This window comes from Equus caballus, chromosome 28, assembly GCF_041296265.1.
Source record: "Equus caballus isolate H_3958 breed thoroughbred chromosome 28, TB-T2T, whole genome shotgun sequence".
NCBI lineage: Eukaryota > Metazoa > Chordata > Mammalia > Perissodactyla > Equidae > Equus > Equus caballus.
Window position 1 is genome coordinate 35,221,018 of NC_091711.1, and position 144,179 is coordinate 35,365,196.

The 144,179-nt window shown below is 39.9% G+C and overlaps 1 protein-coding gene across 12 annotated transcripts; it reads left to right on the top strand.

The window, feature by feature from the left end:
- Window positions 1-266: 266 nt before the first annotated feature.
- On the top strand, window positions 267-106,206 carry RIC8B (RIC8 guanine nucleotide exchange factor B). Of its 12 annotated transcripts, XR_289674.3 has the most exons (13): window positions 267-843; window positions 8,780-8,827; window positions 36,279-36,887; window positions 50,119-50,213; window positions 60,896-61,124; window positions 61,872-61,967; window positions 67,438-67,582; window positions 79,020-79,164; window positions 90,193-90,312; window positions 93,514-93,597; window positions 97,845-97,982; window positions 98,634-98,810; window positions 104,811-106,206. XR_289674.3 is itself a non-coding variant. In XM_023631041.2 (11 exons), the coding sequence occupies exons 1-10, from the start codon at window positions 760-762 to the stop codon at window positions 93,551-93,553; spliced, it is 1,611 nt and encodes a 536-aa protein (XP_023486809.1). In that variant the 5' UTR covers window positions 267-759; the 3' UTR covers window positions 93,554-93,597; window positions 104,811-106,206. The 12 variants fall into 12 exon arrangements, 5 of the variants coding, with proteins under 5 accessions (XP_023486809.1, XP_005606621.2, XP_070110218.1 ...); XR_002804492.2 differs by lacking the exon at window positions 98,634-98,810; XR_289676.3 differs by lacking the exon at window positions 93,514-93,597.
- Window positions 106,207-144,179: the final 37,973 nt, after the last annotated feature.

Sequence of the window (144,179 nt, forward strand, 5' to 3'; positions counted from 1 at the left end):
TGTCAACCAGTCCAACCAGCCAAGGCTCCAGCAGGACCGTCAGCTCCGTAAGGAACAAAAAAAGAGGCAGAGCCCATGCTTGGACCCTCCCCTTAACGGTCTCTTGGCCGCTGTCCTCCGGCAGCCGCCGGACTCCGGTTTCCGGCCTTCGGAGGACCACAGTTCCCAGCATGCCTTTGGCGGGAAGTCTTTCCCGCGGGATGACTACTAATCCCGGCATGCCACACGGCACTCCAATAAATTAGATGGAAGCGTGGAATGACCCCATTGCACGCAGGGAATTGTAGTCCACATAGCTGCTGGCTCTTAGAGGGGCGGGGAAGAGTCGGGTCGCTCTCGTCAGCTGAGGAGAATGATTCATAGAGGAGGGTCAGGAGAGAAGAACAATTCTGTCTGTGAAAGCCCACTTAATAGGCTGGACTCTTCGCGGAGGGAGGGAGAGGCAGGAGAGCAAGCAGGACTTCTGGCCTGACTCCGCCTCAGGTCGCTCGCCAGGCCTCTCTCGAGTCCTGGGCCTTGTCGGGGGCGGCCGCGAGGCGCCGGTTGCTGGGGGACCGGTGACGTAGCGGGGTGAAAGTTGAGGGGCGGTGACGTCGGGCCTGCCCGGGCGGAGGCTGGCGGGTTGGAGGCAGGAGGGAGGGAGGGAAGGAGGGAAGGAAGGAAGCTGGGAAGGAGCGAGCGAGCGGGGGCGCGAGGCGTTTACCTGGAGGCAGCGGCTTGGGCGCGCAGAGCGGCCGCGGCTCCCCCGCACCTGCGGCCATGGATGAGGAGCGCGCCCTCTACATCGTCCGGGCCGGCGAGGCAGGGGCTATCGAGCGGGTCCTGAGGGATTACAGCGATAAGGTAAAGAGCCCTGGCCCCCGGCGTGCGGTAGAGCACCCCCCGGGCCGCCCTCCGGGCTTGCACATCGCATCCCTCCCAACCCCCTTCATTCCGGGGATGCGCACTGCTCTCCCCCGAAAACGTTTCCGGCTCGGGCATGCGTGTTTGTGCCCCCAGCCTTTCCCATCCCTGCATCCTGCATCCCCCCGCCCCCACTCTGGCGCCCACTCCTCCGATTCCGGCCCAGCAGCCTGTCCTACGGTCCTCCTCCCAAGCGTGCAAGTCACACCCCCGGAATCCCTAGATGTGCCCCTGCGTCGTGTGCCCCGCTCTTGGATGCATAAATGCACGCGAAGCTTCCTCACCTGTGTAGCATAAAAATCTGTGTTTCTGTGCGTAAACACGGCCCTTGACATGCATAAAACGTATCAGCCACGATGGCAGTTCTTTATATACCTACAGCACTGTACCGTTTTCAAGGCGTGATGTCTCATATATGCTCTAACTTGATTCTCAGAGTGTTTATAGGGTAGATGGTATCATTCTCCCCATTTAATAGATGAGAAAACCGAGGCGCTAAGAACTGAAATCATGCCAAGGTCATGGACATGCTATGTTGTAAGTGGTGGGGGGGGGGGAGACTAATTCCTAGTAATGCCTGTTATTTATATCTCATTAACAGCTTTCCCGTCTCGTTTAATCTTGACAGCGATCCTGGGAGGTTTTATCTGCGTTTTGCGATTGAGATTCTAGATCGGTTAAGTAACTTGCCCAAGGTCATACTTCTGAGCTGGAGTTCCATCCTAGGTCTTAAAACCATTCATTGCTCTTTCCGCTTTATAACTGCAGTAAAAAGGTATCTTGTTGTAAATCCTGGTTACTTCTCTGAGTGTCTCTTTAAGAACCGTTAGCTCTCCATTACTTTTCCTTCCAGGAATTTTACATGCTCACTTCAAAAGGTAGCATACCACACCTTTATTCTTCCATTTGGAAGACTACTTTATGGGAATGACCGACTACTCTCTCCTGTGAAAACACACCCAACTCCCAAGTCACACCCTAGATACAACATCTGTCTTCCTTTCACTTGCCTCCATTCATAATTTCCCCTTCTGTGTTTGCTACAAGCCCACCACTGTACTTTCATACACTTTGCATTATTGAGCTTCCAGGATGCCATTTCTGCCCTGGGTGGAGAAGTTTCCAAAATAAGACGCTTTCATTCCCCTTTAATCTTCCCAAAAACCCTGTGAGGAAAATGGTGCTATGCCCCACTTCACAAATCATAAAACTTAGGATAATGTTGCCCCAAGTTCACAAAGCCATTGAGAGATGGGGCTGAGATCTGAATCTAGGTTGTCTGACTGTTCTTTCTACAGCACTGTGCTGCTTTCTTTGGGAGGATGCATGGATTCAATTCTACTATTGTCTCAGCTCCTTCTCTTTCTGATATGCTTTACTGTTGTGTATTTGCCTAATTTAGGAGAAGTTTAATGCATAGGTATACATATTGTGGAGATTATATTCATTTAACTTAATTTATAACTACTTTCCAAAAAGATTTGAGAAAGCCAGAAACTGATTTTCAAAAGAAACACAACAGAAAACTTACCCATTGTGCTGAATCAACTAGTATGTATTTAGCACTTTATCTGGATATGCCAGATATCCAGCAATAAATAGGAACTTTCTTCTCTAGGGAGGGAAAACCTCTAACTGGATCTTGTCACCTTCTTCAGTATTTCTCCTTCCCTTCATAGCTAAACTAATTAGAACTCCAGATTTGCTTCCTCCAATTTATCTCTTCCTCTCCTTGATCTCCCTCCAGGTTGGTTTCCACTTACCACTCCTGGCCAAGTGCTGTCAAAGCTTCAGTTCTGGACATCTCCAGCTCCCCTTCACATTGGGAATGTTTTTAAAGTTATAATGCCCGAAGTATGTTGTTTAAGGTGGTTCCTGAAGTGTTTGGGAATCCTCCCAAACTCTTGCACTTTTTTGGCCAAGTGTGAGAATGCTGTGACTTAATGCGAACTTGGTCAGTCAGCTCCTTCCGAGAAGAGCTCTCGTATTTAATGCTGGTTATAGCAGGGCCAGAGTACAAAGAAAATAGCTGAATTTCCTGTTGGCAGTGGGGCTTTGCCCCTCAAGGCGAGAGATCTTGGAGGTAGATTAATAGGAAGAAGAAGTATGATGGCAGTGGTCTGGCAATAAGAATGGGGAGGTGAAATTAAATTGCCCAGCTCTATGGGATGTGGAGTCTGAAACCTTGAAAAAGTAGCTAGATACCCTGGCTTCATTTTCCTTATTTGGAAAAATGGATTTGAGACATGTTTAGAATAAGAGGTGATTATGGGGCATTGAGGAGTCTAACCAAGAAGGGAAATGAATGATGTAGAGAGAGAATGATCGGTTCATTGTTTGGGGAAGGACGTTCTTTATGCTCCCTTTATTTCTCTAATAAAGCCATTCCTCAAAAGGAGGCAGTCAAGTACAGTGGAAAGAAGGTGGAATTCGGAGTCAGATAAACCTTGGTTAAAATCTGCTATTTATTAACTTCATGACTATGGATAAATTATTTTAAGCCTGAGTCTCAGTTTCCTTGTCTGTAAAATAGGGATAATATCACCTAAGTTTTTGTTAGGCTTAAATTAACTGAAATATAATGCCACACACTGAGCACAATGCACCTAAGAGGCATTTACTCAGTTGAGTTCTGGTTCGAACGATGAAGGTACTCAAAAGGTCCTGTGGCCAGAGCAAGGCTCTGGAGCCAGACTGCCCAGCCTTTGATCCTTAACTTACCATCCGTGTGGCCTAGGGCAAGTTACTTAAATTCACTGTGCCTCAGTTTCCTCATCTGCCAAACAAGGATAATAATAGTACCCACATCCTAGATTTGTTGTCAGGATTAAATAAGTTATATGTGTAAAGCATTTAGAACAGTTCCTGGCACTGAGGAAGAACCCATAACTGTTAGTTTTGAACAAAAAAGGCAGTTACTAAACATGACACTGAGTTGACATAGCCTGATAAAAAAATTGGAGAATACGCACCATTCTTTCTCTTTTTTCTTGACCCTTGCACTTTCTAATCAGTAGCCAAATACCTTGTACCAAGTTTGGAGCAACTGTTACCTGTCTAGCTCCAGGTAACATTTAATTTCTACTTTGTTACAGAGACTCTCATTTCCAAGCCTTCTTGCTTCATTCACTGACCCTTGTTATCTTGAGGAGAAGGAAGACCTATTTATCCCAGAAAAAACAAAACTTGTCTGTTTCTCAAGGGCATAATGCAAGTTGACTCAGCATAGGAAAGTATTAAAAAAAAAAAAATAGGAAGAGTGTAATTCTTTTTCACTCCTCTCAATTTACCTAACGTTTATTGAGTGCCTGCTATGTACTATCTGTTGTCCTGAATGGTTTCACGTCATCATATATGATCTTCTTATGTTAAAAGTTATGATGAAGATGGAAGTATTCTTTTTTTTGAGGGAATAGGAAATTGGGGTTCAGAAAGATAAAGTGACTATCTATGGGCTCAAGGGCACATAGCTAGAAATGGCAAGCCTCATCTTCAGATTCCATATCCAGGGCTCTTTTTGCAAGGCCATGTTGCCTTTTCTTTGTCTATTCTGTGTTTTTGAGCACGGAAGAGAAAGGCTTTTCAGGACCGGTTCTTTTGGCTGGTCTACTGGGGCCCTAATCACCCTCACTCCAGTAATAGAATGAGCTATTAATTATGGAAAATATGTATTGTTCTAGTCTAGGCTGTACAATCTCCTTCTCTTCCTTCAGGGCCTGTTCTGATAACAGATTTAGTAGAGAGATTGGTTGCCTTCATCATGATCATCAACAATAAACAGTGATCAAGGGCTCCGAGGTGCACAGGTAGTATCTTAGTTCCTTGAATCACAGGATATTTAGACTAGAAGGAACCTCAAAGATAATTGGGTCCAATCCTCTCAGTTAATAGGTGCAGAAACTGAGGCCTAGTGTCGTCAGCTATGATAACCAGAGAGGTGGCTTGGTGGTCATAGAGGCCACCTGGGCATATGATTACCCCATAGCAAGCTCCAACAGTATTCCCTTTTGGAAGTGTGTCGTGTTTATGGCCATATGAAAGGTAAAAGTTAGTTAAGATACAGGCAGGTAGGTAGGTCTCCAAGGGTAGTCATCATAAGAGAGAAAAACCACACTGTTAGCAGTGAGGTCTTCATTTATGTGCTGCTAGAAGGACCTGATTGATAGGGACCTGATACTGGGACAGTTCTGGAAATACAGCCTCCGTATTTGAATAGGGTATGTAAATATCCCGGACCATGTAAGAGGACTTTTTCCTTTCCACTTTGAGGTTGAGTTCTGACTCTGAGTTCATTCCACAGATTTTTCAGAGGAGCATGTTTAGTGAACTGTTCCTTTGTTATACCTTTTACTAATTTCCAGATTGGGTTATATAATCTCAGATACTGGCTTTTAGTTCTAGAAGTGATCTCTATTTATGAGACATAGCCCAACACACAGACACAGATCACTGTAGTTAGGTTAATTCCTTTGTATTGGTACTGTTTGAGTATATCTTTAGAAATTGATGAAATAACTCCTAGTTCTCTAGTAGGTCAGTATTTGGCCAGATGCTACATCATAGGCCATGCAGTAATAACAACAGTGGCCACTTCTTGAACACCTGCAATGTGCAGGGTGCTAAACATAAAGATAAGGAAACTCTGACAGGTAGGTCAGTTGAGTAACTTAACCAAGGTCACATTTTTAGTAAGCAGCGGGACTGGACTCAAACCTTATGTTGTCTGACTCCTGAGCCTGAGCTTTTTAGAGTCTATTCATAAGATACAGAAACATAGGATACAGGAGGGAATCTTCATAATGAGTCTGGTGTGTCACTGAGCTGTGGTCTCTAAATTGAACAGTGGTTTTACTCTTTATTTTATATTTGATTTGTTGCTCCTGTTCATCTGGAAATAAGCAATTAAAAAAAGTGAGATGGTTGACTGTTGGTTAGCAGTTCTAGAAAGATATTTATAGCCAGAAATGCTAGTTCCCCTTCCCCTCCCTATCAGCCTTAGAAAGGGGAGAGAATTAAGGGTTAAAGTAACTGAATAGGTTAGGTATGATCTAAGTTGGATACAAGAAGCCAGCCTTAGAGAAGCCAGCATCTTTGGATGCAAACAGTCTTAGAGGGCTGAGCTTCTGAATAGATTGGCACATTCAAAATTCAGTTTGTATTCCCTCACATACCAGTATATGTCCTAATTAAATTAGGCCCTCATGCTAGTTAGATGGAGCTTTTGACAGCTTTTCTTGCTTGCTTGCTTGTTTTTTTTTATGTTGTGGTTTTCTGACAGCATCAGCCTTGCATTTAAAAAGCAGAAAAATTATTCCTTGGTACTATTCTAAATTAGCACTTTAAAAGGTTAATTCTCCATAGAAACAGTTTAAAAGGTATTTTTATAACTTAATGAGGGTCTCTTCAAAAGATGATTTCTTTTTCTGCTCCCTTACCATAAATGCCAAAAAAAGTTTAGGAGAACTGTTATATCGGCAACTAGGTACATTTATTCCAGATAATTTATGGAATTAATATTTCACATATAATGGCAAAAAATAAGCTTTCTTGGTTTCTAAGTGCAGTTATTCATTTTCATTCGTATGGGGCCTTTACTAAGCCTCAGTTTACAACCTTAGCCTGGTGTCTGGTTCTTCTTTATCTTTTATCTAGGGTTTTTACTAAACCTCAGGTCTATAAATTCCTAAGTTATAACCTTCAGATTTACAACTTTTTTCTTCCTTCCTTTTCTTCTTTCTTTCTTTCCTTGTTCATTCATTTATATTTTATTTTTAAACTTTCCCTATTAATTATAAAAATAATATACTAACAATGAATTTTATCAAAGATCACCAGAAATTCCACCACTCTGTGCAATTGCTTTTATTTTTGCGTTGTAACACTCGAGCCTTTGTTCGAATGCATCCCTACATTTATATAGGTATTGTCATCAAAGACGTATAATTTGAAGTTTTACTATTTTTCCACTTGATGCCATCATAAGTAATTTTCCATGTAGTTACAGAGCTATTTAGTCATCTTTTTTAAAAATTGCAATATAAATAGTCTATCAGGTGGATATACAGCAATTTATTTCATCAGTCTCCTGTTGTTGGATATTCAGGTTGTCTCTGTTTTTCTCCCATAATGTTAGATAACACTGCAGTGAATATGCTTACATGTACAATTTTTCTCTCCTTCTGGATGATTTCATTAGGATAAATTCCTGGGAGTAGAAATTCTGGGTCAAAGCGGATGTATATTTTCATGGTTTTTAATATGTAATGCCAAATCACTTTCCCTTTTAAAAGTTTGTGTCAATTTATACTGCTGCCAGCAATATCATGCCTGGATTATTGATGCCTGTTTCTCAGAGGGCTTAAGGTCCTCAGTCTTGCTCTCCTTGGATCTGGCCTGTAAACTACTGCTCAAAATATTCTTCCAGAATGCTCTCCTCTTCACACCTCCCTGAGAGTCTTCCCCTGGTTCTTGTCACCTATCTGCCGGTTCAGGTATAAATTTTTAAATCCAGGCCCTTACCACCTGACATCATCCATTTTAATTTTTTTTACAAGCCATATGTGAGGCAGCCTCTCCTAGGTTTCCTCAAATGACCCTTCTGTCTGACCTCTAAGTCTTCCCTCTGACCATCTCTTACATTCAGAACTACTTCTCGGTCAACATTTCTCCATCTCATTTTATTTCAAAAATTGCTTCTTCTACCAAGCTGTCAATGCAGAACCACCTGTAATGATGATAGCTTTAGAACTTAGTGTACTTAACTTGCCAATAAATGTTTGTCAGTGTAGCCATGAGAGAAATACAAAGGAAAGGCAGAGACATGTTCAGTGGAGACTTTTTTAAAGGAAAGCTTAGGATTCATAAGAGAACTTGGTTCTCCTGAATAAAACTTGAGAAGAGAGTGAGGAATTGTGTGCTCTATTTTGGGGGTACCTTTGCTCTCTCTATGACAGTGGGTAAGTCAACTTACTGCATCCTCTATTTCAGCTACAGAGTGGAAAACATAGGGTTGCTAATCATTTCAGGAGAGTCATGACACTGTCTTCTCTTCCAGTTATTTTTTCCTTAATATCATTGGTATCATCATCATTATAACCCTATTAGTTACTGAGTGTTTACTATTTGCCAGGCACTGAGATGGTGCGTTATATGCCTTAGCTGTTTTAACCCTCACAGCAGCTCTAAGTAGGTGCCTTCTCTTTTCCCATGAGAAATCCAGTTATAAAGAGTTTGTTACTTGCTCAACTAGTAAGTGGAGAAGCCATGATTTAAACCCTCTTTCTTACAGAATTACTTTTCTGAAATACCAATCTATCACCTCTCTTCCCTATCTACAATTCTCTGATGATTTCTTTATTGCATATGAAAAAGAAAATACAAACTCCTCAGCAACATTGGAAGACCCTTCCGAATCTCTCTCCAGTCTCATCTTTCTCCACTCCCCTTATCCCCTAACATGTGTCCTATGTTTTACTCTGACAGAGCTCCTTATTTCACAAATGTCTCATACCGTTTCACACATACGAGCCTTTGATTCTGTCCCTAGAATGCTTTCCATTTTGCCTCCTGGCAAACTCCTATTCATCCCTCAAGGTCCAGCTCAGATGCTCTATATTCTATGCACAGTGTTCTAGATTTCCCTGGGCAGAGTTAGTGGCTTGGTACTCTGCTCCTTTGTGTATATTTCTGCTGTAGTCTTTTCACAGTGCTTTATAATTATTTGCTTATATGCCTCTCTCTCTTACTTTAATAAGAATACTGAGATGTGATCTGGGAAAGCAGCGTTTTTACTGAGACATTTTGTGTATTTAAACATAGTCAAAATTAAAAATCTATGTGTTTAAAATGACATTATTTCCCTTTTTTTCCCCTTCAGCATAGGGCTACTTTCAAATTTGAATCAACAGATGAAGATAAAAGAAAGGTAAGCCTTGGTATGTGTATGTGTGAGCATCTGTGTGTGTGTATTTCTTTGATGGACTTTCTAAACAGTGGGCTTGTTTTCATCTGAAGATTGTTAAGTTTTCAGTTTCCCTTTAGTTTGTTTTTTAAGAATTCTGAGGAGAGAGACAAGTGCCAGGTTTAGTATGGATTACACACACCTCCCTCCTGTTCTGTCTTCACAGGACCATTACACTTGTATAAATCAAGGGAATGGGAAGGGTTCAGAGAGGACTGTCTCTCCATATCTTCTCACTTCCAGAGGTTGACTTTGTTTGGTGGCAGGACTGCAGGCTGCCCAAAATGTATTGCTAATATTGTAAAGCTTGGCTTTAAAATAACGCTTGGCTTTGGGTTAAGTTTTAGGAAAGTAGCTGTTTATGTTGCTGCCTCTCAACCACATATCATTCCCTATACTGGCAGTTAGTTATCTTGTCAGCAGTTGTGACTGGCTTCACAGGCATAGAGGAAATGGAGTCAAGAGACTCACCAAGAGAGGAGTTACTGTAAGAGAGGGTGCATCAGAGACACGACCATGATGTTATGTTTGCCTGTTGGGGTTGCCTGTGGTTGCTTTACTTAGTTGAGTAGAGCATGATGCTAAAGGAGAAGCTCACCAGCTCTGCCTGAGTATTTTGCTGGGCCCTGTACATCTATCCCTGGCCTCACTAATGCCAAGACCAGGTAAGAGAGCATGACTGAATCAGTGTAAACTATCACTGCTGCTGGAAAAATAGCTTAAATCTAGTGCTTTGCTGGTAGTGGCTTGAGAATAGCTTCAAATCATCCCTCTATTCACCTCCACCTCCCCCCACCATCTCATGTCTATGTCCTGCTTATTTTACCTCTTAAGATTTCTTCAGTCCATTCTCTCCTTAACCCTTGCTCCAATTCAAGCCTTCTAATTCAAGCCTTCATCTGGATTACTGTACCAGTTCCCTAACTGTTCTTTCTTTTTCTGCTTATGTGCCCTTCCAATCCATTGTCCATAAATCTAAAACTACAATCTGATCATGTGCCCTTCGCCTCCATTGTCCATAAATCTGAAACAACAATCTGATTGTGTCACTCCCAGCCTTAAAACCCTTGAGTGACTTTCTTTGCCTATAGAATAAAGTTCAGGCTTCTTAACATGACATCCTAGATGCTCAGTGATCTGATCTCTGCCTGCATTTGCAGTCTATCACTTATTTCTCTCCTTTGTATTTTATGCTCTAGCAATGTGAAATGTTTCCAGTTACATACATATATACATCCCTTCTTTTTCTTACGTCCTACCCTTGCATATATTGTTTTCTACCTAGAGTGCCCTCTCCCTCTTATATACCTCTTCTCCTTTTCACCTGGTTAATTCCTACTCAGCTCCAGGAGCACTTCCTTCAGGAAGCTTCCTCTGGCATTCCTGTTAGGGTGAAGTACCCCTCTTCAATATTCCCTAAATTCTATGTAAATGTCTAACACCATGCTTATACGTTGTCTCTTAATTATAAATCTATGTCTCATTGTTAGACCCTGGGAACTCCCTGATGACAGATACTGTTATGTATCTTTATATCCTTGACATCTAGAGTACCTAGCACATAATAGGCAGTCAAAAATTATTTACTGAATGAGTGACATGGAGTATAAACTTTGGAGGTTGAAGATTTAACTCTGCTTTTATTTTGGATTTGAACAATGTAAACAAGACTAGAATACTTTTAAGACAGGGATTCTCAACCAGGAATGTGCTGTTTGGGGAGCTTTTTCAAGATAGGCCTGCTCAGGCCCAACTTCTTATCTACTGAGTCAGAATTTGGGGCGTGGAATCCAGACATGTGTATTTTTATAAATGGTCTTCAGGAAATAAGTACTCACACAATTGGTGGGAGTGCAAAATGACACAATCCCTATGGAACAGAAACTGGCAGTATCTACCAAAATTACAGATGCATTTTGCCCTTTGACCAAGCAGTGTCACTTTTAGAAACCTATCTTGTAGATAGATTGAACCCAAGTAAACAGTTATTCACTGAAGCACTGTACATAATAGCAAGAGATTGGAAACAAACATGTGTCCAGCAATTAAGGCGTTTTTGAAGAAACTATGGTACATCTACCTAATGGAATACTATGGTAAAGAGAGAGGGAGAGGGAGAAGGAGAGAGACTGTTATTTGCAAATGGGAGACAGTTAAATGGAAAAAAAGATGTGAAAAAGAAGATTATTTTTTACATACTCGTGATAAGTATTCAGACTAGCAGGGCAGCTGCTGTTTGTTTAGTTTAGTTGGGAGAATCCCTACCACGTCTGTAGATTCATGGTGCCTTGGGAATCTGACACTAGAAATTTTGCTAGTGCTTTTACTGGTCAAAATAAGTACATTCAGACAGAGATTCCCCCACTCCTTTTAAGTTTCAGCTGAGAGAGAAAAATTTCCCATACAGTTATTAATAAAGCATGTTTATTTCCTGTAGGATAGTAACAAAACCTAATATTTTTAAAGTAATCTTTTACTGCCTTTTAGATCTTTGGAGATAGTAACTTCAGCACTGGTGTTATTTTCAGTATAGTGTATAGATTTCTGCTCCCTGGGAGGTCTGATAGAAACAAATGTCATTAGGGACCTAGCTAGGTAATCTTCGTTAATGGGAAAACATTGGCAAACAAAAACATATCAGTCTCCAAGGCTTAACCATTAGTGACTTTTTTATGCCCAAGGCCCTAAAACTACTGAAATCAAAGCTATTGGACTGCTCTGAAGTATCTACATCCTAACAGCTTTTTAACTTCTCAATGTAGAGAGACATAGAATGTAGGCATGTCTCCACATTAAACCCAATCGGAAAATAAGAGGAACTCAGATTACTGTCCAATTTGTTTTGCTGCTCTAATTCTCTTTTTCCCTTTCCTAAACATGTCTCTGGAGCCTTCTCCCAGCAGCTTCTTGGTGACTGCAGTGCCCCTTTCAATAAACCACAGATGCTGTCTCTGAAAAAAACACCTTTCTTATCTAAAACTTTTGTGACAACTTAAAAAAAATAAAACTTGATGATAGTGAGCTTTTTAGGAAATGGTTATAAATTAATGATCCTTAGACCTAATTCCTAACAATTACGCAGTGTTTTGCATTTTTACAAAGATTTGCTTTGCAACAGTAATGCAGTAATGTTGCGAATATGGTGAGAATATCACCATCCCTATTTTATGGATAAGAAACCTGAGGCTCACAGTAATGACAGCTTGCTGACCACTAGTAAGTGGTGGAGCCTCAGATAGAGAAGAGATTTTCTATTATGTGTGGCTCCTTCACTGCTCAGTGCTCCATAGCCCCTACTCATTACCACTTGAGGTATATTTCAGAAGATTTGCTATTATGACGCAGTATCATGTTTTACCTCTTATTTCATACCTTGAAAGACCATTTAGTCAACTAGACTTAAATCAGAAGATAGTGAAAGAAATTACCAACTAGGAGTGCTTAAATTTTTCCAGAGAAGTTTGAAGTCAGATACAACTGCTGTTTGTGCATATAATGCAAATACTTCCAAGTACATGTGGGTCATTGATATTTGGATATGAGCACCTGTGCTTTTTGAAACATTTGCTTTACATCCTCTACCTAAATTGGAGGACTGCGATTATCTACCACCACATAAACAAATATATCATGCAAATATGTAGGATGAGGGGAGATAGGATGACTAATCTGAAAATTTACATCTTGAGGAAATAAAAGCTCTTATATTGGCTTCTAAAACACATCTGATCTCAAGACCAATAAAGAGTACTAATTGCAATAAATGTTGAAAAGTACATATCATAAAATGAGTAAAAGAATTGGAGCTCTTTTGCCTGGAAGATAAGAATACAACCATATCAAATGTGGAAAACTTCAGTTGTTGTCTGAGATAAATCTTTGTGTATATAGTAATTTTCCTCAAAAGAGTGAAGTTAAAAATAGCCAAATTTCACGCATTTATTTCATTACCTTCAAACTCACATAGGTAAGCCCATATTTCTGTGAAGGCAGAAGGTAATTGCTGAGTCGAGAAGTTTTTGAGGACAAGAATTCTGGCTTACTTTTCTTTGTATTTTCAGCCCCCAGCACTGCATGTGGCACAAAATAGGCACCTACAATAAACATCTGTTAAATGAATGAAGGAAACTTGGAGATTGAGTAGAAGCCAGAATTTCTATGACTTGTACATGTTATTTAGTTTTGAGTTTGATATTCTCTTAACTATTCAGCAGAATCTCAACACATCATATATGTCGTTTACTGAAAAAACAGGATACAAAAGTATTTATACCATGTGATCACAACAATGTACAACTAATAAAAATTATAGAAATAAAAGTGACTACAAGGAAATTCACTAAATGATGGCTGTCTGAATATTATTACTGTGGATGATATTTTTCTTCCCCTTTTTGGTATTTTAAACTTTTATATTATAGTAGATTATGATGATATAAGAATATATATATGTTATAAATATATATGTTATAATGCATATTTATATATTTTATAAATATATATTTTTATAATATAAGTATAAAATATTTTTATAATATAAAAATATATTTTTATACACTTTTATAACAGTGTGATTGGAGGCATAAGAAAAACCAATACTTTTTTTTTTTTTTAAAGATTTTTTTATTTTTTCCTTTTTCTCCCCAAAGCCCCCCCGGTACATAGTTGTATATTCTTCGTTGTGGGTCCTTCTAGTTGTGGTATGTGGGACGCTGCCTCAGCGTGGTTTGATGAGCAGTGTCATGTCCGCGCCCAGGATTTGAACCAACGAAACACTGGGCCGCCTGCAGCGGAGCGCGCGAACTTAACCACTCGGCCACGGGGCCAGCCCCGAAAAACCAGTGCTTTTTAAAAAAATCATTAATTTTCTCTAAAATTGAGCATTCTTGATTATCCTACATATTCCTTTTAGGGAAGCATAAAAAAATATTATTAGGTTTGGAGGTAGTATTACTTGTGGAGCCAGTTTATGGAGTGAAATAAATTTATATGAACACAAAAGGCCATTCTACCACGTGAAATATTTCTTCTTTTTACTTTTTACCCCCAGACTTGGATGTACTTGGCATACTTGTAGATATCTCTATAGTCCACAGATATTTTTTCAGTAATTCTGTGTGCCAGATCTTGTGTTAGGCTTTGGTTCCTAAGTTGGCTATTTGCCTATGGTGTTGGGGTTGGCGCTTTCTCAGCTACAGATGCATACTGAGGATTGCCATTGTGAACTGTAGAAAATGAATGGGTAAATTTCCTTATTAGATTCCCCCAAGGAAAATGTGCCAAGATAGAACCACCAGTCCTACACTATGAATCCATGCTTAGGAATAGCTTGAGGCATGGATGCTTGTTCTGAAAGCCCTTTACATTTATTTTAGTCATTTGAAATTGTTAAACTCCAATTTTCACTAAAGCAAGGTGATTTTTTTGTGCCTTGCAAATTTGACTCAAATTTTATTTGATGTCTTTACCTTAGTGAATACTTTGATACGTGATACAAGTACAGTTCTCATTTAGAAACCAATAACTTTTAAAGATAATCATTTTCAATATGTCAGTTTCTTTAAAACACATACACATACATACATACATACATATACACACACATACTACCAAAAGCAACCTAAAACCTCTTCCTTTTTAAAGTTCCTGTCCAGCAGGGATCTGGCATAAAACATGACTAGAAGGGTTCAGGTATATTGTAGGCCAGGATGAATGCCTCATAGTAGTTCAAAATAAAACAATTTAAACTTTATGTCAGACCCCATTTTTTATTTTAGCTGCTTTGCCAAGGCATTGAAGGATGAAATGAGGGAGAAAGAACAGAACGGCTCTCCTGACTTAGAAAGCCACAGATGTGGCAGCCCATAGATGCCCTTTGCATCACTTTTTAGGATTTCTGCCTTGGAATGATGAGAATAGTATCTGTTTTGTACTTTTGGAATTTCAGATCCATTTTCTCACACAAAAAACTCATCAAGAAGTTCCACTTCCAGCTATGACAGTGTGAGGAGCTCTATGGACCTGCTCCCTAATGAAACTCATGAAAATTATTTTTTAAAAAACAACTATTTAAAGTCTCTGTAGATAATCCTAAGAGCATATAATCAATGGAGAAACACTTGTTCAAAAAAATCTATTAAAACTCAATAAAAAAAGTGAAAGTGTATAGTATTTGAACTGAGACCTGCTCCCTACCTCCCCCCTCAGCTGAGTGAGATGGAAACTCTCCTCCAAACTGATGGAGCCAAGAACACAGAACTCCCTCTTCCCTCAGCTCTCAGCTGGAAGGCTGTCTTCCCAGTAGGTGCAGGGGGAGGTCAGCATTTCTCATCCTGCCCCGCTACCTATTGCTTTGACTAAATTCTGGGTGAGTGCAGCTGAGAGGTGAGGTCTCCCTCCTTTCACCTACCCCCGGCTCATGGGACAGAGAGGCTCTCCCTTGGGTATGGCACCATTGAGAATAGGGGGTCCCCAGCTGGTGGGACACAGGTTCCACCTGGAGAGGCAAGCTGAAGAGATCAGCTCGAGCTCCAAGGAGCTCTCCAATTGAGCTCTCAATTGGAGGTGTCACCAGAGAGAAGCCTGCTATTGTCTCTGACCCCAGCATCATAACCAGGGCTCAGAAATTTTGCCCAGAGGGACAAGCAGACTTTGTAACAGAGAGCTCTGAATCTCTCCCCAAAGGAACTGACTACATTTGCCACAGAGTGTAAAGTTCATGCCTGAGGATGCAGGTTGTGGTGAAAGGCAGTTGGGAGGAGATTGGAAATAAAGAGTTGGAGTTGGAAATAAAGGCTAACCAGAAAGTTGGTGAGCTTGTTAGAGAGAAAGGGGGAAAAAGACAGCTGGGAGGAACCCTCCTGTGATTAGAACAAATGTTAAATACTGACCTCAGGAACTATCTCTTCCAAGAAGCTCTAATAGATTGGTTTAGTTTGTGGAGGAATTTATACCCCAGGACATTGTTAAAGACAATAGAGGAATCAGCTAGCAGTTAGTGGAGCTTAACAGCTGGGTGTGTTCAGGGAAAGAGAAAGTGAAAGAGAGGCCTGCCAAAACGACTGTCACTTCTGGATGATTGTGGCATACCCATGGGTGAGCCACCTGAAGAGCAACATCTGCAGGGAGGGAGGGAGAGAATATACTTCACTAAAAATAATTCAGCCAGTCATTGAGCAAATAAACAAGTAAATAGCAATAGCAAGTCTTAGAGGGTAGGGGCAGTATCCAGTGTTGCTACAATATATTCTCTAGAATGTCCAATTTCCAAAGAAAATTATGAGACATGCAAAGCAACATGAGAGAATGACCTATACACTGGGGAAAAATCAGGCAACAGGAACTGCCTGTGAGAATGACCAGATGTTGGTTTTAACAGATAAAGACCTCAAAGTAGCCATTATAAATATAATCAGAGAACTAAAAGAAACCATGATTAAAGAAGTAATTCAAGGTTTGATGACAATGTCACACCAAATGAAGAATATCAATACAAAGATAGAGATTATTAAAAAGAAAAAGAAGAGGAACCAGAAGAAATTTTGGAGTTGAAAACTACAGTAACTGAAATAAAAATTTACTAATAAGGTTTAACATTAGGTTTGAACTGGCAAAAGAAAGAATAAGTAAACTTGAAGATAAATCAGTAGAGAGTATACAAGGTGAAGAACAGACAGAAAAAGGAACAAAAATGAAAGCATCAGAGAAATGTGGGACAAAATTAATGTACCAACATATACATAATGGGAATATCAAAAGGAGAGGAGTGAGAGAAAGAAGAAAAAATATTTGAAAAATTGAATACTAAAAACTTCCCATATTTTTTGGAAAACAGCCTACACGTTCAGGAAGCCCGATAGTATCCAAGTAGGATACACTCAAAGAGATTCATAAATAGATACATCATAGTAAAAATGCAGAGATGAGGAGAAAATTTTGAAAGCAGCTAGAGAAAAATGACTTCTCACTTACAAGGCAACCTCAATAAAATACGCAGCTGACTTCTCATCAGAATTGTAAGTCAGAGACAGTGGGACAACATATTCAAAGAGTTCAAGAAAAAACCTCAACCAAGAATCCTGTATCCAGCAGAGCTATCTTTTAACAAAGACAGTTCCAGATAAATGAAAAACTGAAAGAATTTGTTCCAGAACCACCTTACAAGAAATAGTAAATGTTCTTCAGACTGAAAGCAAATGACAAAACAGCAGTTTGAATCCACACAAAGAAATAAAGAGCACTGGTAAAGGTAATTATGTAAGTGCAAAAGACAGTATAAATACATATTTCTTCTCTTAACTGATCTTAAAAGCATTTGTATAAAACAATATATATAATGTGTTGTTGAGCCAATAACGTATAGAAATGTAATATATGCCAAAAACAGCGCAAAGGTGGATGAGAAGAAAGCTGTATTGGACTAAAGAAGTGACTCCAGATAGTAACTGGAATCCTCAAGAACAAATCAAGAGAACCAGAAATGATAAATAAGAACGCTAATATAACAAAAGCTGTAAGTCTATACTTGCCCTCCTTTCTCTTTCAGCATTTTAAAAGACAAAATTATATAAAGTAATAATAATGTATTGTTGGATTTAACATTTATAGATAGAATGTATATAACAATCATGCCACAGAGGGGAAAGGAATAGTATCATAAAAGTAATGTTTTTTATATTTCACTGAAGTTAATATAAATTTAGAGCTGATTCTGATAAGTTAAGATGTATATGCTAAGTAAGCCCTAGAGCAACAACTAAGGAAATAACTCAGACTCAGGAAATAACTCAGTTTTATAGAAAACTACAAGACGTTGAAAGAAGTTAAAGAAAATTTAAATGAATGGGCAAATATCTCACATTCATGGATTGGAAGATGTAACTATTGCTAAGATGGCAGTAATTCCCACAATGATCTACATATTTAATGCAATACCTTTTAGAATCCCAGGTAGCTTCTTTGTAGAAATTGACAAGGCAGTTCTAAGATTCATATGGAATCTTATGAATGAATCTGAGATACAGAATAGCCAAACAATCTTGGAAAGAACAAACTTGGAGGACTCACAATTCCTGATTTCAAAACTTACTTCCAAGCAACAATAATCAAAACAGTGTAGTACAAGCATGAGGATAGGTAAATATAAATATATATACAGTCATCGCTTAACAATGGGGATACATTCTGAGAAATGCATCCTTAGGTGATTTCATTGTTGTGCAAACATCATAGGGTGTACTTACACAAACCTAGACAGTTAAGCCTACTATATACCTAGGCTAAATGGTGCTAATCTTATGGAATCACCATTGTATATGTGGTCTGTTGTTTACCAAGACATCATTACGTGGCACATGACTGTATATAGATGTAGATCAGTGGAATAGTCCAGAAATAAACCCGTGTGTCCATGGTCAACAAAGTTTTGACAAGGGTGCCAAGACCATTCAATGGGGAAAGAATAGTCTTTTAAGAAATCGTGCCGCAACAACTGGATAACCGCATATGAAAGAATGCGGTTAAACCTTTACCTCACACCATATACAAAAATTAACTCAAAATGGATCAGACCCAAATGTAAGAGCTAAGACCATAAAACTCAGAGAAGAAAACATAAGAATGAATTTTCATGACCTAGGATTTAGCAGTGGATTCTTAGATATGAAACCAAAGCACAAGCAACAACAACAAAAATATATAAATTGGATTCCATCAAAGTTAACATTTGTGCTTCAAAGCACACTATCAAGAAAGTGAAAAAAACAACTGACAGAATGGGAGACATATTTGCAAATCATATATCTTATAAGAGACTTGTATCTAGAACATATAAAGAGGTCAGTAATAAAAAGCAACCCAGTTTTAAAATGGATAAAAGATCTGAATAGACATTTTTCCAAAGAAGATATACAAATGGCCAATAAACACATGAAGAGGTATTCAATATCATTAATCATCAGGGAAATACAAATCAAAATCACAATGAGACATCAGTTCACACTCACTGGTATGGCTAGAATAAAAAAGTCAGATAATGACAAGTGTTGGCAAGGATGTGGAGAAATCAGAACCCTCATACGTTACTGGTGGGAATGTAAAATGGTGCAGCCACTTTAGAAAACAGTCTGGCAGTTCCTCACAAGGTTAAACAAAGTTACCATGTGACCCAGCAATTATACTCCTAGGTATCTACCCCAAAGAAATGAAGATATATGCTCACACAAAAACTTGTACATGAATGTTCACAGCAGCATTATTCATAATAGCAAAAAGGTAGAAAGAACCCAAATTTCCATCAGCTTGTGTAAGGATAAACAAAATGTGTTATCTCCATACAATGGAATATTATTTGGCTATAAAAAAGAAAAAAGTAACTGATAAGTGCTACAACATGGATGAATCTTGAAAACATTATGCAAGGTGAAAGAAGCCAGGCACAAAAGGCTGTATAGTCTATGATTCCATTTATATGAAATGTCTATAAATGGGCAGATCTGTAGTGGCAGAAATTAAATTAATGTTGCCCAGTAGCTAGGGGGAGTGGGGAATAGGGAGTTACTGCTAATGGGTATTGGGTTTCTTTTTGGGGTGATGAGAATGTTTTAAAATTAGATAGTGATAATGGTTGCACAGATGTGAATATACTAAAAACCAATGAATTGTATACTTTATGGGTTAACTTTATGATATGTGAATTATATCTTCATAAAGCTGTTATTAAATACTAGTAGATAACATACACTACGTGGTCATCATCATTCCAAGCACTGTATGAATATTAACACATTCAATCCTTACAACAAGGCTATAAAGTGTAGGTACTATTATTTGGCTTATTTTAGAGATGAGGAAACTAAGGCACTCAGAGAAATTGCTTACCGAAATTAATGAAGTGGGATGCCATGATACAAGCTTCGGCATTCTGGCTACACAGCCCATCTGCGACACTGTATTGCTACTCATTAATAATTGAATTGACTTGTTGTATAGCTTATGAATCGATTCTATTCATTTTCTGATTTTAGGCATTCAAAATTTGAGATTTGATGCAGAGCATAAACAAAGCTTTGACATTGAACTAATTATTGGCATTGACAGGAAACAGAAGAGCATGCTTTGCAGTGTAAATGACTGGATAGAATAACTCGGGAGGATATCTAGTGTCAGCTCTCCCCATAAGCAGTATAGTACTTGACCTATAGGAGTTAGGCATGCTGCAGATTTTTTTTTTCAGATTCCTCAGTTTTTTTTTTTGCTGAAAATGTAAGGTTTCTTCTTCTCAGCAGTTACCTCTTTTCTTCCTTAAAAAGTTTGATCATGTACTAAGGAAAGTGGAGAACTTGTGCATCTTCGACTAATTAAAAACTCTTAGGCACCTAAAAGAGTTCATGTCTAACCAGACATTTCCAGTGTTTCCAACTTCCCCATTTATAGAAGAAAAACTGAGAGGTTGACTTGCCTAAGGTTACAACGGATGAGTGGAAGAGCTGGGACTCAAACCAGCCTCTGTCTCCTTGTTTGCCTTCAGTGATCGTCTTTGCAGGGCTCCTCCTCAGGGAACTCCCAGTGTAGAAAGGGACCCACAATGTCTTCCAGTGCCGTGGTTTCTTCTAAGCTATCTCACACCAGGGGTCATCACACTGACTGAATACTTTGAGTAATGGGAAGCTCACAGCAGCCACTCTGCTGTTGGATAACTTTAATTGTTAGAAAGCTTTTACTTATATGAATTCCAAATCTGCTTTGGTTGATCCTCCTACCTTACCCATATCCCTCTCTGCCTTTGCCTTTGTCCACCATTTGGCTTGTCCTCCTACCTCCTTTCTGTCACTCTGTCTCTTTCATTTTTTTTCCCCCGCTTAGTACCCAAGACTCACATTTATCAAGAAGCTTTCTCTGGCTAAATTTCCTTCAGTCTTTCCATACTTGGTCTAAATTGCTATATATTTACATTCCTTATTTATTTTACATATGTTCAGTCTCTCTAATATTATTAATAACTTGAGTCATGTGCTTTTATAGCTCCCCAACCCAAAATAGACTTCTTTTCACTTGGTTGGAATTTATGTCTCTTGAATAATTTGCGTGTACTTGAATTTTAAATTTGGAGCATTTTGAGTTTTGTGCTTGTATCAGGATTGTGTACACAAGTACTCAGTTATGAACTCTGTAGATTCCGAATGGACACTATAGAATCTATAAAATTAATACAAAATTGCAGTGTTATAACATCAGTACTTTCCTTTCTCAGGTGGCTTTGCCATTGAAGGCAAGTATTGTACAGATAAAAACTTCCTAGCCCTATTGTGCCTATGTAGAGTGTGCCTGTTAATGTTTTTTGATCTGTTTGTTCATCTGGCCATCTTTATGATGTAATGTACATTAGCCTCTATCCTACCCCAACCGCTATGGTAGGGATTTTTAAATATATCATCTCATTTAATATTTATAAGCCCTAGATGTTATGCCTATTTTTAGAGATGAGGAGATGAGCCACAAGTGTTTGTAAGAAATTTGCCCAAGATCACATAGCCACAAGGGACAAAGCTAGTGTTTGAACCCAGGTGCGTGCTTCTTTTTTTTTTTGAGGAAGATTAGCCCTGAGCTAACTGCTGCCAGTCCTCCTCTTTTTTGCTGAGGAAGCCTGGCCCTGAGCTAACATCTGTGCCCATCGTCCTCTACTTTATATGTGGGACGCCTGCCACAGCATGACATGCCAGCGGTGCCATGTTCACACCCAGGATCTGAACCAGCAAACCCCAGGCCACCGAGAAGCGGAAGGTGTGAACTTAACCACTCCGCCACCGGGCCTGCCCCAGAACCCAGGTGCTTTCTTTATTTCAATTGTACTGTTTCCCAATAGGTAACATATAAGATGTCTTACACCTTACAATGTGTTTGCTCAGATGCTATCTAAATTAAGTAAATACAATAACTCTGTGAAATACATATATTTCTGCCTTACACATGAGGAAATTTAGCCTCAGATAGATTAAAAATTGCTCCAGATCCAAGTTCAGAAAATAGTAGAACTAGGGACTAGAAAGACCCAAAATAGTGTGTTTCTGTGCTTTATCTGCTATACCAGTAGTGTGTTCCTGTGCCTGTGAAGACCTCTAAAATCTCACAACTGTCTCATTGAGAGAATTTCTTCTTGTCCCTGTTCTTGGCTATCTTAGTCTGCTCAGGCTTCCAGAACGAAATACCATAGAGTGGGTGGCTTAAACAACAGAAATTTGTTCCTCACAGGGTTGGAGGCTGGAAAGTCAAAAATCAAGGTGTTGGCAAGGTAGCTTTCATTCTGAGGTCTCTTCTCTTGGCTTGTAGGTGGATGCCATCTCACTGTGTGCTCGCATGACCTCTTTGTGCAGAGAAAGGAGAGGGGAGAGTGTGAGTGAGTTAGCTCTGTGGCATGTCTTCTTATAAGGGCACTAATCCCATCTGACCAGGGCCCCACCCTCATGACCTCATCTAACCCTAATTACCTCCCCAAAGCCCCTTCTCCAGATATCATCACATTGTGGGTTAGGGCTTCAACATATGAATTTAAGGGGGACACAGACATTCAGTCCATAAGGTCAGCTTATCATCAGAGCCCGTAAGTATTCTCTATATGTTCCTGGGCTACTAGTGCTGAGAACTGGGGATTCAGAGAGAATAACTAGTTCAGACTAAATAGTTGAGTGATGTGGGATAGATCACATTGGAGACAAAATAAATTCCACAGAGACTGTGTATAGGAAAGACTTTGATACAGTGAAAAAGGCAAAGGGGCTATAGAGATCCATGGGACCAGGATCTATCTATCAGCCACCAAGATATGAGGTGTACATTATGACAGAGCATCCATCTTCCAGCTTTGCTAGTATACCACATAATCAAACTATAGTTGTGCTAAGAACTCACTAAAGATTAAATGAGGTAATGATCCCTTATTTGCTAAATTCTAATATGTGACAAATGATGATACTTCTGTATTTGCCAGTATATTAAAATACTAAAATATGGTCTATATACATAGTGGAGAGAAGGGTTTTCTGAAAAATAAGGACTCCTACTTAAGTAGTAAGAGAAGCAGAGTTGGCTGGTACTGTATTTGAAGAGAAATAAAAAGTTTTGGCATGCCAATTTCTGCCCTCAGTCAAGAAAGGAAGGGCAGTTGATTGGTTTTGTAAGCTTTCATTTACACCTAAGCTGTCTTTCCCATCTGTTAATGAACTCTTGATGATGCAACATGTCTTTCTCAGGATTGCTAATTAGAAAGAAACTTGAGCCAAACTCACATAATTGTTGTTACTCTGAACTCTCTTTTCAGTCTTCCTGGCAGGATCACCATGATATAGAACATAGCCAGAAAGATTGCATTACTGAAAAATGTACATGTGCAACAAGGGAAGTAGAGGTGAAATTTAGGAAGTGAGGTAAAAGCTCATTCACAAGGACAGTATCCATTAAATAAAAGGTGAGAATTACCATTGCCTCCCATACTACAAGTAGGAAAAAACCCTAAAGTGTATAGACATAATATTAAGCTAAATAAATGGACCCAGCTGCATGAATATTCATTTAGAAAATCTCTTTAGTTTTTTATAAAGAAATTCCAAATTTGACCTCCAGAATCCTCTCTCTCTTTTATGAAAAGCACATTTTAGAATTCTGGCAGTAAGTCATTAACTGTTTAATATTTTGTAAAATACCATTTTTTAATAGTGGAATTGACAACATTGTTCCAACTATTAATTATAGTAAGCTTATTTTAGAATTTAAGACCTCTCTGTCTCTGTCCTGCACGCAAACACACATGCTCACACACTCACATGTGCTGTATACAGAGGGCAAAAGTTTAGAACTATCAGATTTAGGTGGCTGACCTTCAGCTGTAGTTAAGAACTAAAATTAGATCCCTGTGGAATATATATCCAATGACGTCCATCAGAAGAGTATGTAGGCATAACCTTGAGAGGCCTGGGACCATCATTCAAGGGATCCTGTCTTAACTGTGAAATTCCTTTGATGTCTGAAAAATTTTCTATCTTAAAAATTCATGTGATTCTTTTGGAGGCTGGCTTGGTGGCATAGTGGTTAAGTTTGTGCGCTCCACTTCGGCAGCCTAGGGTTTGTGGGTTTGGATCCCAGGCACAGACTTACATACCACTTAGCGAGCCATGCTGTGGCAGCGTCCCACATACAGAATTGAAGAAGATTGGCACAGATGTTAGTTCAGGGACAATCTTCCTCACCAAAAAAAAAAAAAAAAAAATTCCTGTGACTTTTTGTATTGTGATTTATAATGTGTTTTCATGTAATAATTCTTCCCCACCCCTACCCCCAATAAATTGTTTAGTAAAACAGTGGTTAAAGAGGATGCATCAGGGGGCAGGCCCCGTGGCCGAATGGTTGTTTGCATGCTCTGCTTTGGCAGCCCAGGGTTTCACTAGTTCTGATCCTAGGCGTGGACCTAGCACCACTTATCAAGCCATACTGAGGCAGTGTCCCACGTGCGCCCACAACTAGAAGGACCTACAACTAAAATATACAACTCTGTACTGGGGGGGGGGGGCTTTGGAGAGAAGGAGGAAAAAAAATTTTTTAAAAAAGAGGATGTACCAGGATTGTCCTGTGACTTTAAGTATCCCTGGCACTCTGCCACATCTCCCAGATGAATGTGCATAGCTTATTTTAAGATCAGGGTTCTATCGCATCACTATAGGAGTACTGGTTGATTGGAATGAGAGCATAAATCAGTCATGCAGCTGACGTTGTAGACATAATGGGCAAAAAAGTTGGGGGGAGGGGAAGTCCATTCTTATTAAAGAGAAAATGGCAGACTGCAAGGATAGGTATTTCACTACCACTACAATAGAAGAACAGAAACATTGAAGAATAATAATAAGTACAACCATGTTTACAGACTTAGTCTGTTTATTTAAGGAGGAAGAAAATCCTCAGTAATTTGTTTTACATGCCTAGCTTAACCTAGAATTGCTTTTAATGTTGGGACACCCAGTTTTGCTTTATTTCTTATATATCACCAGGTACCAGTAGAATGACGAGAGAGTAGGACTGAGAGTCAAATAAGGATCTGAGTCCCCTTTCCCACTGTTGTTTTCTGTGCCACCGTAAGCAAATCATTTAGCCTCTCTGGGAGTCGGTTTTCATATCTAAAATGAAAGAAATATTCCTTAGTCCGGAGTGTGTTATTAGGTATTATTTTTTAAAAGGATTCTGTGGTCAAATAAATAAAGGAAATATCAGTTTTAAAATATTAAACAGGTTTCTTTTCCATGGTACATCTGAGAATCTTAATAAGCCTTATAAGTTTCCTAGACTTACTCTCCCACAAAACCCTTTTTTTATAGAACCTTTGCACTGTTGTTTGTTAATATTAAGTCACTAAAGCCTCTTCTAACTCATAACATTCTGATTCTGGAAATTACACTCATTTTGTTTGGCTCTTCACCTCTTTTCTGGTCTGTAGTTATCATAGAGTTAACTGCCAAGTTGACCTCAGTGCCTGTGCTGTGTCTATAGCCTGCCCCTCTTTCCAGATGAACTGGGAAGTTATTGCATTTTCATGTTTCTTATAAATAAAACAGACATTAGTCCTTGTCTTTTGCAATGATCACTTTCTCTATTCAGTGTTGTTTCATTTTGATTTGGTTATTCAATCATTGGCTCCATTTTTATTCTAAATTAATCTGTGAATCTTTACCTGAATTTCACCAACTAATAGTAAAGATTTTTGAAAACCTCAGCTCATTAAATCCTTTTGATAAGCACTGATGGTGGAGAGAAAATTAGATGTCAAATCTATATGTGGTCTTATTATTTCAATCAGAAAAACAAGCCTCCTTCAAGATACTGCTATTGACTGAGATCTTTAATTATAAGTCTTGTTCTTGGAAATGTACAATTTTAGCTCTTAGTATATACTGTCATCTAATTTAATGAAACAACACTGTAATACAGAGAGTATTATCCCCATTTTACACATAATGAAACTAAAGCTCAGAAAAGTCAAATAACTTGCCCAGATCTCACAGGTAATAAATAGCAAAGTGAAGTCTCTCTGACTCTGCTACTCATATTCTCTATTATACCATGTAGCCTCTTACTCAGATGTGTGGTAATACAAATGTGGTACATGCATTATAGTTTTAATGTTAAATAACATTTATGGAGTATTTATTTTATTCTAGGATAGTACATACACATTATCTCATTGAATTCCTCCAACAACCCTATGAAGTAGGTACAGTTATACCCATTTTATATCTCATTGAATTCCCCCAACAACCCTATGAAGTAGGTACAGTTATACCCATTTTTTATCTCATTGAATTCCCGCAACAACCCTATGAAGTAGGTACAGTTATACCCATTTTATAGATAAGGAAATTTAAAAGTTGACCAAGTTATTCAAATATGTGGCACCTGGCAATTAAGCCCAGAGCTTTAATGACCTGTTGAATGTCTGGCCATAGTACTTTATAGCAGAAGGTGCTTTGAAGATGTCATACTTAGTATATATGCGTGTAAGTATTTATTCAGTGTATTTGACAGCATCTTTGTACCTGTGGAAGAAAAAGAAATAGACAAATCCTGCTCCCCGTCCTAAAAGCTGATGAGAGAGATAAGTTGCCATAAATATAATTCAAGGTCGGAGATGTTAAGTGTATAAAAGTGGTAGAGATTAAGTACTCTGAATTTAGAGGTGGAAGAGGTTACTTCCTGCTGGGAGATGGCAAAGGAGATGACACTGGCTTTGAAGACAGAAATGATTTGGGAAGGTCAGGGTGTTTTGAGAAGACATTCTAAGTATGGGAAATAACATGAGAAAAGGCACATAGGTTCACCTAGGTAGTAGAGAGTAGGTTTTTCGGCCTGGATCAAGGCTATTGTGACAACAAGTGGAGTATGAGTTTTGGAAAGGTGAGTTATGGAGAATCTGACCCCTTCCTAGTTGATGAGTTTGGATGCATTTTATTTGAGGTGTCCACTGTGGGACAGGTAAAGAGAAATGTCTACCAGGCATAACATTTTCTTTTTGCTGCCAACTTTCGGAAATGAGTCTCCTATCTCATGAATGAATGATACCACCATCAACCAAGTTGTCCAAGTCAGAAACCTGAGAGGCTCCTTGCCTCCTCTTTCTTTTCCACCCATGATAACCAGTCATTCCACCACTTATTCAGTCACTTCCACTTCCTTAAAATCTCTTAGCTTTCCACTTCTCTGCTTTAGGTCAGACCTCCATCATTTCTCACTTTCTTATAAAAAATAAATGGCACTACGTTGCTTAAGCCAGAAACCTTCCTTTCCCCCACAAACAGCAAGTCCTGTCAATTTTTCCTCAAAAATGCATATCAAATCCATCTACTTCTCTCCCTCTCCACTGCTTATACTTCAGTTGAAGCTGCGTTTGTTCCCCTCCAATCCATTTTCCACTGTGATTTTCCACATTTTCCAATGTGATTTTTTAAAACTTAATTGGGTTGTATTTCTCCTTTGCTTAAACTCCTTTGGTGACTTTTCATAGCATTTAAAGCCTAATCTCCTTATCATGGCCTTTAACACTCCACATGGTCTGGTCCCAGCTTACTCCAGTTGCATCTCACAGCACTCTGCCACTAACATCACCCACACTGGTTTTCAGGACTTTAAACACACCAGGCTCTGCCTGTGATGCTCTTTCTTCTCTTTACACATTTAGCAGCTTCTCACCATCAGAACTTGGTGTAAATGTCACTCTACCTAAAATTGATTCTTTCTCCAGTTATTTCCTGTCATAGCAACCTATTCATTTCCCTTATAACATTTTAGTTATTTTTTATTTATTATCTATCTTCCCCACTAGACTATGATCCCTGTAACACATAACAGAAATGTGTCTGTTTTGTTCACCACTGTACACTTACCACACAGCACAATGCCTTGAATATAGTAGGCACTCAAATATTTGTTAAATGACTGAATGGAAATTGAACATATGTTTCAAGTGTCATCTTAGATGCCACTTCCTTAGGAAGTTTTTTCCTTGAATTGGCCCATTTTCCTCCCGTAAGGTTGGATTAGGTGCCTTAGATTTGTATTGTTGTAGTTTTTTACACTTAAATCAGTTGTTCTTGGGGTGGAGGGGCAGTTTTGCTCCCCAGGAGACATCTGGCAATTTTTGGAGACATTTTTTATTTCCATGACTGGGTGGTGGTGGTGGGAGGGTGTTACTGGCATTTAGTGGGTGGAGGGGGCTTGAGATGCTATTAAATATCCTGTAATACACAGAATAACCTCTTACAACAAAGAATTATCCGGTCCAAAATGTCAACAGTGCCAAGGCTGAGAAACTCTGGCGTAGATCTATTAGAGCATTTATCATGTTAATCTATAATTTGTGTTTCTTTGTAATTCTCTGCCACTCAATTTTAAGTTCCTTGAAAGTTCACCATTGTCTCCCCAGTACCAAGGACATTGCCTTCCATTTATGAAATAGATACTTGATGAATTCTTGGTAAATAGATGAATAGATAAACAAATGAATATACAAACCATCCATGGCACAACCAGGCCATATTGGTCTAACTCTTGATATTACATGTAAAGAGTAGTTACTTAGTCATTGAGGTGAAATGTAGCTTCTGTTACTTTTGGAGTGATAGTACAAGAGGGTCTGTATGGGGCATTGATTGGACACCATATTTCAAAGGTGCATTCTATCTAAATTTAAAGCTAAGTTGTTGCAACAGAGAGACCCCAAGATAGAAGTGATTTAAGGAATATAAGTGTTTATTACCTTTTCAAGTAACAGTTCTGAGATGATCAACCAGGCTGGTGGGTGGCCCTGCTCTATAAATTTATTCAGTGGCCCAGTTTCTTTGTAAGTTATCAATTCATGCTTCACCATCTGATCATTGTCCTAGCTTATACTGAGCTGCCACTTCTAAGTTCTGAGCTGCAGAAGAGGACAAGAAAGTGGGGAAGGCATGCCCACTGTCTTGAAGACCCAAACCTGAAAATGGCACACAGTGTGTCCACACGCATTCCATTGGCAAGAGCTCAGTCACGGCCATGAAGAAAAGCTGAGGAATGTGATGTAGCTAGGTAGCCATCAGCCTTGCCACAGTTCTGTTGCTATAAAGAAGGGGAGAATGGATTTTGGTGGACAACTATTCAGTTTTCACCACAATGCTTAACAATTAAACTAAGTCTTAAATAAGCATATTTATGAGGCTTTATATTATTTCCTCATTACCCTGGGATCTGAGTTAGTTTTACCGCCTTGGGTTGTATAGTTGAAGGAAACTTATACAGGATAAAATGCATTCTCTAGAACAGTGCTTCTCAAATTATTTTTGATTGAACAACCAAAGTTTTTGTTTGTTCATTTTTCCCTAATTTGCGGTAGGCCAGTACTTTTGTAAAATACAATAAAAATGAATCCTTAAAAGAAATGATCACATCTTTGTATATCATAGCAAACTCAAATTCTTACAAAGGTTTCTAAATGCATACTATCAATTTTTTATACCTGTCTCAACTTACGTACCTATTGCAATGTGGTCTTGTAACAAACAGTTCATGAACTGGCACCTGTCCACAGACATTTTTGAGTAACACTTGTCTCAAAAGTGTTTTCTAGCAACCTCTTTTGGGTTGCCGGAATATAGTAGACTAACTGTGATGTCTGTCTTTTAAGCAAATACATTTCCTTTATGTATAAAACCTGACTTCTAATTTTTTAATGTTTTTAGAAATCACCTTTTAAGACAGTATATAAATCATGATAGATCATTTGACTGCTCACATAAACCTCATAGCATGTTTCGCTTGTTTCATAGCTAAAGCCAAAGCTGATCCTAGTTTTACACATTCATAGTGAAAAGCCTACCATTCCGGAGCTGGAAGAAGGTTGCCTTAGAGAGTCTTAATGCATGGTATAGATGAAGACAGGGGCCTAATAAAGTACATGCTCAAGATCACAGTTAACAAATGAGAGGCAGCTATGGTATGATCCTTGACTTACAGTGGAAATCACATTGAAGTCAGATCATCTGAATTGAATCCTGGCCTTCTGCTTCTTAGTTAAGTGTCCTTAGGCAGTCGTTTAAAGAATCATATGGTGAGTGTTGGTTCAATAAGCATTTCTTGGATTGAGGAACATATATGAAAGTATTTGCAAACTGTAAAGCACATAAGCAAGCAATATTACTGTAATTATTAAAATTATGAAGCCATCCCTTCTGATGCTAAGTCCACTGCTCTTTCTGGACTCTGCTGTATTTCATGGTGGAGACTTGTTGAGAACCGGAGTCATATTTAATACTGAATTCATTTAAAATTGTATTTATTAGGACTCTGTAGCAATGTGGAAAAATGCTTATAATTAAATTAAAAATTAAATTTAAAAGTCAGGAAACAAAATTATATACACATGATGATTGTAATTCTTTATATAAAAGTAATATGTATGTTACTGATAACCAAGTAGATTGACTAAGGATAAACCCTTCTGTCCACGGCATATAAAATATACTAGCTAGTATAATTATGAATGTTTTTGCTATTTTCTTTAATAGTTTGAGTCATTTTACATTTTAAAAAATATATATATTTAAGTAATTTAAACTCTTCAGAAAAAAGAACTTTAAGTGAAGAGACATACTTTCTGCTGCTCATATGAAAAGACTTTTACCCAATAGGGCAAACCATCCAACCAGTATAATCACAAGAATAGCCTTTACTACTTCTCTTTTTCCTTCTTAGAAAGGAGAAGTGTTAAGACAACACTAATAGACCTCTACTAATGCTTTAGATTTGGGGAACTTCTCAATCCAGTCAATTTATATTTTGGGTGCTTACTGTGTGCTAGTTGCTCTGCTGAGGGCTACAAGATTATGAAGAAATACAATATAATCATCATCATCATTCACAAGTGTTTATTATGTTCCAGAGTCTGTGAGATATAGGTGATATTATTCACATTTTACAAATGGAAAAGTGAGGCTCAGAGAGGTTAAATAACATGTCTGAATCACACAGTAGCAAAGCCGGGTATTGAACCTAGGTCCTTCTGATTCGAAACCCACTACAGTACATTTTCTTCTCTCATAAAAACAGATGTCCTTTCTGCCTTCAGAGAGCTTTTAGTAGTTGAGGCAAACTCATAAAAAGAAAACTAACAGGAAGAACGTGCTGAGCACTAAATGATTGCTACAAATTGTACTTTGGGTATTCCTTGGAGAGAAAGAATGTTGGGGACTGAAGTGGTTAAGGAGAAAACTTTACATCAAAAGTAAATTTTAAGCTTAGCTGTGGAGACTGTTTAAAACTTAAATAGTCAAAGAGGGAAAAGGACTGATGCTTGTAGAGAGGAGGTGGTAAGAAAGCAGAAGAGCTCAATGTGAGATAATTTGGAAAGGCATATATCTAGAGAGAAGAGTTCGATAGGGGAATAGTATGAAAGAAAAGATTCAAAAGCAGGTTGGAGGATGTTAAATGCTAACTGGAGGACTTTGAGATATGGTCTTATAATAATATATCAAAGATAACCTATACTGAACACTTACTAGTGCACATACTAGGCACTGTTCTAAGTACCATACATGTGTGATGTCATTTAACTCTTAGAGTAAATGAGGCCCAGAGAGGCTGAGTAACTTGCCAAGGCACACCATTAGAAGATGGTACAAGAGCCAAGGGTTTGAACACAAGTAATTTAAATCCAGAACTCCTGCTCTTAATCACAACACTGTTCTGGTTCTAGAGTCTATGGTAAGTTGAACAAGTTTCAAGCTCAGGACCACTGAGCTTAAACAAGTAATATGCTTCGTACCTCTAGACGTTTTTAACATTTAAGTTAAGAAAGGTAATGTGACCAGACCATGACATCCCATCCCTATGCCTGGCACCTTATACATCTTCAGGACAGTCAAGGAGAAGTTAAGGTATTTGTACTAATAGCTTTCAACTCTGCCTGCTTTTCTATGCTCAGTCAATTACTCTCAGTTAACCCCTACACCCTAACATCCAAGTTGTGTCAGTTCAATGTTAACCATAGTTCAGTGGTTCTCAGAGTATGACTCCTGAACCAGCAGCAGCAGCATCAACTGGGAACTTGTTAGAAGTCCCAATTATGGACCCTCACTCCAGACCCACTGAATGAGAAACTCTGGGTGGGGAGGGGAGGTGCAACAATCTGTGTTTTAACGATCCCTTTACATGATTATGATGCATGCTGAAGTTTGAGAACCACTGCTGTAGAATACCCTAGGGTTTCAATATAGGAACAAACTACTGAAAAACTTTTTAGCAGTACCTGGTAGTAGCATTGGAGAACCAATTGGGATCTTACTCTTGAGTCTCTGCTGCTGAGTCTTGCAGTCTAACTTTATAGAAGTAGCCATGGCTTACTAAGCTAATGAGCATTTTAAAAGGGCTTTTTCTTAGACTCTTTGATTCTTGTAATTATACTTTGTAAGCATACCTAACCTTTGCTTTATGACTTTACTGTCCCTGAAAACCTGACCTCTAAGTAAAAAGTTAGTAAGTCAGAAAATATTTCCATTAATCTTAATGGAATAAATTATATATTCCATGATTATCTATGATACCAAAATAATTTTCAGATTAAAAAATGTGTCAGTTGAACAATGAAAACAAGTTTGTATAAATAAATACTCTGAAAGTAAATAAAAACACTTTGTAAATGTAATGTAATATAGGATGGTTTATTGTACTTGTAAAAAGAGGAAGAGAAGGGGCCGGCCCGGTGGCACAGTGGTTAAGTTTGCACGTTCCACTTCTCGGCGGCCTGGCATTCACCAGTTCAGATCCCAGGTGCAGACATAGCACCGCTTGGCAAAAGCCATGCTGTGGTGGGCGTCTCACATATAAAGTAGAGGAAGATGGGCACAGATGTTAGCTCAGGGCCAGTCTTCCTCAGCAAAAAAGAAGAGGATTGGCAGTAGTTAGCTCAGGGCTAATCTTCCTCAAAAAAAAAAAAAAAAAAGGAAGAGAACACTTGATAGTGGGTAGTGGCTGGTGGAGGAGGAATACAAAGGAGTCATTCTTTGGAAGGTGCTGGAGAGTTAGGCGGTAGACTTTAAGGCAGGTAATCTTTGGGAGTTCATGGTTATCTTGAAGTTAAAAATAGTTATAGCACTCCTGGGCCAGCCACTGGGATTATAAAGGCAAAAACTAAATGCTTATTGAAGGCACAAACAGAAAGAGAGAAAAGGAGGGATTGGCTGGGGAGGCTTATAGACCCCTCAGTGCTTGAACTAAACCTTAGAAAAAGAGTGAGGTCCTGACTGTTGGATATGGTGGCAGGCCAAGCCATTCTGAAGGAGCAGTGGGGGAAAGGCTCAGAACTTAGGGTCAGGGTACTGGGACTCAGTTTGGAGCACTTGGAAAAGAAAGAGGAGGGGATCTGTGACAGAGACAGCAGTAGGAAAGGGGACATTGGGCTGTTTTCACCTACATTCTGTGGGCAACAGGGAGCTATGGAAAGAGTTGGAAATGAGCGGGGCATGTTTTAGAGTAAAATCAGCTGAAAAAATAGTCATAGCACAGAAAGGTATTGTTAGGACAAAATAAAGATGAAATACAAGAGCACCTTTGAAACATAGAAGCAATGTACACACTCAACAGATGGAGGAATCCTAAAGAATGCTGCATCTTCAGTCCTCTTGCTTGGTGTACGTATGCAAAGCGAAACTTTTCTCATTCATCCAAATGTGGTACACGATTTATTAATTTGTTCTTTATAATATTCTCTGAATAGAAATTATTGTATTGAGTACAGCAATGAGTATGTCTATTAAATATCACTTATTTTGTTATGTTTTGAGTATGTCTTTAATTTCTAAGTTGTAATACAGAAAAAGGGGAAGGAAGAGTCATTGTCCAAAAAGTGGTATTACTTTTCAAGAGACATTATGGCAAAAAGCTACTTAACACTCATTATGTGAGGCAACTGTGTAATGAGAAATGGCATGTTTAAGACAGCTATGATTGAAAACTGTGCTTTAAAACTAGAACTCTTGTCTTTGGTTGCTAGTGGATCTCCTCCAAGCCTTTAGATGAGGCAGTTTTTAACTATAAATTTTATGGGCACCTCTAATCTCTTTCATGTAGGCTTCTTATGTCTCAAAGTTTCACAGTCCATTTGGTTTATAGTCTTGGCTAGTCCAATTTGCATTCATGCTTTGCTCATTTCCTTTCTTGAGTCTGAAGGTAGAGGAAGAAAGAAGCCATATTGCCCATGGATTTTTTTTGGATTTTGTTGTTGCTGTTGTTTTTGGCTTAGAGAGGAAGGAGTTAAAGATGTCTTTGTTTTATTAGATATGTAGAACTCCAAATTCACATACAATATTTTATAATACCTTATTTGTTACATATTTCTTAATTTAAATAGAAATGTAGATGACTTCTCTCTTGAGCAAAATTATATGAGAGCAAGGTTATCTGACTCCATCCCTGGGAATATACCACATAGGAGTATGTAGAATGTATTTTTTTTTGTCTGGAATGTGAAAGATCTGAAACCGGAGAAAATTTTCCCTCTGGGCACATTGTACTTTCCCCCTACCCCAAACTTCATTCATTTAAAAAAAATGCTTTAACAATGATATTAAAACATTAAATCAAAGTCCCTTCCACTTATCAGGTATGGCAGGGATAGAGTTGACGTTATTATGAAATTGTTTTAGCTTGTCAGGGTAATCCTTCCCACCGCCATCTAGAGAACGTAGTACATTTAAAATTGGCATTTCCATAGCCATACAACTAGGATGTACTGAGAAGCTAGACACAGCCTGGGATTCCTGCCAAGATCATAATGCTTGACCCACAGCCCTCTTTTTAAAGAGTTAAAGTCTGATGATAGGTTAATAGAAACTTCGTAAAATCTTATTGGTCATAGTTGTTGTTGCTGTTGTTTTTCTAAAGTATAACAGGTACAGAAATGGTCAGCAGTGGAAAGGTTATACTGGCTTACTCCACATTTCAGGCGTGAGCTTGAGGGACCCAGACCTGCAGTTTATGGAGAAGAAAGCTGGACATTGCATTTTGAGAGAATGAACAGTGGTTCTTAAGTTTGGCAATGATAGAAATAAGTTTTGGGGGCCGGCCCTGTGGCTGAGTGGTTAAGTTCTCGCACTCCGCTTCAGCGGCCCAGGGTTTCGCCGGCTTGGATCCTGGGCGTGGACATGGCACTGCTCATTAGGCCACGTTAAGGTGGTGTCCTACATACCACAACTAGAAGGACCCACAACTAAAATATACAATTATGTACTGGGGGGATTTGGGGAGAAAAAGCAGAAAAAAAAAAGAAGATTGGCAACAGTTGTTAGTTCAGGTGCCAATCTGTAAAAAAAAAAAAAAGAAAGAAGTTTTATTCAAAAAATACAAGATAGAGTACACTTTGGGTTCATCCTAAAAGAATTGTTTCTGAGATAGTGGTAGCAAGGTTTGGAAACAGGACTACTACATGTATTTGTATCATCTGTGCCCTACACCAAGAGAACAAAGAGGAACTAATAAGATCCTGCCCACACTCTGAGCTTCCCAAGCCGTGTGTCCTGGCACAGGGCTGCCCAGAGGAAGAGGTACTTTTTTGTCATTTGTTCACCCAGTAGGAACACTTTTTTGCGGTTAGTAGGCCTAGAGAGGGGTATCTTCTTGTGATTGGCTCAAAGGCATCATATATGCTAGCTGAGCCCTCTTTGGAACCCTACACTTGAAATAATTTTTAGCAGTTTTGTCAAAAGAAGATATTCTCTGGGGTCATTTGATGATTGAATCTTATTACATGTTAGCTAAAGAGAGTTCTAAGCTTTATAAAATATGAGACTACTGCCATAGAACTATAAATCCAGAAGATATAACACAGCTGTAACTCGGCAGAAGTGCATACTTCTTTGTCTTTTTACAAGAGCCTGTACTTGTGGGCAATTGTGAACCAATTCTTGAGGCCTTAATCTTTACTTCCGGGAAGGGAACAGCTATGATTCAGACTGATTGCCCTCCATCCTGATATTATGTGTAGTCTGATGTTAAAAACCATTGAGAATGAAGCTATATAAGAAATTTGAAACTAGTCAATTTAAAAGAGAGTAAGTGATTTTATGGAAAGACTGTTGGGCTGGAAGTTAGGAAACCCATACTGCAGCTCCTGCTACCTCACTAATTCGCTCTGGCCCAGGACAAGTAACTTAACCTCAATTTCCCTATCTGTAAAGTGAAAGCAGTGCACAAAATATAAGTTCTCTTTCAGTTCTAACATTCTGTGATTTTAAAAAAATAAAAATCTTTTCTAACCAGATCCAGAACTGCTATTAAATACATTCGTAGAGAAACGTTCTGTTTTAAATCATTTAGGCCAAATAATGATTTTTGCATACTCGTTCTTATTTTTCAGAAACTCTGTGAAGGCATATTTAAAGTCCTTGTAAAGGACATCCCAACAACATGTCAAGTGTCCTGCCTGGAAGTTCTCCGCATTCTCTCCAGAGACAAAAAGGTTTTAGTTCCTGTAACAACCAAGGAAAATATGCAGATACTGCTGAGACTAGCCAAGCTAAATGAGTCGGATGATTCTTTGGAGAAGGTGTCAGAGTTCCCAGTTATTGTGGAGTCATTAAAATGTCTGTGTAACATAGTGTTCAACAGTCAGATGGCACAGCAGCTCAGCCTGGAACTTAACCTTGCTGCAAAGCTCTGTAACCTCCTGAGAAAGTGCAAGGACCGAAAATTTATCAATGACATTAAGTGCTTTGACTTGCGCTTGCTCTTCCTCTTGTCACTTTTGCACACCGACATCAGGTCACAATTGCGCTATGAGCTCCAGGGACTACCGCTGCTAACCCAGATCTTGGAAAGTGCCTTTAGCATCAAGTGGACCGATGAGTATGAATCGGCCATAGACCATAATGGACCTCCTCTCTCACCTCAGGAGACAGACTGTGCCATTGAGGCCCTCAAAGCTCTCTTCAATGTGACGGTAGACAGTTGGAAGGTGCATAAGGAGGTAAGGCTGAGAAGGTATTCTTATCTACCTGGAATTTAATTGGTCTGGGGCATCCCAAGAGCTGCCTGCGAGGAAGGAATGCTAAGTTTCCAGTTCCCCCATTAATCAGTTGTATGACTCAAGATACATTTCTTTAACCATTGTAAGTCTTATTCTTTCCATTTGTGTAATACTTATCAGAAGAATAGGGTGAAGATGGAATACTGTTTCATAAGATGTCAAATAGAATTCCTTTTCTGAGTTGTACTATCCCGTGTCTTTTTTTTTAAGAGTGCCTCTTTCAGGAACAATGTTTAAATGATAAGATTTGAAGGGAAACAAAACAATGTCGTTCATAAAGGTATAGGCATTTTCAATGGTTGCCATCTTAAAGAAAAGATAAATCAGGCCAGTTGAAGTTGATCAGTCAGAGTTGATGTCTACCCAGAAGAGTAAAACATGCTGTGTGTGTCACCTATGATCCCAGCCTCCTAGTGTATTACTGTATATTGTTAGATAATTATCAGAAGTGTTGGACTACAACTAGATATCCATGCTTGTACACAATCCTAGAAAATAAGCATAATTACATCAGAGTATGGAAAAGAGTAATTTAAACAACTTGACTTATTTCTAGACCAAGATCCTTTTCTGTGGTTTGGACCTTCCAGCAACCCAAAGTGAGGCAGATTTGATAGTTTATATTTAAGTACCCAGAAGAACAATATGCTAAACAAGAAATTTAGTTTAAGGAAGTCAACAATTTTAAGTGAAGTGGACGTAAACTGTTTTCCTTGCTTCTAGAATCCTAACATTTCACATTTACCCTCTCTCTTTAACCTTAAATAGCTGGTGAAATTCAGCCTCTGCTTTAAAAAAGAAAAAAGGAAGAAAAGAAGTATTTTGGTGCCAGAGCAAATTATCTTTTCTGACAATTGACTTTACGAGTTATGCTAACATTTTGCTGTGTCCATTTGAAGCAGTTCTTACCATGAATAAAGATCTGTTTTTGCCAGCAGCCTACTTTGAAAGGATTATCTCAGTGTAGTGCTATAGTGGGAGTATGCAGGCATCTGAGTTTTAAAGTGCAAATAGGTCTATATTTTGAAACCAAATATTTGAAGATCAGTTCTAACAGCTGTTTCAGATGACTGTAGTATGGTCAGTTTTTCCTGGGACTTGGCAGGAGAAGATGTGGAAAGCCCACATGCTCCATTTATGCTCTGAAACCAAATATTTGGAAGTATTTAAAATGTTATGTCTCTATGCTTATTTGGTGCCTTCTATGGTTATTTTTCTTACACTGTTTGTTTTGGTGTTTTTAAGTTCTCCATTTAGTTGCAAGAGCTCTTCTGAGTCTGTTGGTTTGCCATTGTTGGAGCCCCTGTTATTTAAACTGTGTCCAAAATAGTAGCTCACACTGTTCAGATTCCTGACAAAAGGGTTTATAATTCAGTGGCTGCACATCAGTTTATGTATGAGATGACATGTAATAAATATCAGTAAATTGAAATGAGCCCTCATTAGTGTGCTTCAGTTATAAGTAATAGTGGGGCTGTAAGAAGCTTTAGAAAATGTTAAAGTGGCAAATACTCATTCTGTGTTAGCATGTTTATTCTCCAAAAGATATGTGAGAAAGGATCAGTAGTCCTGAAGTAGGCATCTTAACAGACGTAGTGCCTCTTGTCAATCACGGATCAGTTGATACAGCCTTTATAAAATGTGGCCAGTTAATGTGGCTCTGGGCTATTATTGAAGTTGTCAGAAATTTAAACAGTATTAAAAACAGCATCTTGCCAACCCATTTAGGCAAGAGTGTGGGAAAAGTTATTTCAAACCACTTGAGTTTCCATGAGTCTCCAAATTCAAATTTTAGCAAACATTTATTCATTCAGTCAACAAATATTTATGGACAACTGCTAGGTATTATGTTGGGTGTTGTGTAATATATTAGCAAATAATAGGCATAATCCCTATCTTCATGAAATTTCAGTTTTTTTGGTAAGACAAGAATAAATCAGTAAACAAATTATGTAATTCAAATTGTGTTAAGTGCTATGAGAAACAGTGCAATGACTGAGAATACTTCATATAGTCAGAGAAGACTTCTAATGGTCTCTTCTGAGATCTGAAGACAGAATGATTCAGCCATTTGAAGAAGGGGAGGATGAGCATGTCCCAGAAATTGAGCAGCATGTGAAAGGCATGGAAGTTAGAGCATGGAGTACTTTTTAATGAGGTACTCACAACTTAGCATAAAGAAAATCTGTAATAAGGGTGCAGAGAAACTTGCCACTAAGAGTCCATTTACTTGGAATTTAGTATCTCCTTGATTGTCAGACCAAAGACATCTTTCTCCAATTAAGCAAGCACTTAAAGAATTGTTATACTTTAAAATACCAACTGAAAGAAAGGAATATGGAAAACTTACCATACAGAAGAATCTAACTTTAAAATATAATTTAAAAATAATATTATTTTCCTTATGAACATAATACGTGCTCATTGTAGAAGATCTAAGGGGAAAAAGGCATACAAGCAACAATACAAATTACCTATAAAACCATCACTCAAAGATAAGCACTATTACATTTTGACGTATATCTTTCTAACAGTTCTTCACTATATAATATATAAATATAAACATATGTATAATTTTTTTTTTTTACAAAAAAGCAGTGGTTTTATAATCTTGATCTTTTTTTCACAATAAATGTTCTTGAAGAGTAGTGGTTTTCAAAATGTGTTCCTTGAAGCCGTGAAGTTCCTAGGAGTACCTAGGAGTAGCCTCTGGGGCTGAGTTGGCGGTGTTCCAGGTTCCCCACCCTCACTTTAAAAAGAGCACCTTTGTTGTTGCTTCTCTTTAAATTTAGGTTATAACTAGATTTGATTTGGGAATAAAAAAAGTTCTGCAACCCAAAGAAAATTTTGACAACCACTTTCTTCTATTTGTTAAAGACTGATAAATCCTTATAATGGAATACTCTCAAGTATTTTTATACTTATGAGTATTCCTTCAATAAGGATTTATCAGTCTTTAACAAATCCCCTGTGTGTAGGCATTCAGATTGTTTGCAAATGTTTGCTATTTTAAATAGTATACAGCGAATTTTCTCTTTGTAAAATCATTGGTGGGCCAAAAAGTTTTTCAAAACTTGAGGGTTTTTGATATATATTGTTAAATTGACCTTCAGAAGAATAGTGCTGGTTTATACCTTTTCAAACCCTGGGCATTTTGCTTTTAAAATCTTTACCTATTTCACAGTTCAACCATTACAGAAAATACAGATCTTTGGTTTTGGTTTTAACTGTTTTAGTAGGTATTTTCATGACTGTTCATTTATAATTCACTAAAAACAGAAAATTAATGTCTAGGTTTTTCTTGAGGTTTAGCAAATTAGTGCCATTTGCTCATTTTAGGTCCGTGCCTCAGAGTTAGATTCCTGCCTGCCTGCTGATGCCATGAGAGGTTAATTTGGAGATTCCTTTCCATTCAGTAGGAAATGTAACTGGTCTTATTTCCACAGGTGTTGTCAGTCTGTCTTGCTCCCTTGCTCCCACTTTCTTTCTCTCTCATTCCTAAAGGTAGTAATGTTTAAGAAGGTCAGATGATTCCTTTAGCAGGATCTGAAGTCAATTCTAGAAAAGTTAATTGAAATGGGCTTGTCTTTCTCCTGCTTTAACACTTTGCTAAATCTTTCTGTTGATGGAGCAATCATATTATTCTAGAGATCCCTTGCTTAGCACATATTCCCTTCTGCAGTGTTTCTTGGGTATCAACGCAGTGTAATGAGAAAATACAAGGATCAACAGACATGTTAGAGCCAGAAAACTAAGTTCAAACAGAGAAGTAGTACAATATCTAAGTAGTGAGAGGATGCTATTTGAATGAGATAAAACAGTGAGTGTCCATAGAAGTTAACTGTGAATGTCACATTGTAACAGAAGTTACTTCCATGATTATTTTAGCGACTGAAGGAAATGTGAAAAAAGTACATGGTATTAATTAAATAAAAATAAAGCTTCAAGCTGTACCCTATTTTTTTGCTGAATCATTTTTTCAACAAATGTTTATTGAGTACCCAATATCTGCCAACTTCCATGTTAGGCACACAACATGCAAGATAAAGCATCATCATCTAACAGACTAGTAGGAGTATCAGACATATAAACACAGGTGAATATACAACTTTGTTACATTATTTACTGTTCTTCACAATATTTTCTATATGTTTGAAAATAAAAAAGAATACCTCACCAATGCACAGATGCTTCAAGTGCCATATATTCTAGATCTTTGGGGGTATGTCTGACCTCAGTGGCATAGTCTTTCTGCCAAGCAACATACCTAGCACAGAGTAGGCATTCAGTAAATATTTTTTTAGTGAAAAATAAAATGTGATATAGTTTGATATGTCTATAGCAGAAACATATAGGAGAAATAGCCCAAAGTTGACAGGGAGGAAGGAAAGTTTATGATACCTTTTGAATTTTCAAAGCTATTAAAAAATTCTCTAGAAGTCTAAAATATGTAACAACATTGTTAGAGCAGCAGATTTCTAGCCTTTTTGGAGTTATAGCACTCTGTTTTATGACATTTATATCTCCTTTCGTAAATTAATTCAGAAAAGCATTTATTTATGCCCATTGCTATGTTAGATGCAAAGATCTGGAGGTTAAACACATAATCTTTGCCTGTAAGGAGACAGATATTTTTTAATATATGCAGTTTAGTAGGACAAATAACTATGGCAAAGGTGAGCAAAAGGGCTCGGGTAAAACAGCGTGAAATACTACGTGAGGAATAGCTGTATTTCTAGGTAAGTGTGCATGCGTTTGTGTGTGTATGGGTGTCTGTGTGTAGGTTTCACTTTTTATAGAATTGAAATTGAATTTTCGTAGGACAAGTTTCCTAAACCTTCTTGAAGTAATTAGGACTACACTGGGATAACAAAACCATATTAGGACTCAATGGTGTGAAGTATTCTCCCTTCAGACTCTCTCTCTGGCATTGATTAGATCAGTTAAAGCTTTGAATGAACAGGTGTGAGAAAATTGATACCTCTACCAAACAAAAGTGAAATCTTCCACAGTTTGCACAGGAGAAAAAAAAGCAACAGTACAGTAGTAGAATCTGTAATTAAGAAGTGAAGGCGTGTAATTAAGAAGTATAAAGAGATCCCAAAGAATTTCCCAAGTTTTTATCTCTCTTAGCGCTATCTCATTTTGATTTCCTCTATCACAACAAGCCTGCCTGCTTTCTCTCTCTTCTTCCTCCCTTTGCCCTTAGGGACTTTTTTCCTTCTCACCTTTTGGAGATAGTATGATATCAGAGGAGAGGATATTGATGCTCTAAAGATGTCAAAACTAAGATCATGAAGCAAGTCAGTGACAGTTGTATAAACTGTGTTTGTATGTTTTATAAAGAGTAGTTATGTTTAATCCTTCCAGCATCCTGGTGAGACAGGAGCATTGACCCATTGGCAAGTAAGGACTCTAAAGCTCAGAGAGTTTAATTATTTATGGAAAGTCACCCAGCAGAGTAACCAACACTAGGAAGTAGTGTCCACTCTCACCTTTGTGAAGACTTCTTACATGATACCGCTCATTCAGCAAATATTTATTGAGACCTAGACTAATGGAATAGAATAAAGAATCTAGAAATAAATCTACACATATACAGTCAAATGATTTATGATACAGGTAAAATGGACATGCAGTGGGGAAAAGATGGGCTTTTTAAATAAATTACTCAGGATCAATTGTATGACTGTATGGAAAAAATGAATTTGAATCCCTACCTTGTACCATACACAGAAAATTAATTTGAGATGGATAAGAGACCTAAACATAAAAGGTAAAATACAAAGCTTTTAGAAGACAGCAGAAGGTTATCTTCATGACCGTATCTTTTTATTTTTTTATTGAGTTATTGATAGGTTACAATCTTGTGAAGTTTCAATTGTACATTAATGTTTGTCAGTCATGTTGTAGGTGCACCACTTCACCCTTTGTGCCCACCCCCCACCCCACCTTTCCCCTGGTATCCACTAAACTGTTATTGGTCCATAGTTTTAAATTCCTCATATGAGTGGAGTCATACACAGATTATCCTTCTCTTGCTGGCTTATTTCACTTAACATAATTCTCTCAAGGTCCATCCATGTTATTGCAAATGGAATGATTTTGTTCTGTTTTGCAGCTGAGTAGTATTCCATTGTATATATGTACCACATCTTCTTTATCCATTCGTCTGTTGATGGGCACTTAGGTTGCTTCCACGTCTTGGCTATTGTAAACAGTGCTGCAATAAACATTGGGGTGCACAGGACTTTTGGGATTGCTGACTTCAGGCTCTTTGGATAAATACCCAGTAGTGGGATGGCTGGATCGTATGGTAGTTCTATTTTTAGTTTTTTGAGGAATCTCCATACTGTTTTCCATAGTGGCTGCACCAGTTTGCATTCCCACCAGCAGTGTATTAGGGTTCCTTTTTCTCCGCAACCTCTCCAACATTTGTTGCTATTAGTTTTAGATATTTTTGTCATTCTAACGGGTGTAAGGTGATATCTTAGTGTAGTTTTGATCTGCATTTCCCTGATGATCAGCGATGATGAGCATCTTTTCATGTGCCTATTGGCCATCAGTATATCTTCTTTGGAGAAATGTCTGTTCATGTCTCCAGCCCATTTTTTGACTGGGTTGTTTGATGTTTTGTGGTTGAGTTGCGAGAGTTCTTTATATATTAAGGATATTAAGCCTTTGTCAGATATATGACTTGCAAATATTTTTTCCCAGTTAGTGGGTTGTTTTTTTGTTTCAATCCTGTTTTCATTTGCCTTGAAGAAGCTCTTTAATCTGATGAAGTCCCATTTGTTTATTCTTTCTATTGTTTCCCTTCTCTGAGAAGACATGGTGTCCGAAAAGATCCTTTTAATACTGATGTCAAAGAGTGTACTGCCTACGTTTTCTTCCAGAAGCCTTATGGTTTCAGGACTCACCTTTAGGTCTTTAATCCATTTTGAGTTTATTTTGGTGAATGGTGAAAAAGAATGGTCAATTTTCATTCTTTTACATGTGGCTTTCCAGTTTTCCCAGCACCATTTGTTGAAAAGACTTTCTTTTCTCCATTGTATGCCCTCAGCTCCTTTGTCAAAGATAAGCTGACCATAGACGTGTGGTTTTATTTCTGGGCTTTCAATTCTGTTCCATTGATCTGTGCACCTGTTTTTGTACCAGTACCATGCTGTTTTGATTACTGTAGCTTTGTAGTATGTTTTGAAGTCAGGGATTGTGATGCCTCCCGTTTTGTCCTTTTTTCTCAGGATTGCTTTAGAAATTCGGGGTCTTTTGTTGCCCCACATGAATTTTAGGATTCTTTGTTCTAATTCTGTAAAGAATGTCATTGGGATTCTGATTGGGATGGCGTTGAATCTGTAGATTGCTTTAGGTAGAATGGACATTTTAACTATGTTTATTCTTCCAATTCATGTACATGGAATGTCTTTCCATCTCCTTATGTCGTCATCCAATTCTCTCAGAAAGGCCTTGTAATTTTCATTATATAGGTCCTTCACTTCCTTAGTTAAGTTTACCCCAAGGCATTTTATTCTTTTTGTTGCGATTGTGAATGGTATTGTATTCTTGAGTTCTTTTTCTGTTGGTTCATTACTGGAGTATAGAAATGCTACTGATTTATGCAAATTGATTTTATACCCTGCAACTTTGCTGTAGTTGTTGATTACTTCTAACAGTTTTCCAATGGATTCTTTGGGGTTTTCTATATATAAGATCATGTCGTCTGCAAACAGCGAGAGTTTCACTTCTTCCCTCCCTATTTGGATTCCTTTTATTCCTTTTTCTTGCCTGATTGCTCTGGCCAGGACCTCCAGTACTGTGTTAAATAAGAGTGGTGATAGAGGGCATCCTTGTCTCGTTCCTGTTTTCAGGGGGATGGGATTCAGTTTTTGCCCATTGAGTATGATGTTGGCTATGGGTTTGTCGTATATGGCCTTTATTATGTTGAGGTAGTTTCCTTCTATGCCCATTTTGTTCGGAGTTTTTATCATAAATGGCTGTTGGATCTTGTCACATGCCTTCTCTGCATCTATTGACATGATCATGTGGTTTTTATTCCTCAGTTTGTTGATGTGGTGTATCGCGTTGATTGATTTGCGGATGTTGAACCATCCCTGTGTCCCTGGTATGAATCCCACCTGATCCTGATGTATGATTCTTTTGATGAATTGCTGAATTCTGGTTGCCAAAATTTTGTTTAGAATTTTTGCATCTATGTTCATCAGTGATATTGGCCTGTAGTTCTCTTTTTTCGTGGTGTCCTTGTCAGGTTTTGGTATCAGCGTGATGTTAGCCTCATAGAATGTGTTAGGAAGTGTTCCATCTTCCCTAATTTTTTGGAATAGCTTGAAAAGGATAGGTATTAAATCCTCTCTGAAAGTTTGGTAGAATTCTCCAGGAAAGCCATCTGGTCCTGGGGTTTTATTCTTTGGGATGTTTTTGATTGCTGTTTCAATCTCTTTCCTTGTGATTGGTCTGTTCAAATTGTCTGCCTCTTCTTGAGTCAGCTTTGGGAGATTGTAGGAGTCCAAGAATTTATCCATTTCCTCTAGGTTATCCATTCTGTTGGCATATAGTTTTTTGTAGTATTCTCTTATAATCTGTTGTATTTCTGCAGAGTCTGTTGTTATTTCTCCTCGCTCATTTCTGATTTTGTTTATTTGAGCTTTCTCCCTTTTTTTCCTTGTAAGTCTGGCTAGTGGTTTGTCAATTTTATTTATCTTCTCAAAAAACCAGCTCTTTGTCTCATTGATCCTTTCTACTGCCTTTTTCATTTCAATAGTATTTATTTCTGCTCTGATTTTTATTATTTCTCTCCTTCTGCTGACTTTGGGCTTCATTTGTTCTTTTTTCTCTAGTTCAGCTAGGTGTGCTTTAAGGTTGCTTATTTGGGATTTTTCTTGTTTGTTAAGATGTGCCTGTATTGCGATGAATTTTCCTCTTAATACAGCTTTTGCTGTATCCCATATGAGTTGGTATGGCATGCTATCATTTTCATTTGTTTCCAGGTATTTTTTTATTTCTTCTTTAATTTCTTCAATGATCCATTGCTTGTTCAGTAGTGTGTTGTTTAGTCTCCACATCTTTGTGCCTTTCTCAGCTTTTTTCTTGTAATTAATTTCTAGCCTTGTAGCACTATGATCTGAGAAGATGCTTGTTATTATTTCAATTTTTTTAAATTTGTAGAGGCTTGCCTTGTTTCCCAACATATGGTTCATGACCGTATCTTAAACAAATCAGATATTTCTTAAATAGGCAAAGATTTCTAAAACAAGACAAAATAAAGGTCAAACCATAAAGGAAAAATTGACGAATTGGTCTTCATTGAAATGAGTTCATCGAGAGAAGAAAGTAAAAAGGTAGGCCACCAAATGGGAGAAGATATTTGCAATGCATATATATAATAAAGGACTCCATCCAGAATACATTAAAAAATCCTACAAATCCATACAGATAAAGTCAGTCACGGGGCCGGCCCGGTGGCGCAGCAGTTAAGTTCACATGCTTCGCTTCTTGGCAGCCCAGGGTTCGCCGGTTCGGATCCCGGGTGCAGACATGGCACCACTTGGCAAGCCATGCTGTGGTAGGCGTCCCACATAGAAAGTAAAGGAAGATGAGTGTGGATGTTAGCTCAGGGCCAGTCTTCCTCAGCAAAAAAGAGGAGGATTGGCAGTAGTTAGCTCAGGGCTAATCTTCCTCAAAAAAAAAAAAAAAAAAAGTCAGTCAACCCAATAGGAAAATAGGCAGAAGGCTTGAACAAGCACTTCACAAAAGAGCTATCCAAATGACCAATAGATATATGAAAAGGTGTTCAACTTTATTAGTTGTCAGGAAAACTCATAATAAAACCAGACCACCACACACCCACAGAATGACTAAAATTAAAAAGGCTGAATATCAAGTGTTTGCACGGATGTAGAGCATGGGAGTATAAATTGATATAAATACTTTGAAACTGTTTGGTAGTACCTTCTAAAACTTATCTATATGCCCTGTGACCCAGCATGCCAAATGACATGTAAAAAAGTATGTTCATAGCAGCATTCTTCAGTATAGCCCCAAACTGGAAAGAATCCAAGTGTCCATCAAGCGCAGGGTGGATAAGTAAACTCTAATGTATTCATTTTGTTCAGCAGTGCTTTCTTAACCCAACTGTGGTGAAGGACCAGATTCTTTTCCCTAGCTGTCAGAATGAAACTCTTATATAGCAATATTACACAGAATGTCAAACTGCTCTAAAAGTTTCTAAATCACACCTTCTGTAATCATTGCATTGGGAATCAGTGGCAAATAGGGTGTGGGCCAGCAGTAGTCCGCAAACTGCACTTCAAATAGCACTGCTCTCAAGCAATGAAAATGAACAAACCGCAACTACACACAACAACATGGATGAATCTCACAAGTAGACACAAAAGGGTCTATATTTTATTATTCCATTCATATAAAGTCCAGTGACAGCAAAAAATCACTAAACTGTGATGTTAGATATGAGGATTACCCTTGAGGAGTGGAAAATTGTCATTCGAAAGGGCTATGAGGGGAATTCTGGGCTTCTTTTTGTTTTTTTGGTGAGGAAGATTGGCCCTGAGCTAACATCCATTGCCAATCTTCCTCTTTTTGCTTGAGGAAGATTGTGACTGAGCTAACAATTGTGCCAATCTTCCTCTGTTTTGTATGTGAGACACTGCCACAGCATGGTTTGACGAGTGGTATGTAGGTGTACACCTGGGATCTGAACCTGCAAACCCTGGGCCACTGAAGTGGAGTGTGTGAACTTAACCACTATGCAACCAGGCTGGCCCTGGAATTCTGGGGTTCTTAATCTTGGCATTGCATCATTTTCATGTTGGTTATATATGGATGTGCTCGTTCCATGAAAATTTATCTAGCTGTACACCTATGATTTGGGCACTTTTTTGTTTATGTATATTTTACTTACCATTTACATTAAAAATTATTGAGCACCTATTAAACACATGCCTTCTAAATTCGTAAAGGATATAGATTAGTGGAGAAAGCAGTGTATATGCAAGTATGTAAAGAAATGTGGAATTCTAAAGTATGATTTCATAAAAGAAATCATAATAAAATACAGTGATAGAGAATAAGGAAGGAAGGAATCTACTTAGATAAGGTGATCAAGGAAGGGGCTTCTCTGAGAAGATATTTTAGCTGAGACCTGGAGGATGAAAAGGAATAAGTGATGCCAAGAGTGGAGACAAACAATCCAGGGATTTCAGTAGTTGCTTTGGTAGAGAAAAAGAATTTAGTGGATTTACGGTAGAAAGAGGGCATTGCAGTCATGGAGTACAACATGGGAATTGGTATGAAAATTGGGACAGGAGGAAATGGATGTAAAGAAGTAGGATTTTGGTTTACAGTTGCAAGTAATAGAAAGACCAAAATGGATAGTTTTGCAAGAGGCTTGTCAACATCAGCATGAGAAGAGAATGATTGTATATCTAGAATAAAGGAAAATCTAGTTTAAAAGGAAGTGCATTCCCAGTTAATTTTCAAAACCAAGGAAAATATGATCTTATTAAGAGTTGAGTAATGGATAGGGTTACTTAAGAATGCATGATAGACATGCGTTTCAGTGTGCTTCATGTAATTTGAGGTAAGGAAAAACACATTTACATATTAGAGAAGTTTGATTCAGCCATTTGAAGATGGATGGCAAGTGGGACAGCATTCTAAGTGTCTGTGGCATTCCACTGGTCCCTCTTCTTCATTGCCTCTCCCCCGACCCCCCAACACCCAGTTACTTCCTTATCACTCATTTCACCTCTATCAGTCTTACCTTTTATTTCCTTCCTCCCTCATTCTTCTCCCTCACCTTCAAATGTTTCGTTGAAAGTACACTTTCATGTGTATCCTCTTCTTTAATTTAATCTTTTTATAACCCTAACAGTTTCATGTTTGTGGAGATGTATGTGGGGAAACTTTGGCTCAGAGAAGCTATATGACTTGTCTAAGGTCACAACCTAGACTCCTGACTTCAAGAGCAGTGCTTTTTCCATTATGCCACTGAGGCCTTCATCTCTTCCAAATCTACACATGATGGTGTTATGTTTAAAATATTGTCATCTGCATTATGAGTAATGAAAGTGTGTCCTATTGTTAGATTTTATGTTAGATTTTATAAGAGATATCGTCTAGAAGGTTGAGTTATATATATGAATATAGGCTATGTATAATATGTGAATATATTTCACTTTATATCAACTTGAAATAAATGGTGTATATAGTAAAGTTTTAAAATTTTTATTAGCTTTTGAAGTAAACAGAGCCTTCCTCAAGTGTAGCATATCCATGGTCTCATAATTATCACTAATTTCATATGTCTTCTTAATTACTAAAAATCTAGAAGGAGAGATGCTATTGAGGCAAATGATTAAAGAAATTGTAGTGGCCCAAGATCTCACTAAAAATGAGGAGGTAAAGCAAATGATTGTTCAGAGCTTAGTTTATTTCCAACTGTTTGCCTTCTTCCCTCTGACTCTCTCTCTGTGTCTTTAATACCACTGCCAATGAGTAAACACTGGAAACACAGGAGGTTAAACTCAGATCAGTTGTTTTATCACTTGCTGGTAGCTCTGGGGGAACTAGGAGATTAAGAAGATTGGTTAAAATGAAGTTGATAGATTATAGATTTTAATCCATTACTTTTGAAAGTTAAGAGATGAGACATTTTTATTATGGATGTGCAACCCACTCTTAAAATATCTGATAATATTACATCTGTTGGAACTTTTATAGTGGTTAGTAAACTGGAACAGTATACTATCAAACACAAGAGTCTAGACTTTGTAAAAGTGGAGAAGATCCCTGGCTGAGTCGCAGCTTAAGGTGAAGTAAAGTCTAGACACATGGCTGCTGATCCTGCCTCTCTTTGCCTGATGTGCCGTCAGGGAGTGGCTGGATCCACAACGTCTGGTTTCAGCCGTTTCCGGAGGTGGTCGTAGCTGTACATATGAGAGAATGACTGTTACTTAATACTGCCTTGGGAATTCTTGCTAGAATATCCTGACTTCTACCATGCATGGGATAAGAATGACTGTTTGGGGAGGCGGAAGGGCCATGAGATGACTCCCAGGAAGTGGTAATGCACCAGACTCCTTCACTGAGGTATTCAATCCCCAATTTTTCCTCTCCTCTTTTTTATTTGCCGTAGAGTGATTCTCATCAGTTCCGTGTCATGGCAGCTGTCCTTCGCCATTGTTTACTAATCGTAGGTCCAACCGAAGACAAAACAGAGGAGCTGCACAGGTAGGTAACTTCTGTATTGATATCTCAGTGAAGGTATCATCAGTTCTTATTGTTTTTATGCATCTGACTTTAATTGTTACAAGCGTAAGAAAGTGAAAGTATTACAGTAAATCAGATAAATCAGAAATCATTACTATACCCTGAAGAGAAATTTTCATTCTGTCCCCTTGACTTTGTTATATTGAGCCCCAACAAGACAAGTAAATTTGGCATTTGTTGTATTCAGCAGTAAAGCCCAGAACACAATAATAATAATAGCACTCAGTTATTAAATACTGTGTGTAACATTATGCTAAGTGCTTTATAAAGATTAACTTCTTTTAATCATCACACCAACCTTAGGAGGTAAATACCGCTATTTTTCCCTTTCAGTAGATGATGAAACTGAGGCATAGAAAGATCAAGCAATTTCTCAGAGGTCACATAGGCCTAATAAGTGAAAGAGCTTGGATTTGAACCCTGCTTTTAATTACTACACTTAAACTAATACTCTCACTAATTTCGTTGTAAGAGTATTTACCAAAAAGTGTATCTTTTTCTTTTTTTTTTTGGTGAGGAAGATTGTCCCTGAGCTAATATCTGTTGCCAATCTTCCTCTTTTTGCTTGAGGATGATTGTTGCTGAGCTAACATCTGTGCCAGTCTTCCTCTGTTTTATATGTGGGATGCCGCCACAACAAGGCCTTATAAGTGGTGTGTAGGTCCACGCCCAGGATCCCCAGCAAACTCTGGGCTGCCAAAACAGAGCGAATGAACCTAACCACTACACCACTGGGCCAGCCCTCAAAAAGTGTATCTTAAGCACTATAAATTAAATTTTTTTAAGTTATAAGAGTTGGGTCACAGTCTCAAGTATTACCGTATGAAAAATGGTTCAAGTTTTGTGACTTGCCTGTTAGAGCTATTGATGGACTGCTGTTAAAATTTACTATTCTCTGAGAACTGAGTAAGTATTAATGCATTTTTCTAGTTCTCTTACTTTTATTCTATGTCGGATTTGCAGTAACAACACTTTTGACTTTAATATGAGACTGCTCAGGGTGCTTGAGTCTGTAAGAATACAAATGGTATTTTAAACAGTTCAAATCTGCAAAGAACTCTGGCATTAACTTTGCTTTACAAATAAATTTAAAATTGGGTTCTCTTAATAGTAGAAATTACCTTTCGGACATTTACAGTATTCTGTTTTCCAAAATATGGCTTAAATAAAACTTTATAGAAGCACAAACAGAGTGTAAAATGAAACTTACCCTTAATTGTTATTTTTCCATCAAATCCATGTTATTTTAGTTATGATCAGCTATTTATTATTTGATATTGCACTGAGTTTGTTGGTAGGTTGCCTTTATGTATTCTCACCTACAAGCCTTCAAAAGATTGTTTTCTTCACAATTAAAATGTATGATTTTTTTCTGCAGCTACAGATCAAAAGTTCCTTTCATTTTCTTGAGACTGTGCCTTTAAAAAATAATCAGAGTAACTGCAATAAATCATATGCTCTAAAAAAGATTTTATTAAGCATTTTGATGTACTGTAATTTCTCTCATAATCAAGAGACAGTAGAAATCTAGGTACTAAAACTAAAAGAAAATGGGTTTATAAGCCTAGGAGTAAATTCATATATTTTTTTTTTTGGAAATCAGATATCACAAGTTAAATAGCATTCATATAAGAATGTGAGGAGAAAGCGTTTTGACAGGAATTGTTACACTAGTCACAAAAACATTGTTAAGGATTTCTGTGAAGAATGAATGTAATATTTTAACCCAGCATTTGTCAAAAGAGAGCAAAACTATATAGATGTTTTAAAAATAAGATTTTTTTTTTTTTGAGGAAGATTAGCCCTGAGCTAACATCTGGTGCCAATCCTCCTCTTTTTGCTGAGGAAGGCTGGCCCTGAGCTAACATCCGTGCCCATCCTCCTCTACTTTCTATCTCGGATGCCTACCACAGCATGGCTTGCTGAGCGGTGCCGTGTCCTGTGCGAACTTAACCGCTGCACTACTGAGCCGGCCCCTTAAAAAGAAGATTTTTTTAAAAGTCATCAGATTTATTTTCCTTTCTGATGATATTTGCTTTAAATATTCATTTTTCTTAAATAAACTTTAAAGATATTTTTCTTTAAATTTGCTTTTATCTTAAAAGTTACTTTGATAAAATATCTGTTAGCTACACCATAAATAAGGACTATCCCTAGGGCCCCAGCCGGGATTTACGAGTATTTCGCAAAGGCTTTCCTGGGAGATTGAGGTTGCTGCTGACTTGACAGTTTATCCGGAATGGCCTTGCATGTCCCTTTAATCAGAATTAAAGTGATTAGTATCATTTGAGCAATCATGACTCTAGGCTAATCCATTTAAATACAGAGAAAACTGCCCCAACCTCAAAGGGCTATTTTAGGAACCTTACTAGAATTGTAATAACTACTAATTTCTGCTCATTTGTAGTGACCTTGAGCAGTTTGTGTGTGTGTGTTTAAAGTATAAGTTTAAAACAAAAGCAGAGTGTTTCATAGTAACATCCCATTCCATTTTTTTTAAGTTGTTTTCTAAGTTTGTTTTTTTGCCCTTTTTTTTGGACACTTTGATTTGTTTTAAGGAAAAATGTAATGAAATAGGTGAACCTAGATAGTATAGTGTACAGTTTTGCATTATCATCAAACTCAAAGGGTTATAATCATGATTAAATGAAAAATTAATACAGCACTCTGTCCCTGGCACAGAGTGAGCTCTCAGTAAACAGGGGAGCTGCCACTCACTGCTACTTCTGTTACTATTATAATAAGCATATTGGCTTTTAGATCCAATATTTAGTTCCAAATCTCTCTTTAAAAGTTGTTTCTTGATTTTGATATTTGTTTAGGAACTTATTTCTCTGTATATCCTATGATTGTGTAGCAAAATCTGTTTTCTGTTAATCTGAGTTTTTCTCAAGCCAGATGGATTCTAGGATACATGCTTGTCGAGAGCCTATTAAAGTGCTGTAGGAGACATGTGAGTATAAGACTGGCCCGGCAGCAGCTTTTTCTGATATGTTGTCTCTGTAAGACAGTGCCTTTTTTTTTGCCCCCCAGAGAAATCAAGCGGCTATGGACATAAAGATAAAATGAGTTAGCTCACAAAGACAGCTGACCTTGACCTTTATTTCCACTAATCAGTATCTTAGATAGTTTTAAAAATTTATTTGTTCTCTTTCATTTCCTTTTGTCTGTTCTGATGGTAACAAGTAAATTGTTGGCATGATCCACCTTTTTTGCTACAGTAAAGGACATCCTAATTCTGTTTGTCTCTATTATCTGCCTGAAAGTATTTTCAGCCCTCTTGTCCATAATCAATAATCTTATGCGTAAACACTTAGCCAAAAGTTGCATCTGGATGTGGTTGTGGCTTTGTTTTATTTTGGAGAAGGGTGAAGATGGGGATGGCCTATACGCTGGAGAGGAGAGGGCAGGAATAAATCTTATTTAATTTCTTTTAGTCTCTCAATCTCATTTCTTTCACTTAGCACATTGGCATCTATAAAGCTTTTTTTTTTCTCTTCCCCCCCTTTTTTTGGCATCCAAAAGAGCCAGTGAGTCTTTAAAAAGTACTTACCTCTCTGCTTTTTTTGGTTGGTGTTTCTTTATTTAGACCAATTCATTTTCTTACATATTGAAGGGGACAGTTTAGTATCTAATGATACCTCATTACAATTCTAAGCATAATGCCTTTTTTTTCAGCTTTATTGAGACATAATTGACATATAACATTGTTTAAGTTTAAGGTGTACACCATGCTGATTTGATACACTTACACATTGAAAAATGATTACCACCATAGTGTTAGCTAAGGATAATGTCTTACACGTGGCAGACTTAATGTTTGAAAATTGGATGATTTCATTTTGGTTTCTGTTAACTGAGCACTTACTATGTGTTAGGCACTGTGTTGAGCTATAAGGCAACAAAGATGAATACAAGGTGATCTGTGTTCTCCAGGGCTCACCAACTAGGGGATAAAACAGACTTCTAAGTAAGTAAGAGCAGTTGTTTCAGTGAGTGTTGTGTCAGACATGAACAAGTTTACATAGTGGACAGAAAAAGGAGAGTTCACTTTGGAGAGATTGGGGAAAGGTGGGTTTATTTTTTGTTGTGTTATTATTAAAGCTCTTAGCTCTTTAACCTGATTCTCACTGTGAATAGCAGTTATCTAGGTGAACAGATATTTTCTGAACTATAGATAGTCCCCAATTTATGATGGTTCAACTTATGATTTTTCAACTTTACAATGGTGGGAAAGCACTAATCACTCATTAGAAACCATCCTTTGAAATTTGAATTTTGATCTTTTCCTAGCTAGCGATCTGTGGTGGGATATTCTCTGGTGATGCTGGGCAGCGGCAGCGAGCCACAGCCACACCATCATGAGGGTGAACAACCGATACACTTACAACCATTCTGTTTTTCACTTTCAGTACAGTATTCAATAAACTACACAAGATATTCAATACTTTATTAGAAAATGAGCTTTCTGTTAGATGGTTTTACCCAACTGTAGGTTGATGTAACTGTTCTGAGCACATTTAAGGCAGGCTAGGGTAAGCTGTGATGTTCAGTAGGTTAGGTGTATTAAATGCATTTTTGACCTACAATATTTTCATCATCTTTCTTTGGGATATAACCCCATCGTAAGTTAAGGAAGATTTGTATAGCTAAGCACCATGCTAAGTCCACGAAGGACTCCACGTTACATACTCTGGAGGAAGATAGAGTCTAACTGGAGAGACAAGACATAAATATTATGAAAAGTTAAATAACAATTCAAGATAAGAATAGAAGAGATATCACAAGATAGTTTTTGAATAGTTTCCCAGTGAATTAATTATCCAAATACTAATTGCTAATAGAATCTGAAGGACAAGCTCACTGTGGTCTAGCACGACCAGGAAAGTCTTCCTCACTTATACTATACCTGTTCTTCATCCTCGTCCAGACCTCTGGTCCCCTCCCGATTCCTTTTTCTCCTATCGATAAGCCCCCTTATAGGTTTACTTTCTTCCCTCTCTATTCTAAAGCACTGATTCATCATTTCAGCCTCTCTCCACACCCTCATTGTCATGTCCTGCCAGTCTTCAAACAGCTGACCCCAGATCTGTCAGACCACTTTCCTTCTCCACTTCTAAACTCAGGCTGCTCAGTCCTGTGGGAAAGTTTTACCTAACTTGACAGATTGGCCCATCCTCTCCACTGCATGCAATCATTTCTCAGTAAGCAAATCTCTGCTTAGAATCTTCCCATGGCTCCCCTCTGTCTTTATGATTAAGAGCAATCTTCTTTTGTCTCTCTGCATTTATTAATGATCTGCAGCTTCATCTGAGAAATCTATATTTCCCTGGCTTCTGCACCTACTCTTTTTCCAGGACAACTCTGGTTGCAGGTCATCAGTAACCTGTCTGGCCATAATGTCCATCTCATTGTGACAGTCCCCTTACGATCTCCCCCACTCGACTCCACACACACATACACACACCTTTCTGGTCTTGTTGCCTACTAAGTCCCCTCCTTTAGAGGCCTTGTCCTTTGCTTTAGACTTAGGGACCTGTTTTCAGTTCCCCACAGATAGCATATTCTCTCCTTCCTCCAAATTTTTCCCATTCCCTCCTATAGTGCAATATGTCTACTGTTCAAAAGCTCCTTAATAGTTGCCATTTACTATGTACTGGGCAGAGTACTTTGCATGCCTTTTTTCTTTTAATCCTCACATCAACCTAGTGGGATAAATTTATTTCCCTTTACTTTAGAGATAAGGACACCAGGGCCTAGAAGAGGTCCTGTAATTTGCCCATGGCACTCTTTTACTAAGAGACAATCTAGAATTCAAACCATTGCTCTACAAGTTATGTTATGCTACCTTCTCTTAGGAAAAGAAGTGTGTGTGTGTGTGTGTGTGTGTGTGTATTATTATTATTTACTTATTTTTTTTGGTGAGGAAGATTGTCCCTGAGCTAACATGTGTAGCCAATCTTCCTCCTTTTGCTTGAGGAAGATTGTCCCCATGCTAACATCTGTGCCAATCTTCCGCTGTTTTGTATGTGGGACACCACCACAGCATGGCTTGATGAGCAGTGTGTAGGTCCAGGCCCAGGATCTGAACCCACGAACCCCAGGTCACCAAAGTAGAGTGCACAAACTTAACCACTGTGCCATCAGGCCAGCCCTGAGGAGTATATTTTATTTATTTTTGTATACTTAATGCCTAGCAGAGGGCATAGTAAATATCTGTTGAGAGTGAAGTGAGGTTTGAGGTAGTCTTTTTTTTTTTTTTTTTTTTTTGAGGAAGATTAGCTCTGAGCTAACTGCTGCCAGTCCTCCTCTTTTTGCTGAGGAAGCTGGCCCTGAGCTAACATCCGTGCCCATCTTCCTCTGCTTTCTATGTGGGACGCCTACCACAGCATGGCTTGCCAAGCGGTGCCATGTCCACACCGGGGATCCGAACTGGTGAACCCTGGGCCATCAAAGCGAAACGTGCGCACTTAACTGCTGTGCCACCAGGCTGGCCCCTTGAGGTAGTCTTGATGAGAATGTTCTAAGCAAAAAAAAACATGGACAAATACAGACATGAGAATATGTCTCTGGCACATTTAGAGAACAATGACCAGATCACTGTGGATTAAAAAGATAGACTTTGCTGAGCGTAGCATTCAGGGGTCTTTCCATCCATAACTTATCCAGAGTTTTCTTGACACTTCCCTACCTGCTTCTGCTCCAATCTCTCTCGCCTTTTGCAGCAAAACTCCTCTCAGTGTTGACTGATTCTTCTCCTATTCTCTCTACTAAGGTTTTAGTCTCACTACTCCACCAGAATGGCAATTATTAAGGTCACTAGTGACTTCTGTGTTGCTAAATCCAGTGGACATCCTCAGTTGTCATCTTACTTGATCTGTCCACTTCATTTGACAAAGCGATCACTCCATTCTTACTTATATACTTTCTTCAAAGATACCATACTATCTTAATTTTCCTCCCACCTCACTAGTTCTAATTTCTTCCTCTACTCCGCAGCCTCTGGACAATGGAGTGCTCCAGGCTCAGCCCTCGTAGTCTTTCAGTTCACACTCATTCTCTTACTGATCTAATTCAGTTTTCTGTCTTTGAATACCACCTACATGCTGCTGACTCCTCAGTTTATATCTCTAATCCAGATCTCCCTCCCTGAACTCCACACTCTTACTAACGTCCTACTAACATCTAATAGACGTCCCAAACTTAACATATCCAAAATTAAACTCTTTATCTTCCTCTAAAAAGCTACTTCACCTGCTGTGTTTCCCATTTCAGTTGATGGCAACTCCAGCTTTCCACTTGCTAAGGCTAGAACCTTGGATTCTCACACTCTACAATTAGCATGTAAGGAAGTCCTTCAAAATCTAACCAGTTCACTGTTAGCACCCTGTTCACCTCACCTGAATTATTATAGTAACACCCTAACTCATCCTCCTTTGTTGTGCTAACAACTGTTCTCACTGCAGTAGCCAGAGTGACCCTTTTAAGATAGAGTATTTATCACCATGCAAAATTCTGCAATGGCTCCCCATTTCACTCAGAACAAAACTAAAGTTGTAATAGCCTGCAAGACTACTCTGGCCTCCCCATACCTGTATGATCTCCTGTCCTACTCCTCTCCCTGTGTATGGTGGTTCAGCCACACCAGCCTCTTTGCATTTCTTCAAACATGCCACTGCTCCTGCCCTGGGGCCTTTGCTCTTCTTCCTGGAATGCTCTTTCCCCAGATAGTCACATGGTTCACTCTAACTTCCTTCGAGTTTTTGCTTAAATGACAGCATCTCAGTGAGGTCTGCCCTAACCTCCCTATTCAAAATCGCAAGCCAAATGTAAACTATCTTACCCTCCTGGGTTTTCCCTCCAGACTCCTTATCACCTTCTAGCATGCTATTCAATTAACTTTTTGTTTTGTTTACTTTTCATTGACTGTTCTCTCCATGCTGGAAAATAAGCTCTATAAAGGCAGGGATTTGTCTCTGTTTTCTTCATAATACCTTCCTAAAACAATGCCTGGGATAAGTAATTAATAAATAATTACTGAACTGAGTTAAAGTTAGGTATTTACATCTGAAAATCTTTTGGAGGTGTAAAGGTTCATTTAAGTAGATTTTCCAGCCATGAAAAAAGATATGTGAACCCCAAATATACAGAAAATACATTTGACCTCGAAGATTTGTTAACAGTTGTAGGTCTGCATGTACTATTATCATGCTCCTCAATGTCATTTGGTATTAAATTATGTTTAGTCCAGTGATTGATACAGGAGTGGGTTTTAGATTGCCTTCCCTCTCCCACAACCAACAAGGCTTTAATCAGGGCATTAAGGAGCTCTAAATAGGCCTTGTTTTTGAATCTGCATATCAGGAGGGGGCTGGGAGCATGAGTAGGAGGATGTCATGTCCCAGTGATTAATGATCTCTAGGAAGCTGAAAAGGGGAGAGTAATATACACAGTATTTCTACCCCCTGGAGTAGGAATGCAAACACCATTGTGCGGATCTGTGCATAGTCACTGACTTCCTGGTAGCTGGAGAATTTCATACACTCTTCTACCACAAATAAAACTGTCAGAGAAGTGACAGAGCTCAAAAAGCTGGCCTTCCTTACTTAAAAAGAATAGCTCAAACACAGTGAGCCAGAAAATTAATTTTGTAGTTGTTTGGGAACCCAGTTGTTTAATAAGAAACGAGAAAATGGGAACTTTTCCTGAAAAGCCTAAAACCTCCAAATATTTGTTGAATCAAACTCTACATTTGGTTTCTTAAATTTACTGAATTCCTTGAAACTGCTTATTTTAAATGAATTTAAAGGGAAACATTCCTTTGTAATGAAATGCATTGTCTTAAACTTTTCAGTGTGGTCTCTCTGGTAGATTCTGAGAATCAGACTATCAATGGACTCCAGAGCCTATTGCCCTGTGTGTTGAAAAAAAGTCCTAACGTTTCACAATGGCTTATACAGTTTTAGAAAGTAATTCTAAGGTAGAATTCTTTAGTTTTTTTTTTTCTTTTAACCCCAGTGAATCTATGATATTTGATAACAGTTTCCAAATGCTTAAGTCAGAAGCAGAACATTTTTAACTCTGGATAAGGAACTACAGATGTTTGCAAAAATTTTAAAACGAAAGTTTGTGGGAAAAGCATTATATTTGGACCAATTGTGACTATTTACAAATAACCAAAATTAGGAAGCTTGTTTAACAGTAATAGTAGTTACAGCAGCAGCAGTAGCAGTAGTAGATTTTTAGGGGGGACAACCAGATAGCTTGTATTTTACGAGGAACCATTCATTTATAGGACTTGTTAAATTACTTTTGTTCTTGGTTCAGATTTTTTGATACCCTTTACAGTACCACTCGTTCTGCACTGTCTCATTTTTAAACTGTGATTTCTTATGAATTTTTTTCCCCATAATATAAAAAGAAAGAAAGGAAATGTTCATTCTTGGGGAAATGGAACCATACTTCACGGTAAAGGGAAGAAAAAATTTTGTATTTTATTTCTGTTTTGTTGTTGTTTATTTTGTTTTATTTTTTAGGGTGTCATTATAATCTAAAATAAAATGAACTACTATGGTCTAAATTAAGATAGCATCAGATAGATTAAGCCCTGAACTTGGTTCCCAAGTGGTTAGACCTTTAAATTGCATTTGGACGAGTTTATTTTTAGTCAGGATGTGGTTATTTTTAGATCTGCTTCTCTGTCACTAGGAAATGTAATGCCTGTCTTTCCATTGTTGTTTATCAGGAAGTTCTGAGGCACAGGCTTGTAAGATCCAGTTAGCAGAGAATACCCCCTCTCCTTTTAGGTGAAATAATATGAAATAATGCATGAAGGAAAATATATTAATTGAGAACATGTCTAATTTTTAAATGATTAGTGTCATTTTAATCTCTTATACACTGAGCAACAGAACCAGATTTTTAGAGAATACCAGAAATACAAGGTTTGGGTTCCCCCTGCTGGTGTGCATCCCCGGCTCGTGTATTCATTAATACATAGCAAGAAGGCCTTGGGAATAGAGATTCGAAATTGCTACGTTGGCCTCTTTTAAAAATACTTGATGATGAGAGAGGGAGAAAAAGCACATTACCCATTTTCTACAAATGTCTTACAAAAAAATGGGATGATCTAAAAATTGTATTTTCTACATCTAAAAAGAACAAAACTTAATCCTACAATATTTGGTTTTTAATATTGTTGCCTCTGTGATAAGCTGCTTATATACAGCTTCTCAAATGCTTTATGTTGTAATCTAAGGAATAATAAAACACCAGTGGCTTCACAAAAGGATTTAAAACCCCAAGGAAAAAATGCAAAGCTAGCATTGTGTCATAATAAAATTAAAGAGCTCATGTTAAAGCTTACTAATTCCTATTTTAGCATTTCAGAGAGTGACATGACATCATGTGATTGTGTGTCCATTTAACATCTGTTCTTTCTAATTTATCATATATGTATTTGAAACAGTTCTCTTTATTTTCTGTTTCTTAGTCAATAAATGCTAAGTAATATTAAAGGCTCATTTTGAAAAACAAAAATTTTAATTGACTCCTAAAAGTCACTTCTCAACTTACAATTATGTTCACATTTTAAAGGACTATTCAGTCAAATTAAAATATTGTATTTTTAAATTGCTTTTCAGCAATGCAGTCAACCTTTTAAGCAATGTTCCAGTCTCTTGTTTGGATGTTCTCATTTGTCCATTAACCCATGAAGAAACAGCCCAAGAGGCAACGACTTTAGATGAACTGCCCAGTGATAAAACAGCTGAGAAAGAAACAGTTTTGAAAAACAATACCATGGTATACAATGGTATGAATATGGAGGCCATTCATGTTTTACTCAATTTTATGGAGAAGAGAATAGACAAGGTAAGGCTGATAAAATGGAGGTCTTGGGAAAATGCTTCTAAAGAACGTAAATGTGCCATACATGCAGACATCACAGGACATAATTTTTAAATCTAAACTTTTTTTATAGCTGACATCTTACATAATTGTTCTCTGGAATGCATTTTATTACAATATATGATAAATTACTGAAACCAAGTGAGTTTATTTTTTAAAGCTGAAAATTGTGTTGATGCAACACCAAAATTCTGACTGGTGCCAAGGAAAAATTAATTAGTTTTCCACGTAGGTATTTTCTAAGTCCTAGGAGTAAAAATTATGCCCCTAAAAAAGCTTGATGATAAATACATTCTATAATGCCTAAAAGACATCTTTTTAAAAAAAAAATCATCAACTCTCCATTTGTCGTGAGATGCTTATCTTCTCTCATCTGTCACTTCCTTTGTCAGATAACTATATTAAAAGGCAGCAAGGTAGTATGGGTGGGTCATCAAAACCTTTGCCTCAGTTAAGCCCATTGGCTGAGCCAGTGAGGACCCTACAAAATCTAGGAAAATCCAGGAAGGATAAAAATGGGCATTAGTAAACATGAAAAGTTCGCTGATGAAATGGAAATATTGTTGGGGAAATAATTTTTAAAATAGTTTGTAAAGTTTTGGTAACAAAATATTGTCTCCCCCTTAAAAAAAGGAGTTATGCTCAGTTATATGGAACAAAGTAATACTGTTAGAAATTAAACTAATGTAGCATGTATGATTTTCTTTATAGGGAAGCAGCTATAGAGAAGGTCTAACTCCAGTTCTCAGCTTATTAACAGAATGTTCTCGAGCCCATCGAAACATCAGAAAATTTCTCAAAGATCAGGTAACTGCTTAATGTCTATTACATCTTAAAGTTAATCTTCTTATGTGTTTTTTTAACATAGAATTAATGAGTTGAATTCTTTCATAGGGTTTTCTGTCAGAAATTCAGAAACTCAGAAAAGTTAGTTTTAATCTTTGAAATCTTCCTAGTCCAGAAATAAGTGGATCCTGTATACTTTTTTGTTATTCATTCATTAATTCAGCAAATGCTTATTGAGATCTACGATGTTCTGTGTTGTAAGCATTGTTCTAAGCTTTGAAAGGCAGATGAAGTCTTTGCCTTGTGGAGTTTACCTTATAGTTGGGGGACAAAAAGTAAACAAATATATGATGTAATGGCAAGTGGTGGTAAGTGTTCTGAAGAAAGATACAGGAGAAGGAGAAGAGGAGACTTAGGGTGATACGGGAAGGCCTCTCTGAGGAAATGACATTTGAGCAGAAACTTGGATAAATACAAAAAGGATCTCTGAGAATGTCTGGAAGAGGATATTCTCTGAGAATATTCTGGAACAGGAAAATACCAGAGAGAATAAGTTCAAAGTCCCTGAGATGAGAGGATGCTTTGGTATGCTTAAGGAAAAACAAGAAGGCTAGACAACAATACACAAGGGGGCAGAGAGGTGGATGGAGTAAAAGATGTAAGCTAGAACCAAATAACAGAAGGTTGTGTCGGACTTTTGATTCTCTTCTAAACGAGATTGGAAAGCATTGGACAGTTTTGAGAAGAGAAGAGATGGGACCTCATCTATATTTAAAGATACTCTGGCTGCTGTTTGTAGGATAGACTAGAGGAGTGTGAGGAGACGTGAGGAGACCAGCCCAAAAGAGAGCTGGTGATGAAGTTTGGAGCAGGATGGTAACAGAATTCATGGTAAGAAATCATTTTTCCACCACTGCATCTAGTGTCTGTCTGCATCCGTACCGCCATATCCTTTGTCTCCTTTCTATCACAATGGATGAATTGTCCCTGCTTCCTTCTGTGGCCAGCCTCTGCACTCGTATCCTGGATCCCTTTCCCTCTCACCAAGAACTTTGCTCCTGCATTTGTTTCCTCTCTTTCTTCTTAGGTTAATCTTTTTTTTTTTTTAACGTATTGGATCATTTCTGTCCACACCCAAACACATCTTCCATCTTAAAAACAAAAAAACCTTCCCTTAATCCCACTTCTTAATCTGCCTCCCCATTTCTCTGCTCTTCTTTATGCACTGTTCCTCAGAAGAATTTCCTATACTCACCCTCTCTGTTCTTTTTACTCATCTTTGATTCTCTCCTGAACCCACTGAAATGAGGCTTTCATGCTTTCTACCCCATTGCAAAGGTGTTTATCAAAAGTCATCAACCCAATATTGCCCAATCTAATAGTTCTCAAATCTTTCTTTTTAATTCTCCAATAGCATTTTGATGTAATTGAGTACTCCCTCCTTTTTGAAATATTTTCTTTACTTGGTTTCTAGGACACAATAGGGAACCTCTTCTTTGCAGTGCCCCAAGGCAATATTGTCTTTGTCTCCATTTCCACTCCCTTGGTGATCTCATTCAGCGGTCATGGTTTGGAAAATCATCTGTAGGCACATGACTCCCAAATTTCTATCTCCAGCCCTGATCTGTCCCCTAAGCTTCAGACACATAACAAACTGCATACTCATCTCTTCTCCTGGGATGTAGTAGGTATCTTAAGTTTAACATATCTCAAACTAATCTCTTGATTTCCCATCCCCCACCCTCTTTCTTCCTCTTCTTTCCACATTTCAATACACGGTACTACCATTGACCCTGTTGTTTATTTACTGCCATATAGAATTTCCTCTAATAAATGAACCAGGTTCTTTTTTCCCCTCTGTGGTCAAGCTTTAGTAAGCACTTCACTATGTGTAGAGCACATTAATAGATAATGCTGATAAGGGGACATTAGAAAGTAGGGACTCTATCTTTGAGGAGTTTACAGTCTATTGGAAGAAGAGAGAGGCACCATGAAAGCATAAGCAATCATTTAAGCAAAATAAACTAGTTAATTAATGAATTAATGTCATTTCCAAGTTTGATTATTTTAAGACATTCTACCATGACTAGGAAGACTTGGTGAAGAATAATAAATGAAAATACTTTGTTTTCTGTATTTTAGCTTTTTCACATAGAAGATCCAGTTTCGACTAAACTGTTTAGATTTTGCTATCTCTAACCTGGAGAGCCAAAAAAACTTACTTGTTAAACAGCTTCTTTATATGAAGACGTTGGGCTACTCATTATGTATATTCAAAAGATTATGAGACCCACTCCTTATCCTCAAAGAAACACTATAGTATAGATAAAGAGATGAGACGTAACAAGTAAAAGATAACTAAAGATACAAGACACAATTCAAAAATCAACTTTCCTTCTGAGAAGGATGCGCTGTAGACCATGATGATCAAGAAAAGCAGAGCTTATGGGGCCAGCCCAGTGGTGCAGCGGTTAAGTTTGCACATTCCACTTTGGCGGCCCAGGGTTCACCAGTTCAGATCTTGGGTGCAGACCTATGCACCACTTATCAAGCCATGCTGTGGCAGGTGTCCCACATATAAAGTAGACAAAGATGGGCACAGATCTTAGCTCAGGGCCAGTCTTCCTCAGCAAAAAGAGGAGGATTGGCAGCAGATGTTAGCTCAGGGCTAATCTTCCTCAAAAAAAAAAAAAGAAAAGCAGGACTTAAAGTAACAAATGATTAGCTTTGATAATAATGTAAAGGGAATCATGGCTAATTAATTATGTGCTATAGTTGATACCTGATTAAATCCAATTCATGCATGCCAAAGAAAATTGGTTTTGACTATTCTATATTTGGGCAGGTAGAAAGAGAACAGATGGTAGAAATTACTGACCCAGGTTGGATTAGTCTGGAGAGGCTTATAGAAGAGATGAGGATTCTGTGGGTTTGAAAGAGGAACTGGACAAGATTTGTCAAAGAAAAGAAAAAATTAGTTGGAAGGTAGTATTTAGGGGGAAATAGAAAGGGTCTGTACATATGCAGTTTGTCGGGGAGTGATATATATCAATAAAAACAACAAAATTTCACTTTAAAAAACTTGTTTTAAGGAATCCCAAACATAGCTAACAAAGTTTTTGTGTGATACCCTTGGTTAATAGATTCTTGACTCTGGAACTTAGGCACATACTACATGAAGTCACTTGTTACATGCCTCATTCTTCTAAAAATAGGAGATAAACTCAGTCTGGTTGGCTGAATCAAATAATCAGAATTTATCATATAATGAGTCTTTGCCTATAGAGCACAAAGAGCATTGTACTCTCCCCACCAGAGGTGTTGAAATATGGATTCTGTAAACACTCGGCTAGACTCCTCAGTTTTCTGAGATTTAGTTTCCACTTTTGTTCACAGTATGTCTCCAGTGCCTCCAGGACCTCCTGATACATGGTAGGCACTCAGTCTAGAAAGAGAGGCAAGAAAGAAAGTCAGTTGAATGGATTCAATAAAATAGTATACATGTAAAGGGCCTGGCACTGTAAATTATTATTTGACTTTGTGTCTATCCTCATTTCCTAGCATAGTGCCTAGCTTATAGAAAGCACTTTTAAAAAGTGACTTGAATTAATTCATTCTTCTTTAATCAGCAAATGTTTATTGAACACCTGTACTATGACAGGCAGTGAGAGCAATGAACAAAACAGAAAGAAATCCCTGCACCCATGGAACTGACTCTTGTGGAAGAAGAAAGACAGTAAAGAAATCAATATATACTGTGTCAGGTGGTGATAAGAGCTTTGAGGAAAATTAAAGCAGAGTTGGAAGAGGGATAAGAAAGAGAATGCTAAAGGCTAGTTATATAGAGTGGTCAGGAAATGTCCTGCTATAAATGACATTTGAACAGAATCCTGAAGGAAGTAAGGGAATGAGCCATGCCAGTTTCTAGAAAAAGTTTATGGGCAGAAGGAACAGTAAATGCAAAGACTGTGAGGCAGGAAAGTGTTTGGTATGTTTAAGGAGCTCCATGGAGATCTGTGTGGCTGTAGCGATGTAAGCAAGGAGTGTAGTAGAAATGAAGTCAGAAAAGTAGAAGGAAGCTGGATTATGTGAAACCTAAGGGAATTGTAAGAACTTCATCTTTTACTGTCAGTAAGCTGAGAAGCCATGGGAACTGGAGGACTTTGAGAACAGGAATGACATCATCTGACTGTCAAAAGATTATCCTAGCTTCTATGTAGAGAATAAATCATAGAAGGACCAGTATGGAATCAGGGAGCACTTGGGAGGCTGTGGTAATAATCCAGGCGATAAATATTGTAGTTTGGTTTTGGTAATACTAGAGGAGGTAGTGAGAAGTCGTTAGATTATGAATATATTTCAAAAGTAGAGCCAAAGTAATTTGCTGATGGATTGGATGTGGGGTATGAAAGAGAGGAGTCAAAGATATTTCCAAGGTTATTGTACTGAACAGTTGGAAAAATGGACTTTCCATTTAGTGAGATGGAAAACTGCAGAAGGAACAACTTTGGTGGGAGCATCAAGAGTTCCATTTAGGACATGCTAAATTTGAGAGGCCTATGAAAGTCTTGAGCTCAGGGAAGAAATCAAGGTGGAGATATAATTCAGGGCATTATCAGTAGATAGAGAACGTATAAAGCCATAAAACTGGATGAGATCACCAATAGAATGAGTGAAAATAGTAAAGAAATGTTGCGCAAGAGCTCAACCTTTGAATATTCCAACACTTAGAAAACAAGAAGAGAAAAGAGAATTGGCAAAAGAGGCTGAGATGAAGCAACCCATGAGGTAGGAGGAGAACCAGACGAGAAGGGGTCTAGGTCGATAGATGGGTGAGTAAGTGAGCAAACAAACAGAAGAACCAAGCCCTCTGAGGATCAATGTATAAAATAGGGATGATGGTGATGTTACTACCTCCTTTGCAAGGTCACTGTGAGGACTGATTCTAGAGAATGTATGTATACAGCAACTAGCGCATAGGAAGTACTCAATAATTAATAGCCATTTTTTTATTGTAAAATAAAACAACTAGACAACATAAGTACAGATTTTTTTAGTAAATACTGAAAGTGCTGCAGGAATTAAAAGAGGGAGAAAATCAATATGAGTCAGGGTATTAAGGAAGTCTCCATGGAAGAAAGAGAAACTTCACCCAGACTTTAAAATGAATTTTGCTAGAGGCAAGCAGAGGCATTCCGGGTGCTGAGATGAGGGAAAACTCAGAAATGGATTTGAATATATCATGGTGGTATAGTGAAGAGATGTTTCTCTTCAAATGAAATTTCATTACAGTCATGAAATTATTTGAGGTTTGTTTTTTGTTGTTGTTAGTTTTATTTTATTTGGAAGCAAACCTATTTATTTTTTTAAATGTTTTTTCCACTCATAAAACTGAGCTCAGTTGACATTCAAGACTGACCAGTTGTGTGGTACCACTCTTGCTTTCTCTAGTACTTATGACTGATGATGGTTTCTGCATTTGTGCCATTAGGTTTTACCACCATTGAGGGATGTGACAAATCGACCTGAAGTTGGCTCAACTGTGCGAAATAAGCTGGTGCGCCTCATGACACATGTTGACCTTGGAGTCAAGCAAATTGCTGCTGAATTCCTTTTTGTCCTTTGCAAAGAGAGAGGTAGGTTAAACTCTCTTTGCCCTCTAATTTTTTATCTTTCTGGGGGAATTTGAGAAATCTTTTTGTTAGTAGTGCCCATCTCATTCTACTCTTTTCAGAGTTTTCTCTTTATCTGTTCTATTAGAGGGCTTGAGGAGATATTAAAAATTAATAATTTAAAAACGCTTTCTGTACGCTTCTGAATTCATTGAGACATGGGGACAGAAATATTACCAAACACACTCACATTTAAACTTTGCCTCTGTTTCCTTTACCCAGACTTCTTAATCTTGATGAGTCAGGACCTGGAGCCATTATGAAAAACCTCTCTAAGTAATTCAAGTGCTACTATTTTGATAACCATGCAAAGACCCGGGTTAGTTCCCCTTTAATTCCTCTCAGAATTAAAGCTATAGGAGTTTTGGTTTTTTCATTAAGTTCTTTAATCAATTGTTATTGAATGTGAGCTATACAATATATTGGATGGAAGTACAAAAATATCTAAGAAATACCCCTTACCCTTGAGATAAGGGTAAGAGTAACTACTACAATATAATAAATAATACTCTGTAAGTATATAAAGTGATTGTCTTCTGAGATACGTCCAACAATTAAAAATATTTCCTAAAATTGTATGGGTTATTTTTGCTTGGCAAAAGGCAAGTTCTTCAAACAACGAACTTTTACTAAGTTATTCAGATATTCTTACCTATTTCTTTCTTCATCTCCTACTTTATAAATGTGCTAGTATAAAAGTCCCATCTAAGCAGATTTTATATTCTACTTTTTTAAAGTGCCCCAGTTTTGTGAAATAGATAATTTGGAGGTAGAAAACTTCACTCACTTCCTCAAAATCTTAAGTCAGTTGAATTCTTTTTTCCCCCCAGCTTTATTTAGGTGTAATTGATGAATAAAATTGTATATATTTAAAGTATACAAAATGATGATTTTATATACATATACATTGTGAAATGATTACTGCAATCAGGTTAATTAATAGATCCACCACCTCACATAGTTACCCTTTTTTTTTGTAGTGAGAATACTTAAGATCTACTCTCAGCAAATTTCAAGTGTACGCTACAGTATTATTAACTGTAGTCACCATGCTGTACATTAGATCCCCAAAACTTAGTCATCTTATAGCTGAAGGCTTATATCCTTTGACAAGCATCTCCCCATTTCCCCCACCCCCTAACCCCTGGTAAGCACCATTCTACCCTCTGTTTCTATGCATTTGAATTTTTGGGAGGCTTCCACATACAAGTGAGATCATAACGGTATTTGCCTTTGTCTGGCTTATTCATGTTGTCGCAAAGCAGGATTTCCTTCTTGTCATGGCTGAAATTATAAAATATATATATAATATTCCATTATATACCACATCTCCTTTATCCCTTCATCTGTCAGTGGACAGTTAGCTTGTTTCCATATCTTGGCTATTGTGAATAATGCTGCAATGAACATGGGAGTGCAAGCATCTTTTGGGGGTACTGATCTCTTTTCCTTTGGATATACCCAGAAGTGGGATTACTGGATCATATGGTAGTTCTATTTTTAATTTTTGAGGAACCTCCATAACTGTTTTCCGTAGTGGCTACTCCAATTTACATTCCCATCCACAGTGTACCAAGCTTCCCTTTTAACCACATCCTTGCTAACACTTATTATGTCTTGTCTTTTTGCCATCCTAACAGGAGTGAGGTGATCTCTCATTGTAGTTTTGATTTGCATTTCCCTGATGATTAGTGGTGTTGGACACCTTTTCCTATATCTGCTAGCCATTTGTATGTCTTCTGTGAAAAAATGTCTATTCAGGTCCTTTGCCCATTTTTTAATTGAATTATTTGCTTTTTTGCTCTTGAGCTGTATCCATTGAATTCTTAAACTTCATTTCTGACTGATTAATCTAACCACTTCAGTTTCTAAGATGGTATATTAGCAACATAATTTGATCAATATCTTAACAATGATAATAAACATAGCTATTATGTATTGAGATATCATGTGCTGGACATTTATGCATAATTTCATTTAATTCTCATAAGGACTCTGTAAGCTAAATATTATTGTTATTATTTTAGTATCATAAATGTGGCAACCTGGCACTTAAGAGCCTTTCAGTAATTTATCCAAGGTCGCACTGTTGCTTAAGGCTGAAGCCCAAATTTGAGGCCTGTCTGTCCATTCTGCCAGATTTCCTCTCATAATAATCTCGACTACTATCATAGACTAGTTTATTTAACATCCGCTCTTTTAAACACTTCAATTCTTTCATGACTTTTAAAAAAGATTGATTTAGCATCTTGGAATTAAGTGACTGGTATAGTGTCTTGTATATAGTACTCTGTAAATACTGGCTGAATTGAATCAATTTTTCTGAAATCAGAAATTAGCTGTTTTTTTAAAGTGTAATTATGTATGTATATACATAAATCTAAACCACACATATGTGTATCTATTCATTAAAAAAGATTTACCAAAATATTATCCAGTTACCTCTGAGTAGTAGGATGACTGGTGATTTTGTTTTTAGTTTCTCTGTATTTTATAATTTTTCTGCAGTGAGTATGCATTTCTTGGGTATTTTGTAAAAAGTGTTTAAAAGAGGAAAAATAAAGTTTATTTCTTCTAGAATTTCATATCTAAGTATATAAGTTAACGTATCTAAATATAACCACCTTACTAATAAGTTTAGTGAGTGTCATAGCAAATATGGTATATACATTTATAAATGAATTTGTTAATTGTTTTTCATTTGAAACGGTTAGCTTTATCTCTATTGGACCCATTATTTGAGGTTTCATAGTCCTAACTTTGAGCCCAAAGCCAACTCATGTTAACAAAATTGTATCTTTTTCATTTGACCTGTAACAATTCTATATGTACTCATCTGCTTTTCCTTCCAATTTGATTTTAAGTTTAGTAGATGTATTCTTCTGGATAAAAATTTACTCATTCATCAAATACTTTTTGAGCTAGACCCTAGGAATACAGAGGTATACAAGATAAACGAGATCTCTGCCCTCATATTATTTGCTTTCTTATCAGGGGTCACAAACTCAAATGCCTACAAGTGCCAAGCTGGTAATGAAAGTAAGTCAAATGCACTGGACATAAGATGATAAATGAAAACTGACACTTGGCTCATTGTTGGGGAGACAGTGGGTTGGGAATGGAGGAGCAAGGGGACTGGAAAGAGGACATTGCTGCTATCTAGCTCTAGCTGATTGTTACTATGAAGGCATATGTGGCCACTGTTAGCAAATCTTTCATATTTTTTAGGAAAAGCCAGGACTCTGGATTTTCACATAAAATCTCCCAGTTTTTAAATGCTGTCAACGAATTCTAATTTAAAACCTTCTGGCAGAAAAAAAGTATTTGTAGTCCGCATTCAACTTGTAAGTCAATTTTTGGAGTTTGGGTTGGATTTTGAGGCAGACTATATCAAAATCAAATAAATTTCAAATAATTTATCAGAGTGGCTGAACTTTTCTCTTAAGGATGTTCAAAGCTAGGTTTGAATGTACCTGATCAAAGGTCAGACCACTAAGTAGAGACAGCAAGCAGCAATCAATTTGGGTTAGGACCACAGAGACTAGATTAAGAAGGAAAATTAAAAATGGGGCGAGATACAAAGGGCAAAATTTTATGGAATACTTGGCACAGAAAGAGCCATCCAAGTGTCTTAAATACCGATCTGTGCCTGGCTAAACAGTATCTCCAGCTGATAGTGCCTCACAAGTTAACTTGTGTCACCAACTTGTTTTGTTGAGCTCTGACAAAACTAAACTTATTATCTGCTCTGCAAATTGTGTACATTCTACAGGGGGCCCAAAGATAGGCCTTACATAGTTTAAGAAAAGAAAATAATTTGTAAAACAACCCGCTGCCAGGGTATAAAATCAATTTGCATAAATCAGTAGCATTTCTATACTCCAGTAATGAGCCAACAGAAAAAGAACTCAAGAATACAATACCATTCACAATCGCAACAAAAAGAATAAAATACCTTGGGGTAAACTTAACTAAGGAAGTGAAGGACCTATATAATGAAAATTACAAGGCCTTTCTGAGAGAATTGGATGACGACATAAGGAGATGGAAAGACATTCCATGTACATGAATTGGAAGAATAAACATAGTTAAAATGTCCATTCTACCTAAAGCAATCTACAGATTCAACGCCATCCCAATCAGAATCCCAATGACATTCTTTACAGAATTAGAACAAAGAATCCTAAAATTCATGTGGGGCAACAAAAGACCCCGAATTTCTAAAGCAATCCTGAGAAAAAAGGACAAAACGGGAGGCATCACAATCCCTGACTTCAAAACATACTACAAAGCTACAGTAATCAAAACAGCATGGTACTGGTACAAAAACAGGTGCACAGATCAATGGAACAGAATTGAAAGCCCAGAAATAAAACCACACGTCTATGGTCAGCTTATCTTTGACAAAGGAGCTGAGGGCATACAATGGAGAAAAGAAAGTCTTTTCAACAAATGGTGCTGGGAAAACTGGAAAGCCACATGTAAAAGAATGAAAATTGACCATTCTTTTTCACCATTCACCAAAATAAACTCAAAATGGATTAAAGACCTAAAGGTGAGTCCTGAAACCATAAGGCTTCTGGAAGAAAACGTAGGCAGTACACTCTTTGACATCAGTATTAAAAGGATCTTTTCGGACACCATGTCTTCTCAGAGAAGGGAAACAATAGAAAGAATAAACAAATGGGACTTCATCAGATTAAAGAGCTTCTTCAAGGCAAATGAAAACAGGATTGAAACAAAAAAACAACCCACTAACTGGGAAAAAATATTTGCAAGTCATATATCTGACAAAGGCTTAATATCCTTAATATATAAAGAACTCTCGCAACTCAACCACAAAACATCAAACAACCCAGTCAAAAAATGGGCTGGAGACATGAACAGACATTTCTCCAAAGAAGATATACTGATGGCCAATAGGCACATGAAAAGATGCTCATCATCGCTGATCATCAGGGAAATGCAGATCAAAACTACACTAAGATATCACCTTACACCCGTTAGAATGACAAAAATATCTAAAACTAATAGCAACAAATGTTGGAGAGGTTGCGGAGAAAAAGGAACCCTAATACACTGCTGGTGGGAATGCAAACTGGTGCAGCCACTATGGAAAACAGTATGGAGATTCCTCAAAAAACTAAAAATAGAACTACCATACGATCCAGCCATCCCACTACTGGGTATTTATCCAAAGAGCCTGAAGTCAGCAATCCCAAAAGTCCTGTGCACCCCAATGTTTATTGCAGCACTGTTTACAATAGCCAAGACGTGGAAGCAACCTAAGTGCCCATCAACAGACGAATGGATAAAGAAGATGTGGTACATATATACAATGGAATACTACTCAGCTGCAAAACAGAACAAAATCATTCCATTTGCAATAACATGGATGGACCTTGAGAGAATTATGTTAAGTGAAATAAGCCAGCAAGAGAAGGATAATCTGTGTATGACTCCACTCATATGAGGAATTTAAAACTATGGACCAATAACAGTTTAGTGGATACCAGGGGAAAGGTGGGGTGGGGGGTGGGCACAAAGGGTGAAGTGGTGCACCTACAACATGACTGACAAACATTAATGTACAATTGAAATTTCACAAGATTGTAACCTATCAATAACTCAATTAAAAAAAAAGGAAAAAAAAAAAAACAACAACCCGCTGCCTTTGTGAGGGGTTTCCCCCCTTTTAACACATTCATTAATTTCCAGTACATGCTAGGCATTATGACAAGGACTGAATTGCAGAGATAAATAAGGCTTGAACTTCTTCAGCACATAGCCCCAGCCCCACACCTATAAACTTACTTTTGTCTCCTTTATTTCAGTCTCAGAGGAATAGGTGTTTGTTTAGCTCAGAGCTGAAGTCTCCCTTTCCTGTTGATCTTTTCTCTTCCTGTCTTCTCAGGAAGCCTTGTTACCTTCTATTCCTTTGTTTTTTAACTCTCCCTATGTGGTTCCCTTAACCTATATACATCTTCATGTCACTGTCCTTCACATCTTAGCATCTTGAAAGACTAACATGTTTTTCTCTTTAGTCTCCTTACTACCCACTCAGGCTTCAGCTTGCTGCAAGTCAGGCTTTCTAACACCATTCCCTGCCCCTCAGACTCCACTGAAAATGCTCTCAGTAAGGTCACAAATTAATTTTCAAAAGCAATGGATATTTTTAACCTTTATCTTACTATGTTTCTCATAACAGTTGACACCGTTGAGCACTCTCTTTGTTTCTGTGCTTCCACACACTCCTAGATTTCCTTTAAGCTGTTCTTTTCAGTCTCCTTTGCTAATTACTCTCTTTGTCCACATGTAATTGCTGGTGTTCCCTAGAGCTCTCTTCTGGCCCCTGTTCTCACTTTACATTGCTCCCTGGGTGATCTCATCTTATTCCTTGGCTTCTGCTTCAGCCTATTTGCTGGGGATTCCCAAATCTGTGTATGTCTCAAACTATTAAAATAGTTATAGCTCTCTGCTTCTGGCCAGGTTTTCTTCTGTCTTCCACGTGGCTAGCAGAAGGATTGCTCTACAATACAAATATAATCTTGTCATTCTCCCTTATATGACTCCCTGTCACCTGCATGGTAAAATCCAAATTTACCTCCATGGCCTATCTCTGTAGTATATTCTAAATCCACTGTACACTCTCTACTTAATCATACTAAATTTTTTATTCTTGCCTGATTATACTCTGCTGTTTCTTGGCATATATCCATGGCTTGGCAGATGCTGTTCCTCTTACATAGAATGCCTTTCTCCATCTTTGTTAGCATGGTGAGCTTTATTTATCCTTGAAGATCAGCTTTAGCATCATCTCTGTGAAGATTTCTCTGATCATCCAAGGCAGAGTTAATCATTATCTGCCTTGTACCATTTTTACTTATCTCTGTTTTTAATACTTCTGACATTTGCTATGTTGTAACTCTTTATTTGTCAAACTTGCATTATAGACATTGAGTTTTCATTAAATCAGAGATTGTGTCTTCTTCATCTTTGGATCCCCAGTGTTTAACGAAGAACCTTATAGATAGTAGATGCCCCCATAAATGTTTAATGAAAGAGCAAATATTTGTGCTCTCTATGAATTCACTGTGGTAAATACACTGTCTTGTGGATTTCTCCATATCAAGTAATAATATCAGTACACTGTTGTAACACCATAAGAGAGGAATGTGCCAGGTAGTCTGGTAACCTGGAAGAGGGAAGGATTGGGTGGTGTGGAAAAGGTCAGAAAAAGTCTTCACAGAGAAATGGGAAACAGCCTTGGTATGTACAGAAAAGAAACTAGTTCAAGGTATGAGGAATCCCCAGTGTGCAGGAGTAATAGGAGATGACTTTGGAAAAGAAGGCAGAGGCCACAAAATGAAGAACACTTTACGCCCTACTTTAGAACTTGAGCTTTACCCTATAGGGGAGATAGTAAAGGTTTTATCCAGGAAGGTGATAACATATTTTTGCTTTTCAAAGATAGGCAGTTGTGTGGAACAAGGAATGAAGGAGTGTGAGAATGGAAATAGAGAGACTAGTTAGAAGAAGCTACTAGTATAGGATTTCTAAATAGTATTTGACTAGAAGGAAAAGAATTATAAATCCTTCTCTGTGTAACAGAGAAGGGGGAATGGTCTCTGGGTAGACCTGGCTCTGCTGTTCTCTCTCTTTGGTAAAAGAGCAAAACCTCTTTTTTGTTCTCATGGTAGAGTGTGGTAAACCCCCATTTGTGTCAGCAGTTAATACCATTACTCCTAGTGCAGTTCTCACGTGGTGTGCGGCGGTGGCTGCGTTCCTCTGTTCATAGTGCCCTCTAGCATCTTGGTAAAACAGCGATAAAATATTTCTTGCAACTTTCTGACTGAATGCTGATTTGTTTCATTTCTACAGCAGTTTCACCTAACTGTATGGATGATTACTATGACCAAAAAACAGATATATCTGTCTCTTTTTTTTCCCCGAGGACCAACTGAAGAATCTTTGCAGCTTACCTTAACATCCAAGTCGAATCCATTTTTCTTTTACTACTTTCCCAATTCAAATAGGATGTTAAACGGTGTATTTGAAAATAAACTAAAAAGGATCTAGAAACACTCTACCAAATACAGTGCACTCTCGTATCCCTGGGTTCTGCATCTGCAGATTCAACCAACTGCAGAGTGAAAGGCCTACATGGTTGCGTCATGGTTTTGAGCACATACAGACTTGTTTTTCTTGTCATTATTCCCTAAACTATATAGCAACTATGTACATAGCATTTGCATTGTATTAGTAATCTAGAGATGATTTAAAGTATATGGGAGGATGTACGTAGGTTATATGCAAATACTACACCATTTTATATAAGGGACTTGAGCTTATATAGGATTTTGGTATCCACACCCATTCCTGGAACCAATCCCCTGGGGATACTGAGGGACTACTGTAATGTCAATCAGAACTTTACAAAGAAAATGCTTCTCACTGTGAGAATTTTGTAATCCGTTTGTCTCTACTCCCCCAAGCCCCAATTTTAAGTATTTTATTGTTAACAGAAGTTCATTTGACTTTAGAACTACTGGTTATATAGCCTTATAGAAGGTAAGGTGTGTCTTAATCTTTGTAACCCAAACTGTCACAGAGTTGACACAATGTTTCTTCCAGTAAATGAACAGTAAGCTTTATTTACTTATTTATTTTAAAGATTGGCAACAGATGTTAGCTTGGCACACCTAAGCTAACATCTGTTGCCAATCTTCTTTGGTTTTTTTCTTCTGCTTCTCACCGAAGCCCCCCAGTACATAGTTGTATATTACAGTTGTGACCCTGCTGATTGTGCTGTGTGGGATGCCGCCTCAGCATGGCCTGATGTGTGGTTCCATGTCTACGCCCAGGATCCGACCCAGCGAAACTCTGGGCTGCCAAAGCGGAGCACACGAACTTAACCACTCGGCCACCGGCCAACCCCAGTAAACTTTATTTTTATAAAAACGTTAGGGATTTTTGCTATTAACTAGCTTCAAGGAGGATTTTCTGCATAAGAAAGCAGGTTATTTAGTGTTCCATTTACTTCTTTCTAACCTGTTTTGATCTTTCATGAATTCTGCATTCTTTTTTCTTTTAATTTTTTTTTTGTGAGGAAGATTGGCCCTGAGCTAACATCTGTTGCCAGTCTTCCTCTATTTTGTATGTGGGACACCTCCACAGCATGGCTTGATGAGCAGTGTATAGGTTTGCATCTGGGATCCGAACCGTGAACCCCGGGCTGCCAAAGCAGAGCATGCAAACTTAACCACTATGCCACTGGGCCAGCCCCAAACTCTCCATTGTTAAGCTGTTTTAATCTTTAGCCATTGTAGGTTATTTACATTTTATGTCTTTTTTTATTATCGTTATTTTGTTTTTAAGTATATTCTTTTAAACCATTTATTCATATCATCTCAATTTAGACTTTAACAATTTCAATGAATATTTCTTTTCTGGAACCACCAAACATCCTTATTTGTTAAAAAATAAACCTCATCAAAAATGCTTACAATGAGAGTATCAGTGCCATGTGGGAAGATCCTTCAGGCTCAGTGACTTTGTGTCTGACCATGTCATTAAAGTCATGTCTGAATTCGATGAATATTAATGATACCTGTATACACTGGATATTCACTTCCTACCCATTAAGAATTCATTATTTCTCTAAACCACTGCATCTTGCAGAGGCACTGATGGCAAGAGGGAGCATATCAGATTTATTCAGAGGGCTTTCAAATTATTCCACTATCATCCCCCATTAAATTCTAATATGGTTCTATCCAGCATCCACTTAGAATTAATACCAAAGAGGCTACAGTTACCAATAGGTTTTAAGGTAGAAAATGGTTGAAAGCAACAAGTATAAACTTTATTTAATCTACTTATATGATTAATCCATGTTTCCTTTTGCACAAATTTCACCAGTGTGCTGTATCCTTTGAAAGCAAGACTACATTTTATTTGTCCCCAAACTACCTATTTTCAATGTCAAAGGAGGTACCCTCTTGTTGAAGTATTTGAAAATTTAATGGACAACTCTGTCCTGGACTGTTTGTCCTCTCCATGCCCTTCAGGAGCAGATTCTGACCCTACATCTCCCTTTTCCTTACCCACGCATTTCCCTATCCACTGCCCCTGTCAGCTCCCCAAAGTTATTTTAATTGCCCTCCTCTGAAACTTCTCTAGCTTTATTTTGTCTTCTTTGAGTAAGTGATCTGAATTACAATTATAATTCAGATGTAGATTTTACTAGGGCTTTATACATGGATGAGACAGTGTTATGTTTTGTTTCCTACAGTTGTCTTTAGGATGACATTTTATTGAAAGCCTTAAATAAATTTTACCAATTTTTACCTTTTGATTGAATATTCTAGTGTTCACTTTGAAATTGTACCTGAAGAAAAGAGAGTGCTCCTAAATAAAGCTGCTAATAATTGCTTAGTATCTTCCTTAAAGTTGCTTAGAAATCATCACAAAAAAAAAATTTCTGCAATTCAGGGCTTCCCTGCAAAAGTGTACGTGTCTGCTCATCTTAGAGATATCACCTTACACTGATGACAAGGTAATACCTACCGAGGACCTGCACCAAATTCTACACTGGGCTTTTTTTCTTTTTTTGGTTGACTAAGATAAGTCTAAAATGATCATTTTACCAAGGAAAAAAAAGAATGAGTGTTTACTTCGTGCCGGATACTTTTCTAAGCACTTTGCATGTACTTATCTGTGAGGTAGATATTACTATTCCAATTCTCCAGATTAGAAAATTGGGGTACAGACCTAAAAACTAACTTACCCAAGGCCAACCATCTAGGCATTGGTAGCGCCTCCAACCAGTCTAATTCCTGGGCCTGCCTTCTCGGTGGGTGTCATGTACTTACATATTGTTGCTGACTTTTTTGAAAAAGCAGTAACTTAGCCTATCCTATTTGCTAATATCTTCAAGTTTTCTTATTTCCTATACTCTTTCTCTCCAATTCCTATAAAGTGTATGAAAAAGATTTTATGTTATGTGCTATATTGGTAAAAACCCAATTTGGCTTTCATTAACACCAGCTTCTAATCATCATTTCTCTAAAACTGGATAAAGAGATAAGATTTGTGAACAGAAACTTACAGCATCACCCTTTCCAGGGCCCAGTGGTTAGAGGCCCCACTCCTCCCACACAGTATATTCAAAACAGCTCCATTTGAATTTCTGATACCTGAAAAAAGGTTTTTGGCCCTCAAAGCATGTAGGAGAATTTGTAGGTAATTCAGTGTAACCACTACCACGCTTTGGAAACCTCTCAAGTTTTAAGATTTACTGCCGCAGCGTATATCTCCAACCTCCCTGTGTTGGTGAGTAGTTGGTGACAATACTGCGCACCCAAGGATTCCTGACTAAAAACCTATTCTGTTTTTGCAGTGGATAGCCTGCTGAAATACACTGGCTATGGGAATGCTGCAGGACTGTTGGCGGCCAGGGGCCTCTTGGCTGGAGGAAGAGGAGATAATTGGTACTCAGAGGACGAGGACACAGACACTGAAGAATACAAAAATGCAAAACCAAAGTATAGTATCAAGTTTCTTTTCACCTAACTATGTCTTTGCCTTTGAGTTGGTTATTTGCCCTTTCACTTCTTTTGTCTTTCACTTCCAAGCATTTCTTTTCTTTTGTGGATTTGGAAGCTTTCCATTTAATAGTGTTTTTAGAGGCAGTTTCATAGCTAGTGGGCTTAGAGAGTGACTTCAAGTGATTGAGGAAGGATAATATGGCAGGAAGTGTTCTGCTGCGTGACATCTTCAACATGCTCATTACCCTCTCCAAGCATTGAGAGAGGGTGTCTTTAGAGATCTGCTGTCATATACTTTAAAAGTATTGTTGCTTACTCTTTGCTTTCTTTTCCATAGGTTGAAATTTGTAAGGTATAACAGAACCAAGGGTTTAAATATCTTTCTCAGAAATCTAAATGTAGGTTCCATACATTCTGATCTTCCCTCTTACACAGAAACCCTGAGGACTCAATAGAATAAAGCAGCGAGGCACATCACTAGCGAAAGGAAGGAAGTCTGGCTCCACAGTAAATTTTAATCAGACACTTAGGGAATCATCTTTTACCAGATGCATTAGTGCACTGAACAGGCAAACCAGAAACTCTAGCAAGTCTTCCCTGAGTCAGTGCTTACAAATCAAAGACACTAATTCTTCTCTTATCCCAAAACAAACCACCTCTACTTCCTTCTATTCCCTCCCCATCCTTTTTGTCCCCCTCTCAACCCTCATTTTAAGTAAATTTTTTAGTTTCCACTTATTAGGAGTTATTTGAACTCAGTTTTCTGAATGTTAAAAGATCACGCCCTTTCCTTGTGGCTTATCAATGATGTTGACATGCTGTCTCCTACTGGCAGTCTTCTGAGTGTGATGTGAATCATGTCGTAGTTGATCAAAAAAAGAAAATCATTATCTGCAAAATTAGGCCTCTTTTTTTTATGTGTAGATTGTGTCTTGTGGACATGGAAGTAATGATTTGTCAGAAAGTAAAAGAAAAGATCATTCCGTAATCAGACAGGACTTATATGGCCTGTATTCTTGGCAAATCAGGTCCGAGTAGGTAGTGTTACTTACAGCATCCCCAGTGTTACAGCCTCAGCAGGATTTTATGGAGTATGTCCTAGAAAAAAAGACTTTTGTGGAAAAAAGCTAGCAGTGACTCTAAGCAGTAAATTCTTAAGACTGTCACCATTTAGATGTTATAAATTGGGCATCTCTATCAAGTATTTGAAGCTAAGTTAGAGGACTCATACTTTAATCTTTCCCTAATTATAGAAATCATCATTCTTAGTCTTGCTAGCTCTTGATTTTTCCATTCCATAAACTATATTTCCATATCAGTTTAATATTTTATATCTCTCCATTTGAGACTTGAAAATATGCCACTTGAGAAATCTTATTTTTAAATGAAGGTAGAAATAATATTAGGCATTCATTGTGTCCCAGAGTATGTGGACACAGTCAACTAAGATAGAAAACTCTTAGGTACTCGAGGATGGTTGATATTGTTGCATCCCAGTGTGTATTGTTGATTTTCTTTGGTAGATGACTTCTATAAAGGTAACAGTCACTTATCTAGCAAACACCAGGATGTTACTATATCAAGAAAGAGCTCAGAGAAAATGCAAGAACATTGAGTCTCTCCCAATAGTTTGGGAAATAGAAATGTGTTACATTATGGCAATGATGTTAGATTTCAGGAGAACACCTTTTGTTTAAATCAAGGACTATGATGTTGATATTGTTATTGTCTTGGCTCTCTGTCATAGGAAGATTCTATATGGAGGCCTTAACATTCCTAACTGGAATCTTCTTCAGCCTTTGGACCTGGCCTATACTGTTCATAGGAATGGTGTGTGAGTGTGGTCAGAACAGTGACCATTATGAGATCTTGTTGTATTTCTTAAACATCGCTCATTACAGGTATAAACATGCGTTCTTCACATAGCATCACACTTTCCCCGTTCAGATAGATTAGCATCTTTTTTTCTTACATCTTCCCTCTTTCAAGTGAAACAGTGTAGTGGGATGTTTAATTTGTTAATTTAAAATGCTTATTCAAATGGTCCCTGTAGAAGTGGTGGTGAATAAAGTACTTTGGAAGCGAGACAATCCTTTGTGCTCTGGGGAGTGATCCACAGAGCTCGAACAACTTTTTCCCTAAAAATTGTTATGAAAACTTTTTACCAATCTGGTCAAGCTTGTGAAGTCAGCCTCTGAAAGGATTGCTTACCTCACCAATCAGTGTGCCCAAGATCACAGTCCGCTTTTTTTGTGATGCATTTATTTACAACAGTTGCTAGTGTTGGCAGAAGCAGAGAAATTGCCCTTGATCCAGTTGGCCCTAGTCCCATTGTCAAAAATGTAAGTGGACTTTGAATAACGCACCAAGGTAACCTGTAATCCTTTAGTGGAATCTGAAACCAAGAATTGTATGGAGCTTACACGCGGGCTATGAGAGACAGTTAATATCACAACAATGCTTTTTGTGTCAAAATAAATTTATTTAATGGACTGGAAATGGCTTTCTGCAATTAGCAAACTCAGACAAACTACACTCATAGAATTACATGCCACACAGGTTTTTGGTGTACATCTAGCCATGTTTGTTAAAAGTTTTCAGATAAACTTTGGTCCTGTATCAAAAAGAAACCAAATCTCTAAATTCTAAATTTTATACCCGTTTGTTTTATGCTTCTGAGCATGGAGACCCCTTGACTGTTTAGATGGTATAATACAACTGACTAATACGATTTGTACATCATTCCAAACATCAATTGAAAGATGTGTACCTAATGACATTTGTCTCCTTTTAGATCAGTAGCATTAGGCTGGATATATAGGAGCCTACTGGTCCAAAGAGGTGTCTGTAAAGGGCTGCTGTATAGAGGGGCAGAGGAGGGGATGGCCAAAGTGGGCAGAATTCTAGGATACCTCCTTAGATTCCTAATACCCCACACTAGTTCATAATCACATCCAGAAGCTTTAAACCTTTGTACCAAGCAACTCAGGGGAGTTTCCTTCTGGACTATATTTCTCTCAGCAGTAGCTGTGGCAGCAGCTGTATAGATAGTTGCTTTAGCACAAGGCAAGGGACTTTGTCTTTTGTCAAGGTTTTGTTATGCTGCTTTAAGTCCCATTATAATTGTCTTTACATATCAGGGCTATACAAATGAAAAGATAGCTTTGTTTTTAATATTGCTTGAAGTAAATGAACCAGAAACCAGAACTTGAAGATTTTTCTCTTTGCCTAGTTTGGGCTTTGTTGTTATATTTATGTATAATAGGATTTAACTAGCAATTCTGGGAACTGGAATTTATTTACTATAAGCAGTCATAAAAAACAATCTAAATTCAGATCTTGCAAAGACCAGAATCGAACATGAAATCATTGCCACTTCTGCCATGTACACTGGTTCCAAAAGTTAACCAGCCTTTGTGATATTTGCAGTCATACCAGTTTTGCCCTTTCAAAACTGAGTCTCCTAATTTTTCTTTTGTATTACAATTTGAGTAAACGGCTAGCAAAAGGCCAGATCTGTTAGCTGATCTACTGTTGAGCTTTTCTCGAGGTTTCACTTCCTATAGATTCACAACATAGTTTTCTATATCATTTATGTCAAGAATATCACTCTTAATCCAACAGCCTAACACAGGAAACAGGAAACATTTAAAAAGCAATATAATTTTAAAAAGGCATTTTGGAACTTTTTAAATTGCCTAAGTGCAACTTGGTATTCATGTATGTATGTGTATTCAGTATGTATATTTGTATGGCTGATACATGATAGACACTTAATAAATATTTGATTTGATAAATGAATAAACAAATGACTACAACATTATCCTAGTTCTTTACATTGCTAATAGAATGTAAAAACTTGGATTAAGATGTTTCATAATTTACCCTCTTTCTTTAATGTAGAATCAGTGTTACATTTACATGGTAATTCTCAAATTACTTGAGGCATTTTCAGCCTCGGTCTCCATTAACTGGTGTCTCTTCAAAACGTCTTATATCTGAATTTACCTATAGCAAACTCCAGAAAACACCTAGTTGTTGCATGGCTTCTTTAGTTAATGAAGATTACACATGCAGCTCCATAGCGATGATTTAAGCAAATCATCCAAGGCCTTCTGGCTTATTTCTTAGCAAGTGGCTCACTTATGCCAATAATAATAGCTGCTATTGGGGCCGGCTCCGTGGCCGAGTGGTTAAGTTCGCGCGCTCCGCTGCGGCGGCCCAGGGTTTGGATCCTGGGCGCGGACATGGCACCGCTCATCAGGCCACGTTGAGGCAGCGTCCCACATCCCACAACTAGAAGGACTGGCAACTAAGATATACAACTGTGTACAGGGGGGGTTTGGGGAGATAAAGCAGAAAAAAAATAATAATAGCTGCTATTTATTGAGTGTCTAATATGTGCCAGGTACTTGTTCTAAGAACTTTCCTGATATTATCTCATTTAATCTTCACGGCAACCCTTTGGGATAGGGTTATCCCCATCTTACGGACGAGGAAACCAAAGCTCAGTGACATCAAGTAACTTGTCCAGGGCACACAGTTCATGAGCGGTCAAGTGGCCTGACTCCAGAGCCTGTGTTTTTTGAGAATTTTGTTGTTGCTTTGCCTACCTTAAAAAAACAAATTTTATTGTGGTTTTCCCTTGCCTTATTATTTTGGGGGTAAAATATTTATAACATAAAATAGACAATTTTAAGTGTACAGATCTGTGGCATTACATATATTCACATTGTTGAGCAACCATCACACCATTCCTCTCCAGAACTTTTTCATCTTCCCCCACTGAAACTGTATTCATTCCCCTCTCCCCACAGCCCTTGGTAACCACCATTCTACTTTGTGTCTCTATGAATTTGACTAGGAACCTCATATAAATGGAATCTAAGTACCTCCTGTAAGTAAAATCATATACAGTATTCTTTTGTGCCTGGCTAATTTCACAGAGAATGTCTTTAAGATTCATCCATATTATAGCATATGTCAAAATTGCCTTCCTTTTTAAGGCTGAATAATATTCCCTTGTATGTATATACCACATTTTGTGTATCCACTCATTCCTCAACTGACACTTAGGTTTATTTCCACCTTTTGGCAGTTGTGAATAATGCTGCTGTGAACATAGGTATACAAATATCTATTCAAGTCTCTGTTTTCACTTCTTTTGGGTATATAATCAGAATTGGAATTGCTGGATCATATGGTAGTTTGTTTAATTTTTTTAGAAACTCCATCCCATTTTACATTGCCACCAGCATTGCACAAGGTTTCAGTTTCTCCACAGCCTTGTCAATACTTATTTTCTGTGTTTTTTTTTAATATAATAGCCATCCTAGCAGATGTGAAGTCAGCACTTATGTTTTGACTGCTACTATATTGTTCCTCAAAGCCAGTCAAAGGGAGAGATGTGTGCCCTTTAAATAGTTTTCTCTGTTCTTAGAGCATCTGTTATCTTTCTTTGATGTAACCAAAATAGAAAATAAGAGAAAGAAAATGTATTTTTATAAACCCTAACATCCTTGAAAGCATGAAAGTTCTATTCAGTTCATTTTAACTTACATAAATCTGTCAGGTAATTCTGTCTCTACCTTCATAATACATTCAGAATCTAGTCACTCCTTACTGCCATCACTGCTACCAGTCTAGTCCAATCTAAAATTTTGTCTCTCGCCAGGATCATTTTAAATAGCCTTCTAACTGGTCTTGTTACTTCTACCTTTGTCCCTCTTCAGTCTGTTCTCAACACAGCAGCCAGCATGATCCTTATAAAATATAAGTCAGACAGTATAACTGCTCAGAGCTCTGCAATGGCTAAAAACCAAGTCCTCACAGGAATGTACTTGCACCCTTTCTCCTTGTGCTCTCATCACACTGGTCTCTTCACTGGTTGTCATGCTCCAAACACACTCCTGCCTGGGGCCTTTGCATTGACTCTTCCTTCTGCCTGGAATGCCTGTTCTCCAAACAGCTACATCTTACTCCCTCACCTCCTTCAAGTTGAATATCATCTTCTTAGTGAAGCCTGTTCTGTCCCCTTATTAAAAATAGCAGTGCTCCTACCTTCACCCCTTCACCTCGCACTTCCTTATATTGCTTTTCTTCATAGCACTTATCGCCTTCTAACATACCCTATAATTTACTAATTCATTTAGTCTGTTTTCCCCACTAGAAGATAAGCTTCATAAGGCAAGAAATTTTTGTGTGTTTTCATTCATTGAGATGTCCCCAGAATAGTGCCTGGCACACAGTAGGCATTCAGTAAATTTTGGTTGAATAAATTAATTTTTTGAGTTGTTGAATAAATTTGAGTCAGTCAGCCCTTTCTGAGTGTTAGGCTTCCAAGGCGATTGAGGTTCCTGCCCTTATCACGCTCTATATCTAGTTGGGGAGTGGGAGCCAGGGAATGGAGTTCAAGAACATCAGGATATGGCCAATTTCCACTCTGTTCTTTTTATTGTTTTGTTGGGGGGCAAATATTCTCGGGAGTTTTTCCTGGAGAGACATTTCTAGCTTCATTAACATATAATGTCTCCTTTCCCACCTCACCTGCCCTCTTCTTCCCTGGTCTGGACTCAGGAATACCAAATACCGTGTCCTGAAAACCCTGATGCCTTTCCTAGAGGTTGCAAATTGTCAGCCACAGGCTAGATTTAGCCCACAAGTAGGTTCTGCTTGACTTGCCTGATGTTACATTGGGTTGTTTGGTTTTATGTTTTTATTTTTTGTTTTACATAGTGCTTAAAGTAATTTAATTACTTGTCAAAATTTAGAATTCAGCTATCACAAAAGAAAATTTGGATTTCTAACTTCTTTTGAGACAGTGGAAGTTCTGGTAACATTAGGCCTGCGTTCTCACATGGCAGCCAGTGGATGGAGTTGAGTGGTCATAGTTCCCCTCATACCAGGCCTAAGCTCCTTGGGTTTGACAGCATGTCCTTTTCGTTCTTCTTACTGCCTCGCCCCTGCAGGCTTTGACTCAGTAGCGCCTTCTTTAACCAGAATGCTTTGGGTAAAATTTAATCTACACTTTTAGAGATTGAAGTTAACTTTCATATAGCTCAGGGCTCTTTTTTGTTAAGTGACCTAGTGCTGTTGACATTGGCCTGATGTAACAATTTGAAGAAAGAGCAAAAGTCTGGAAATTTCTCTCAGCTTTTATGCATTCATTTGCTCCTACCTTTTTAGTATGTCTCAATGTCTTCATCTCCAAGCTCATAGCTGCTGTCAGATCATATAATGGCCTTATGCAATACAGAATTCTCTATGCAATACCACAGATAGGAGTTTAGGTACTTCTTGTCACCTAATTGGAAGACAAGATTGGAGTGCGGGGAAGATGTGGGAAGGGAACAGAGACAAGGTAGGAAAAATCATAGTAAATATAAAATTACCCAATAAAATATCCACCATAATTAGTGTACTTAAAGCATCTTAAGACTCAGAGTCTTGGAAAAAATAAAACTGACCCCAGAATTTCAGTGTTAAGACCATGAAACCTGGAAGGTTAAGTCTCAGACTATACCATTTGAGGTTATAAAAGTGGCAAGTGTTTGTTCAACCAAAAATAATTTTATGAAACCTCACATCATTTTGTTAGGGTGACTATCATTTGTTTTCTCTTCCTCTCTGAGTAGTAAACTGCATGAGACTGGTTTGAAGTGGGGAGTAGGAGGGGAGAGAGCATCTAGGTCTGCTTCCTGCCCCCAGCATATTAACGTTTTCCCATAAGAGAGTGGCATAGTTCAGTGCCCCAATTTGTGTTTTCTGTGGTGGTGTTTACATTCTGAGTACAGGGGGAGGAAGAGATGACTTTTTAAAGGAAAAAAAAAAATGAAACCTGAATCCCTGGAGTGACACTGGGGGGGTGGAATGTTTTCCTGTATGGGCAATGGATGGTAAGTTCTTACTCTGTACGAATGAATTTCTGGCTGCTGCTTTTATGCTCAGTAAGCAAAGGATTTTGTGACTTCAATAGCTAATTTCAGAGCAAGCTGTTAAGTCATTTTTAGTAGCAGAGGACTTGAGGTCAGTTATGGAAGATGGACATCATTTACACCAAGCCCTTATAAAGAACCAAGAAAAGAATTTAATGTGCCCTGATTCAGGAATTCATGTCCTGACTTTGTATGCTGCGGTATCCATAATATCACAGAGCTCACCAGTGTGTCCTCCTGACACATTTTTTTCTTTCCTTAAGGCACATGATGGCTTGTGCTAGTGTCATTATATTCTAAAACAGTCTGTGGATCTGATTTTTTAAATCACCCCTTCATTGAACTTGAAGAGAGCAGCTTTTTCTCAAGAGGCAAATGAGCATGATCTACATAATTAATACATCTACCTTCCTTATATTTTCCTCTGAGGCCTGATTTCCTTTGTCTGCTTGGGGAGTGGTATGTGCCTGTAATATAAGTACCTTTACTTATTTATAAGACTAGTTGTTTTTCCAATTTAGCAGGCAGAAGAGAAACTAGTAAAAACATGTCCCATTGTTACATGCCTAAACAAATAATAGATGAGCGGTGGACTTACATTTTCAGTATGGCATCTGGATACATCTTAAAACTCTGTAGTTCTCAGAAGCCTTGTCTGGGTCCTCTTTTGTGACTTTTGGGAAATATGATGACCCCAATTCAGCATTTTTGTTAATGGCCACTAACTAGAGGCCTTTTCTCTTTTTTTATGAGTACTGAAAAAAAGGAGAAGGAATAGTAGCACATAATGAGTGTCTGAAGTAGGCACTCTAGCCCAGTGGTTTTAACCTCATGGTGTATCAGAATCACCAGGAAAACAAAAAAATACTTACAGATTTAGTTGGCCTCAGGTGAGGCCCAAGCCTTTTCTTTAAAGTTTCCTAAGTATTTCTAATGTACAGCCAAGGCTAACAATCACTGATAGCCTGAGGGTTTTCAGGCTGTGGCCCGGAGTTCCTGAAAGTGCCTTCAGGGCTACCTTAAGAGGAAACAAATGAGTGTGGACAAATCGAAGGGTTTAGGCCCCAACTCTCCTTGGCCATCCCTATCCCCTCTTCTGCCTAAGCAGTTCCACTTTTGTCTATTTTATATATCAGCTTTCTGTGTAGATTTCATTTGTTTAAAAAGTGGGGAAGGGAGTCCCTCTGCTTTAAAAAAGTTTTTTAACCATGGCTCTAGACATAGGTCTTAACGCAAGAATGGGAAAACAGATGTTTTAGATCTGGTTTTTGAGGATGGTGAGCACTGAGTCCTTCCACAACAATCCATATGCCATGTAGCCTCTGAGGAATGTAAAAAAAGAAAAGGAAATCTTTTAATAGTAGATAATAGTACCTAGTGACAAAGCTCTTACTCCAAATGAGAAAAGCCCTGGTCATTAAAGAAAGTTAACTTGCCCAAGTAAAAGTCTAAAGCAGGGAGGGCTTGTAAGCTAGCTGCCAGAGGACCTAATTGGTCACAATGTCTTTGTTTTGGCTGGCATGATATTTTTCTCTAGCACTGTTCTCCAGTTTACCCTAGTCCCCAACACTCCTCATTGTTTATACTTGACCAATTCATTCATTTGCTTATCCTGAAGTCTTGGCCCCTGAAAGCATTTGTGTTTGTAGACCCTAGAAAGCAATTTATTAGCAATTTGCTGTTTTCAGGGATATTTCATTTGATCATTAAAAACAAACTGGGGCTGGCCCCGTGGCCGAGTGGTTAAGTTCGCGCGCTCCGCTGCAGGCGGCCCAGTGTTTCATTAGTTCGAATCCTGGGCGCGGACATGGCACTGCTCATCAGACCACGCTGAGGCAGCGTCCCACATGCCACAACTAGAAGAACCCACAATGAAGAATACACAACTATGTACCGGGGGGCTTTGGGGAGAAAAAGGAAAAAATAAAATCTTTAAAAAAAAAAAAAAAACAAAAAAACAAAAACAAACTGACTGTACTTCAAGGGGCCGGCCCCATGGTGTAGTGGTTAAGTCTGGCGTACTCCACTTTGGCAGCCCAGGATCACAGGTTCAGATCCCAGGCATGGACCCACTCCACTCGTCAGCCATGCTGTGGTGGTGACCCACATACAAAATAAAGGAAGATTGGCACAGATATTAGCTCAGGGCTAATCTTCCTCCAGCAAAAAAAAAAAAAAAAAAGGGAAGATTGGCAGTAGATGTTAGTTCCAAGCAAAAAAGAAAACCCAACTGTCTGTACTTGGCTGGTACAAAATGCTATAACCTCCTGTCTGCTTCTCCAGAAAGATGTTTAACTATAGATATTTAGCAGCTATTGAAAGAATTATCTTTTATTTCACGTCCTCAAAAAAAAAATTAGTGTGGCTTTTTTTCTAAGGGGATAGCTTGTTTGGTTTTAGAACTTCATGCAAAGTTTATGGAATGTATTCATTTTAAGTACTTTATTAAATCTATTTCCAAAAAGCCAGATGATACACCTGTCACTTGATAGGCTAGATTTCATTCCTCCTTTTATCTAGGTCAGATCAAATCAAATTAAAATTGTTCCTCTGCTTTATCTTTTATTATTTAAACACTCATTGCCTTCTGTGGTCTCACTAATGGACTAATTTCCTGAAATTATAAATTGGCATGCTTTCATTTTCAGACTCCAGCCTCTCTGTCATCATTTTTCAATTTTTTTGACATATTTGTTTTATGCTGTATCACAAAATGGATTTCTCCTTCTCTGAAATCATTTGCCCCCTTCTAATTAATGAATAAGCTGTGCATCCACGGATATTTATCCTAATGGCACCAATCAAATTTCACATTTTTAAAAAGCAGCACCTTTTTTATTTAAAAAAAAAAGTTGGCAAGTTAGTTTTACTTTTTTAAAAACAATAGCTATCACTCATTTCCCAAAGCAAATTAGTAGGAAAAGTCAATTTTTAAAGAATTCCTATAGCAGTTCTATACCATAAAATTGCTATTATTGCCAATTTTTTGGCTATTATACTCTTTCTTATTATAATTTACAACTTGGACCAGAAAAGTATAGAAAGAGCATAATTTTAAAACATACAGCATAACTTTTTTTTCTTTTTGTAGCATTAATCTTATCACTGGTCATTTAGAGGAACCAATGCCAAACCCCATAGATGAAATGACAGAAGAACAAAAAGAATATGAAGCCATGAAACTTGTCAACATGCTTGATAAACTTTCCAGGTATTGTATTCCCATCCATTTTTTGCTTGGTTTCAAAAATGTTCTATTTCTTTGTCTCTCTCACTGAGAGTTACCATAGAACAGCAACTCTGGAAATCCATGTTGCTCGGAACAGGGTGGCTCAGGCAGCGGTAGTTCCGATCTCTCTTGGCTCCCATGGTTTTCTAGATGTGCCGCTTCTGGATGTGCATTCCTAAACATTTAAACTCTCAAGGCTAGGACAGTAACTACTAGATCACTGTGACATTTAACCAACTAACCTCCCTGTCTTCAAAAAGATGCTGTGAGCTAGGTTCAATGATTTTGCTGCTGCTTGTATTTTTTGTTTTAGTCTGTTTTGGTTTTTGTTCCAAATCATGATGCTTTTTTTTCCTTCATTTTTGGTGTGCAAGTTTGCAATTCTGTCTTTTTGGTTTGCTGCTGAAAACAAGAATTCTAAAATGTCATGCACCCAACAGGAAAAAGTGAAGAGGAATAGCTCAAATGAAGGATTTTCCGAAAGCAGGCACTTGTATTAATTAGGGGTTCTAAAAACAATCTCCCCTCCCCTTCTTGCTTCACACTTCCTTCCCCTCCAAAAATAGCCAGTTTTGAAAATAATTAAATATATACTAATCAGCAACTAGTCATCTTGGAGGAGTTACTAGAAAATATTAATTCCTTTCACACTTGCCTGAAGTGCTCTATTTTCCAGTCATACATTGAGTCACTATCTCCTTTAAGCCATCTTGAGTGAGTGCTTCTGTGTGTTGGTGGCAGCTGCCACTTAAAGATGAATTTCTTCTGCTCATCTCTTTTTTCACAGCTATGTATAGGCTAGCATCCCTCAGTCAAGAGAAGTAGCAACTGGAATGGGAAAGCCAGGAAACCAACCCTTGAGGGAAAAGATGTGACAAAGAAACAAGCAGAGGCTAAGAGCACAGCAAGAAGCTTAGAGTAGAAATGTTCAAAAACAAGAGGCTGACATGGGCAGTGTGACAAGTATGGGTATTTAGACACTTTGCAGAGTCTGAACTTTTTTCAAATGATGCTGGTAATGTGGTAGAAGTTATATAGAAGTAAGTAGCTTCATCATCTACAAAGCTAGTATGACTAGAATTTATGACTTCCAGCTAGTCTTTTTAACTTTTCATCCTTTCCCAAGAAGGTTAGAATTTACAGCTAACTAATTATGCTAAAGACATTTGTTATCTGTTTGCAAATGACGTTCTCCATACCTTTGTATAGAACAGACATGTTCCTTCCCTGAAGGAAGTTGCAAAAAGAGAAAATACTGATAGGGCAAACCTATAGGAGGCAAAATAGCAAGTTCTGAATGAATATATAAAAATAAGATCTGTGCTTGGCTACTTCCAAAAGGATCTGATGTAACTAATACAACACAGTGGTATAAGTATAACAGTTAGGATGAGAACCAACAGAAGCTGGTAGAAGCTGGAAAGGGAGTGTTAACAAGGACCTGAGTGGAGCATATTAGTGTGTTAGGACAGTAAAACAGTTCAGTTGCATAAATTTCATTTTCATAAATTTCATTTCAATAATATGAGTTCTTAGAAGATACCACAGATGCTATTCAACTGGCTCATATACCCTGGATAAATAAACTCCAAGACAGGAAAGTAGGAGATGGGGGAAAGAACTGCCTAAGGTAATGTGGCATAATCTAGGTACTTGACTTACTGAAAGAGACAAGACCACTTCATAAGGCATCCCTGTAACAGGGTCAGAAAACGGTGCTCACTCCTTCTCCTTTTAATCTCTGGGGAATCCACATATTCTCAAAGCTGCCAACAAATAAATACACAAGCGTCAAGTCGGAACTACCCAAGCTTCCAATTGATTTAATCTATGCCTCAAAGAAGATATGTACTTACCCAACAAATGCCCAACTCAATCAAGAAGGTGATACTGATTTTTGCATGTATAAAGCAGAGCAAATATGTCTTGTGGTAACTTTGATGGTACCAATTTTGCTATTAAAATTGAAGCTAAAGACAACTTTGATAACAGTCCTAAATCACATAGACTTTTTGCATGGTGTGGTGGGTTTTTTACATTGTCTGCCTTTGTATGCTTTCTAACATTTGCTCTCACTAATAACAATGACAAAACTGTATGAAGATCAGCAGTGGGCATTCCAAAGCAGGAATGCAAAGAATGAAGCCATTCTTTATGCATCTTACATGTTTGTCTTAAGTTTCTTCTCTCTTTTCACTGTTGTTTTTTGGTTTTTGGTTTTTGTTTTTTTGAGGTAAAAAAGATGCCATAAAACCAAAGTAAACTAAATTCAGTACAATTCAGGGAACATTTATTAAGCAGCTATTCTGTGCAAGGCACTAGGCTAGGAAGATAAAGGAAATTCAGAGGTCAGTGTGACAGTCTGCTTTTGGAAAACTCACATTCTAGTGGAGGAGTGGCTGTAATCTATTCTAGAATATAAGGTAGAAGGAAATAATGACAAAATAAGGTCTATGTTGAACTGTAAGCACCCAGGAAAAGGAGCAGTTCATTCTGTCTGGATGAATCAGGGACTGTTTCATAGGGAAGGTAGCATTTATGCTGATCCTTGAAGTTTAAGAGGTATTTAATAGACAAATGGAAAAATGACCATTCATTCCAGGTAGAGGGAAATTTACTTTATTAAGATAAATTTTTGGCATTCACATACTACATCTTTCTTCCAAAGAGCTCAGGTTGTTTTATCATTATTTGATTAATACAATGTTATGAGATTTATCATTGGAGCAAGGCCCAAAGATTTGCCCTGAACATTTCCAAGCTAATAACTGGTAATAATCCATTCCTTTAACAGTTTACAGAACACTTTCACATACATTCTCTTTCTAGCTTCATAATAAAGTGAGACTAGGAACTTCATTTTCCAGACCTCAAGACTTTTGCTCTGTCCACTGTGCTACTGTGTCTGTCTGGGTCAGTGTTTGCCAGAACACTTCCTAATCATCCTCTTCAGCATTGTGCTACTGGTTAGTTCCCTCAGCTGTCACTCTGAGGACGTTCTACATCCCACCAAGTCTCTATTGTGTTAAGAGTGTACTGTAGCTTTGTCTGATTAACTTTCCTTTTCAAGAATGAAATTATTTTCTCCTGGGCCTGAATTGAAAGGCATGTGAGTAAAGGATAGGGTTGGAGGTGACGTGGCCAGTGAATGGACACTAGACACTTCCTTTTTTCCATCCATAGGAGAGCAGATGTGAAGGACCTGTACCAGGATGGTGGTTAGCAACAGTGGCCCGTGCCAAAGCACTTACCAAAGTGATGACTAAGGTTGGTCATGCCGAGTACTGTTACTGAGCCTGGTGTAGGGTATAGATGTTATTCACTACCATAAACTGTAAAACCACCAATGCAAAAAATTAAAATTACATTTCCATTTTGCCTCCATGCTGGACATAGGCACTGCCTCAAGGAGCTCACCACCTTAGCAGCTGTATCTCAGCTAGATTCCCAAGGACACTGGAGAGATTGGTGCTCAAACATTTTCTTCCCATTGAGTACGAACTGACTTAGTAGTATTCTAAGTGATTTTTTTTCGTATAAGGATTGTATTTGTGACAGATGTAGATAAGGAGATTGGCAGTGGATTTGGAAGTCTCTCTTAAGAATAATCTGAACCCTATACATCCCATCATGTCTAGCTAGTACAGTGCCTTGTTACCCTCTGGGTTCCCCAGTGTGTGATGATGAAATAATGAACACAGCTGATCCCCAAATCTGAAGATCAATTTTTTGCTCCATAAAATGGCCTACATGGTTTAAGACTTTAAAATATACTTTTGTCAGTTCTTTTTCTTGACCAGATGTCATAAAATTCAGGGCTAGAAAGGAACTCCATAAAGCTACTTTGGCCCATGACTGGCTAATTTAAATATTGGGGTGCATAATTCCTTTAATATAGTATAATAATTATATTTATCAAACATAAGCATTAAGGCCTGAGGCATGAGATTATAGAAAGCTTCCTTTGACATTTTTAATGTGAGAGCAGAGGTAGTAAAGGGGATGAAACTTGCCTGCCTTTCCGCCTCCTCTTTCCTTCTCTGAACTGGAAAAAAAGTAAGTCCCTGCAGTTTAAGGGGGAGATTAGGATGGGGATTGTGTGTGGTTGAGCAAGTCCAGTGTGGCTAATGCAACTGCATTCACCTGAGCTGCAGCAGACAACTCATATATAGTATAATGCAGCCTCCTCTAGAACAGGGAAGACAGAATTAATTGACCTAAGCTTAAACTAACCAAGGGAAATAATATTTCAAGTTTCAGCTTTGTTTTGACTTTTCTAATTCCCTTTAGTTCCTTAATTAGAACCAAGACTGATTAATCTTCTACCCAACCCTGACCCTGTCTGTTTAACAAGGTGCATTGCCTTTTTGCTTATATATTCTACTATCAGAATCTTCTAAAATTGACATATATGTAACTAAATAAATAATAGTTGTCTTCCCATTTCTTATCTACTCCTTATCCAATTATTATTATTATTATTATTGCCAGCCATTGTGTAGTATTTGGGACATGGCTTTCTTAATAAATGCAGGTACCAAATATAGGAATAGTTCCCTTTAATCCAAAGATTGTTTTTAAACTTACTAAAGCTGGGACAGATGATTTATGATTCAAAAGTAACAAATACCTAATTTTTTCCTCATAAATAAGTTACTCTGCTTACAAAAATGTTGCCAACTGTGATTACACTCATGTTTATCATCAGTCAAGGAAATGCTTTTCAGGTACATTTCAGAAACATGATCCAATTTTTAAAGCATTGTGAGAACTATTGTAGGTATGAAAGTAAAAAGATGTTGTTTACATCAGAAAATCCTTTGGATACGTGCTGTGCAGTATGGTAACCACCAGCCATATGTGACTCTTGAGCCCTTGAAATGTGGTTAGCCTGAATTAGGATGTTCTAAAAGTGTTAAATACTCACACTTTCAAAGACTGAGTACAAAAAGAGAATGTAAAATATCTCAAATGTTTAATGTGGATTTTACGTTGAAATAATATTTTTGATATATTGGGTTAAACAAAATACATTAAAATTACTTTTCCCTATCTTCTCTTACTTTTTCAATGTGGCTACTAGAACATTTCAGATTACATATATGGCTTACTTTTGTAGCATACATTGTATTTCTATTAGACAGCACTGTTCTACATCATTAAAGTACACTGTAAGGTTGCTTGGAAGTTCAATTAAGGGAACTTGGATCCAGTTATATTATTATACCCATAAAGTGGCCAGGGAGGATTAATTTGAGAAAGTTGATAGTGTATATCTTTATGTTGTAGAGGGCCCTTCCACTGGCTAGACACCTCTAAGAAGGTTGTCACACTACCTTTGTATTGCCTATTGGTAGTCATTGTCCTTTAACTCTGTAGTAGGAACGACTACTTTGAGCTCCTGGTTTGAGCACTAGCTGAAATGGCTTCTGTCTGTTAGAGAAACATCAAGTGAGAATAATCTCCACTGGCTATTTGCTTTCTTAGTTAGCCTCCTCCCTTAACTTTTAAATCGTCCCAATTGGGAAGAGCATGTAAGGACTTCTGTTTCTACTGCCTTATTCAACAGTGTCATTTGGCATGCTGACCTCTTATTAGTATTTACTTTGCTAATTTGGACAACAGGATAGAAAAGTTCTATAGAGGAATTACCAAGAAATATTGAAGAACACCTTCGCCTAAGGATAAAACTGAATTTTATTCTTCTAGCACTATCCCTAACCCCTTTCTCTATTATTTTCTTAACCATGCTCTTTAATGTGAGGTGGGTAGCATACTTTTAGAAGCTTTGCATGTGATCTTCTAACAGAAATGAGAACAATAATAAAAAACTAATATTTATATAGTGCTTTAAAGTTTAAAAAGTGCTTCCATATATATTATCTCCATTGAACATTAAAACAGCCCTCTGAATTAATTAGATAGGGCAAGAGGTATTTTACTGAGGAGGAAATGGGACCAATGATTAAGTGACTGACCCAAGATTATGCATCTGGTTAATGACATAGCCAGGACTCGGTTCTCTGTCTTCAAGACTCCAGATCTTTTGTTATCTTGAAAAATTACTAACAGCTCTCAAAAATGTGTCAGTCTGATAATTTTTAATAAGACATTCTAAATTTTAAATAAATGCAAAGCACAAAGACAGGAAGCATATTTACCTAATGAGAGAATTAAGGTTTGGAGGATATGCATTCCTGCTTTTTTATTCCATAATTGAGCCCTTCTCAAATATCAGGTCAGGTGCTAAATAAATAGCTTACATCAAAAACAAAAACAGCTTTATATGAAGGGAACCAGTAAAACTGCTATGATTTGATGTTAATAATAAGGTCTTTTAATTATTTTGACAAGAGAACGGTTGTAGGTATTCTAAAAAATTCTTACATGGAATGTGATCACATTAAGAAAGCCCAGCTTTAAAAAGGCTTCCCTATGGGACTATGTAAATAACTCCCAATTACCCTTACAAAGTGGAAGGACATGGCGTGGACAATATGCCATATCAATTTGTCTTGGGAACGATGTCTTTAGCCACATACTTTACCTTCCCAATTGTACCCAATCCTAAAGCACAATGATGAGACTGAAGGAAGAATCTCAGAATTATTTTTTGAAAGTTGCAGCCTGACAACCTCAAATTTGCTACAGATAAGCCACTATACCCCTTCTACATACTGGGTTAGTGGCTTAGTGCAAGATCGGTATAACCAGTCAGCACTAAGAAGCCATTAGATGAAAGATATAATGAAAGATGAAGAATCAGGGTTCAAGCCCAAAAAACGCTCTTTCACAGTATGTAACTGAACATGTTAACCAGTGCCAAAGGTTATAATATTATTTCTATAAGAATAAAGGGTTCAGAACACTTACAGAATATAACAAGTTATTGGCAAATCCACTGTACTTCAGTGGATTATGAACTGTTCCAGTGATGCTGAAATTTTGAAATAAGATGCACTGTCAGACTTGGAATTATAGCAAAGATTACAGAGCTTCTTTCTCTGAACTATCACAGGCTCCATTCTAGCAGGCATTTTTGGAAAAGCTCTGTGTTAATTAAAATGCTTTATATACCAATTTCTCATCCTATCTTTCAAATGTGAAAAGGAATTAAATATGAAATGGCTAATTTAATATGTCAGGGTTCTTTTTTCCAAGCCAACCCTACATTAAGAGCAGGAATCCCTGTGCCAAAGAAATGGTTCCCAATTATCCCGTCTTGGGTTTTGTTATACATTGTACAGAAGTCAACAAAACAAGTATGTAACAGAGCCTGCCTAAATAGCAGCCACCCTCATTAAAAACAGAGAATGAAGCAGGGGGTGACTGAAGGAAGCAGTGTCTCATAGGTTCCCCCCTTTTCTTCTTTTCTAATCATAGAACAAAATATGTTACAGAAAAGGCTCGGAACTATTATGCAGTACTCAATTAGAGGGAGGTGAATAGGTCTCTAACATGCTGTTTTATCAAAAGAGCAGACTGGTGTTTGCATGACTGTTGTTTCATTACAGACCCTGTCATTAATTCCATGTGTCAATACTGCCCTGTAGTACACAGAGCAGACAAGAAAGAAGAGCCCTTGAAAACAGGGAATGACTTTTGAGTCGTTATCAAGCTAAGTGGCAAGCGGGAAGCTGAAACTCGTATAGGTAAATTCGAAGGGACTCTTGGGAGATCTGCAAGTGGGAAACAAGAATGCATTTTACCAACTGCTTAATTATGTCCTGTTTTTCAACAAGTACCCTTGAATTGAATGCTTTGTTTGTAGTGCACAAAAACATGTGCTGTGGGCAAGAGTATTCTCTTGCTTCCAGGTCAAGTAAGGTGTTTTATACACATACACATCTGGCCTATTCTATGATGTGCGATTGGGTATGTTGCTATCTGAGCCCCAATATTGCACTGTCATTTCTGGGGGGAAGAGTTACATAGGAACCAGAAGCCCTAAAAAGTGGAACCTTCTTCACTAAGGTTCTGAAAAGTTATATAAGCCCAGGCATCCCAGAGGACCATACTTAACAGGGAAATGGTGGCTCAGGAAAATGTTAAAATGTATGTGGAAAACAAAAAAAAACAGACCAGAAAATTTAAAATATGGTATAAATCCCATAATCTCCCACCCCTGAATCTTAAAGTACTTTTTGGTTTCCATTAGCAGTCCTAAGGGTTAGGCTGGGGCAAAATAGGATTTCCTTTCTTGGACGTGCTTTATCTGTGTCCTCGTGCCTGGCCAAGCCCTTAGAGATTATGATTCCTTATCGTTTAGTAAGATCAAATTTCTAAATGATGTTTCGTTCCAGTTGAACATTCTTGGAGGCTTATCTCTTCCCTGGCCAGATGCCTGATCAGATGAGAAGCCCGCCATGATACTGTCACAGTGCCTAGAATGGGCTCTTTATCCAGTAGACATCACTGTACTTTTTGATGATAACGAGGGCAGTCTTAACTTATGTTAAGGCCTGTATATAGCATTGAAGGTAAGTATGAAGGAGTTGTTGCTATGTGAATATCTTAATCCTGATGCACATTTCAATATAGTATCTCCATTTAACCATGATGTACATATATCTGACACCTAGCCATCCTTTTTAGGTGGGACCTTCATAATTTAGGACCAGTAACTCTTCATGAAATGGCCTATTTATTGAGGGCCATGATTGAATTTAGATCCTTCCTTGTAACATTTGCCATTGCTTTGATTTACTTTTGTAATCATTCTAATCATCTGCTGGTAGTTTTGCAGAAAGGATTTCTGGTCTTGGTGTATGTCAGTGACAATTAGGTAGGATGCTTTGTTTGACTCAGCCTTAGACTATCTTGATTAGAAACTAAAGGCTTAGCAGTATTGAGTTTTAGTGTCTTAAAAACCTAGCAGCTTTTTAAATAGATTAGAATTATTTAGTAGCCTAATATTTAGACTCTTAGAATTATAATAGAATCTTGGGGATCATCTTGTCCAACCCTTTATTTTATATTGAGGAAACTCAAGCCCAGAGAAGGAAATGACTTGCCCAAGGACACCCAGCAAGTTAGTAGAAGGTCTGAGACAAGAATCTAGACCTCCTGATGCCCCATATATAAAAAGCTGAGTTATACCAGTTGGTGGTTGGGAATCCAGGCTGTATGGTACAAAGAGGGCCTGACTTCTGCTGGATGGTCAGAATGTCTGATGACATTGACTCATCAGGGAAATAATTTCAATTAAAATAATATGAGAATGATTCCTGACAAATAGTTCTCTACCATTCTCCATTTATGCTGTGACCCATGTATTATATTCTTTCCATAAACATTTACTGAGCATCTACTGTGTGCCCCATCCTGTACTAGATACTGCAAATTACAGCCAGGTAAGACATGGACTCTGCCCTCAAGTTGCTCACAGTCTAGTAGAGAACGAGAAATCCTGGAAAGCATTATGCAGAATTTCCTGTATAATGCTAATACCCTTCCTAACTCTGTAAATCTTGATGATGAAAGTGAATCTTATACCCAAAGATGCAGCTTTTCTCTTGGTTGTGGTTTATTATTAGGAGTCCCATAAAACACCATACCTTTCCTTTCTGTGAAAGTGCAAGACAATATCGACTGCAACTAAATTTAGTTAATAAACACGTATTGAGGACCTGCTGTCTGCCAGGCGCTGTGCTAGACACATAGGGACATGAAAACTGAATGAGTCAAGCATAGAACATTTATTTTTAATATGTCAGAGCAATATTGTTTCATAGCTTTCAAACTTTGTAATGAGAATTATTTTTAATCAGTATTCTTAAATGTGGGGCCCTTACAATAGAAGACAAAAATACCTCTGTACTATAATCCAGACTTGTCAGCCTAGGATTTCAGAGTCTCCATTCAATTCCTCTTTCGTACCCCATATCTGTTTTGAGCTTTCTTTTTCCTTTACCTCAGCCAAGCCAACCTGCTTGCCGATCCCTGCACACAACTAACTCTTGCTTCTGTGCCTTTGCTTGACTGATTCTTCCGCTTCTGGGATGCCTTTCTCCCCATGAATCCATGTCCATCACTGTCATTACAGTCTGGCCCTGAGTCCACCTCCTGCAAGGAGCCTGTGATCAGCATCTGCATCTCTTCCGTGTCCCTCCCACATGTACATAGCCCATATGACTGGTGGAGTAACATTTCTGTGGTATTCATTAATGCGGCCCATTCTCTGTCCACATCTTGCTGATCTACATACAACAAATCTTATTAAATGAAACAGTCTAGTATAACCAGGTCCTTTATCAGACCTTTTAGGTGTGAGTCTCTATATCAAACATTTCATTTTAGTATTTGTGGGCTGCTAGTTGTATGATAGAGAGAAAGAAGATCAGAAACATTAAGATGGGGATTTGAAAAGTAAGCTGGGGGGCCCATAAGGAAAAGACAGTCACATATCTATAAGTGATCTTCTCTCCTTCCACTCCCAAACAGGACAAGAAATCTCCTTTAAACAAATTTCAATTACAGTAGGGCTATATGGGTGAACTGTCAAGCTAGGGAAAGCAGGGCTGCCTGTTAATCATCTCAAGCTTGTTGATCTGCTGTTCTGTAATTCTTTTAATATTGTGTAATGTGTGTGTGTTTTATCTTCTGAACTGACTAAAAGCTTCTTGAGGACAGGGACCATGTCTTTTATTTGCTTCTGCATATTCTTCCCCCACTTATTCCCAAAGAGTGCCCTAATAAGCTTGGGGAAACCTTCCATAAGCACATAAAGGACAGGAAATGCAATTCGTGGGGTCCAGCTACATTCCAGCCATTACACTGTACACTTTATATGTACAATGACCTTTTGCCCTCATGACAGCTCAGTGACGTGGGTATTCCCATCCAATTCTAGAGATAAGGCAATTGAAGTTCAGAGAGTTCAAGGTCATACTGTTATGAGTGATGAATCCAGGATTAGAAGCTAGGTCTGTCTGATTCCAAAACCTAGATGTGCCTTTCACTGTACCACAGTAATAACAGCTAGTATTTAGTACTCCTTCACAGTTCGTAGAACTCTTTATCTACATTACTACTATTACTACTACCACTACTAGTACTATTACTTTTTATATCATCATTAGGAAGTGGGTAGAGCTAGTATTATCATTACCCCCATTTCACAGATGGGGAAACTGAGACTCAGAGGCTTGCCCAAGATCACACAACTGGTAAGTGGATAAGCCAGGACTTCAAACAGACTTCCTGACTCCAGATCGTTTTGTTCTTTCCACTGCATCACAGTACTGCCTTAATTCATTTGCCTGAATGCATGATTATGTGGCCAGTTATCACTGACACCTCCTCCCACAGAAATGTCAGTAGGTCCAAGCATAACATGGAGCCACGTGAAAAAGAAAATTCATACCTTCAGAGGACCTTCCCTGTTAGCAGAGGGGTGATACAAAGGACCCAAAAAATAAATGCTTGACAAAGGATAGTTCACAAGTGAGAATTAAAATATGGGGCCCTTTATTCCGTAGATGAATACCCATAATTTGGCCATAAAATTTTTGTCATGTTCTTAATTATTTCCACTGTAAAATTGGATTAGGGAGTAGAGATGAAACCAATGGACTTGATTTGAAAATATTCTTCCTGGGTTTGGATGAGAAAGTGCTAGCTACTTTGTATAAGTTGGTAGCTAGCCCCAGTATCATCCTGTTATCAAGGAAACGCAGTCGTGGTAGTAATGTTAGGGTGATGGTATATCCACCCAGCAATTCATCACTATCTTGATAGAATTACTTTAGTCCCATCTGCTGATCCTACTTCGACCTAACCCTACCCTCAGCCTACCCCACCTTACTGTCCCTCAGTCCACCAATCCTGGTAGACCTTTGAACTTTCTTATCTCTTAATGTTTCATTCCCAGAAGATTGTCCCCTTCTCCTTTTGCATCAATTATTAGTAAATAGTGTCCAATATCACAAAGTCCTTCACAATCAGTTGGGAAACTGTGTTATAAAAATATAGATATGTAGTGCATATCAGAGCTAGAGAGAAGTTTTAATGGGAACAGATTATTTCTGACTCCAAATAAACATTTCTACCTGGTTGTCATGCAAGGACCTCAAACTCTTCATGTCCTAAAAGATGTTAGCATCTCCCCAACAAATCCACTCCATCTGCTGTGTTCTTGCTCCAGTGAATGGTATCACCATCCACTTGGTCGTCTGAGCTAGAAGACAAAGGGGCACTCTACTCCTTACTCTCCTTCACCAACCCCCTGCCCTTCCAGTGGATCAGAGATCTACCTCAGAAATGTTGCCTTTTCTTTCCACAACGACAGCCATAATCCAGCTTTCTGTCTCCTCTGACACACACTGTTACAATGACATCCTAATGACTTGTCTCTCTGCCACCAGTTTCCTCCTATTCCAGTGTGTCTACCACACTGCTGCCAGAGATGCCTCCCTATAAAACAGACCTGATCGGGCATTCCTTGCAGGGTAAGACCCGAGCCCCTTACTTTGGCATTTAAGACACTTGACTACTAGACCCCAAACTACCCTTGCAGCCGTATCTCCTGCCGCACCTTCATTGACCCTCACCACTCTCTAAACACTGGGACCTTTTTCACAGCTTCATGAAAAGAAATTGACACAATCCAAAAGTCTACCAAATCACACAAGTAGATGGAACCATACAGAGCCCTTTACACAGTCTCCTTTGCCTGAATGCTCTGTGCCTTCTTTGCCTGGCATGGGACACCTCACTGGTGGTACTGTCCCTACCTTCCCCAGGCAGTTTGGTCTGTGCTTCATCTCGGGAGCTGTCACAGTTCTTTGTTCGTGATTCTGTTACAGCATTTACCCCATTTGTTCTAAGTTATTTTTCATATATACGTTTCACCCACTGCTCAAGGGCAGCTACTGTGCCCAGTCTTCCTTTTCTCCCCAGTATATTAACTAGTTCCTGGCACACATAGTTATTGAGCAGATGTGGAACAGTTGAACTCAGAGTTTGCTCCTCCAGTGCAGTTAGAGCTATTAATCCAGATGTGGTGCGCTACAAAGAGCACAGGACTGGGATTCAGGAGACCTGGGTCCCAGGTCCACCTTTGCCACTAGATATGTGACCTTGGGTAAGTCACTCAGTCTCCTTTATTAAATGAGGGGGTTGGACTAAATGATCTCTAAGGCCCCTTCAACTTTAAGCTCGATGATTCTGACCCCTTTTCTTAGATCAGGAAACACGTTTCCTACTTTATAACATTCAGGAGCCTCAACTTAGCCAGTCAGCCATCCACATTACTCAAATAGATTTTTCAAACTGTCAGCAGCCGTCTTCTGGTGCCAGTGAGAGCTGCTTGATTAGGCTCCTCCTGGCTTATCCAGTGACCACTGAGCTGTTCTTACCCCTCCCCAGGATATTTCACTGCGCCTCTAACATGGTCACACTGCTGTGTGGCCAGCCTTTCCCAAGAGGGACTCCTTCTTTGCGCCGGCCTAAGGGACAACAGCATGGAGGCAGAGGGAGAGTTTTTATAATTCCCCTTCACTCCGAATCCCAGCAGTATCACAGCTGCTGCCATGTAGGTTCTCGATTATAGACGTTTCCAGGGAGTGATGCCCATTTCGATGAGAAACGCATCTTAAGCAGCTCATGGGCCTCTCCAAGGCTACTCCTAAAGTACACTGCTAACCTTCTCGGGGTGGGAGGAGGACTAGAGTTAGCAGCTCAACAGGTACCTTTGCCATAATCTCCCTGTAATAAATAAGAGCCTATGAAAAGATTAAATAAATCTTTCCTAATGCTTTTTGATTGGCTTAATCAATAATTAATCATCTTTAGATGAGGCTGTAACTTGTGGAGTAGATATAATTGGATTAGCTGAAAAGAGGCAGTTGGGGAGCTTTGAAGAGATTAAAATGGCTGTCAATCCCATAATTAAACTGCTACAAACAAAAGCAATGGTATTTTTTTTAAAAAAGGAGGAGGAAAGAAAAGGGAGGGAGAAAGTTGGGGAAGGCCAACTGATTTGAAATGAATCAATAAGTACTTATGTATAACTAGAGATTGGAGAGGCAAAATCAAATCTGACAGATTTATTTCATTGAAGAAATCCACATATATCAAATCAGCCATTTAATTGGATGCCTGGCCCACTGGGACAGATGAAATTTTGGCAGCTTCAGCTTCACTAAAACAAAACGAATCCACAAAAGGAAGGGAAAAAAAGGTTAATCATTAAAAACAGAAGGACCTGCTCCTTGTCCTGAGCCCGTTTAGACCTTGACTTTTCATACTTTTAATTGGCTTAGTAGGTTTGGCCTGTGTGAATGAAGTCTTTTATCTCCCTCTTTTTCTTTCCATGCCCCTTTCATCTTTCCTGTTACAAACACACAGAGAGAGCTTGAGGAAAAATACTTTGGTTTTTAAAGACTTTTCTTTTTAAAAGGATGTGGATTTGGGTGGGAGGAGGGGTGTATGTGTGACGCTGGTGAATACTTTTTTTCCTCTTTTCTCTCTTTTTCCAGAGAGGAGTTGCTTAAACCAATGGGACTAAAACCTGATGGGACAATAACGCCTTTGGAGGAAGCACTCAACCAGTACTCTGTCATCGAAGAGACCAGCTCCGACACAGACTGAAAGCATCACCTGCTCAACTCTCAATATTGCTTTTATCAGCATCTTTTCTCTGTAGCTCCAGGGGAATCTTTTCTCTAAAACATTTATGCCCTTGCTTTGGCTAGAAACACATTAACTGGTTTACTCATTGAGAATCCAGTATATTTAAGAGGTGATCCTGTGTTTTTGCGATATCGAGGCATTCATACCGAGCTGCAGTTAGACGGAGTTGCAGGGGCTAGAAGCAGAAAAAAAAGAATTCCATTTCATCAGTATGGAACTGAAGGACTTCATTCTATAAAGCAGCCCTGGCTGAATCTTTCATTCTGTTTGCCAAGATTCTTAGCAGAAGATTTGGCCGTGTCCCTCCTCTCACTTGTGTGAGCCGCCCCGTCTGAATCTCTCCAGCAGACAGAAGCGTGTGAGAAGCAGGATGAGCTGCTAAATAAGGGCCGAGGCAGGCGACTTGTGAGCTCAAGACTGACTAAATGGAAGCCAAGCAGCTGCTCCTTAAACCTAGCCCCACTCTTCACTTCATTTCAATTTTGTATAAATAGATAGAAATGCACACACAAACACACACACACACACAGCCCCAGACTTGCAAACTGACTACACTCTAAAAGTTTGTATATCACTTATCTAGAACTTCAGAATACATTTCTCCCTATAAAGAGTTATAAATGATGGTTTAGTTCTGAGGCAGCTACAAATGCCTATTTATTCCCTCATGTACCTGAACACTAGTACCGTAGAACTGAGCCCCCATCTGTATCGTTGCATGGGGAGCATGCATTCTGAGGTCTAACTCGGGGTGCCAGGAACACATGTCCCCCAACCCAGCAGAGGGAATGGGGACTCCCTGAGTACTGGGGTTCTTTGGTGGCCTCTGCTGGGGGTGGGGGAGTCGGCAGCACCCATTTGTACATATAGGTCATTCATACGTCACATGTTTTAACTTGGGGACTGTGTGTGTGCTTGTGTGTGTGAGTTCTCCCTTTCTACCATATGTGATCAGTTTAATGGTAACTTTATTTATTTAAAAAAAAAGAAACACAAATAGTTACTGTTAAACTGATTAAGGCTGTTTATTTTTACTTTTAGAATTGGTCTTATGAAGTAGAAACTGAATCATGCAGTAGACAGTGGGCCTAGTTAATCAGTGGCTAAAGTTGAAAAGGGGTTGGTTTCCTTTTATGTATATGTATGTATGTATGTATACATACATATATATACACATAAATAATGTGCTTAACCACTGCCTTTTAAAACTTTAAATTAAATAAAACATTGGGGTTGATTCAATTTAGCCATCTGTGTGTGTTTCTTTATAGATACATGGGGCAAACAATGCTATTTCACCGTTTATGCTTTTTTAAAGTGCTTTTACATCCATTATCTCACTTACCATAATAGCCTTTCTAAGGATAGGTAAAGTACAGAGAGTATTCCTGAAAATGCCATTTATCCAGAAGTCACTTCTGGCAAAACAACAGATCAGGAATTGAGTGTTAAAGGCCTTCGAGCTGCCAAAAGAGATGTCAAAGTTTCTTACAATTTCCTGATAGGAGAGCTCGTAAAGCATCTCCCTTTTTGCCTCTTTACTAAAATTTGCATACATTTCTAACATGTTTTTTTATCTGGCTTTCAAGCCCACCAAAAAAAAAAAAAAAATGGCAAAGGAGGAGGCCGCTAGATAGAGGGCAGGCCTACTTGAAAGCAACAAAAGGCCAACTGAAAACCGCATAGAAAGGCAGAAGAATGAAAAAATTACTCAAGACATCACAAGTCTGGGACGATCTGTTTCCCACAGGACACTCTAGTTGACCCAGAAAGTATCTGTATAACAGTATGGCCCATAGACTAATTCTCATAATGATGAGTCTTAGTTTCTCTAAAAAGATAAATTAATCCAGAATGTTCTATAAAGGGCTAGGAAGAATACATTTTAGGATTTTCATCCAAAATAGTTGGAGTAGTTGTGGGTGACCCATGTCTTAACAGTAACTGAAATGAAACTTGGCTTCATAATTTTAGATTATGTGAAAAAAGTTTAGAAAAAAAGAATTTAAGTATTTTTATTACTTCATTCTATAAATGCATTTTTAAAGTATTTTTATAATCTCTACAATCAAATAGCTTTGGCATGAGTGTCAGCTTGCCTAAATGAAGACATGTTTAGTGAAATACCATCTTGCCAGCTTTATGCAGAGTGACTGGATGGTCCTGTTTAAGTAGCTGTGCTCTTCTACTTTCAGTGAGTTCTGTTTCATTTTGAGTTTCCCTGCGCTGGGCACTAAGCTGTGTTTTTGAAGAGAAAATTTGCAGGCAGAGAATGAGTGACCTCATTGTTCAAATGGGAAGAGAACTAACATCTGGTTAGTGCTTTCTATGCACTGGGCTTTTTATGTGTGTTCTGTCGTGTAACCTCATCACATCTCATATTAGAGACATGTCTAGAAAGCTAGTTACCCAACATCGCACAGGAAGTGAGAGTCCAACTCTGGCCGGCCTGACTCCCACACCTCTCCTTCACCTTCACCCTGACCACCTGGGTCCATGTTGTGCCTCCTTGTGACTGGAATGCTGGGAGAGTGGTAATTCTCAGGCCATTTTAAGCAATAACTATTTCAACAGAACCAGTTTAAAGAACTTTTTAAGCAGAGAGGTAGCCTGGAATTGAACTGTGAGTGGAAAGGTCGCTCAGTACAGATTTCAAACAAGGACCAGGAATCCTTTAGATCAGAATGACCAGGGCTGCAGGCTCACCCCAGACATCCGGCATCTGTGGCCTGCCGTGGGGGTGTGAGAAGGCATTGGCCAACGGCACTGCAGGCCCGTGTCCACATCCCTCCTGACCTTTGAAACGGTATGGAAGCGTGTGTCCTAAAATAAGGCACTTGAGCTGCTGCTTTAGAGTAACAATCAACATACACTTGGGGCCCTTTCACACACCCAGTGGTCCTGGGAGGCAGGCAGGACAGACGCTGTCATCCCTCCTTTATAAATGAGGACACGGGCTGAGGCAGTACAAGTACTAAATATCCTCTTACTGCCACTTCACTCTTGCCCCCTCCCAGTACTAGCAGTCACATGTATTGACTTTCTTTTCCCCCTCAGTTATAAAAGTAATATATGTTCATTGTGGGAAGTTTGGGAAATGCAGAAAATAATGAAGTTAATAATTCACCCCAAATCCCACCGCCCTGAGATAATCACTGTTAATGTTTTAGTGTATTTCCATCCTGTATTTTTTCTATGCGTATATAATTTATATTACAAGATTGGGATCATGCTGTATTTACAGATTTGTATCCTGCTTTCTTCTTTAACATATTGTGAGCATTTTCCCATGTCAATAAATATTCTTCAAAAATTAATGGCTATATGACACTCCATCATATGAATTATGGTAAACACTGCTAATTGCCTCCCCAATATTCTTCCTTACTAACAGGAGACATCATGACCCACACCTCCCCCTTAAAACAGGTGCTCACTGCCTTTCTGGGAGGCAGCATGCCCCTTGTCGGCACTGGAGATCAGCAGGAAACAGGAAGGGCACGAGTTGATCTGCCATACAGCACCCGTCTTGCAGAAGCCTCAGCAGCACAAATCATGATACAGTTAGATTAAGTGCCCAGATAACTCTATAGTTCTTGTCAAGGAGAGGTATTTGAAAATAGCAAGGGATCCAGATGACTTTAAAAAGTCTGCATGTGAAAAAGAAAAAAAAAAAGCTGTCAGTCATGTCTACCGCTGTGTAGTCCAGTTATTGGCATGAATTTTCTCGGAGACATTCTTCCCTGCAATTCCAGAGGTGGAGTGTGGTACACAAGGACGGGGAGAGAGGTGTAGCAAGGTGATCCTGTCAGAACTATTGGCTATATGGTGAACACAACATGAAGAAGGAACAAATGAATGGGGTTCTAGAAACAAATATGGGTAAGGGAGGGAGACATTTTTAATAACTGCCATCAGTGAGAAGATTCAAGGAGCAGAAGGGTTTCTAGAGAGGACTTAGGAGAGTGCGACTCCAACGCGCTACGGAGAGCCCCTGCACCAGGTCTTCAAGAAGCCCCAGAGGGGCCGGCTCCGTGGCCGAGTGGTTGGGTTAGCGCGCTCCGCTGTGGCGGCCCAGGGTTCGGATCCTGGGTGCGGACATGGCACTGCTCGTCGGGCCACGTTGGGGCGGCGTCCCACGTCCCACGACTGGAGGGACCTGCAACTAAGATATACAACTATGTATGGGGGCGGGGTGTTGGGGAGATAAAGCAGAAAAAAAAAAAAGATTGGCAACAGTTGTTAGCCCGGGTGCCTATCTTTAAAAAAAAAAAAAAAAGCCCCAGAGCAGCCTTTCTTAAAGGTCAAGGGGTGGGAGATGATTAAGCCTCAGTGCCCTAAACCATGCATTGTATGTAGTGAAGCAGCTTCTCTCCTGTTCGTCTAGACTAGTGTTAGTTATGTAGCATCCTCGAGGGAGAGAAAACAATCACTCTGTTAATTTTCTGAGTTCTGTGGTTCAGACAAACCCTAGGTGAGAAAGGCTATCCTAAAGAAAAGATCAAGATTACTCGCCAAGGCTTCTGGAGTCAGATTTATGTTTTCTTTTAATATAACACAGTGAAGATCCTGGGCCATAGAGTCTCCAGCTGTGTTCGGGTCTCACTCACCTTTACCTTTTCTCCATTGAACAATTACAGTTGTGTACTTTTACTGAGTAATTACTGTGCCAGATACTGTGCTGAGCACTTTACAGGCACTTTCTAATTTCATCTTCATGACAATCTTATGAAGTAAGTACTATTATAATAATTCCCACTTTTCAGATGAGAAAACTAAGGTATAAAGATGTTAAGTACTATGTAGAAGCACACAGCCACTGAGTAGCAAAACTTGAACTCAAGCCTGTCTGATGTCCATGTAAATACTACGCTATGTGTTGCTTTTGCAATCAGAGAAAAATTCAATAAAGTCTTATTTATTTGGGAGTAAAAATGTGAGAAGAGACTAAAATGAGAAAAAGCAGAATACAGAAAATAATTTTAACACATTTTTCTAGCTCTATTTCCACATCTCTACAATACAGGGAATCCCATTCAGGAGCTAGTCTCAAAGAGAGGCCCATGGTCACAGCATGTCAATCCACATCAGTTTGTTCAGTAAACAGTTACTGGGCATCTCCTATGTACCAGGCACTGTCCAAGGTGCTTGGAGATATAAACATGACTAAAAGTTCCTATTCCCAGAGTGCCCACAGGGTGAAAAGTCCAAACTAAAGCCTGCACAAAGTGCTCCAGGATGCCAGGAAAAGGTGTGGCTAACTCTGGCCAGAGGATTGTGGGGGATGAAGAACAAAGTCTCATCAGTGACATTTGAGCTGAGCATGAGCTTGCTGTGTATAGGAGAAAGACTGTTCCCACCAAAGAACTGGTTCAAATGAAAGCTCGTGGGCAAAAGGTACACGATGTGTTTACAGGTCACAAGCAATTGAGCATGACTGAAACCAAGATATCCCATGTCTCATGATGGAACACGGGAGCAGCAGCATTTCAGGCAAGGAAAGGACACAACCAGAAAGATCACACTGGTTGCAATATAGACAATGGATTGGACGAGGGACAGACAGTAAGAAAAAAGACCAGACAGAAGGCTGATGCATCAACATATGTGAGGGGTAAGTGGGCCTGGACTGGAGCTGTGACAGGAGGTGTAGAAGAGAAAGGATGGATTCCAGAAACGCTTAGAAGCTGGAATAAACAAAACTGCTGTTGGAGAAAGAGCTCATTCAAATTCAGGTGAGAATGACTTTGGGGAAAAGGAATCTAAAACACTGGCTCCCATCCTGTGAATTAAGCAACTTTGAGTTTGGGAGCAGGAGGGTGGAGCTAAGAGTCATTTCAAGGAATCTGCAAATTTGTATGGTCACCAAGCATCATTGATACACTGAATAAACAGCGTCTTGGACATGCAAGTACTCGTCTTTTACAAATACTATATATATACACATGTTGATGTGATGAATAAAAGTTGATAAGCACTACTGAATTCATAGCATCCTCTTGCTCACCCGTATTGGCTATATTTTTCCAGTCAAAATGCACTAATGATAAACATCCATCACATGGAATGGAGATCAACAAAGTTCAGGCTTCAAAAAAAAAGTTCTTGCACAACCAGAGGCACTCACAACTAGAATTTACAACTATATACTGGGGGGCTTTGGGGAGAAGAAAAAAAAAAGTTCTCATAACTGAAAAGACAGAACTCTTGGTAACAAGAATCAGAAACTCCAAATGAGCTTAGTGGGGGAAGAACAGAGGGGGGTTGGTTGTAAAAGAAGGAGATGAACAAACTGTGGAGAGAGTGGAGGTGCAGTGGGGTCTCAGTCACAACTGAAACCTGGATCTTGTTATATTACATGGGGAGATAAAAAAGGATTTTATAAAATCCTTTTTAACAATAAATTATGACTTTTAAGCCTCTTATTTTTGTCTCCAAAGTTAAAAAACTAAATAATTTTTATTACTTTTTTCTTTCCTGCTGTAATAATTCCCTCCTCTACCTCAAGACAGATGATACGCTCACCAGGTAAAGTCATGAATTCAGGAAAGAAAAGTACATATTGATAGATTTAAAAAAACACTACCTCCATTTTACCCAAAACAAAGACCCTTGAAACGAAAAATTTTACTATGGTTTAATGTCTGATATCTAAGTGGTTAAAAGAAAAGAGTTACCGGAGCTGGCCCAGTGGTATAGTGGTTAAGTTTGCACGCTCTGCTTCAGGGGCCCAGGGTTAGTGGGTTTGGATCCCGGGGACAGACCAACACATTGCTCATCAAGCCATGCTGTGGCGGCATGCCCCATACAAAACAGAGGAAGATTGCCACAGATGTTAGCTCAGTGACAATCTTCCTCAAGTCAAAAGTGAAAGATTGGCAACAGATGTTAGCTTAGGGTCAATCTTCCTCACCAAAACAAACAAACAAAAAATGAGCTACTATCTCAGTGTTAAAACAATTTTCATACCAAAAGCACATTAAGCAATGGAAATTAACTAAGTTAATTGCACACTAAAGGTTTATGTGAGCCATACATGGTTACCAGCTATTCAACAGTGAAAACGAAAAAAAATATATACATAGGCCAAAGAATATAGTCATAAAGTACATTTTTAAGGATGTATATGCAAGAAGTTAACATTCTAATTGGAGACACTTCTGATTAAACAAAGCATTTTGAAGACATGCATTTACCTTGACCACCTCCTGAAAACCCATTAAAATGGCAGTAAATGGATATTTTCAGTAATACTTAAGCCCAGTAGGAGATTGAGAAAGGAGATGACAGCAGTAAAAAGGAATCAAGAAAATTTTGGAAACTGGAAATTAGATGAGACAGGGATAATTGACATAGAAAGAAGACACAAGATATCGAATACTTAAAGCCTATGAGAGTGAGGAAATCCAAAGGCAAGGTCACACGTGCTGGAACTAGCTTATGAGAGCTGATTATTAAATTTTTTAGGAATCTTACAAGCTCATTAAAACCAGCCATTATGAAAAATTATGCAAAATTCAATTAAATTATATTAAAAACAAAGGTAAGAAATGTTCAAAACTCCTCATTTCCTAATTATTTTGCTAGGTTTTGTTATCTATGCTCTTGAAGTTATTAACAATCTATTGTGTCTGCAAGATGGAAATACTGGTCCTGCTGATCCCTTCCCAGCTCTGCGTTCAGTGATGTCATGTTGGGAGCTCAATTCATTTATGGTGGGGGTGTTTAAACCATGGGAATGAGCAAACACCACAAATCAAGGCTTTTTCCCCTGGAGTGTCAATATTTACCAGCACATCACCGCAGAATGGCTTAGGAATCAGAGATAACAGGTGCATCTGAGAATAAGAGTGGGGTGGGGTTTAGAACAAGCAATCAGGTTCCCCTCCACAACTTGCATCTACACACACAAGGCGATTCCTATTCTACCTCCCCAGTAAAAGCCAGGATTCCCCCCAGAAGAGGTTAGTCCAAAAGGTCTGCAGCTAAGGACTCAGGCGCAGATGACGACAGTGGTACCTTACTGGAAACAGGAGGAGCAGGTAAAAAGACCTCAAATTATTGGACCTTCAGCCTCCTGCCCCTGGTCAACTCCACGAGCACTGGCAGCTAGAGCTTTTCTGGTTGGGAAAATTGGACCAAAAGAAGGATCTAAAGAGAATGAAAGTTAGAGATCTTCCAATGAAATGCCCAAATCCCAGCCCTGTCACACTCGGTGACGCCACCATACACTCAAGCATGCATTCATTCATTCATTCAACAAATATGCATTGAATACATGCTAACGTGCCAAGCACTGCTTCAGGTGCAATAGACACATTAGCGAACAAAATAAAGACCCTGACCTTGTGCAGCTTTAATTCCTCTGGATAAAGACAGACAACAAGTAAATACAGCATATTAGTAAATCTAACATAGCATGCTCTACCTGATGCCATGCCAGGTGGCAATAACACCTTTGGATACTAAAGGAGAGTTAAGGCCCAGGTAGAATTTATAAAGGGCTGTCAGGGAAGGCCTCTTCAATAAAGCATCATTTGAGCAGAGACCTGAAAAAAGCGAAGTCAGGTGAAATCTACATGATGTTCTCTCCAGGCAGAGGGAACAGCAAGTGCAAAGGCCTTGAAGCAATAACAAACGTGGTGTGACTGGGGAACTGCAAGATGTCCAGCGTGGCTGGAGGGAGACGTGGGGAGAAGAGGAGGAGATGAGGTCGGAGAGATATGATGAGGCCAGACCACGCAGGCCTCAGAGGATACACAAGAAGCCCCACAGAGCTTGCAATGAGGTTTTCAGCGTCTCACTCTTAAATATGAAGGGGCAGTCAAGGGTCAATGGATATTTGAGGAAACACTCTCACGTGAAAAACAGAGACCAAAACAAACAGAAAAGCAGGGAGCCAAAGAAAACTTCTACAAAACTATAGTTAATTACAATTATAGACTTCAACTCCATTATCAGAATAGAGATTAAGTAAGCAATAACCAAAAATAAATAGATCCAGAGCTGAACAATACAATTAAATAAAGTAGAATTAACTGATAAGCAGTAAGCTTGGTAGTTAGACACTTGCTTTAAAGTCTACTGGGGTTACTCGGAAAAACTGATGACATACTGGTACTGGTCCCAGAGTATGACAAATATTGTGTGAAATACAACTGGGAGCAAGCCAGCCACGGGAGGGTAAGAAAACTCAAGCCACAGGGTTTCAGGCTTCTTGCACTTCCTGTGTTTGTTTCCACTTCGTTTTCTCTTACTTTTTTAATAAGGTTCTTTTTTGTTTTGTTTAGTATTGTTTTTTTTTAAGTTCTTACCAGTCTTAGCTGTATTTAGGGAAACTAAGGGAGGGGAGTTTTTTCTAAGCTTGCACAAAAATGCATGTGAGTAGGAAAATCCAGTCCTCCTCCTGCGTTTCCCCTTTACTCTCTCACCTCTACCACGCTCGCACTTCTGGCACCAGATGTGGGAGGAAGTCCCACAACAAGCGATTCTCTGAGAGCAGATTGTGTCCTTGGATCCAACTCAATTCTGATGCCATGCCACCTACCTAGAGCCAGCGTCGGATCCCACAGCTTAAGGGCGCAGTCCAGCGAGACTACCACCTCCCCCGCACCCCGCCCCGACCTCAGATGCCAATCACAGCCCAGGTTGTCACCTCTGCCTCTGACCAACCAGCTATGGACTAGAAGTTCCCACACCCCTCTCCTTGCTTTCAATTAACTTGCTAGAGTGGCTCACAGAACTCAGAGAAACAGTTTACTCACCAGATTACTGGTTTCTTATAAAAGGATATAGTTCAGGAATAGCCGGATGGAAGAGATGCACAGGGCAAGGTATGGGGAAAGGACGCAGAGCTCCCAAGCTCCCTGAGCACACCACTCTCCCCAAATCTCCCTGAATCATGACACACGCATGATTGATTAAATCATTGGCGCTGGGTGATTAATTCAACCTGACCCCCGCTACCCCGGGAGGTCAGGGGGCTGGCACTGAAAGGTCCAACCCTCTAATAAGCTGATTGGTTCCCCTGGCAACCAGCCCCTATCCTTAGGTGTTTTCTAAAAGTTGCCTTATTAAAAAAAGATAATTTTAGCGCTCTCATCACTTAGGAAATTCGAAGGATTTTAGGAGGTCTGTGCCAGGAATGGCACAAAGACCAAATATATATTTCTTATTGTAAATCACAACATCACCACTTGCTTTCATCCTCAGCATCATCAAGCACAGTGGCAAGGGTGGGAAAGGAACTGTGAGAACCACGATGAAGGTAAAACTCAGCAGGACCGTGTTCTAAGTCCTTCGGCAGTAACTCCCTCCCCTGGAAAATCTTCCTGAGTGAAATCGTAGGGATCCTCACTTATACCGCATTAAAGAAGTCCAGCCTTGCTGTGCGTGACCCTCCCCACAGCGACAGCCTATTGTACGCTGTTGCTTTCTCCAGCGCAAAACACAAGGTAGGTAGACTCGCAGGAAAGAGGACGGATGTAAATACTACATGCGTTACTCACTTAATGCACCAACAGGTAAGGATTCTTATACCCTTTAAGTGATGAGGAAATTGAAGCTCAGACAGATAAAGTAACTTGTCCAAAGTCACGAAGCTGGACTTGTTAGAGCAGGGATTTCCTGCCTTCCACGTGACCCCCGAATGGTTTTACGTTACTATACCACGCTGTCTTATGAACGGATTTCCAGTTGATTCTGAAGAAACCTGTGCTAAGTAATTGCTCTCTTTTACATATCAGGCAGGCAGGAAGGAAAGAAAGGAGGGAAGGAAGGGAATCATCACCAGTCTCCATTTTGCACCTCTGAGTTCTCAGGAATAATAACTAAACATAATAAGTACTTCCTCTATGACACGAGGGCTTTGTATGATTAATCTCTTTTAGTCCTCACAACAACTTTATGGCATAGCCACTGTAATTATTCCTAATTTTCAGATGAGAAATGGAGGCCGAAAGGATAGGTCACCTAACTAGTCAGCAGCTGAGCCAGGCTCAGACGCAGATCAGCAGATTGTCAGCCGTGCTATCTACCTGTCAAAGGCGCTGTACTCAGCTCTGCGGCCTGATCCCATATGCCTCTGTGCTCTCATCTAAGAGGCTTTCTGAGCATCCCTTGATACCATTTCTAGTTTCAAGTCTGAATGTCTCGGAAAACAGTCTAGCCATCGTACAGCCCAGATATCCTGACCTGGGCTCCACTTCCTGGTTCAGAATCCGTTTCATCAAACATCTTCATGGGCCATAGAATGCCTGCCAGAGACATCCTCCACATGAGCTCATGTGCTGCTCCCAGCAATGCTGTGCGGTGGCAGTTTTCCACTACCACCCTCAGTGCACAGACAGGGGCCCTGTGGCTGGGAGAGGTGTGTCAAGAGCTGGTACATGGCAAAGCCAGGACCTGAGCTCAGGTCTCTGGATTCCACCTCTGGTTGTTTGTACCATACCGACAGCTGGGTCTCAGGAGTGGATAAGCCAGCCCTTGTTCCAGCTGCATTAGAAAACTTGGTCCTATTTCCTGTGGCCCAGTCCTCAAGGCCTGCTCCCTTCCCCACAGGCAGAGTCAGGTTCAGATCACAAGAGGAGGGAACTGCCCAACGGTGGGCAGCACGGGGACACCTTCTGGCCATCTTCTCCAACCATGGTGTGTTTCATTCTGTACCTCTAATCTCTCACCATAATCCTAACAACCATCACGTCAACATCAGGCCTTTAAGATTGCTGAGAAGATACCACTCTCAGAGGAGCAACTACTTCCACCCACCACACTGCCCACTGCCCTCTGCCCTCTGCCCTCTTGCCCTGCACCTGGTCAGACCCAGCCATCCAGACACACACAGGGAGCCTCCAGGCAGCCCTCCACCTTGAAAGTCAGTGAACACAGAAGGAGTTTCCTCTCCCCTAGAGCTGAGAAAATCACCGCATCTTAAAAGACCGGACCACAAGCCTCCCAGTCTTAACGTTTCATGAAACAGAAGCTAGAAGTAAAAAGACCCTGCCAGCCTGGAGGCCGCCATTCCTGGCCTGGCAAACTTATTTGACAGGCTCCTCAGCGTAGAAAGGAAAAGGGAATTGGAGATGGAGTTCATGGGTTAGCTGCAGACACCCGCTCCCTATTTTTCTTGGTGTCAATTAGAATAATTTAAAAGGCGAGGCGAAAAAACTGGTTATCTGTGTGACTGCTTTCATGCTTTGAACTTTTCTCTCCTTTGGGGCTGATTATGACCAAGTGACCCACATTTAAAAAGCATTTACAATAAAATGATGCACTTTCTTTTGTACCATCGGCTTCCCTGATGAAAAGCAAAAATGTTTTAAAATTGTCCCTTTTTATCAGCGGTAATGGCTGTGCTATATTTCAGCTCGTCCCCCTTGTGGGCACAGAAAGGGCCGCGTAATAAAGGCACAGCTGTAGACACTTTATGGCTTGCCGGGTGGGGTAGGGGGAGGGGAGTGGAGGCAAGAAGCAGATTGACTGTGTGTCAACAAATGCATCTGGGAAAAGAGAAAGCTCTTAAAGACCTCTGCGACTCAAAGTCCAAGATAAATGATGGTCCTATTTGGAGAGGAAAAAAAATGGAGGTGAAATTCAATAAAGCCTGGCTGAAAAGAGAAGGGCTCCGAAAGCCTTTCTCTGCAGCTAGGCAGCTCCCAAGAGAAATGAGCAAAAGTGGCCATAGGCGAGGGGGTTGTGCAGCCCAGAGAGACAATAAGGACCCATCCCTGCCAAGGCAGGACCATGCCAGGCCTGGCAAAGCTGGGCTCAGGGGACCACTGCCAGATTGGGGGTGGGGACAGTCTGGTTCAGAGAAATGCCTCAGGAAACTGACACAGTTCTACTTCAGGGCCCACTTAGGCCTTGTATTTGGGGAAAAGGCAGAAAAGCATACGATGACCCCTCAGGGGAAAGGCTGAGTCACGTTATGATAAAACATTGCACTGGGCGTCAGGAGACCAGATCGAGTCCCAGCTCCGGCGCTGACGAGCTCTGAGAGTGGAGCATGTGGACCAGGAGTGCTAGCCCTGGCATGTCTGCAGCCCCGAGAGTTTACAGAAACATTCGTCTCCATCATCTCATGGATTGTCACAGTACCCTGTGAGGCAAACTGGGCTCCTTGGCCCCCAGTTTACAGATAAGAAAACTAAGGGTTGAGGAGGTGACATGCTTGCCGAGGGTCACGCTCTAATAAGTGGCAGAGGCAGCAGTCATCTCCAGCAGCATCTGCCTCTGCAGCTCACGATCTTCCTTTATGTCCCATCGGCCTGCAGGAGGCAGTTTGCCTTGGTGAATGGAGAGAGAAGCTTTCCCTCATGGGAAGCCCACAGGGAAAGCCTTCGGGAAGAGGCATCTGAGTTTCAGGGCACAAGAGGTCCCCACAGATGTTGGTGGGCACCAACTTTAAAGCAAGTTGTATCCATTAGGATGCAAGGGACAGAAGCTTCTACTCAATCTGGCTTAGACTAGATTAGATTCTTCTTAGATTAGAAGAAAACGTACCACCTCACAAAAACCAGAAGTCTAAGGTGGTTGATGTTAAAGAGAACATCACTTCACCTCAAAGCGAGTCGCAAGATGGCAGAAGGTCCAGACACGACATCACGTTCAGACATGCCGCTATCTAAGAAGGTCATCTTTCCCCGTGGCTCTCTGTTGAGAGGAAGGAAACTTGCCCCAAATCTTCCCAATAGACCTTCTGAAGATTCTTTGGACAGAATCGGGTCACCTGCCCATTTCTGAACCAATTATTATTAAGGAGAGAAGGATTTCCCTCAGTTAAATAAAGCCTATGCGTGGAACCAGAGCTAAGGTCAGCTTCCCCTGAAGCCCATGGTAAGGAGTGGAGACATGAGAAAAAACAGGATTCTGTTGGAAAGAAAGGCATGGAAATGAATTCTGGGTAGGCAACCAATAGCGACCGCTAAACCAATAGCATCCACTAAAGAGGCGTAAGAAATACGTGGGCTTTGACCACACACCCACCAGAATGGCTAAAATGAAAAAGATGAAATGTGCCCAAAGATAAACTACGTTGGCAAGGAAGTGAAGCAACCAGACCTCCCATACATAGCTGATGGGAGTGTACATGGTACACCCGCTTTAGTATTTACTAAAGCTGAATATATGTGTATTCTGTGACCCGGCAATTCTACTCCTAGGACTACGCCCAAAGAAATTCATCCACATGTCCACCGTAAGACATGTACTAGAATGTTCACATATTCATAAGAGCCTAAAAGTGGGAAGCCACCCAAATGCCCATTAACAGTAGATCAGGTAAATAAGTGGTATATTCACACAGCAAGGAGAATAAACACTCTACATCACATGCAACAATATGTGTGAATTTCACAAACACAATGTTGAGCAAAAGAAGCCAGGGAACACATCACCTCACAAAAACTGGAAGTCCAAGGTGGTTGATTCAGCAATTCCGTGATGACGAAAGAGAAGACCCTGTATTATTATTCCATTTATATAAAATACAAAAACAGGCAATTAATCTCTACAAGTAGAAGTCAGGGCAGAAATTACCCTTGGAAGGTTAGTGCCTGGAAGGAAGCATGAGGGCTGGAGGGACATCTGTACACTTATGAGATGGGTACTTGCCTGCATGTATATCTTGATATTTTAAAAATACAGACTCTGGAGTCATACAAGCTTGGATCTGAATCCTTGATACAAGAGCAACTTGCAGTGTGACTTGGGGCAAGTGACTTCACCTCCTTGAGCCTCATTTTTTCATATATTACATGGAGATAATTGCAATACTCATGCAATAGACGCTTGTGCACATGAAATGAGACAATGCACATAAAGTGCTTAGCACAATACCAGGCACATAGTAAGTGAACAAAAAATAGTATCTATCATTATCATTATTATTATTAACAATACTGACAGTGCCTTCTCAGGGGTTGAGGGTGTTGGCTCTGAAGGGCTTCAGGGGGCAAATCAGCAGTTTTAGGGTCGTTGGTGACAGAGACTTCACTGCAATGAGCTGGAGCAGGCCAGGAGGAAAATGGCAGGCTCCACAGGGGAACCCAGACCAGCGCTTCTCAAACTTTGCTGGACACACAAATGCCCTGGGAACGTCTAGTCCACTCCCCGTACTTTACAGATGAGGAAACCGAGGTGCAGAGAGGTATAAGAACTTGCCCAAAGTCACACTGCCATTTTGTGGCCAAGCCAGGGATTGGACTTGGATTCTCTAGCTCTCAAGTCCTGTGCCCTTTCCCCCAACGCTGCCATCCTCAGCCAGAACCTTCTGCTGGATTCCGCTCAGGGGGTGGAAGAGTCACACTGACACTTGGCGGAAGACTCTTCCAGTCTCAAGAGTGCATCCCAATGCTAAGACTGGGGCATCCTCGTGGCGCTCACGGAGGAGGGCGGCCTTTGAAGCCATGGTGGCTGAACTGCACCCAGGAGCTAAGACCAGTGATGGATCATGAGCGGGCAGCCCCGAGTGCCCCAGACCTACCGACCAAAGACAATCACAGCCAATGGTTTAGTGCGTCTTTTCTTTAAAGCGTATTTTACAATTGTGATCATATTGTATAGAATTTTATACACTCTTTTCTCTTACTATAACAAGAACCCTTCCCCCTGTGATATTGTATTCTGAAACACTTGGTTTTAGTAACTTACACGGTATTGCTTCACTGGCTGTGCTGTCCTTAACTTTCGCATTCCCCCATGGCCGGATGATCAGGTTGCTCACTATTTACGTTTTTATTATTTGGGCCTTATGATAATGGCATCAGTGAATGGCTCTGTAAGTAAATCTTTGTATCTCTTATCACTTGCTTAGTGTAGATTCCTAGATGTGGGATTACTGGATAACAAGGAATAAACATTCTTAAGGCTTTTGTTACGTCCAGCCAAACTGCCTTCCGGTGAGTAACCCTATATTTTCTAAGGAACAGTTCAGTGCCTCAATTTTCTATGTAACTAGTTACATTGGAGGCTCTGAGAATTGGTTTCACCAAAGAATATCAGTCCTTTTATTCCATGGCCATTTCCCCACCCTGTGTCTACACATGGTAAATCATTCAGGTCATTCATTCATTCAATTAACATTGAGTAAATGCTCTCTATAGCGTATCTGCTCTATGTAGTATATGGTCTATGGCCATATAGTCTATGGACTAGTGCTTAATATACGTATATTTATATACATTATATTCTTTAATCCAACTAAAAAATCTAAGAAATGGTACTCTTCTTTTGCTCATTTTACAGTTGAGGAAACTAAATACTTAGGGAAGTTGAGTAACTTCTCTAAGGTCATATCACAGTAAGCCATAGAACTGGAATTCCAACCCAGGGCCACCCGACTCAAAGCGCATTGGCTTTCCACCACCAGCCAACAGTTACTGACCGCACGTGTGGGCCGCTGGGCTGGCCCATGGCGCTAATGCTCAGAGGCCTTCAAGGCCCTTCACCAATCTCTCTTTCTGTCTCTCAGTATCTGTTTAGCCTGATGTGTCATTATGCCCAGCGTGAGCCGCGATCCCCTCCCCCCAACCATTTATTGAGCAAATACATTTTGAGCACCTACTGTATGCCAGGTCCCCGCAAACAAAACAGTGGCAAATAAAAAGACTCGATGCTGTCTCCACGGAGCATCCAGTCTAGTTGTTGGGAGAGAGAGATGAGAAGAAAGTAAGCAAACACTTGTGTCATCTCAAATCGGAAAAGCGCTAGAGAGAGAATCCTCGGGGCAGGGGGCAGAAGGAGGACACAGAAAAGCTGGAACGGGATGGCCTGTCACAGGCGGAAGCACAAGTCAAGCTGTGAGTTTCAGGCCCTCCCCTCTTGGCCCAAGACCTCCTTTCTTCAAGAAAACTAAGGACCCAGAAGATCCCTTCTAATCTTGAGATCTTTTAAATTCTAAGACATCTGTGACTAATGCCCAGGGGCTATGCCATCTCTGCAATTTTCAGTACTTTTGTTCCAGCTCCACATTTTAATTTCTATCTCTTGACAAGTGGGCCTGCAAATATTTTTGACGGTATATGCCATCAGCAGCCACCTGAGCTGCACGTATATGTTTTTTCATTTCTGTATTAATTTACATACATAAACTACAGTATAAATGGACAGTCTAGGGGACGGCCCAGTGGCGTAGTGGTTAAGTTCACATGCTCCAATTGGGTGGCCAGGGGTTCAAAGGTTCAGATCTTGGGAGCAGACCTGGAACCACTCATCAAGCCACGCTGTGGCAGCATCCTACATAACATAAGGAAAGAATGGCACAGATGTTAGCTCAGCGACAATCTTCCTCAAGTAAAAGAGAAGAAGACTGGCAACAGGTGTTAGCTCAGGGCCAATCTTCCTCACCAAAAAAAAAAAAAAAAAAGGACAGTCTAAACCCATGCTATCATGTAGTCACTAGCCATGTGTGGCTATTTAAATTTAAGTTAATTTAAAATTTAAAAACTTAAAAATTCAGTTCCTCAGTTGTATAAGCTACATTTCAAGCACTGATATAAAACATTTCCATCATCACAAAAAGTCCTATTGGACAGTGCTATTCTAAACTTTATACCAAAATAGAAATATTTAAAGGGTAAGATTGAAAGTTAAAATAGAAATTCTCATATTTTCTCTCCACATCTCCTGAAGATCATCTAGCACTTCCCTCGGAGGCATACAACCCACCCCCTTCTCTAGAGATCACTGTTTTAGATGTCTGATCTACATAGTGGATTAAAAGAAAAAATCTTCCTTCTTAACAAGTATGCCTGAAGTTATATGTCCGAGGAAGTGTTGTTCCCATCCTCCTACTTCTCTCCCCACCCACACCGCCTGTACCCAACATCCAGCCACACTTACCCAATCACCATTCCCACAATGCCTGACGTGCTTCTTCACACCTGCCGGAGCTATTCGGGAAAGACGGATCTCCACTTCTCTACTTGTGAACTCGGCTCTCCAAATCCACCTCAAAGTCACCTCCTCTGTGAAGCTTTCCAGGAGCTCCCGGGGGAAAAAAAAAAAAGAAATCAGCGATTTTCTCCTTCCATTGTGCTTATTTATTTATTCACTGAACACTTTTTTTATAAAGTGGCTATAATGAGCCAGAGTACAAAGACTGAAATGAATGAATCTACGTAAAGAAGTGAGAACAGTGCAGAGCCCACTGAAAGCACAGCCTAAGTGTTAGCTACAATGACGATGAGGATGGTGGTGATGATGACGATGGCAAGGACGACAAAGATGCTGCTGGATGTCACAGAGAGAGATGATTGAAACGCAATGCATGATTCAAGAAGCCTAGAGCTGCTGACAAGGGCCCACAAGAAATTACAAGGCCGTGCAACAAGCACCTGGTAATAAGCCCAGGGCGCTGTGGGATCACCTAGACAGTTTTCTAATCCAGTTTAGGTTCTAGACAAGGGCAGAAAAGTTCCCCCAAGGAGGGAGTCTTAGTCCATTCAGACCGCTATAACAAAATGCCACAAACTAGGTGCCTTATAAACGACAGAAACTTATTCCTCACGGTCCTGGAGGCTGGAAACCCAAGGTCAGGGTGCCAGTGTGGGCGGGTGAAGGCCCTCTTCCGGGGTACAGACTTCTCCTTGTGTCCTCATCTGGTGAAAGGGGTAAGGGAGCGTCCTCAGGCCTCTTTCATAAGGGGACTAATCTCATTCGGGAGAACTCTACCCTCATGTCCTGTCACCTCCCAAAGGCCCCACCTCCTACCACCACCACATTGGGCATTAGGACTTCAATACATGAGTCTGAGGGGGCCATAAACATTCAGACCACAGCAGAGGGGGCACAGAATGGAGCTGTATAAACAAACAAACACATGTTCCAAGAAACTGCCAAGCCTCCCACCTTTCTGGACCACTCTTTGGAAGTTCCTGAGAGCCAGTTTATACAAGGTTTTAGAGTCCAGCTTCGTTTCTGACCCAAGTCCACTGCCCAGCCTGACCGACCACCCATCGTGTCCAGGACACCCAGCTTGTAAGTGGCAGTGCCAGAATTCGGGTCTAGACCTGACTAGGAAGCTTCCGGAGGGAAGTCTACCCTGGTCCCCAAGAGACTCACATAGCTCCCTGTATTTTTCTTTCACAACTCTTCTCACAATTATAATTATATGATTATATATTTGTGAGTGTGTGTTTACTGTCTGTCTCCTGACTGGGCTGTCAGCATTTTGCTCGCCACTGTATTCTCAGGGCCTGGCTCTCTGGAAAGACAGCAAAAGCTTGCTGTTCAGTTTTCGGGGGACCAACACGGCCCATCCCCAGGCCCCACCCCTCCACACAGCCCTGCCCACTCCCTGATAGGCGCCCCCTCCCCAGGGTGCCTGGGGCAGAAGCTAGGGTGCTGGTGGCCTGTCACCAGGAGGGACAGGAGGCCAGCTTCCTGCTTACTGACCGTCCTTGGAGGGTGCTGAGGGAGGAGAGGGGAGCCCTGATGTCAGAGCTTACCGGCTTTCTTGACTGTAGATGGTCCCGACTTTCAGGGTTCGACTTTATGACGGTGTGAACGCCATTTGCATTCAGTAGAAACCGTATTTCGAACTTTGAATTTTGATCTTTTCCCGAGCTAGCCATACGCAGTAGGATACTCTCTGATGATGCTGGGCAGTGGCAAAGAGCTGCAGCTCCCCTTTAGCCACGTCACCACGAAGATAAATAACCGATGTGCTTACAACCCTTCTGTAGCCACACAGTCATTCTGTTTTTCACTCTCAGTACAGCATTCAATGTTACATGAGATGTTCAACACTTCATCGTAAAATAGGCTTTGTGTTAGATGATTGGCCCAACTGTAGGCTGACGCAAGCGTTCTCAGCATGTTTAAGGCAGACTAGCCTAAGCTGTGTTATTTGGTAGCTTAAATGTACTAAACGCATTTTTTACTTACATTATTTTCAACTTAACATGGGGTAGCAGGTTGTAACCCCCATCATTAGTTGAGGAAGATCTGTACTGGGGTCTCCCTGCTTTCCACATATCTGCCAAGTTTGGTGGGACCCAGGCCTAGTGAGGAGCACAGGGCAGCTGAGGAGTGGGCAGGACCTGTGGGCGGGGCCTGGGTGAGAGGGTGGGGCCATGGGCAAGAGAAGAGGGTCCTGATGGGGAGGGTGTGGGGATTGATGGTAGGTGGGCAGCGTGGGTAACATGGCCCAGCCTGGTGAGGTCCCGGCCTGGGCTGGTGTCTCTTCCCAGTGCTCTACCGAGATTCCATAAGGGTCTAAGACACTGCAGGGTGAACAGTCCCTGTCTGACAGTAGCCCCTTCCAACCAGTTCATCCTCCATCATGTGGACACTGAGCTTTCAAAAATGCACATTCTAACTGTTACAGGGGCTCCTCCCCACCTTCAGAGTAAAATTCAAATCTTAAATGGAAGCTCTAAGCTCTTTATTCAGTACTATTTTTTTTTTAAGATTTTATTTTTTTCCTTTTTCTCCCCAAAGCCCCCCCGGTACATAGTTGTATATTCTTTGCTGTGGGTCCTTCTAGTTGTGGCATGTGGGATGCTGCCTCAGGGTGGTTTGATGAGCAGTGCCATGTCTGTGCCCAGGATTTGAACCAACGAAACACTGGGCCGCCTGCAGCGGAGCACGCAAACTTAACCACTCGGCCACGGGGCCAGCCCCCTATTCAGTACTATTTTAAATCAACTCTTATTATTACCTTCTAGAATTTTCTAAAAATATTTAAGCATTAAGATACTTTAAGAAGCAACTCATATATATGTTACTGCACAAAGATGGAGTTCTCCTACCCAGTGCACATAAAAAAAGCTGATTATTACCGGCATCACCTTTTGGGAAAAGCAAACAGCTTTATTGGGAGATCGATCTGCAAGGAGGCAGGAGGCATGTGCTCTCAGATCTGTCTACCTGATCCAGGGCCTGGAGGACAATTTATAGGATGAAGGGCAGGGCAGTCTGAAGTGTGGAGACAGATGATTGGAGGTAAGGAGAAGGGAGGTAATTGATGATCGGTGCAAGCATGGTCAAGCTTCACGGCTCTTCAAAGGACACATGTTCACAAAATGGCGGTGTTCCCATGATCTGAGGGTGCAGTTTTCAGCCCCTTGACATCAAAGGGTCACCTACTGGTCATCTGCACAGGCCCACTTGATGAGTCAGTGGTCTTAACCAGCATGAGCTGGACAAGGAGTCATTTCTCAGTTCCTGAAAAACCACTCTTAATTACTCTGTTAGCGAGATAGGGTCAGTTGAACTGGTCCTAGAGGGCCTGTGGTTACGTATATGTGACAAAATTGCACAGAACTAATACACAAACAGGTGTGTGTAAAACTGGTGAAATCTGTATAAATTCAGTGGATTGTATCAATATCAATTTCCTGATTGTGATATTGTACTATAGTTATGCAAGATGTTTTATTTCTTACACCTACATGTGAGTCGCTAATTGCCTCAAAATAAGGAGTTTTTTTTTTAAACCAACCCAGATTGGTTATATAATAGAAAATAATTTCTATTTTTAAAGTATATTTTTATGTATACCTTGTGTCCCCTGAAAGGTGCTCGAGGGTAAAAATCAGTCCGGGTTAATTTTGTAATAGTAATAGGAGCTAGTAATTAGGCCAGGGTTTTGTACACAGCACAAATGAATTTCAATGAATTCCCAGGCCACAGCACAGCACCTAACTTTATAAATATACTCACGAGTGTTAGGCTCTGGGGAGGCAAGGGTCCTTGCCTTCAGGGAGCTGGCAAGAGGACACAGAAGAGTAACCCCACAAATACAATACCATGTAGTCAGGGCAGTGAGGGAGGGAAACAATGGGTCCAGTGGGAGCATTCAGAGAGGGCTTCCTGGAGGAGGTGGAGTCGTAGCTGATACCTGACAGAGGCAGGCTTACCTTGAACTCAAGGAAGATAAAGCTTCTGGGCCCCTTTAAGGCCCTGGGAGAGACCCTGGCAAAGGGACACATGATCCTACATTTTTGTAAAACTTGAAAAATTAAGATATTTTAATGGCCATGTTTTAAAATCACTGTTTCTTTTAACTCCATGTTTCTTTTTTCACACTCTCCTTCCATCAGATGGCATTGTCCTGGCTGAGGGCATTTTGGGGTCTTGCTAAGGAGTGGTTGAGTTGGGAATACTTTGTTTTAAACACAATTTGGAAAGATCCTTTGACGACTTTTAAATAAAACAAGTGAGACATTTGCACACCCCTGATGTGGATATATAAGGAGAGTAACTTCTTTTGCATCTTTAAGTATATTTACGAAATCTTCTGGAGAAAATTTGTAAAATAAAAAAATGACATGCGAAACGAAAAGAAATAAAGATGAGCAATGAAATCCAAGGAAATTATTCTGACACTGAAAAAAAAAATCAATTTCAGATAATACCCCAAACAGTAATTCATTGAGAAGTAGAGACACATTGCAAACAGGAGTAATAATTAGGCCTTTGGCTTAACAATGTAATTAATGAAGAAGAGTGAATCACAGAAACATATGGGGAACAGATTTGAATTTCTTACTGATTTGTCAAGAGGTACTGACAATTCTGAAGATACTTTAAACATCTAATACATACTACCATAAGAAATTAAGGACATGCTGGTTATTGGACATCACCAATTCAATGAGTATTTAATAGAAGTCACTGTGCAAGAAAACTTTAAATGCCCTGAAATCTTACAGTTCATTCGTGACAGGAGCTTGATTATTTTCTCAAATGAGACAAAACGATCCTAAAAAACTTATATGACATCACTGGTATATGACATTCGTTGCTATGGAGTTGAAACAAATATTTCTAAACTACATAAAAAATAAATGTTGATCAATCGCACTAAAAGAGAGGCTGAATTATCTTTCTATTTTCTCTATGGAAAATATAACAAAATCACTGTCAGTATCAAGAAGTGATCAAAGAGTATAATCAAATAACTATAATAGAGGATATCAAGTAACTAATTAAAAAATACTGTGTATTTTTCTGAACTTTGCTGTGTTTGCGGTACTGGACAATTTTTAAAATTTTGTATCTGTTGTGGTTCCTTTCATCCTTCTGACCAAAGATTCACTTTCATGCCTACCTTTGGATTCACAATTTTGCACACTTTTCTTAGAGCAACAAGAACTGTCTAAGCCTCAGGCTTCACACACTTGGATCTGTCTCTTTCTCCGTAACTGAAGGGAACGCGTTGGGCCCTGCTGACTGCTTCCATCCACCACCCACCAACCCGCACCACACAGACACGGGGTGTTCCAAGCGCCAGAAAGCATGGGTGTTACCTCCCTCATCTTCACACAAACCCTCTGAGCTAGGTACTGTCTTTATTCCCACACCAAGGATGTAATGGCAGAGCAGGAATTGGAACCCAGGTAATTAGGTTCCAGCATCCACGCTCTTAACCACGACGCTTGACTGCCTCTCAACGTTGGTCATATCTCTAACATTCATCAAGATCTTATGACTAACAGTGCTGGAGACATACAGGCGTTATCACTGAATCCTCCTAACAACCTAGGGAGACAGGTGCTATCACTGTCCCTAATTTATAGAAGAGGAACCTGAGGCTTGTCCCAGATCACGTATCTCATCAGCTGAGGGCCTGGGGAAGCCTCAGTGAATGGTTTACTCTCCCTAGGATGTTCCATGTCTGTCTTGCATGCAGACCTTTACAGCTGCCTTTTCCATTACCTGAACCAGAACCCTCCCTCCCCACATCCAACTTGCTCGTTTCTGCTTTATTCTAAAGATCAGTTCGAGCATCAGCTCCTCTAGGAAAGTGTGCTTGTCACTCTCTTCTCTCTGTCCAAGGCTGAGGTGGGTGCCGTTTTCCCCCTTGGCATCTTGTGCTCATCTCCATCTGAGCAGCCCCAGTCAGGCTGGGTTGAGAGCAGGCTCACTCACTCGTCCATCTCTGCCTCTTGACTGAAGTGTCAAGAAAGACGTGGAACAGGTGTTGCAAACCAAACCTCGTTGTGTTAAGGCTCTGACATTGCGGAGGATGGTTTTGTTTTGTGTTAAGATTGACACGAGCTAACATCTGTTGCCAATCTTTTATTTTCTTCCTCTTGTTTTCCCTAAAGCCCCCCAGGACATAGTTGTATACTGCAGTTGTAGGTCCTTCTGGTTCTGCTATGTGGGACACTGCCTCAGCAAGGCTTGATGAGTGGTACTAGGTCCATGACCAGGATGCAAACTGGCGAAACCCTGGGCCACCTAAGCCGAGCATGTGAACCTAACCACTGGGCCAAGGGCCTGCCCCTGTGGAGGATGTTTGTTTCTGCAGCATATCCTACCTTATCCTGACTGATACACCCCTACAATTTCTTGAGTGGAAGTGGGGAGAGAGATCCAATCAATCACATATGCTAACAGCCATGATTCCAGCCCAATGGAGAAAGATGATCGGAGAAAGCTGATCTGAAAAAAGAAAAGCAGGGATGGAGGGAAGGTGGTGATAAGCAGAGGCCCTTTGTTCTGGGTGTTTCTGAAGCCAACTGGACCGTTCCTTACAGTTATGTGAACCTATAAAATCCTGGGCTGCCCCTCAGGTAATACTACAAAACATATCCAAACCGCCATATGACTGAGTTCCAAAACAAGACATAAACGACAGAGAATCAGAACTGGAATAAACCTTCAAGACCCAGTCCTCTGCGGGAGGAGTGATCCGCCCAGTGTCAGTTAGGAAGATTGCTAAAGGAGCTTAAGCGACCAGCACACAGACATCCTGACCCCCAGAGGCCCCCCCACAGCGCTGGCTCTGCTCGAGAAAGTGACATTGAGAAGTTAGCCAGCGGGAACTCCATTTCTGAAGTCCCAGAGGGTCTCGGGGGAGTGAGTGTGAACAAACCAGAAAGCCATTTTGAAAAAAGGGGGGGGAAAGTACTGGAAATGTGGGTTCTGTGTGCTGAGAAGGCAGCCCTCCAGCCCTCCATGAGGTGGAACAAAGGGGAAAAGGAGGTGCTGGAAGCCATATGCAAATGAGCCCTGGGCGGCGGAGGGGCGGGCACGTGGGAACAGGCCTGAGATTGGTGGGTGTGAGTCCTGGAACAGTCACCCTGGGCTTCCAGACCGTCATTGAATCTTTACAAAACTGGGAAGAGCTGAGAAAGAGGCCTGCGAATCATCTGGGAAACCCTAGCTCAAAGGACGGTCTCCTCAAATCCCGGGCTTTCTGGACTCTTCACTGAGCATTCTTCCCCCTTGTAGCTGTGGCTGACCTTTCCCCGGCCTGCCCAGCCCCCGCTGCTTCCCTGCGAGCTGCTCCCACCCTACCGACGCTCAGAGCCTTCTCGGTAACACCTGTGCCCGCCAGCCCTGGCCCCAGCCGAGTGGCACAGACAGGGAGGAAAGGCAGACACAGAGCCAAGACCGTGTGGCTCTGGGAGTGCCACATGGGAGTCATCGCAGGCCTGGATTTTCCAGGACCTTGTTCAAGGCCGGGTGTACTTCCATCCATTTGTTTGCTTGTTTGTTTAAGCCAGTTGAGTGGGTTCTAGCAAAGGTTTCTAACCTTTTCTGGGCCATGGATCACTCTAGGAATCCTAAGAGGACACCGGAACTACGCCCCAGAAAAAGGCACATGTGCAGACAATTTGACCAACAGCGTCGGGGAGTTGCAGACTCCCGAAATGGATCCATGGACCCTAGGTTAAGAACCCTTAGCCTAGAGGCTGAGGAAATTTAGGTAAAGAAGGCTGGACAGAGGGTCCCAAGACCATGACGGAGAGCCGATGTGGTGGAAGGATCAGGGAGATCCAGATTCAAAGTCTAGTCCTGTAATAGTCACGTATGAGAATCTGTGTGTGCTGGGCGGGGCAAGGATGACACACATACAGAGAGTCAGAAGGCATAAGTCCTTAAGCACAGCTCAATGACTTATCATCAAGCGCACGGCTGCGAAACTCCGAGTTAAAAGATTAGAACATTGCCAGCACTCCAGAAACGTCCCTCATACTTCTCTCCAATTGTCAAACATCCCCTTTCCAAACCCCACCCAAGGATGATCGCTGACTTTTACTGCAATCATTGCCATGCTTTTCTTTATGATTTTACCATCCAGTGTGCATCCCTAAACAGACAGATTTACATTTGCTTATTTTTGAACTTTGCACACGTGGAAGCCTACAGTAGGAATTCTTTTGGGTCTGGCTTCTTTCCTTTAACCTTCTATTTGTAAGATTTATCCTTGCTGTTGCATGTATCTATGGTTGTGTTCATTTCCATTGTCATGTTATACTCCTTTCCATGACTACCACAATTTACTTATCCTTTCCACCATTGATGGACATTTGGGTGCTTCCAGATTGGGGCTATTACAAATAAGACTCCTATGAACATTTTTGTACCTGTCTCTTGATAGTTTGCGGCTCATTTCTGTAGGCTATACACCTGTGAGTGGAAATGCTGAACCATAGGATATGGATGTTTCCAATAGAGTAGATAACAGCAAATGGTTTTCCAAAGTGGATGTATTAATTTATACTCTCTACAGTGGTGTATACAAGTTCTTGTTGTTCCCATCCTCTCTCTCTCCATCATCTGTTCTCCAGAGTCTTCCAGTTTGGGTCATTAAGGTACTTAGACCCCATCTCAGGTGAAGCAAAAAGCAGAGTCCTTGGTGGCATCTCTTGGGCCAAACCCTTGTGCTCTTGACAGCTCCTGTCGTTCCCACAAGGTGGTGAGTTCTGGAACATGGCTTCCTGACTAGCATCAGGCCCTTCCTAGGACTGAGAGTGAAAGCGAGCACCCAGGCTGACCCACTCATGGAGGAAGCGAGGGCGGGGGAAGGCAGAACTGGCAGACTTAGGAAGCTGGACCAGAATTTAGGAGATCTGTACCCGCTCTCTGTAGGGCCATTAATTAGCTCTGTTCTTGGGTGCACAAATTAGCCTCTCTGAGCACCCATTTCTTCCTCTGGGGAAAAAACCCACTAATACCTGCCTACCTCCTAGGTGGGGGCAATTCTGGGCATCACAAAATCATAGGCAAGAATGCCATCAGAAAAGAATTTTAAAATTCAGGTCACATTGTGGTTTGTATTACTTCCTGATTTTGCTAATTAGAGTAATATGCAAAACCACCCCTTCCCTTTTTTTCCTCCTATCTATAAAAATTCTATAATGGCCATTTTATTTCTCAGTTTTTCAAAAAGCCTAACCAGAGGGACTGGCCCAGTGGCATAGTGGTTAAGTTTGCGTGCTCCACTTCAGCAGCATGGGTTTGCAGGTTCGGATCTCAGGTGTGGACCTAGCACAGCTCATCAAGCCATGCTGTGGCGGCATGCCATATAAAATAGAGGAAGATGGGCACAGATGTTAGCTCAGCGACAACCTTGTTCACACACAAAAAAACCCTAGCCAGAGCCTTTGGGGCTTCCAGTAGGGGAAGAAAGCCTTTCTTGTGAAGAGAGGATAGCATAGATTCCTCCTGTGGTCAAGTGTTAATACCCAAAGAGAAGTTCACTTCACTACTCACAAGTGACAGTTGGAATCCCCTAGTTCCAGTCTGAGGGTTGGCCCCACAGTGTCACCCATTGAGAACTCCTGGGTGATGATAACCCAATGGGCTCTCTAGCAAATGCCACTCCCATCTCCGGAAGTGATGGGGGGAGGAAGCTAAATACATTTGACACTAAATGCAAGGCACCATGTCTCTTTGGCACATTAGAAACAGGCTGTATGATCCTTATATTCCAATAGGGGAAACTGAGTTTCAGAGCAACAAAGCTTTCCCAAGGTAACTTAGCTGGTTGGCTGCAGACTTTGCCTGCAAACCTAGGCCTGCACTGGCTCCAGAAGCCGTGACCCTCCACTGTAGCTTGTTTCCAACGGAGTAGATAATGGCAAATGGTTTTCTAAACCATTCTGGAATTACACTTTTAGAACTACACTTTCCTGATTCCATACAGCCAGACCAGGAGTCTCTACAAATGGGAAATTTCACAAAGTCTTCAGTCAACAGTGAATTGGAGAATCTCCCCAGAAAAGCGCTGAGCATCTATCAAATGCAGGGTAGGAGAGGGGCTGACGATTTTAGTTCTGGTTCTTTCTGAGGCTTGACTGTATTTCCTCCCCTTGGAGGCCATGAGATGCCCCCATATCCTTCCCATACTTTGGTCTTTTTTGATTAGGCAGGGAGAATAGGTTTTCTTTCTTGCAATCAGATATACCATGATTAAGATAGAAACAAATCGATCCAGTTCTTTTCTCTCTCACCTTTTTAAACCCTTCCTGGAAGCCTCAACGATGAAATTTATGAAGTCTCAGATGCCAAAAATGTCTCCACAGCTGGTCAAGGGGAGGAGCACAAACAATTCTTCCACCTTTGTCTTCCCATAGTGACAAGCTCTGCTGGGTACACACCACACTTTCTCCCAGCTACTTCCTGGATTTAAAGGAAGCATGGCCTGGTGGGAGAAGCTTAGGTTTGGGTACGAAAGTGATTAGAGTTCGAATCAGGGTGCTACAGACTTGAGCAAGCAGCTTCACTTCCCTGAACTTCAGCACTTCCTCAACTGTAATAATAATCTGTAACAGCCTGCTCGGGCTGCCATGACAAATACCACAGATGGGGTGACTTAAACAACAGAAATTTATTTTCTCATAGTTCTGGAGACTAGAAGTTCAAGATCAAGGTGGTGGGAGAATGGTGTCTTCTGAGGCCTCTCTCCTTGGTTGGCAGATGGCCACCTTCTCTGTCTGTCTTCACATGGTCGTCCCTCGGTCTGTGTTGCCTCTGTCCTAATCTCCTCTTCTTAAAAGGACACCCGTCATATTGTATTAAGGCCCACTCTGGCGACCTCATTTTACCCTAACTACCTCTTCAAAGGTCCTATCCCCAAGTACAGTCACATGCTGAGGTCCTTGGGGTCAGGACTTCAACATACAAATTTGGAGGGGGTGTAATTGGCCCATAACACCGTAACACCAAACAGGTTGTTTTTTAAGGCTCTTAGCTGGTGAAGTCTGTAAAACAGCCAGCACAGAGAAGGTATAAATAAGGGGCAAAGGGCTGGAGGCTCAGCCCGCCCTGGGGCTCACCTGCCCTGGAATTCCAGCACCACCACCGTGTCCCCCTGGGGCCAGCGAGAACGCCCTGAAGCACCTCGTGGAGGAACTCAAGCTGGAGGCTGGGGTGGAAAAGATCAAGGTCTCCTGAATGTGCAGAGCTGCAACAACACAGCATGTGGAGTGTCTGCGTGAGTGACTCGCTGGTCTGCACTCCAGGGGGAAGCAATCCCTGCCGAGACCCCATATCGTGGGCTTTGCTCTGGGGACTGTGGGAAAGAAGTTTGGTGAGGAATACCTTCATGCACAGAGCGGTAAACGACTGCTTCCACTTCTCAAGAAAGCGCTTTTCTCTAGTCACATGACTTTTAGATATTTCAGACCTCTCCTGTGGCCTGGCACTGTAGCCAAAATTCTACAGAAACTGATGAGGCAATTCGAATAAAGGAATTGGGTGAAGGAGCGGACTTTTAAGTAATTATGACCTGGTTCTTTTGGTGAAGTGCTTTATACTTGAACAAAAACCTTACCACCAAATATACCAAAACACATGTCTTTTATAAGTGAGTTACTGATATTTCTATTTCTGGAATATCATTTATGTTTTATTTACTGGATGTTTACATTTGAAGAAGGAAAACATTTTTGTTTATTTAAAAATTTTTAAATATTTGTAATTTGATGTTCCTAAGATTTTTATACTATAATAAAGTTTGTTCTTTTCTCATGAATTTACAATTTCTAAATGAAGACCAGCAAGTATAAAATTAAGGGAAAGAATCGGCTTTACTAACAAATGGTGTCTTGATTTTTCTAAATGAGAAGACTGTTTCAGTTTTAACACTAAATGTGGGAGCTGTTCCTTAGCAAACGTAGAAAGATCAATGCTGTGTGGTGTATTAGGTTGGCTCATCGGGTGTATGAAGCAGATTTGATTTTTATCTTTTTTAGTTCCTCATATAGTTGTGGTTGTACTTTAAAAAAAATACTACATTATTTCATACCTTTAAAAAACATTTAAAATCTGACCACAGAACATTGCAAACCTTTAAAAACAAAGCAATGTGAGATATTACAACCTAAAAGAATTCTTAATATCACAAATGGTTTACTTTGATGATATGCCTTTGATTTAATTTGCGGCACTTTTAAAAGTTAATGTAACTTTTATTTACATTTGTAATAAACTTTGAAGAGCTTGGAAATAAAATTTCTGCAGAATTCATCAAAAAGAAGTGGTAAATATTACTTTTCTTCGAACCTCAGATTTTCAGGGACGATCCTTATAGTATTCCCTCCTATGGTTCTTGTAAATGGTGGGGTTATCCTGGACATTCCAGAATTTTGGTTTCCAGTCTCTAGAACTGAGACCTCAGGTCTCAGAGTGGTGTGGAATATGTGGTCCTCGCACTTCAGACCTGGGCTCCAGGAAGGGTGCGTGGTGGCAGAAGCAGCTCATTGGTCCCTAACAGGGGAACTTCATCCCCTCCAGGCTTGGGAATCCTGCTCTCCGGTGCCCACTTCTCAGAGCGGGCAGCATTGTCCCCGCTGCCCCATAGAGCTGCGATTCAGGGCCTTGGTCGGCCCTGCCAAGCTCCCGGAGAGCTCTGCATCCTGCCTGAGCGGTCATCTGCCTTCCGTGCCAGTGTGTGAAAAGAAGCCACTTTACATCTGATACAAAGCGTCAGCCGGTCTCATTCACAGTGCCCGGAACATGCTAAACTCCAGACGCAGGGCTGGAAAGTGGCGCTTCAGCACCAACTCCCTCTCCTGCCTCCCCATCCGCAAGGCTTCACAGGAACACGCAGTGGCTTATCTTTTCCAGCCCTCGTCTCGCCAGGTGTCAAGAGATGTTGTTCCGGGGAACAGCTGGAGAAACACCCTATTCTGCTCTCTCCTCCTCACCTGCCAAAAAGCCCCGGCCCCGCAGGTGCCTGGCGAGGCTGAGGAGCTGCCCCGAAGCGTCAGGCCACTCATGCGAGTTGAGACACGGCCTCCTCTGTGCCAAGTCCCAACCTTGGCAGCTCCGTCCACAGGGCCTGGTTCTCATGCAGCACTTGTCTGCTCAGGCCTCAAACCCCAGCTCCCATCCCGCGCTTCACTCAAGTGCAGGTGGACCCCATGCCGAGGGCCTTCCTGGGAGCCGTGGTTCCTCCTCTGACAAAGCCCCGCGTGTTTGAATCACTGAGTCTCAGGGAGGTCTCGAGTCCCAGAAATAAGAGAAGCTGAGAGACTGATGAACTTGCCCAAAGTGTTCTTTTTACAGATGGAGAAATTCAGGTGGAGACAGGAGAGGGACGTTGGAGAGTATCATCAGATCCAGGAGTTCTCAACCCTGGCTGCAGTCAGAGTCACCTGGGGGAAACTTTAAAAAATAAGATTCCGATTTAAATGGTCTGGTGGGTGGGGGTGGGGAGTGGATGAGGAAAGACCCCTCAGTGCAGCCAGGTTGGGAATCCCTGATGTCGTTCAACCCACTTGTTTCACAGAGAAGAGAAACCAAAGTCCCCACAGAAGGAGCTTTTGAGATTGTTAATCTTGACCAATCCACCTGTTTTACAGATGGAAAAACTGAGGCCCAGAGAGGTTAAGTAGAATCACACAAGGCTCCATAGCTAGTAGGGGATATCTTTTAGAATTTTTGGCAGTTTGACTTTTAATTGTTTCAAAATGGTTCTACTTCTATCGTTATCTAGTTTTATTATCATAAAACTCTGCTTGAAACCCATCATGTTCCCTACTGCTCAAGAAATAGAGTCTGTACTCCTTAACACGGCATCCAAGTCTCCATCACGACCTGGCCCCCACTTACCTTTCTAGAAGTACCACTTCCATACCCAGGCGAACTGGGGCTCCTGCCCTGGTCTCGTCCTGGGACAAGGAGTCCATAGCATCTAGGAGACGTGCTCACTGGATTATGCTGAATCTCAGTTCACCCGTAGAGCCGGTGCAGACTTCTTCCTTACTTCTGTGTCTGAAAAAGTTAGCACTGTCAGGATGCATCCCCCTAGACCTTTCTAATTTTTGCCAGATCACTGGTATAAAAACTATATCTCATTGTTGCTCTTCATTTGAATTTTTAAAAATTAGTGCTGTCTTAGTCCATTCAGGCTCCTATAACAGAATACCTTATAAACAACAGAAACTTATTTCTCACAGTTCTGGAGGCTGGATGTCCCGGATCAGGGTGCCAGTGTAGGGGGTTCTGGTGAGAGAGCCCTCTTCTGGGTTGCAGAGGGACTTTTCTTGTTGTGTCCTCATATGGCAGAGAGAGCAAGAAATCTCCCTGGGGTCCCTTTTATAAGGACACTAATCCCATTCATGAGGGCTCCACCCTCATGACCTAATTACCTCCCAAAGGCTCCACCTCCTGATATCATCACATTGGGGGCTAGGATTTCAACATCCGAGTTTTGGGGGGGACACGTTTAGTCCATAACGATTACTAATGATTTTGAGCAGTTCGTCATGTGCCTGTTAGCTTCAGTCAGCTCCAGATCCTCCCACGGGCCGCTGTGCAGCCCACCTTTCTCTGGGTTCTCTGCAAGGATAGCTGGGGAGACCAGGAACTGGTCTGCGGATACCCAGACGCACTCTGACACGGAGTAGTGGAGACACCGCTGGTGCTACAGCATTTGCCACGCCTGTTTATTCTCATCTCCTTAGGACTTCCTCACCGACCTTCTTGCCCCTCCAGCTCTCCGTTCTCCAGCCGCACTGGCCATGAACATGCGAAGCCATCCCCACCTCAGGGACTTTTGCTCCCACTCTTCCCTCTGCCTGGACCACTGACATTCTCAAGGCTTCTTCCCTCCCTTGAGTTTCTGTCCAAATGTCATCTCATCAGTGACATCTTCTGTCCTTTGTATCTTTTTTTTTTTTAAAGATAGGCAACTGAGCTAACAACTGTTGCCAATCTTCTTTTTTTTTTTCTTCTCCCCAAAGCCCCCCAGTACATAGTTGTATATTCTAGTTGTGAGTGCCTCTGGCTGTGCTGTGTGGGATGCCGCCTCAGCATGGCCTGGCGAGCGGTGCCATGTCAGGCCATGATGAGCTGTGGGATCTGAACCAGCGAAACCCCAGGCCCCCAAAGTGGAGCACCCGAGCTGAACCCCTCGGCCACAGGGCTGGCCCCTGTCCTTTGTATCTAAAGTAGCTCTTTGACTACTTTTTCCCCTTAATGTTTTCCTCTTAGCACCTCCCCCACCCAACCTGGCCTGTTATGGTATGGATCTACTGGTCTCTTTACTTAGGTGCCAAGACAGCAAGGCCCATGTCGCTGCTATATTCTAAGGGCCTGGAAGGGTTCCTGGCACATAGCAGGACTCAATAATCACGTGTTGAGTTGAATAAATTCTTATCAGTTCCTCCTGCCTAGACATATTGACACAACACTTAATTGCAGACATTCATCAGTTTTCTCAGAACAGTTTTTAGGTCTTTAAATAAATGGGTTAATGTGGGGAGAGGCATGACAGAATGACAAAACCCACAAACAGGTAAATAAACCACGGACTGAGTAGATTTCCCGTAGAGATTAAATTAGTTGTCTCTAGTGCATTCCCCAGTTGACTGGATCAATATATTTCCAGATCTGAAAATCTTTGAAAAAAAGACTTTAAAAAAAAAAAAAAGCTCTGAAAAAAATGGAAGTTTCTTCTAAATGTGAGATTATTTCCTACAGTTCATATAGCACAAATTACTTCATTTGTCTTGTACTGCTTTTACTGTCTTTAGTCCTAAACGTTATTTTCTTATTTACTAAAATTACATCTTTCAATACAAAGTGATCAGTTTTTAGGCTTAAAATTTTAGTGCAACACAGTGACAGATAATTAGAAAAGCACCTGGTCACAGTTGCACAAACTCTTTCTAAAAAACTCAACTCTACTAGCTTTCTCAGAAACTTGCAAAAAAAAAAAAAAAAAGTGGTTAGGAAGCACTGGGGCTAGAATTCAGCCACAGCCATGTCTTTCTTAAAAAAAAAAAAAAACAGGCAGTTGGAGTGCCAGTTGTATAGGCACTGTCCATTGTTTCAAAAAAAAAAAGTTTAAACCCCAGGGTGGAAAAACTAACATTGTCACTAGGATATGAAGAAACCATGGCGAAGAACTAGCCACAGTGAGGCCCCGCAGAATGGCCGCGGCATCTGCTCCGAGGGCCTTTATCAGCAGCCTTGTACGTTCTATTCAAGACTCTCAGAACGATTGTTGGCATGATGTAGACAAATTGACGCAAATTAGTTTAGCACGGGCTATGCAAAGTTTAAGCTCGTTGAGCAGCACACGTGGACCACAGAGCAACAGCTCCCAACATTATGCAAAAGGTGTAGGATGCAAAGTACTAACCACGCAGACCGTCCTCTTCCAGATTGGAAGCAGAATTTGCAAATCACTGGTGGAGGCTGGGGGAGGGATTGAGGGGGCCAGGAAGTTGGCAACAGAGGCTGAAGCCCCCACACTGACCCCGAAGGCCAGCGATAGTTGAGAAGAATGTCTCCTGAAAGTGCCGCTTGCGCTGTCTAAAACCGACTGCCTGTTATTTCATGGCCACAAATCCTCAAAGGATTGGTCCCCAAAGATTAAGGGGATTCCGCCACGTTGCTCTTTACTTTTGGGTCAAATATCTCAAGACAATTCCTCGGGGGGCTAGTGTCACACAGACCCCCTGGGGGGGCCTTCTAATTGTATTTACAGTAATTTAATTACAGGAGGGAGAGCTTCAGAAGGCAGGATTTACCAAGATCGATACTCTAGGGGCCGCTGGTAGAGTTTTAAGCTGTTAAATCAACAGAGAAATGGTGAAAATAAAGCCACTCCAGGATTTGGAAACCACTTCATAGATTTTTTTTTTTTCCTTTTCTTTTTTAGGGGAGGTTGGGAGGGAGCAGGAGACATTTTCCTGAGGTCCACAGCTTTCCCACTTTTGTTCATGTTATTTTGTACTCCATGTACACATTATATCTATCTGATCACACACACACACACACACACACACACGAGTCTGCATATTATAAATGCACCACAGCCAAGTGTGTGTGTGTGTGTGTGCCTGTGTGTGTTTAATTAAACATATCTCTGGATAGTTATTCAAGAACTTACTAGCAGGGGAGCTTCTGGGGAGGACCCCTGGGGGAATAAGGGGTGGAGTGGGAGGCAGACTTACTTTTAACCTCATTCCCATTCTTTTGTACTGCTGCTTTATTTTTTCCAAAACCTTTTTTTTTTCTCCTTTGTGAGGAAGATTCACCCTGAGCTAACATCCATTGCCAATCCTCCTCTTTTTTCGCTTGAGGAAGATTAGCCCTGAGCTAACATCTGTGCCAATCTCCCTGGACTTTTTGTATGTGGGATGCCTCCACAGCATGGCTGACGAGTGGAGTAGGTCTGTGGCCAGGATCCAAACCTGTGAACCCAGGCCACTGAAGAAGAGCAGGTGGAACTTTAACCACTTGGCCGCGAGACTGGCCCAGTTTTCCAAAACATTTGTACACCAAACATTTAAAATAGTTTTTCAGTGAATCCATAAGGAAATTTTTCCTGCAAATATTAAATCACAAAAGTCTGCAACCTGTATACAATTCAGTCCATTTAGATTGTTTGGCTAACTAGCTACCTAGCCTTGGCAGATGTCTTTCCCTTTGGGGACCTCAGCTTTCCAATCTGTAAAATGGGAGGAAATGGACCAGCTACTCCTGAAGGCCCCTTCCCCTCTAACAGTGAGATTAGACCAAAGTCTAATCACAGCGTGTGCTGCTACTGCCATCTAGCAGTCCAACTGGGGCTGTGAGGGTCCACCTTTTCTTGGGCATTTTGAGAGAAGTCTGGTGGCTATTGGCTATGTGGACATCCTGCAGCCCTTGATTGCTTTCTGGAACAGGAAAGAGTATAAATATCTACACAAATTTAATAAAATAGTTCTGAGCCTGTAATATTTGACTAACAGTAAAAACCCTCATCGCAATTCAGTGGCCTCAGGGGCCTCTGGGGATGTCCTCAAGCTGCTCAATGTAATAGATATCCGTTGGGTACCCAGTGTGTGTGCAGGGCACTGTGCAGATGTGTGTGTGGCGGAAAGACACAGGAATTCAGTGTCATGCAGTTCAGCCACTGTAGCCCTACAAGGATAGAGACCGAGACCTTTTTGGGGTGTACTCCCCATAGCCTACGCATCTCCAGCAGCTAGCATAGTACTGGCACATACCAGGAACTTCATAAGTGTTTCCGATGATTGAACCAAAGAATGAACAAAGGACCTGGATTTGAATCCATCTTCACTCCTTATGCAGGCTTTTTCTTCTCTGAGCCCCCGTTTCCTACTCTGCAAGATAGAAATGATAACCCTTGTCCCTGATTGTGAGGATCCAGTGATATGACAAAGGGCAATGCCTCTATCAACTGGAGAACACTAAAAAAAGGAGGTAAAGTAGGGGACTCTCCATATTTTGAGGCTCATCAGTGATTTACTTTGTATGACTATAGAAATGTATTCTTTACTCTCCAAATTGATATTTCCATTTGAGAACTAGAAAATGTCTTCTGCCATGTATTTTAAGTTTACTTGACTAGCTAAAAGGGATGTTGTGGAAATAACCTAAATTCAGTGTGAAGTACACACAGGTGGTTCTCTCCACCTCTTCTCCCAACCCCACCCTTTCCTGGCAAATGAATAGGTTGTGCTCTTTGTTTTTGCTTCATCTCCAGGTTTCCAGATATGTAAACTGAGGGAGTCGAATTAGAGAAACTCTAAAGTCTCTTCTTTTAAAAACAGATTCTAACAAGGAAAGTTACCTGGCAAGGACACCATGGCCTGCCCAGGGTCGGGAAGAAACCGTGATATGCTGCCACCTGTTGGTGATGCATTAAATTATTTTAAATTTTAAGCAAAGCTGAAATTTAGCATTTAAATGTTAACTGCAGCCTAATGAATTTACACACACGTTTTAGTAGAAATTCATTACAATGCCAAGGCAAAGAGATATTTTCCCCCCGAAGTAATAATACTAGTCAACACTTAAGAAAAGTCATTGAGTACCAAGTGCTTCGTGCATTCTCTCACCTAAATCCTCAGTCACCTTATCCCGCGGTTCTTTGAATATCCCCACTTCATGGATGAGGCAACTGATAGTCAGTGAGGTCACAACTTGCCCCAGGTCACACAGGTGGTAAGTAACAGAGGCGGAACTCCAGTCCAGTCCTTTCTGACCCCAGAGCCCCAACATTAACATTAATATGCTCCCAGCAGGTGTACTCTACAGTGCTGATTTCCTCGCTTCTGATTAGAAAAGTACTTAACATCTTTGTAGAAATTTTATAAATTACAAAGAAGAAAATAAAAATAACTTGAAATACTACAGCTAAAATGAAATCAATGTTAACATTTTGTTCATATCTATCCAGTATTTTTAATGCTTATACTGTGTGTATATTTATATGTTTATATATAATTTGTTGTCAAAAGATCTTTTTCTTTTCTTTTGTTTTATTTTATTTTTTAAGGAAGATTAGTCCTGAGCTAAGATCTGCCGCCAATCCTCCTCTTTTTGCTGAGGAAGACTGGCCCTGAGCTAACATCCGTGCCCATCTTCCTCTCTTTTATCTGGGATGCCTGCCACAGCATGGCTTGACAATCGGTGCCATGTCTGCACCGGGGACCCAAACCGGCGAACCCCGGGGCCACCGAAGTGGAATGTGTAAACTTAACCGCTGTACCACAGGGCCGGCTCTGATCTTTTTCTTTTTAAATTTGTTCATTTAGCCAATTAAATTTAGCAAATGCTTCCTTTGTGCCAGGCAGAGATACAATGGATGAGATTAAAAAACAAGAAAAATGGCATGATCACCACCCTTGTGAAGCTAACGGTCTAGAAGAAGTGGACAAATAATCACAATACTCCAAAGGAAAATAGCTCCAGGAGGACAGGCGACAAGGGAAGCTGCTCTACACTAGGGGACCACAGAAGGCTTCGCTGAGAAGGGGACGCTTAGAAAGATATGGACAATTTGTGTATCTCTTTTCCCTACCCCTACAACCAACTTTCCAAGCAATTCTTGGCTTCAAGGAGGGGAAAGCCTGCCCTCTCCATTCTCTTCCCACTGCTCAGGACGCCACGGGGAGAGACTGGCAAGCCCTTCCCTAAGCAGATGAAAGAGTGGGAATAAGATGCTCTTCTTCTCTTATTGTAGGCATCCCGATATTTACAAGTGATTCTTTTGGGACCTCCCCTCTCTTGGCTTCAGGTAGAGGAAAGCGTCTCCCCACAAACACTGTATTTCCACTCCCACACTAAAGGGTGGGTGTCTAGTCCCAATTGTTGGTGCCTTTCTTGGGGAAGAGCTAGAGTCTATGGTTTTCTGCTGAGGTCTTAGTGTCAATTCGTGGGTGACAAGAAAAGGCCTGCTCAACAATTGCACCTCCAGTTCTCAGTCCTAACTGCATGTTAAAATCACCTGAGCTTTGGTCCTCAGCCTCAGAGATTCTGATTTAATAGGTCTGGGGCAGCCTAGGTCTCGGGGCGGGGGAGGTGTTAACACCACCAATGTGCAAAGAGCTGACAACAACTGTGTCATTTGTGGTATTTTTGTAGCACACACACACAAAAACCCCCCCAAAATCAAAACTGTTATCTGCTTCCTTATCCCATGCTCCTAAAACTCTCTCCGTGGTTTCTGATGTGGTATTGTTCTTTTTTTTCAAGATTGGCACCTGAGCTAACATCTGTTGCCAATCTTCTTTTTTTCCCTTTTCTTCTTCTTCCCAAAGCCCCCCAGTACATAGTTGTATATTCTAATTGTAGGTCCTTCTGGTTGTGCTATGTGGGACACTGCCTCAGCATGGCTTGATGAGCGGTACCATGTCTGCACCCAGGATCTGAACTGGATCTTCCTCTTTTTGCTTGAGGAAGATTGTCGCTGAGCTAACATCTGTGCCAATCTTCCTGTCTTTTATGTGGGATGCCACCAAAGCATGGCTTGTCAAGCAGTGTGTAGGTCCATGCCCAGGATCCAAACTCATGAACCCTGGGCCACTGAAGTGGAGCACCCGAACTTAACCACTATACCACCAAGCCGACCCCAACTTCTCTGTTTTTATACTTGTTTCTTTGGCATCACATAAACTTACAGAGCTCCAGTGATGTCTTTCTAGTTCCTTTCCAAACCCAGACTCACATTTTATTTTCCTCCTGGACATCGATACCTGGACATCCAGTAGGATCTCTAGAGTCAATATTTC

Bases quoted from the DNA above. Each gene is read 5' to 3' on its own strand.
- RIC8B (XM_005606564.4), top strand. From the start codon at position 760: ATGGATGAGGAGCGCGCCCTCTACATCGTCCGGGCCGGCGAGGCAGGG. The intron at 50,214-60,895 runs GTAGGTAACTTC...ATTGCTTTTCAG, and splicing joins AAAACAGAGGAGCTGCACAG to CAATGCAGTCAACCTTTTAA. The intron at 61,125-61,871 runs GTAAGGCTGATA...TTTTCTTTATAG, and splicing joins TGGAGAAGAGAATAGACAAG to GGAAGCAGCTATAGAGAAGG.